Genomic DNA, 116,406 nt, shown 5'->3' with positions numbered 1-116,406 from the left:
GGTAACCCAATGTTAAGTCGATATGTATATTCCTATAGGGGACCATGAGCAACAAAGTTTTATATCGATAGATATGTTCCTATAGAAGACAATGGGTAACCCAATGTTATATCTATATGTATTTTCATATAGCTGCCCATGGTACCCAATGTTATTTATATATGTTTGTTCCTATAGGGGACTATGGGTAACCCAATGTTATATCTATATGTTTGTTCCTATAGAGGACCACGGGTAACCTAATGTTTTTTATATATATATGTTTGTTCCTATAGTGGACCATGGGTAACCTAATGTTATATCTATAAGTTTGTTCTAATAGGAAACCATGGGCAACCCGATGTTGTATATATATGTATGTTCCTATGGGGGGCAATGTGTAATCAAATGTTTTATCTATAGGTATCCTATAGGGGACCATTGGTAACCCAGTGTTATATCTATATGTGTGTTCATATAGGGGACCATTGATAACCCAATGTTATATATATTGTATCTTCCTATAGGGGACCATGGTAACCCAAAGTTATATATATGTTCCTATAGGGGACCACTGGTCACCCAATATATCTATATGTTCGTTTCTATAGGGGATCATGGGCAACCCCATATGTATTTTCGTATAGGACCACTGGTTACTGAATGTAAAATCTATATGCATATTTTTATATTCAACTGAGAAAGTTGAGAAAAATGGAAAAATGAATATGTATGTTATAAAAGTCAATTAAAATCACACTTTGGAGCTGCATTTAACAGGCTAATCAATCGAAATGATATCATAATCATTCAGTAATATATTTAACGTTGAGCTACAAATACAGCTTCTGTTTGTCTGTTATGATAACTATATTGTTTCTATTTTTTAATAACCCGCATATTTTGATATAATTGCTATTATTGTATACGCTGTTATGTATATCTATTATCCTACTTTCATTTTCACTTGCCCCGAAGTGGTTGAACTATATTTGACGTATTAAAAGAGGTTGTGACATGGCGGGGGATCTCTGGCCACTGTTGAACGACAGCAGTATCCTCGTGCCACAATTCTGTTCAAAACGTCATCCTGTTAATCGTTAGATGGATTATCTCCCTTTTAATGCTCCAACAGTAAATATATTCCTCCATGCACATTTATATATGATGTACAACCTCCCTTTAAAATTTCATTGAAATACCCTAATCAGTTTAGTAGGAGTTGCGTTTACGATGTTTTATCGTGTAAAACCCTCAAGTTGGATTATTTTCTTTTTGAGTGCTTCGACAGTAACTATATTCCTTCTACACATGGTGCCCTACCTTCCTACAAAATGTCATTGAAATCTCCAGAGCAGTTTAGGAGGAATTGCGCCTACTAGAAATGGGGACGGATCGACGGACAGGCAGATAGACAGGCTGACAGACAGGCAGACAGACTGACTGACCGATTCCTGTCTAGCCCATACTAAGTTTGCGGGAGAATAATAAATCCTATCCAAGTGTTAATTATTAAATGGCCATAAAAGTAGGCGCTTTATCCAGGCGACAAGCCTAAATAGTTATAAATCAATTTCATCCAAGATTCAATATCTCCTAATCATTCACCAAAATTTGAAGGAATTCTGTCAAAAAATGTGAGCGCCATCCAGGTGCCAATTTTTGACGGACGCACGAGAAAGATGGGTCAAAAACACTATATGTTGGATATAATCACAATATTACACAAAGAAAAAACCCTGGACTTCTCATACCGTACTAGGACAAGTAGATGACTGTTAGAGAACTAAAATGCACAATACTTATGAATTGTATAACTAAATATACATTTTTTCTAACTAGCTATTTTCCATCAATTTCGGAGATTTGTTTACGGATTCGGGAACGTTAGAGGGCCAATTTACATAACTAATTGCCGAGCTGAGCGAGGTGCATTTCTTTTGTTTGATAAAATTTGTGGAAAATCAAGATCAGGGGATTGAATGATATGTTTGATTTTATTGAATTCGTAAACTTTATTTATTCAAATAAGTTGCTCGACTATATTCCTAATGAATGATCAGTAGAATTATAAAACGGATCTTTTAATGGAGCAACCATTTGATGGGGTGGGTAAACATACAATTTTCTATTCTTCCTTAATAATGAGATATATATGTAAGTTGTGTTTTTTTTTTCTTTTGCAGCATAAAGCGTCGAAATTTCTTCTGAAATATAAGCAATAAAATATAATAGAAAAAAGATCCTGCCTTTTTATTTTTTATTATGCGCGTCCTGTCTTTTTACTTCATGAACATTTCGATCATGCTGTTTTAGGCAAACCTACTACAACTAAAACTGAAACTGACTTTCCTTCTTTTTTTAGTTTATTTGGAACAATGTCTTTGTTGTCTTGTTTAGTACTGACTTTCCCTTTTTTCATTCAGAGCTTGTTTTCAATGTCTTTCTTTCAGCAACGAAATGCTTTTCTTAAACTGTAAGTTAATAGTCTTTTTCATCTCAATAACAACACATGAGACTCTTGCCCTTCCTGCACATTAAGGGTCTAGATTTAGAACCCGCACGATTAAAAAATTAAAACAAAACAACCCCCCCCCAAAAAAAAAAAACAAAAAAAAAAACAGAAAAAAAACCAAACAAACAAACAAACAAACAAACAAAAACAAAAAATCAAAACAAAACAAAACAAAATATGAAACTATAATTCATCCAAGTAAAACTACCTAAATCATTAAGTCAATCCTTAAACTACCTAAATCATATAGTCCATCCAAAACTTCCTTAGTAATATAATCCATCAAAAACTACCTAAATCATATGGTCAATCCAAAAATAACATAAGTCATCAAGTCCATCCAAAACTTGCTTGAACATGTAGTCTATCCGAAACTACCTATACCATGTAGTCCGTCTATCAAAAACTACCTAAATCATATTGTCAATCATTAAACAATCTAAATCATATATCAAAAATTTCCTTTATCATTTAGTCCTTCCAGAAATACCTTTATCATATAGTCCATTCAAAACTACCTAAATCATATAGTTCATCCAAAACAATCATATAATCCATCTTTAACTACCTAAATCGTATAGTAAATTCTTAAACTATTTAAATCAGATAGTCTATCCAAAACTTCCTTAATCATACAGTCAATTCAAACAGTACCTTTATCATATAGTCCATCCAAAACTATATAACTCATTTAGTCAATAAAAAAAACCTTAATCATATATTCCATCTAAAACACCTTAATCATACAGTCAAACTGAAACTACCTAAATCATATTGTCTATCTCAAACTACCCGAATAATAAAATCCATCCTTAACTACCTAAATCGTATGCTAAATCAGTCCATCCAAAACTTCCTTAATCATATAGTCTATTTAAGACTACCTAAATAATATAGTCCATTCGAAAACTACCTTAATCATATGGTCGATCATATAGTCCATCCAAACCTATCTAAGTCATATTGTCTATCCATCAAAAACTACCTAAATCATGGTCAATCCATAAACTACCTAGGTCATAAAGCCCTTTCAAAACTTCCTTAATCACGTAGTCAGTCTAAAACAACCTACATCATATAATTTATCCAAAACTACCTTAATCATTAAGTCCATCGTATAGTCCATCCACACAAACTTTCTTTATTATATAGTCCACTCGAAAGTCCCTTAATCATATAGTCCACCCAAAAGTACCTGAATCATATCGTCAATCCAAAACTACCCGAATCCTATAGTCCATCACATTGTCAATCGTTACACTATCTAAAACATATAGTCCATCAGAAACTTCCTTAATGATATGGTCCATCCAAAACTTCTTTTGTCATATAGTCCACCCAAACCTACCTAAATCATATAGTTAATCCAAAAATACCTAAATCATATGGTCAAGTCAAAACAACCTTAATAACATAATCCATCCCAAACAACCTAAACCATATATTCCAACAAAAATACCAAAACCATACAGCAATCCAAAATCTACCTAAATCATATAGTTCATCCAAAACTGTCTAAATCTTATTTAACCAAAACACATTAATCATATAGTCTGACTAAGACTACGTAAATCATATTTTCTATCTCAAACTACCCAAAAAGTCTAAATCATCAAGTTCATTCAAAACTACCTTAATCATATAGTACATCAAAAACTATCAAATCATATAGTCACATCACATCTATCCATATCATACAGGCCATCATGTAATCCATCCAAAACTTCCTTAATCATATTGTCCATCCAATACTACCCAAATCATATAGTGCATCCAAAATTACCTTAATCATATTGTCCTTCCAAAACTGCCTTCATCATATTGTCCATCCAAAACTACATTAAATATAGTTCATCAAAAACTACCTATTTCATATTGTCCATCCAAAATGTCCATTGTTATATAGTCTATCAAAATCTACCCAAATCATATAGTCCATCGTATAATCCATCCAAAATACCTAAATCTTATTGTCCATCCAAAACTTCCTTAATCATATTGTCCATCCAATACTACCTTAATTATATAGTCCATCAAAAACTACCTAAATCATATAGTCCATACAAAACTACACTACCCAAATAATAAAGTCCATCATAAACTACCCAAATCATATAGTCCATCCAAAACTACCTTTTATTCATTCATTCATTGTTTATTTCCTCTAATACAGAGATTTTATGAACAAATATTAGAAACATACAATTGATTATACATGTCAAAATAGAATGAAGAGAAAAAAAAAATAAACACAGCAGTTCAAAAATGTCAACTATATATATACATCACTGATGCCTATCAAAAAGGTCAAAAAGTTGAAATTGTACATTAGTACTCCGAGAATTCATTGAAAATTGAACGATAGAAGACTTTTTGGCATTAAAAAGGAAGCGCCATCTACAAGCATATAATGTACAAATTTCCAACATACATTGAAGGCCAATTGGTGTTGTGCTGATACACGAAATATCATCGGCTAAGGTTGGACAACAGCTTGTTAACAAAAATATACCAGCATTACCACACTTGTTTTCAATCTCAATTCATAAGTCATTTATAAAAATCATATATAAAAGACCTGAAAGAACACCACCCTGTCTGACATCTTGCAGTACAGGAAAAAACTGGGATTGGCACTGATTAACAACTGTAGCACTCATTCTGTTACTATGCATATCGTTCAAAATGTTCCATAAAGCACCTTTTGCTCTTAACATAAACACTTTACACATTAGACCTTTTCACCAGACAGTATCGAAAGCTTGTTTACTATCAAGGAATGCTACAAATATTCTACTTGACATTTCTAAATTATGAAAAACTGTCCCATTTAAATTGAAGGAAGCTGTAAGACAACTAAGGTACCCTGTTGATGGGGGTTCTGAAAAAAGTTTGTCAGAAATGGTGTAGCACATGAAACGAGATTTAACATTTTCGAATAACTTCAGAGTACACGGTAACAAACTGACTGGTCTATAACTTTCGGGAGACGCCTTCGGTTTTGAACCACCATTGTATATTGGAACTATCAGTCCTAACTTCCAATTTTCAACATCCGTACTGAACTATTAGATTAAATTAGACTGTCATAAATCGTGCAACAGGAGTACCACCAAGCTTCAAATGTTCGTTTTGTACTTTATCAAACCCGACCGCCTTTTTCTTTTTTAAGGCTTTCAAAGTGTCCGTGATCTCTTGTTCAGTTATAATACCACCCGGTAATCGCTGGTCGTTATCCTGGCATTTTCCTAAGATATCATCATACTCGTTTTCTATATGACTTTTGAAATCAGGATCAAAGTTATTATTATCGGTCGGCTGGTACATATCAGAGAAAAAGTTTGCAAGCAGTTAGCAACGGACATGGGTGTACTATATATACACTGTTCTTGTATATCATTTCCGGATAAATTTTGGAATGCTTATTGCTAAAACGTTTGACTGACTTCATGAACAATCGAAGGTCGCACTCGGAATATTCGTTCAGATCATCGTAACAATTTTGCAAGTATTGCTCATTAGCAGTTTCTTGTACTCGATGGAAATCCGCTTTCGCCCTTTTATAGTTCTTTTAAGAATCGTATTCCTTGCAACTGGGTCGTCTATGAGCTAACCATGTGTTACGTAACAAACGTTTGTTCTTATGAGCGGATTTGACAAACTCATTCCCATACGGTGTTATGTGAGGATTAAAACTGGATTGTGGAATAGTTTTACTCGCTATAGTTCGTAAAATAAAAACAAATTCATCGTATGCTGAGTTAACATCAATTTCTAGATTCACAAACTTATGTAGCAAGAGATCAATCGGTTCGTTTAGTTGTGTTTAGTAATCTTTTAATTGAATGTCGGTTGTTTTATGCCAAGCTGGTATTTTCTCGCTGCGATTCAAGATGTGCTGAGGAATATGATCGATGTCTAAAAACGACTATAACTGGTAAGTGATCAGATGTGCTACTAAACACCCCCTCCTCCAGAATGTCATAGTACTTTAAGCAATATGTCATTTAACAATACATAATCCAACATAGTTAGTTTTGTAATAAAGGTATTGTTGGGACCTGTATATTTAATCTTGTCCCCCGCATACAAGAGATTATGTCTCATAACAAAATCATATAACTCCCTCGACTTATATACATTTGAAAAGGACCTATCTTTGTTCAAACAACTGGCATTAAGGTCGCCGCCAATAATAACATGACCATTATTACAATAGTATGTATACAATACATCTAAATTATTTAATTCATGTCTGTAATTGTCTATTGACACATCTGATGGTAAATAGGCACCAAAAATAAATAGTGACCCATGTGGTCGACTTTTTAACTCAACCTACAATTCTATTCGAGGACGTGGCCATGATTTAATCTACAGAAAATTGCAATGATTTTTTATATAATATGGCAATGCCACCTTTACCATGAAAGACTCTGTACTCATTAGATAGAACATCAGTTTTACACACACATTTATAATTTTTTTCTATTGTAGACAAATAACCTTTAAACAAATCTTTCAGTTTATGCTCACTGATTATACAGATATCACACTTAGTATTATTAAGTAACTTGCTTAAACACACCGTAGAGGACATAACACACTTAACATTCCATGACAATATCTTTAGACTAGTCATATGTACTACAAATAATAAAACAAACAAATGTACAAGTTTATTATATTTGTTTGATTGTTTAATTGGCTTTCCATGATTGTAACCATTTGGTTTATCTGAAAACTGTCCGTACCACTCTTTATAACTCAACCATTCACGGCATCGTACAGCCGAGGTCCAAAAGTTCTCCGAGTTTACTAGGTAAGCACATTCCTCTGCTATGTTAAGTTTGGCGGACACAAAAGGTGTATTACGTTGCTAAAAAAGTCTAAAATATGTTACATGGAGATTCTTCTTTTCTAAATAAGAAAGAATTCCTGATTGGGTAGACTTACCATTAATTGCGGACAAATAATATCTAGCAGTCTTTTTCCTGCTGACCCTCTTGAAAGAGTTTTCATAAGACGACAACATTTTGTGTAGTACCATCAACTCGCAAAGGTATTTCAAAGGAATCATTATGGACAGCTTCTAATTTATCAGGTTCTCCCGGCCTATTAATAGACCTTAGTGTATTTCATTCGTCTGTACGATTCGTTGAGTTCATTAATACACCGTTAGGGACCACAGATGACTCGGATTACTGATTGACTGCATTCACTAATGACTATGTGTGAGAGTCTACGGTTTTATCAACAGAGTTCACCATTCCCTTGTTCGGGTTACCACGAGGAGAACTCTTTTCGGCATACGAAGGTCGACCGGATAATTTTAACTCGGTAATCGACTTCTGGATAGTTCACCTTTTCTAAGTATGCGTTGTTATCAAATTCTCCGACCGATTTTCACTGTTGCTCCAAGTACTTGAACGATGAGTCATATTGTACAATTTTACGCCCCCAAAAGTCAATGTGAGTTTTTAGACTATCATTCATTAAAGCAATTTCCTATAAGTTTTTTGTTCTCATCTTGTAATTTATCTATACTTTTCTGTTTCTCAACATCATTTTTCTCTAATTCACTAACTCTATTCATAAGAGTTTGTACAGTTACTCTTAATTCTACAAAAATTCCAGTAGGAACACTATACGAATCGCTTACCGATTTATTATCATCTTTACGGAACACGTCATCTATGCTACTGGGGTCGCCAGATATAAACTGATGCAACAAGTAACAGTCGCGTGCGTATTTCTCTACCGAGAACTCATGTTTGTACTTTTTCTCGTGAAAAGTTTTCCTAACGGACACCCCTGAATAGATTTGGCATGACTAGCTAACATAGTTCTATACCAGGTTATGGTGTCCTCCGAATTACTAAGTCTATAAGTTTTTCAATATAGGTTTCTTTGGGGAGACCGTTCAGCTCTTTATCCAACATAGCAATAAAATCTTGGTTAGGAGCGGGCCCATAAGAATCTTGACTTGGTTGAGTGTTATAATTGATCTGACTGTCATTTTGGCTTTTGTTTACATTTTGCCCGGTTGGGGCACCTATCTCTGTTAAAATGGTTACAAAGTCACTGTTATGAGGAGAATACTCGTGAAAGGTATCATTCCGGGTGTTGGGATGCACTACGTTACCATCAAGCCCACTAAATACCATTGAACATTGCAATAACATCATGGATTCATCATGAACGACACTGCTCGAATCACACCGACCATTCACATGGGCGGCCATTTTTTAAACTATCTTAATCATATAGTTGATCCAAAAACAATCTAAATCATATAGTCCATTCAAAACCACCTAAACTAAACTCATAGTCCATCCAAAACGTCTAAATCATATATTCTATCCAAAACTTCCTTAATTATATAGTCCATCAAAATCTATCCAATTCGTATGGTCAATCCTAAAATCCATCAAAAAAAATCCGAGTCTATACAAAACTACATTACCAAAATAATTAATTCCATCCTAAACTACCAAAATCATATTGTGCATCCAAAACTGCTTTCATCATATTGTCAATCCAAAACTACGTTAAATATAGTTCATCAAAAACTGTCTTGTCCATCCAAAATTTGCTTAATTATATATTCCATCAAAATCTATTCAAATCATATAGTCCATCATATAATCCATCCCAAAACACCCAAACCAAATTTTCCATCCAAAAATACCTTAATCATATAGTCCATCCAATACTTTCTTAATCATATAGTCCATACAAAACTACACTACCCAAAATATAAAGTCGAACCAAAAATTCTAAATCATATATTCTTTCAAAAAGTTCCTTAATTATATAGTCCATCCAAATCTACCGAAATCATATAGGCCATCATGTAATTAATCAAAAACCACCTTAACTACTGTATAGTCCATCCACAAATGCCTTCATCATATTGTCTTTCCAAAACTTTTTAAATCATATTGTCCATACAAGACTACCTTAATCATATAGTCCATAGAAAACCACCCTACCAACATAATAATGTCAATCCTAAACTACCCAAATCATATAGTCCATCAAAAACTACACCAATCATATTGTTCATTTCAAAATACAAAAATACGAGTTTTATATAAACTACCAAAATCAATGTGTCAACTACATAAATCATATATTCAGCCCAAAAACTACTGAAATAATATAGTCCATTAAAAATTACCTAAATCAAATAGTCCATCAAAAAGGCCTGAATTATATATTCTATCCAAAACTTCTTTGATTATATAGTCCATCCAATTCTTCCCAAATCAAATACGTTAATCACTTAGTCCGTCAAAAACGTAAATCATATATTCCATTCAATACCACATAAATCATAGTTCAACAAAAAATACTTAATTCATGTAGTCAGTCACATAGTCCATCCAAAACTATCTAAATCATATTGTCCATCCAAAGACTACTTAAATCAAATAGTCCAACAAATGATACTTAAATCATGTAGTCCAACGAACGATACTTAAATCATATAGTCCATCCAAAATTATCAAAATCAAAATAGTCCATCCATCAAAAACTACTAAATCCAATAGGTAATCCTTTAACTAAATCATATATTATATCCATAAGTACTTAAATCATACTGTCCATCCAAAACTACCTAAATCATACAGTCAATCTGAAACTACCCAAATAATATTGACTACATATAGTCTATCCAACACTAACTAAATCATATAGTCCATCGGAAACAACCTAAATAAGATAGCCCATTCTAAACTATCTAAATCTACCTTAATCATATATTCCTATAAAAAAAAACCTAAATCATATAGTCCACCCTAAAGCGCCTAAATCATATACTTCATCCAAATCTACCTAAACATATACTCCATCAAAAACTACCTAAATCATTAAGTCCATCAAAAAATACATTAATCATATAGTCCATCCAAAACTACCTAAATCATATAGTCGATCAAAAGCACCTTAATCATATAGTCCATCCAAAACTACCTAAATCATATAGTCGATCAAAAACACCTTAATCATATAGTCGATCAAAAACACCTTAATCATATAGTCCATCCAAAACTACCTAAATCATATAGTCGATCAAAAACACCTTAATCATATAGTCTATCAAATACACCGTAATCATAAAGTCAATCCAAAGCATCTTAATCACATAGTCAAACTAAAACTACTTAAATCATATAGTTTATGCAAAACTTCCTAAATTTTATAGTTAATCCAAAACAACCTAAATCATATAGTCCATCATATAGTCAATCCAAAACTACCTTCCCAAATCATAGTAACAACACAGTAATTGTTTTCGGATCATAAAATCGTCAACCACATTAAATATCACATCAGCTGTGTTAAACTGCTTCAATATTTTTTTTTATTTATTTGTAAGTGATTTTTAATTCAAATGATATTACAATTGAATGTTTTAACAAAGATTTTGCAATCTTTAAAAAAAAACAATATTTGTGAAAAATTCTGTAAGAAATTCCTTACCTGAAAATAGGTTACTACTTTTTCTTATGATTAATTTTTCTGTTCCATATGTTCACTCAAAAGATCTTGTTTATCAACCATTTTTACAGTAAGCTGTCTTGTAAGAATCTGATTACAATAAAATTTATACATTTATTTTCCTCTTTTTTTGGAGAACATTGTTAAAAATAAACAATGCTTATGTTTTACCTTAGTCTGAATAAAAAGAGAAACAGGACCCCAAAATTAATGACAATATTTCTTGAATATAGTTCTTGGTAGAGATTCCTCATACTTTGTAAGAAATAATTCCAAATCATCTTCCAAATATACAGAGGAAGATGTTTACAAAATGCTGGAATTTTTAATTGACAACATATTTGTCCAGTGTGGTGGACGTGTTTTTCAACAAACGGTCGGCATTCCAATGGGAACAAATTGTGCTCCTTTACTTGCTGACCTGTTCCTTCACTCTTATGAGGCTGACTTTATAGCTGATCTGATCAGAAAGAAAGAATATCGTTTGGCTAGATCCTTCAATCTCAGTTTCCGCTACATAGATGACGTATTATCTTTAAACAATCCTAATTTCGGAGATTTGATACATCGCATCTACCTAAAATAACTTGAGATAAAGGATACTACAGACACGCTGAAGTCGGCCTTATATCTTGACCTACACTTAGAAATCGATGGTAAAGGAAAACTATTGACCAAACTTTACGACAAACGTGATGACTTTTCATTCAGAATTGTCAACTTTTCTTTCATCTGTGGCAACATCCCTTCAGCTCCTGCGTATGGAGTGTTCATATCATAACTCATACGTTATGCCAGAGCTTGCCGAAACTACGCAGACTTTTTGTATCGCGCTAGAGCTCTAACAAATAAGCTTCTGGAACAGTTATGTTGCTACAAGATTGTATTCATCACTACAGAATTTTTATGGTCGTTATCATGAACTCGTGGATCGTTATGGTGTATCCATCAGCACCATGAAAACTGATTTATTCAACGGGTCATAGTTTTCCTTCCCTCGTTTGTCTACCCCGGACTTGACTTTTTATGAGCAACTCGGCGGGTGTTTCTAGAAAAGCAGAGGACGCTTACCCTACCGGTGCACCTGGTCCATGCTCCCAGTTTTTGGTGGAGTCCGAGTTGCTCATTTACTTTTGTTACTTTGTATGTATGATTTTAGTTAATTTGTGTTCTTTGTTGTGTATGTCTGTTTTCCAAGTCTGGTCTTTGTCCTTGGATTACATTCTTTTGATTACCGCTATAACCTTGGTTCCCTTGATTACTCTTTCGCTTGTGGCATGGAACTTTGTGAATGAATTTAATAAAAATCCAGGTACTTTGACGCAAGTTATTGTCCAGATACTAAATATTTCTACACCAATATCCAAAATGATTATATACATAGCCCTATTAATCCAAGTCTTTCCGGACGGTATTTTTGTGATTCAATTTCTTAGAGATCTATACACTTTTACTATTTATTGTTCAGAAATTAGGAAAATGCTTATTTATAGACCCCTTTTTTTCTCTGAATGATCCTTACTGGTTCAAGTCACAACCCTTGAAATCAATCCCAGCCTTGCTTTTGTGGCATGGATCTAAGCGATCTATGTATTCACATGTACTTAATATACTGTTTGGATACCAAATGTCTACGGTATATTGGAGAATGTATTAGACTAGTTTATGACTAGTTAGACAAGCTGGGGGAACATACCTGAACTTTTCTTATTGGTAGACTTAGAAAAAGCGTTTAACACTGTTGAATTGCCATTTATCGAACTGACACTAATTTTTGTTTAGGTTTTGGTACAACATTATGTCAATGGATTAAACGTTTCTTTTCAAAGACATCTTGTTCTGTTTTATATAATGATCACACGTCTGAGTTTTTTTTAAATAAGAAAGGGGAGTTAGTCAAGGAGATCTTGTATTGGAGCTTATTGCAGCCCTAAAACATGATCAAGCAGTAACTGGTTTTGCAATTGATGGTTCTGAGTACTTGCCAAGTCAATATGCAGACGACTCGACATTTATTTTGGATGATAGCCCTAGATAATTAGAAATGCATATCACATATTTGATTGTTTTTTTATAACTGTGCTGGTCTGAGAGTTAACTTGGAAAAAAAACTGAAGCAATGTGGGTTGGCTCAAAAAGGGGTGTGTGTGTTAAAAACAACACTCCTAGGAAACCTTTAGTTCTGAACACATTTAAGATGTTTGGAATTTCTTTTTATATTGTAACAGATCAGAAGAATTGTCACAATTTTCAAGTTTAATTTAAAAAAAAGTACAAAATATTTTGAATTGTTGGTGTAGAAGGGATCTTACATATGTTGGAAGGACATCACTACTTTAGCCCTCCCAATTTTAATGTACTACCAAATCCATCATTGGAGATAACAAAAGCAATTCAACAGACTTTTTTTTCAATTCCTTTGGGGTGGAAAACCAGATAAAATCAAGAGAAATATTATTATTAATGATTACGAAAATGGTGGACTAATATTCCACGATGTAAACTGCTTTCTCAAATACTAAAGATGTCTAGGCTACAGAAACTTTTTGGCCAATTTAATCACTCCCCTTGGAAAGGATCATCATTAAGCGATATCGAAAAGTATGGGGTGACAAAATAGAAAGATAGAAAGACAAAAGCTACGAGTACGATCATTTATGCAATAGAGAAGACAGGTTTGGAATCGACGAACAAAAAAGACAGAGAAATCAAACCACAAAAGAGAACAGAAGAGTGAAAGAGATTGTCCAATTAAGAAAAGAACAACTCAACTTAACAAAGTGCTACAAAACAGCAGAAATGCACGAACAGAAGGCATTAAAGGAACTAAGAGATGTCAACAGAGAAAGGATAAGAACGCCGAGAAAAGTAGAGAACTTCACAAAGAACAGAAATAAAAAGCAAGAAATCCCAATTTACAGCTACTCCATTCAACTTTGTGAAAAAAACTGCTTGGTGATAAACGATCAGGCCGCTCAGATTGCCCACAACAGGAAGTCTAGCAGTATTTGAAAGAACTCCATAGTGACCAGAGATAAGGATCTTGGAGACAATACAGATTAATAAGCCAGAAGAGCCAACAAAGAATTTGATATGTCAGAACCAAAGCTGCATGAAGTAATTTCAACATTAAAGAAAGCAAGGGCAGCTTCAGCACCAGGCCCAACTGGCATTCCATATAGAGTATATAAGAACTGTCCAAACCTTGCAAAACAACTATGGAGACACATTAACGTGGTTTGGAGAAGAAACCAGTAACCAGAAGATTGGCTAAAATCTGAAGGATATTTTATTCCAAAGGAGGAAGAGTCCAAAGAGCTGAAGCAGTTCAGAACTTTATCACTGCTTAATGTTGAAAGAAAGGTTTGCCTAGCGGTCTTGGCAAAGCGTGTCACAACATATTTGCTAAGGAGTACCAGGAGTACCAAAGTGCCTAGAACACCAGCGTTTAACAAAGATCGTACAGGAAGAGAGCAAAGGCGATCTGACTGTGCTGTTGCTAGACCTGACAAACGCATATGGAAGTATTCCACACAAACTAGAAGGCCTGAGTTTGAGAAATATCATGTACCAAAAAGAGTCAGAGAAATGATACAACACTATTTTTACCACTTTGTAATTAGCTTCACGGCTGCAGACTACACAACAACATGACAAAGGCTAGGATGTACCATATTCATAGTACTTTTCTCAACAACAATGAACCTGCATGTAAAATCAGCAGAGAAGATTAGTAGAGCTAACAACGTCAAGCTGACATTGGAATGAAGACAACCTTCCCAAGAGAGGTGATCACAACAACAGTTCGTTCAGCTATCGTTCTTTGGTCTAAAACAAGCAGACATGTAATTCATGTGGAATTGTCAGTCCCGTGGGAATCAAGACGAAGCCCATGAGAGAAAGCTGTCCAAGTACCAGGCTCTGTTTAAGGAAATCCAAGACAAGCAGTGGAAGGCATGGAATTTCCCAGTAGAGGTAGGCTGTAGTGGCTTTGTTTCCTTAACTTTATGCAGAGCACTTGGGTCCCTTGGACTGACTGGGCAATTAAGAAGTTTGGTTGGACGAGTGGATAAGCAAACAAGGACAGGCAAAAATTAATGAAATAAAAAATAACATTGTAGAAAAATTGACAAGAAACTTAGTAAATATTTTCATGAATTACTTATTCCAAACATTTTAGAAAATCCCATCAAATTCAACAAAAATGTGATATTTTACTAGACAGGAGATAGTAGATTGGCACCATATTTCTTCTCAGAGTTTTTCCATTACAAAAAAATCTAAACTTCAAAACTTTCAATTCAATTACTAGTAGTACACAGGATTTTAGCAAAAACGTTTTGTTGTGTAAGTAATCCTTTAATAATCTGACTGAGTGTGAAAGGCCTATTACAAATATGTGATTATGAAATCCACCAAATAACACATAAAGACAAACTTTTTGCATTTGTGATAGTGTGTAAAATTACTGGTATTTAACATTTTATTTGTATCTTAAATTTGAATTTTCTTTGTATTTGATATTTATTTTCATAGATAATAAAAACCTATTTCAATTTATATGTGTGTTAATTTCAGATGGAAATTAACGTTTTGACCTAGACCTAAACCACATAACGGACAGACATTTCGAACCTGGTATTTCTTTTCTATCAGTTTGAGATTTCGTATTTTCTCGGTTGGATTCGGTCTTTTCCGTTCTATGCTTGGTTGAACCGCACACTTTATCATTGAGTGAACATTAGAGGTTGATGGACTTGTACTATATCACCCCGTCCCTCCGAAAAAAAGGGGGATAAAGAGGGGGACGTCCATAAGCTTGAGTCAACAGAATATTCCCAAAGTCAAACAAGTGAGAGCTCCACCAGGTCCCTTTGGAACACCCACTGAAGTGCAGATTAAACTAAACGGCTCTACTTGACACCGGTTCGACAGTATCCACAGTTAGCGAGACCTACTAAAAGGAACATATGTCTACACCATTGATCACCATTGAGAAGATGTTAGATATTGAATGTGCAGACGGGAACCAGTTGCCGTACATAGGATATTCTGAGGTAGATATACAGATACCAGGTCATGACCAGCACCATACATGTATCCTGTTAATAATAGCTGACAGCCGATACAACCATCATGTACCCCTACTGCTTGGAACCAACGCCCTGTCTCATATAATGGAAAGTTTAAAGGTAAGTATAGGCCAGCGATTTCTTCAGGACAGCGGACTTACCACACCATGGTGCCTGACTCTTAGATGCATACTACTCAGAGAAAAGGAACTCACCAAGAATGACAACCGCTTGGGTCTAGTAAAGAATGCAGAAAATACCATTCGTCTTACCTCCCAATTTCAGCACCACATTTTCCGGATTCATAGATAAAGATGTTCCATATCATATTACACCTGCTATGTTCCACTCATCACCACTGGCTAAGAATAATGCAGACTTCGACGTCGAACCAGCGCATATCACCTACCAATAAACAAACAGGCCCAGTAACCATCACATTAACCAACGTTACCAACAGAACACTCAGTATTCCACCTAGAGCTACCGTCTGTGAGTTGCAACCTGTTACCATCGAAGACTCGCCGACTTTACCAACTGAAGATGGGATAGCCAAGGTCCTTAGCCAAATCAAGATAACCCAGAGTGATCTAAGCACAGAACAACTCCAAGATGGACTAGCACTTATCAGGTCATACATGGATATCTTTTCCAAGTCAGATGAAGATATTGGCCATAATGACGCAGTGCAACACCGTATAGACCTCATCGAAGACAAACCATTTAAGCAACGCTACCGTAGAATTCCACCATCAGCTTACAAAGAAGTTAGGAATCATCTAAGACAACTACTGAATGCAGGTATCATTCGTCCGTCCAGCAGTCCATTTGCGTCGAACGTGGTATTAGCAAGAAAGAAAGATGGATCCCTTCGACTCTGCGTAGATTTCCGACAACTAAATAACAATACGAAGATAGCTACAGCCTTCCCAGAATAGAAGATCTTTTGGATTGCTTAAGTCGGAAGTACATAATTTTCAACGGTGGATATGAAATCAGGTTATCATCAAGTTGTGATTTATGAGCCTCATAAAGAGCGCACAAGCTTTACAGTCGGTCCACTTGGTTTTTACGAGTTTAATAGAATGCCTTTTGGTTTAACTAATAGTCCGGCCACTTATCAGCGCCTTATTGAGGATGTATTAGCCGATTACCACCTCAGAATATGCTGCGTGTTTATAGACCACGTGATTATATTTGGAAAGTCCTATGAAGAACATCTACAGAATTTGAAACTGGTGATGGACAGAATTCGACAAGCACACTTGAAATTGGCGCCCAACAAGTGTTCGTCTTTCCAGCGACGAGTTAAGTTCCTAGGCCACATAGTATATCTAAAGACGGAGTAGAAGAAGACCCCGACAAGACCGACCGTGTTACCAACTGGCCAACTCCGACTTCACCCGAGGATGTTCGTCGATTCCTAGGCCTAGCCGGATATTACCGACGCTTCATCCGGAATTTCAGTCAGGTAAGTAAGCTATTGACGGATGTGATGCCAATTCCACCAGGCAGGAAGGGGAGCGAAAGAAGAAACCTCAGCGTGAATGGAAATGGGGAGAACAGCAAGACCACGCCTTCAAGAAACTTAAGCAGCTACTTACATCAGCTCCTATTCTCAGTTACCCGGATACCCAGCTACCCTTTGAAGTCCATGTCGATGCAACGTTAATCGGACTTAGTGCTGTACTTTACTAGCAAGTAGGAGAGGAAAAACACGTCATCTATTATGCTAGTCGAGGATTAACGAAAGCGGAAAAGAATTATCCACCTCATGAATTAGAATTTTTAGCTTTAAAGTGGGCCGTTACTGATAGATTTAAAGATTACCTTTATGGAACTAAATTTACTGTATTAACAGATAATAATCCTTTAACTTGTGTTCTATATATCAACGGCAAAGTTAGAAGCAACGGGACATAGATGGTTGGCAGATCTTGCTTCCTTCAACTTCAACATACATCATCGACCAGGGAGAACCAACTGTGACGCAGATGCATTGAGTTGACAACCTGTCAGCACCATCGACATCAACGACGACACCATTAAAGCCATATGCAACTCAGCGTCTTCTTCACCTCTTGCAGAATGCCTACCTGTCGATCCATCGAAGTTGGAAATTGGATATTCCAGGGTCAGCCATTTCAGATATTATTGACTGGAGAAAAGCACAGATGAAAGACAAAACCATCAGTCGTTGGCTACATACCATCGCTAGTCAGGAACCACCAGATAAAGAAGATACCATGTTAAAGAGACAGTACCAACACATGAAGATAATTGACGGTGTTCTTTACCGAGGAGTTACCATCAACGATTAAGTAAAGGAACAACTTGTACTTCCAGCTGAACTAATACCATCAACTATGCAGGCATTACACAACGACATGGGACATCCAGGTAAAGACCGTACACTTTCACTCCTAAGAGAAAGATTTTACAGGCCAGGCATGCACAAAGATGTTACTGAGTGGGTATCTAGATGTCAACGTTGTATAAGAAGGAAATCAATGACAAACCAGCGTGCACCGCTTTGCAGTATCCGAACGTCACCAATGCAGATAGTATGCATGGACTAGGCGGATATCAACATATACTTATCATCACGGATCATTTCACCAGGTTTGCTCAAGCAGTCCCAAGTAGAAACCAGACCAATAGAACCACAGCAGGAATGGAAAAATCACGAAAGACAAGTTACCATCCGATGGGAAATGGCCAATGCGAGCGGTTTAACAGAACTCTACTAGACATGCTTGGTACCTTGGAACCAACAGAGGAAGAATTGAAAATCCTATGTCGGACCCCTTGTACACTCTTACAACTGTACTAGAGACGATTCGACGGGATTCTCTCATCATCTGATGTTTGGCCGGGAACCAAGACTGCCAGTGGATGTTACATATCTAGATGTACTTAATTATCCGTGCCACTTGTACGATATGTGAGTTAGATATTTTTGTATATGTCTTATTGTTATTTTTTATGATTTGTACGATTTTCAAAGTCACGAAAATTATAGATATTTGGTAATTTGCTGATCGCAAATGAGCCGTACAATACACAATACGCAATACACATATAGTTATCTTTATTTTTTAAAAATAATTTCCAGATATGTTTGTTAATTTACGGTTGCCAGAATATAACCTAATAGTGTTGCTCAGGCGGAAGGCACCAACAATCAATGTTAATTTACGGAACATACCCGTTATATGTTTTAATAATATTTCTTGGCACATCGGATTAATATGAACATATTGATTGATTGACTTATTTATGCATAATCAGGTGATTTTGAGATGAAACGAATATTCGAACGTCATGTGAAGTGATTTATGCATAGAGTATTTTTTTTCATTGTATTTGCTTTATATGTTTGTTACAATATTTAAAGCGTAAAATTGTAATTTGTGCTATAATATTTGTATTTTTATTACAGGGCATTTTTCCTGTTTCATATAGATTGTTTTGTTCAAAATAAAGTATTAAACCTGAAACGACTTAATATCGAAGCCCCAATATTTTAAGCGCTTCCACACATTAGAGATATTGATGATCCAAATAATGTTGTTGATCATACCTTTCTATCCATGAAATATTATATATATATATATGTAGATGTACTTGTAAAATGCCTTGTGTGAAAAGTGATTTTGAATATTTGAAATATTGTATTAAGATAGAAAAAATTTGTTAGATGCATGACATCCCTGCTAAAGAAAACTGTTATTGTAAAAGATGGTCACCATTGCTCTTGGTGTCAGTTAAAACACATAATTTAATATCTTGCAGGAAAATTTTGTTGTTTTTTTTTTTGTTTTCTTCTTTGTAATTTGTAATATACATTGTTACTTTCAGTGAATATGTGTCTGTACTTTCAATGCTTTAAAAATAAACAAATTACAATAAAAAAAAAACAACAAAAACATTGCCATACCAGTTCAAGACTACAACATTGCCATACCAGTACAAAACTACAAAAAACATTGCCATACCAGTACAAAACTACAAAAACATTGCCATACCAGTACAAAACTACAAAAACATTGCCATACCAGTACAAGACTACAACAGCATTGCCATACCAGTACAAGACTACAACAGTATTGCCATACCAGTACAAACTACAACAGCAGCGCCATACCAGTACAAGACTACAACAACATTGCCATATCAGTACAAAACTACAAAAAAACATTGCCATACCAGTACAAGACTACAACAACATTGCCATACCAGTACAAAACTACAACAGCATTGGCATACCAGTACAAGACTACAACAACATTGCCATATCAGTAGAAGACTACAAAGACATTGCCATACCAGTACAAGACTACAACAACATTGCCATATCAGTACAAGACTACAAAAACATTGCCATACCAGTACAAGACTACAACAACAATGCCATACCAGTACAAAACTACAAAAAACATTGCCATACCAGTACAAGACTACAACAACATTGCAATATCAGTACAAGACTACGAAAGTTCCACAGTTATATACAACATTCCACAATGCAACTTATTTCAAACAAAATGTTTCCACAAATTTGTAAAAAAATCAGCCTTTTTGTTCAGCAAATTAGAATATTTTTTATTGAGTGATAAATAAACCTGACTGTTTTTGTTTAATTTTTACTCCGGTTTTACAACCATAGTATTCTGTGTTTCAAAGTTGAGAATTTTCAATGAGAATGCCAAATCTTGTTTATTATCTATAAAAATGAATATAATTTTCCAAAAAAACAAACATTGTGTTGTTTTTTCTTCATGGATATCAATCACTATCAAAATTATCACAATCTTAAATTGTCAAAGGTCATCATGAGTCTGTAAAATCAGGTTTTCTTTTCTGTGAGAATGCTGTCATGCCCTCTTTTCTATCATTCTAAAAAAATACAAAAAATTAGAGTGATGGAAAATGAAATAGAGATGACTCAATATTTATCAAAATATTATAAATCATGTGGTTTCAAGTAGCTTTTCTGGTAAGTAAAAGTTAAAAATTACACACCAACTATATACAAAGTGTAAGATAACAGTGTGATTGCTACTTGGTCTTGGGTAATTATTATACACCAACTATACACAAAGTCTGAGATAATACTGTCATTTTGTTCTTGGGTAATTATTTTCATAGTTTCCTACACCTTACCTAATTTGTGGGTATTTAATTTTATGGTAAAAGATTTACGGTTTATTTGGTCATTGCAACTCCTTGAGAGACAAGCTAGACCAATGGATATTATAAACCAGACAATCAAAATTTCCTGATAAAATGCACAACTATGTATAGTGTTCTAGCAACATACCAAGTTTTATGAAATTTAGTTGCATAGTTAACGAGAAGTTGCAATGACAAACTGATATGTGATGATTTTCTGTACATTTCTAAGTTCAAAAGGACATAACCCGTAAAAGAGTAATCAAAGGTTTGTTTGTTGTTTGTTTGTTGGGGTTTAACGTCCGAGCAGCAATATTTCAGCTATATTCAGACAATGAACATGAAATGGATGATAAAATGAACATGAAATGAAAAAAAAAGGATGGGTCACAAGGATAATAGGGTCGACAAATTTTGATTGCCACTGGAAAAAGGGGGATGGGTAAGGTTGGGCAATTTAGCCTCCTGTGGCAAAGCGCAAAGGTTCCTACTCCTATCGAATACCACAGCAGGGTTCTTTAACGTGTGAGGAACGTGGCATCTTTCCCAACACGGTGCATCACTATAGTTTGCGGTCAGGTTTTCCATATTATAGCCTGACAACCCCAGCATGTAACACGTCAGGGGTACCCCATTCCACCACCTGGGGCACACATCCCAGTTTATCTGTGGGCAGAGCGCCTAGCCCCCGGCTAGGTTTCTGAGCACTATTTAGTCGCCTCTTACGACAAGCTTAGCATTGCTGCAGGCCTATTCTTTTAACACCCGGACCTGCACGGGGCGTATCAAGATTCTAGCAGAATCAAAAGAATGTAATCAAAGGACTGAGACCAGACATGGAAAACATACTAACACAACAAAGAACATAAAGTAACTAAAATCATTAATACAAAGTAACAAAAGTAAATGAGCAACTCGGACTCTACTAAAAACAGGGAGCATGGACCAGGTGCACCAGTAGGATAAGCGTCCTCTGCTTTTCTAGAAACACCTGCCAAGTTGCACAACTACATATGGTGTTCTTCCAAAATACCAAGTTTCAGGATATTCAGTCAAGTAGTTTAAGAGAAGTGGCCATGAAAAGCTGATACATGATGATTTTCAGTAATTTTTGAAGTTCAAAGGGGCATTGCTGCCATACAAATTAGACAATCAAAATTTTCTGATAATAAACACAACTGCATATGGTGTTCTTGCTACATACCAAGTTTAATGGAATTCAGTCGAGTAGTTTTAGAGGAGTAAAGATGACAATATAATACATGATGATTTTCAGTAAATTTCTAAGTTCAAAGGGGCATAACTTAGATAAATATTAGAGAATAAAAGATTTCCTAATAATAGCACAATAGATATGGTGTTCTTGCCACAAATCAAATTTCATGAAATTCAGAAGAGTACTGGTAGTATCAACAGAGATGAAATGACAAACTGAAGTGTTATAGATGAACGGACAAATGGACGGACCAAGCCAACTCCTAGACCTGGTCCTGGCTTTGGTAATGTAGGTAATACAAGATGAATAAATGATTGCTTTGGTGTCATTCAAATTGATATAAGTAAAAGATGACTGAACATATTTTCATGTACTTATGTTGGGGAAAATGTACTAACTATGAAATCACAAAAAAGAAAAATATTCCTAACAAGAGGCTCGCAGGAGCCTGAATGGCTCACATGGTTATTTTTGCCTTTTAAGGGCAATAAATTTAACAAGTTGTCCAACAATTTTGACTAAGAAGAGTTTGGTTGGACGTATCATAAGGATTATTTCAGCAATTGAAAATGTCCTTCTTTTTATCATAGTTTTCATGACATTGGCTGAAAGAGTAATCAAGGGAACCAAGATTCTAGTGGAAATCAAAAGAATGTCATCCAGGGACAAAGGCCAGATATGGAAAACAAAAACAACAAAGAACAAAGATCACTCAACTGGTTGAATTTTCCCTTTCAAAAGCAATTAATTTAACAAGAAGTTGTCAAAAAAATTGAATCAAGAAGACTTTGGTAGGACTAATCATAAGGATCATTTCAGCAATCGAACATTTCTTTCTATCTACCATAATTTTCAAAATATTGGCTAAAAACTGCAAAAAGAAAGCAAAAAAAAAACCCTCATTTTTCATCTTTCAAGGGCAATAACTCTTACCAGGAGTCCTCTGACAACTTTTATCCCTGAAGACTTTTGTAGGCCTTATAATAAGGATCAATACAGCTATTGAAAGAATTTGCTTAAACCTTATGGTCTGGAGATATATGTGGAAAAAAAACTACTGTCTGACCCCTATGTTCTATTTTTATTAAAGGCTGCCATGCTTTCCAAAGTATAAAAAATCCCAACATCAGTTCTATGCAAGATAACCCAAGGAACATTCATACCAAGTTTGGTTTCAATTAATCAAGTAGTGTCAAAGGAGATTTTAGAAAGAAATAACATTAAATAGCAAAAAACAGTCAAAAAAGGACCATAACTCCAACACGGCTTAATGGATTAAAACGAAAATATGACCACAGATAAATCTCATCATCCTGAACACTTTTATCCATCAGAATTAAGCTAAAACTTACGGTTTTGGAGATATATAACAAAAACTACTGTCTGACCCCCTATGTTTTTATTAAAGGTGGCCATGGTTTCCAATGGATCGAAAATCCCCACACCAGTTCTATGCAAGATACCCCAAGGAACATTCATACCAAGTTTTGTTCAATTAGTCAAATAGTGTCAGAGAAGAAGATTTCTTAAAAGAAATAACATCAAAAATAGCAAAAAAAAAATGTCAAAAAGGGCAGTAACTTGAACATGACTCAATGGATTAAAATGAAAATTTTACCACAGATAGATCTCATCATGCTGAACACTTTTACCCAGTAAGAATTAGGCTAAATGTAACCATTTTGAAGATATATGAGAAAAACTACTGTCTGATCCCTATGGCAGGAACCCCAAGGATTATTCATACAAAGTTTGGTTCCAATTGGTCAAGTAGTGTCAGAGGAGAAGAGTTTTGAAAAATTATTAATGATGACGATGGATGCAAAGTGAGCTAAAAATGAGTACAATTATGCTCTAACTTACATGGTTCATTTCAAGGTATGTTGGGAAAAAGTACAACAAAAGCATATTTAGATTGAAAAAAACAAAAAACAAAAAAAACAACAAAATTAAAATAATTAACAAATTATTACAAAGAGTTTATTATATTATCACACAACAAAGGGGACCAATCCTTGAACAGAAATACTTTCAAAGACTACATTTCCATTTGCTTTGAAGATTATTCATAGTTGCATTGCATTCGCACAATTTTTAAAAAATCATTGTGGCATATCATTGTATTCATGTTTTCTACCTGAGAGGGTCTATGATTTATCTTATCTAATATCATCTATAGCATATAGAGTTTTTTCTTACTACTGATTTAAGACTGGTTTCTGCTGAATCCTAAATAAACCAGACACCAGTCTAACCCAGACATACATTTTAAACATTTGAATAATCTAAAAAACTTGTTAAGACCACACAATATCCACCTGTCAGAAAAAAAGTATGGTTTGTCCAGTTTTACTGTAGAAAATTTGTATCAACTAACACAGACATATTAATTTTGAATCCAGAACTACTTCTAATGCCCAATCTAATTTTTGGTTCTTGATTTGTTCACTGAACAGCTATGTCTTATACTTACAGTTGCAAAACTTGCATGGAAGATTCTCTTCTCAAAATGAAGGCCTTCCTTCAGAGACATTTCATATGCTGCAAAGAAAATATTCTTGATATGTTTTTTTTCCAACAAAATTGATTTAAATCCTTCTGAAAAGCCTGACTTGGGAGATAATTGGTAACATGGCAGTTATGTTAGTTCACATGGAAAGTTGCCATGCAATAAACTTTAAAGTAATATTTTTATGTATTCTCTTTAATGAATTCCCATACAATATTAATTATGAATGCCCAAAATAAAAGTTTTACATTGTTGAATAAGAATTCTGTTTGGTAGTGAGACCAGTTTTCTAGGGGTAGGGGTAATACTTTTAACTTGTTTTGAAAATTCTTTATCTGAAACTAGTTCTTTGTGTTTATTCATGTAGATAAAATTATCTATCAAATGATACCAAATTTGAGACGTTTTATTTGAGCAATAACTTGTAGAGTTGAAATTATATGACTTCAAATGAAAAATCCAATTTTTTGCACTTTTTGGTAAATTCTGACAACGAAAATCGCCACAAGTCACCAAAAGAACCCAGAAAATACCAAATAAGCCATTTTTTACTGAAGCATAAATACGCTAGAGGTTTTGACATTGAAAAATATGTTAATTTAAGTGATATTTCGGTGGGGTAGGGGTACATTTTTTTTCACTTCACTCAAAATACCTAAGTGTTACCACAATTTTCTTGATACCATTGTAAAGCTGAGACATTGGGCTTCTTGTTGATACCTATATATGTCAATTTACTTCGTTTGTAAAAAGGAGAAGTTGGAAGAGTTGAAAACAAGAGGCTTCTAGGAGCCTGAATTGCGCACCTGGTTGAATTTTGCCTTTCAAAGGCAATAAATTTAACAAGAGGTTGTCCAACAATTTTGACTCAAGAAGTCTTTGGTAGGGCTTATCATAAGGATCATTTCAACAATTGAAAGTTTCTTTTAATCTATCATAGTTTTCAAGATATTGACTGAAAACTGTTAAAAAAAATCATTTTTCCCCTTTCAAGGGCAATAACTCTTGCAAGGAGTCATCTGACAACTTTTATCCCTGAAGACTTTTGTAGTCCTAATAATAACGATAATTTCAGCTTGAAAAGATTTTGGCTAAACCTAACAATTTTGGAGATATATGCGAAAAACTACTGCTTGACCGCTATGTTCTATTTTTAGTAATGGCTGCCCTGTTTTTTGATGAATCAAAAATCCCCACATCAGTTCTATGCAGGATACCCCTAGGAACATTCATACCAAGTTTGGTTTCAATTGGTTAAGTAGTATCAGAGGAGAAGATTTTTGAAAGAAATAACATTAAAAATGGCAAAAATTGTTGAAAAAGGGCAATAACTCCAACATGGTTTAACGGATTAAAACCAAAATTTGACAAGAAATAGATCTAATCATGCTAAATACTATTCCCTGCGTTAGAATATAGGTAAACCTAATAGTTTTGGAGATATACACAAAAATCTGCTGTCTGACCCCTATGCTCTATTTTTAGTAACGGTGGCTATGTTTTTCGACGAATCAAAAATCCCCACATCAATTCTATGCAGGATACCCCAAGGAACATTTATACCAAGTTTGGTTCTAATCAGTCAAGTAGTTTCGGAGAAGAAGAGTTTTGTATAATTGTTAACGATGATGACGGATGACGACGACAATGATGGACGCCAAGTGATGGCAATAGCTCACATGGCTTTGGGCCAGTTGAGCTAAAAAATCATTTTTGCCTCAGTGAGGTATTAAAGGTAGCCAAAAAATACAAAAATGCTTCAGTTTATTTTTTTGGCGACAAAAAGATTCGTAAATAGGAGGTATAAAGGTAACTGAAAATCAAATTTTGATGAGTTGGGGGATGCATGGGGGTTATCTCAGCCCATGTAATATTAGTTTTAGTACATTCATAACAAGACAGAGCAATGTATCTGTTGTTATTAGCATATACTGATTGGACTTAAAATAAAATTTTCTTGAATTCACAGTATTTGTTTGACATCATATTAGTCTGTGACCTTGACCTTGATACTGAACTTTGATAGAGTCCTTGATTGTTTTAAGAAATATGTACAAACTATGTAAAAATCCTTTGAAGTATGTTGATTCCAGAATGTTTCCTAAGATGTTTAAAAAGCTATAAGTCCAAAAGGAACTTGATCTATGATCTGGATTATTGTAAGGTAGGACAAAGTAACATTGCTTCCAAACTTTACTGTAGAGTCAAATCGTATTTGAATTTCCTGTATATGTCAATAAAAGTAAGCTTATATACTTACATGCATTAACAGCTTCTTTACACATGGCAACAGTTATTTTAGAATAACTAGAAATTTTCTCTGCTGTTTTTATTGCTTCATCCACTAATGTATCAGGTGGGAATATTTTACTGACTAGACCTAGAGAAATGGATAAAAAAACATTTCAAATACATAATTTTAACAAGAGGCTCCTAGTAGCCTGAATTGCTCATCAGGTCCAACTTATGCCCTTCAAGGACAATAACTCTAACAGAGTGGTCCTACAACTTTGATGACCTTATCATAAGAAACAGTTTTATCAATTAAAAGTTTTTTTTCTTATCTATCATAGTTTTCAAGATATTAGCCAAAAATTGCGACTAGAAATCAATATTTGCCTTTCAAGGGCAAGGAGTTGACTGACAACTTCAACCCATAAGACTTTTATAGGTCATTTCATCAACTGAAAGTTTTTTTCAATCTATCATACTTTTCTAAACTGTAAAAAGGTTGTTTCTTTGCCTTTCAAATGCAATAACTCTAACAAGGAGTTGTCAAACAATTTGACTTGACTGAGATTTTTGTAGGACTTATCATAAAGGTCATTTCATCAATTGAATATCTATTATAGTTATCGAGATATTGGCTGAAAACTGCAAAGAATGTCATATTTTGCATTTCAAGGGCAGTAACTATTACAAAAAGTTGTCAGACAATATTGACTAGGGGAGACTTTTGTAGGCCTTATCATAAATATCTTATCATCAATTGAAAGTTTTTTTTCTATTATAGTTTTCAAGATAATGGCTGAAAACTGAAAAAAAAACCTGTCATTTTTGGCCTTTGAATGGCAATAACTCCAACAAGGAATTGTCTAAAAATTTTAACTCAATGAAGAATTTTGTAGGACTTGTCATAAGAATCATTTCATCAACTGAAAGTTCTTTCTATCTATTATAGCTTTCAAGACAATAGCTGAAAACTGCAAAAACTGTTATTTTTGGCCTTTCATGGGCACTAACTCTAACAATGAGTTCATCTGTGGTAACATCCCTTCAGTACCTGCCTATGGAGTGTTCATATCACAGCTCTTGTTATGCCAGAGCTTGCCAACACTATGCAGACTTTATGTATCACACTAGAATTCTAACAAATAGGCTTCTGGAACAGGGTTATGTTGCTACAAGATTGAAGCCATCACTACTAGTTTTATGGTCGTCATCATGAACTTGTGGATCATTACAGTGTATCCATCTGTGCCATGAAAACTGATTTGTTCAAAGTGTCATAGTTTTCCTTTCCTCTTTCATCTAACCCGGACTTGACTTTTTATGAGCAACTCAGCGGGTGTTTCTAGAAAAGCAGAGGACGCTTACCCTAACGGTGCACATGGTCCATATATTAAAATTAACTAACTAAAGTTTTTAATTTATGTGAACTAATAAAAGTTTGTCTTCAAAAACATACATCTCCTACCATTCCAAAGTTTAAACGCTTTAACTCCCACAAATTTTAGTGGATTCCTGGTAATGTGCACAACAAAATATCATGTCCTAATTAGCTACCAAGTTTCATGAATCATGATATTTGGTGCAGTAGTTTCTGAAGATTTGCACTTAGAAATATGTGACAGAGAGACAGACAATTTGCACTAAGAAATTTGTGACGGACAGACTGACAGTGGTGGGAGGGAGTGGAGAGATGGATAGGGGCAAACAAATTTTCCATTTAAAGCAAGAAAGATACATACTCAAAGATGATCTGTGGCCTGAGAATGGGTAGTCCATATCATAATTAGTGTTAAAATAATGGTTAGTAATGATTTCATACAAAGAAAATTGCAGTACGACATCATATCAAATGACAAATTTAATGCTTAGATATTGTTTTTACATTGACCACTGACCACTGGCCACACTTCTAAGTACTTTTACTATTCTTTAGAAAACCTAGGCAGCATGCCCATTCACATGCTGCAGTACGTATTTTATGTACAATAAAAATCATGCACGTACAATTTCAAAAATCAAAACATTCATGCACATACAATAGCAATGCCATGCCGTTCTAATGCATCACTATCTGCAAATATTTTTTTGTTTACACCTAAAATGAAATTAAAATATGTCTGAATATATCAGGCAAATATGCAGAGATCCTTAAATGATTTTATTCAACTGTGAACATGTGCTAAAAAGGAATACAAAATGACAAAACATACATAATTATCATAGTCTTCTTCTACATTGTCCTTTTTGCATAACTTTGATTCCATGATCATTTGTACCCCCAAAAAAGCTTCTGTATCCTCGAATTCAAAGGTCAGGGGGTACATGTAGCCCCATTTGCAAAAACCAGTGGGCATGCTGCTAGGTATTGCATGAGGTATTGTAATAACAAGTTATAAAACACTTACCAGCTCTTTCAGCATCTACTGCTGAGATTCTGTCAGCTGTTAGCACCAGTTCCATGGCCTTAGATTTACCAAGAGCTTTGGTTAGTCTCTGTGTGCCACCAGCACCTGAAATCAGTAAGAAAATCTCAAAAAGAATCACATATTCTCTCTCTCTCTCTCTCTTATCAGACTGGACCACTCTGAGTACCTCTGGAACCTGAAATCAGTAAGCAAATCTCAATAGTCTCTCGAGTGAGACTGGACCACTTTGTGTATCTTTTGTACACAAATCTCATGTATCATGCTTTGTTCAAATAGAGTTAGATGATTCAATCATTAATCAGTTTCTGATCCCTAATTTCTTCAGGGCTCAAATTGTCATCCCAAAATCCATAGCCAGCTATCTTTTGGTGGTATGGCATCTTGTTTTTCAATTGTATAGAGAAACATACTCTAACACTGAAGTTGTTGTCTGGGACAATGCTTGTTTTGGATCTCTTGTTTACACTTACTCTTAACAGGGTTTTTTCCAGGATTTTGAAAGCTTTAGTCATTTTCGCATGAGAAATTGAGAACCATTTTAATGGGATTTGTTTTTAAACAAGTATTTGTATCAGACATAAGATATTTCAGTATCATCTGTTATTTACAGCGCTGTGGAAAGACATTAAATAAAACTTAAATGTACATTGCATATGAATAAAGCACATTTTTTACTGTTATGCAATTATGTTTTCCAGACAATCCAAACAGCAAATATAGTATTGGTCCCTGGGTAGTTCATTGATAGCATAAATGATATTTTCAAGATAGTTAATATTGTCGACATGCAACTATAAAATAGAGTGACAACTGTGTATTGACCAAATTACCCACATTGATAAATAACTTTTTATGTCATTTTGACACAAAGTTAACAAGTAAAGTAATTTCCCCAGCAGAAATTTTGTACCAGCATTTGAACTTTATTGACTTTCACCGTGTGCATTAAAATCATGCTTGAGTGGACAAAAGATCGACATTTACTCCATGTGTGATTAGTGTAATTCGCGAATTAGGTGATTGTTTACACAAAATTTTGAAACCTGTTGCGAGTTGTAATTTGGGGTACTAAAATTCTCATTTTCGCCTCTTGATGCAGTTCTTAATGTATTTTGTACTTCCAAAGATTTCACATGAAGAAATGAGACTACATCATTTTCGTCATTCTGAAAAGTCTTTTGTCAATGACTAAAACGACAAGTGCTAGAAAAATCGCTGTCTTAAACAGTTCAAGTAACAACCTCAACTTCAATCCCAAGCTGATTTTGGTATTAAAATTCTTGGACTATGGTACAATATCAGACATCCATATTCACTATACTCATTACTCGATTTTTTTTTTAAAGTTTTACGATTTACCTACAAAATAATCCTGCATTATAAATTTTCATTAATAATAATCATCAAATTATATATTTGTGTCTTTTATAAGTTAAGTAAATCATATCTACCAGGAATTGTGCCTAATGTGATCTCAGGCTGTCCAAACTGTGCTTTCTCTCCAGCATATATTATGTCACACATCATGGCAAGCTCACAACCTCCACCTAACTGAAATGTAAAATACAAATGACCATTTCTTAACAATTTTGTAAACTCTACCTTGATGTAATGTACAACATAATCTCTTCAGTGTTCAACACAATAAGGGAGTGCTAGGTAAAAAATAAGTGGAGTGACATGTCTACAGCAGGATCTGTTCAATTAGATCAAACTTTCTTGTCCTGCAATCAACCAACCAATCCACACGGTCCCAAAAAATTAACACTGTTTATATTGTAACAAAAACTGAAGAATCAAATAGGACTTCACAAGGTATCAGGAATAGGTATGGCGTATATATCAAAGAGACAACCCTACCAGGATGAAAGTGTTAAGGCCATCCATTGGTCTTCAATGAATGACGAGGAAATGCTCATACCACAGGGCAGAAAGGCTTAATTGGGAATTACAATGTCCTGATATTTGTTGATCATACTTCCCAGTAATGGACCTCATTTAATGGTACTCACAGCGTATCCATTTACAGCAGCTATTATAGGCTTTTTACAACTCTCAACAGCATTCCAGTGTCCTAGGAAATTACCATACCACACATTAGAGAAATTCTGTCCCTCCATCTCTTTTATATCAGCTCCAGCTAAAGATATGTAATGCAAGTTAAAATTTCATGTAGCAATAACTTTATGTTTTATATGTTAGCAAGACTAAATGTATGAGGAACATAGCAACACTGGCTCATAAAGCCTCTTTATATGTAAATAAAAATGCTTTTAAAATTTCATCCTGTGAGTATAAAAATTGATAAAAATATAAACTGGAAAAATTTACTCCAATATTTTAAGACTTTACACTACATGTACAAATGTATCTCCTAGCAAATATTAAGAAACCTTTAACATTGACACAAAGACAACATTTCAGATGCCGCCACTATTAATTCATTGATGGTAAGAATTATCTTGAGAAAATGAATAGCATGTCACATGAGAAATCAGTTGTGATAATCATACTATATTAATGTTCCATATTGTATTAAGTAGACCTGTTTAGGCACACTGATATCTCCTCTTCAGTTTTTCACAGATATAAGAGTGGAAAGTTAGACATATGTATAAGACAACTAAACCAGGATAATACGAAGTCAGACAATCTTCAATGCATGATGAGGACTGCTTTATACAAGTCAGATTGCAGCTGATTGGTAAAAAAACATTTTACACTAGTTCTGTGAAATAGTTGGACATAAATGGTTATGCACAAAATCATAAAATACATGTAGGTGTATGATACAATTACCAGAAATCAAATCTATCGATTGACATTCATGTAAAAGTTCAATGTCAAAGGTCATAAAAATGGAGAGCAACACATTAGTCATTATCCTATCATGATATATTCCAAAACCAGATATCAAAAGCCTATGTCATATGTTATAGCCCAGACAAGAAATTGGCTTTAAAATCAATTACTTAACCTTGAGGTCAAATGTCAAGGATAAAGACAACCAACTTTTGAATGCAACACACTATCTTTATATGATCTTTCCACATACCAAATATCAAAAGCCTTGGTAAAAAAAATTAACAAGGTCATGGACTTGGAAAGAAACTGGCTTAAAATCCATTAATAAGACCTACTTACAATTCACAGGGACGCTTTTACACGGTCAACAAACAAAGAGAAAATTGGCAAAATCAAAAGTAAATATAGAGTAAAAAAAGAATCGTAACAGTAAAATCTGGATTTAAAATAGAAGAATTCCCCTGAAAAGAGGAAAAAATCATATCTGATATCAAAACACAAAAGCCTATGTCGAAAGATAAAAAAAAGTAATGACCCAGACCAAAATATTGGCTTCTGAAGGTGAAGACAGTCAACCCAGACTGTACAGACATGTGACCCCCATGTTCTATTTTTATTCACAGCGATCATTTTTTTCAAGGGATCAAAAATCCCTACATCAGTTCTATACAGGATACATCAATAAACATCCATACCAAGTTTCCAGTTTATCAAATAATGTCAGAGGAGAAGATTTTTGAAAAAATAACATTAAAAATAGCAAAAATCATTGAAAAGGGGCAATAACTCCAACATGGCTTAACAGACTAAGGTCTCACTAACCACTTCCGGGTCAAATGGCCACCCCTCTATGCCAGCACTCCATAGTTTAGTTTAGTTTCCCACTTTTGGCTAGGGATGAAAAATGACATAAATGGAAACCGGTGGTTGCTATAGTGATTAAAAATGAAGAATCTATTGTTGATAAAACATTTTCTGAAAAAAGGGGACTTTTAAAAGTATTTTGCAATGTTTTATATATTTTCAATGTTGAAGGGGCTTTTTTTCAATGACAATTTGATTTCATTGTAAAAGTGAAAGTAAGTCAATTTTTCACCATGCTAAATTTAATAAGTGGATTACAAAGTGAAATAGCTCAAAATCTAACCGGTGATGCCCATATGAGGAAGGGGTTTTCGAAGGAAAAAGTTTGAACAGTTTCAGGGGATGAAATAAAAATTGCAGATATTTTGCAGGAAATTTGACATTTTTAAACCTGATTTTATGAACTTTTTGGCAAATTTTCGCATATTTTTGCATGGTTTCTATGGTAACCCTATATGCTGTGGGTAATTTTTTTAAAGAAAATTTTTACTGCATCCTGAAGGCCTTGGCTAGAGCTATTTCTAAATATATAGATTTACAGATGCTTGGCATTTTTTTTAAAGTGATAAATGTTACAAAGCATCAGATTACAAGACCAAAATTAGGCAGTTCTACAATACTGTCGAGTGCTGGCTATGTAGTACCAAAAACACACTGAACCTAGACATATGCATTGTAAGTGCATTATTTGTGTGTATTATGATTAAAAGTAGTCAAAGTAAAGCTGAGAATGTGTACTTTAAAATTATATGTGTAATTAACTACGAAAGTGTATGAATATTGTTTACATGTGTGAGTAATTTGCCTCCATGCTGTCAGCAGAACAGGTGAAAATATCTATTTTCAGTATTATTTTTTCAAGTAAATTTTGTGAAGAATTTCTACAATCATCGTACCATTAGCATAATGATTTTGGAATTCACAACAGTATGCAACTTTAAGATGTCATTTGTCCTGGGAATTCACAGTGAGACTTTGAAAATTACTTTTTTAACATGTAAAGTAATGGAAATGTTAGAAGTGGTTAGTGAGACCTAAACCCAAAATTTGATCAAAAACTGATCTCATCATGCTGAACACTTTTACCCAACGCCAGAATTTGTCTAAACCTAATGGTTTTGGAGTCATATGTCAAAAACCACTGTCTGACCCCTATGTTCTATTTTAAGTAACAGCAGCCATGTTTTTCCAGGGATCAAAAATCCCACCATCAGTTCTATGCAGGATACCCCTAGTAACATTTGTACCAAGTTTGGTTTCAATTGGTTGAGTAGTGTCAGAAGAGAAGACTTCTGAAAGAAATAACATGAAAAACAGCAAATAAAACGTCAAAAAGGGCCATGACTCCAATATGACTTAACGGATTAACGCAAATATTTGACCACAGATAGATCTATTCATGCTGAACACTTTTAACCCATGATAGAACGAACTAAACATAACGGTTTTTAAAATATATCCAAAAAACCCCTATGTTCTATTTTTAGCGACACAACCATGTTTTTCGACGAATCAAAAATCCCCACATCAGTCCTATGCAGGATACCCCAAGGAACATTCATATCAAGTTTGGTTCTAATTGGTCAAGTAGTATCAGAAGAGAAGAGTTTTGTATGATTGTTAACCACAACAACGATGGAGGACGATGGACAATGACGACAGATGCCAAGTGATGCAATAGCTCTGCCAGATGAGCTAATAAAGCAGGGATGTCAGTAGTATTTTAAGCAGCCGTAACTTCCATTAAAATCAACCAAAGTCGAACTTAATCTCTAACTCTTCATAAAAAGGCCACATACCAAGACAATAGTTTTTAATTCAAATGGTAAAACATTCCATAACCATTTCAAAATAGATACAGAGACACTTGAAACAGTTAAGTCTTATTGTTACCTTGGTATTTTATTTAATTATACTGGTAACCTCAACCTATCTAAAACACGTTTAATGGAAAAGGGAAAGAAAGCTTGGTTTAAAATAAAAAAGTCTTTGTCAAAGTTTGACAACCCCTGTAATTTAATGGAGAAATTATTTGATACCTTAATAGTTCCTGTTATTTTATATGGAAGTGAGGTCTGAGGAGCTGCTAAAAATTACAAAGACTCAGACCCATATGAACATTTACACCTAAAATTTGTAAAAGAAATTCTAGGAGTTCACACCAAGACAACAAATATCGCCTGTTTATCTGAACTAAATAGGATACCTTTACACCTCAGAGTTAAATTAAATATTCTGAAGTTTTTAGTACACATACTTAACTCTCCCAATTCCCTGGTTCATAATATTTTTAACAAAGTTAAAGAAAGTAGTGTATGGATGTCTCCCATCAAAATTATGTTGAATAATTTAAGATTCTGTTACCTAAATCTAAACATAAACATCATTGAATCTCACATTAACAGAATTGAGCAAAGAATGCTTGACTAAACTAAACAAAATATTATTAATGTCATATCACCAAGTGAAAAACTAACATTTTCCTGAAAAACCCATTTACCATTTAAGCGACCTGCATATGTAGACATTTGTAAAAATAAATCTGATAGATCCATTCTTTGTAAATTCCGTACTAGTGCCCATTCTTTAGCAATAGAAAAGGGGAGATATAGCAATATAGATAGAAATAATAAAACTTGTAATTCATGTAAAAATGGTGATATTGAAGATGAACACCACTTTTTCTCAATATGTTCCAACTATAACCTACAAAGAAACAAATTAATAGAAAAACTAAATAAAGTTGATAATCTTGTCTCTAATTCATTTTTTACAATGAAAGAATTAGTTTACCTACTAAACAGTTGCTCATTCAATGTAATCAAACTTATTACAAAATTTATGAAAGAATGTTTTGAAATCAGAATAAATACATAAATTTATTAAACTGTATACCACTGTTGCACCTTGATCAAATTATTGTTCATATAAATATGTCATATTACTTTTATTTGCACTTTGTTTTGTAATGTATTATGCCATAACCATTTATAATGTAAATGTGTTTGTGCTAATAAATATTGTTTATTGTCTATTGTCATACCACAGACGGACACCAGGCATTTCCATGTCTAGCTCATCCACAAAAACCATGAAAATTATTATGCCTAGGTAACACATTCACAAATTAAATTTCACGGATGACCCCGGAAAATCTGGCTAGTGTTGTTCGATACAGATCCAATACGATTTAAAGATGGTGGGACTACGGACTTGGACAGACCTAATGACATGGTACAATACAGTCATAACAAGGTGTAATACAGATGGATATGTGCCAGGACATATTCGCTATGGTGAAACAACCTGTTGCTATGGTATAGGTAAGGGTTACTACAGAAAACCAGTCTGATACAACTAAGTACGGAACACCTGAAGAGGTGATGCAGCTGGCATGCCAATTAATCTCCTTTCAAATGCTTTCTTCATATCAAATTGATTCCAGATTTTGAGCGTCAGAGCAACCACCTTGTGCACCAATATCAAAAATTTGAAAAAGCCATCAGAACTACTGAATAATATCCTTTGTAGTTGTAGTAAAGGGAGGCTCCCTTCAGAGGACACCTTATGGCTATATGATTGCCACCTAGAGCACCAAGTGTACGGGGAAACTGCCATCTTGCTTGAAACTGCTCAACTATACCCTGCCAAAGTTCAGGCTAAGTAGGAGTTTTGATAACGTCATCTGCATATATTGAAACTATGGCCTCGCAAATATCTCAAACAATACCACTTATTGTGTTGTGAGCAACCCGAAAACCATACATCAATGTTCGGTAACTGTCCCCTGTAGCCAAATATCTCAATGTAATCGCTAGTCTCAATCCAGGATTGATGGACTGCCTTTACCAGGTGTTCTTAGTAATCCTAGGACCAATGAAATAAAGGACTTCCTGAAACATTTGTGGGTCTACCCTCACAAAGTTCTTAAAGGCCGCTGGATTTTCTAATCTAAGTTAAGCCTTTAGGGCCTGATACTGCCCATGGATAGGTCTTTGGAGAAGCCAGTCCCTAGTCCACCATCTCCTTTGCCTCCGGTCTCCCCTACATGTGTCATCAAGAAACTCAATCATTGTTTTTCATTTTGAGTCATATCAATATCAAGAACAAACCAATTACTAGTAACTGCAAATATGAGTTGTTGATGGTTCATTTAGGACTGATGATCTAATGTGTCTATGCCAAAACAAATTCTTTATCTGTGGTACAACATGTGCAGGGTATTTATACAAAATTCTAGTGGCATTTTGATGTCAGTTTGGTGGCGGTTTGAAGCCTGCCAGTGTTGTCATATTCTTACGACAGTGCTATATTGAGCTTACACTGTACCATTATAATCCTTATTTCCTCGAGATGCAATGTACTACATGGACTTTATGTAATAAACTGTAAAAATCCTTGGGAAACCTTTCTGATCCTTACCAATCCGTAATTCAATGTAATGGGGTCGTACCTTTCCGTTATACAATCGTAAAACCAAGTATTCTATCCTTTACAATAACGTAATGTAACTGTGCTAGTACGCAGTTATTCGTAAGTAACCGTACAAGTCCTTGACAATTACTAATCTATGAATTAGTAGGGATCAATACGGTTTTAATCCCTCAGTATGAGCTTATACAGTTAAGTAGGGTTGTGATATGGTTGTTTCATCCGTGGCAAAATTTTGAACATGTTCAAAACTTGTCACGGATAACCAAGTATTACTATGTATCATTATGAATCATTACTGATATAATACAGTAAGCTATGGTCATATCCATAGGACTTCCAGCAAGGCGATCCTTGAATGTGTGACCTAGACATTACCCCACGACCAACAGTACTTTCACAGTATGGCACCTTGTAATACAATTTCAAAGCGATCCATTCATTCATAGTACATGTAAATGTTATTGTCTTGACATAAGGAAAATTCTTGTTTCTGGCCCCTAATTTCTAAAATGTTCAAGTCTTAATCCTCAAAACCAAAACCAGTCTGACCATTGTGGTATAGAATATAGTGGAACAATATCATAGACATTCCTATGCTTTTACTGGAGTTATGTGGTTAAATTCTATGAAATGCTTGTTTTTGGCCACTAATTCTGAAATGGTTAGGGCCATAACCCCCAAAGTCAGGGTCAGTGTTCAGAGGCATTTTCAACTTTTGGCAGGTTTCCTTTGTTCAGTTTTTGGTATTGTCTTCAAACTGTCAACATTGTGCAGCATATAGTACTTATTAGAAATTTGGCAGTCTAGTTTGGAAATCATTTCTGTATTTAAGGTTTGTGCATTTACTTTAACATCTTCTACCTCACTAATGTGCATTTCTTCTGTGTAATTGTTATGAATGAATAAATTAGTTTAAAAGACCGTTTGGCATATGGAAAGTATGTGTTACTTTAAAATTTGTGAGTATGGGATTTAACTAGTTTAAAACTTAAATCGGCAATGACATCAAATGAATTTTCAGTAAAAGCTCTACATTAAATTTGATCTCTTTATAAAGGTTCAGTGTGTAAATAGTTGAATATATAAATTGCCGCAAATACAGATGATTGTGAATGAATCTGTTTATTTTAACATTAAATTACTTTATAAATTTGAATAGTGCATTCATTTCATTTTACCCTATTATCTATGAATCCATCATTTGTTCTCTTTAAGTGGACATTACACATTCATAGGAAGATTTTAAACGTAAACAACATCTCCTAGAAAATGAAGATTTTTTTCCGGAGCCAACTGAAGACTGCTCCAACTACTCAAAATAATAGACATTTCAACAGAGGCGACAGGAAATTGATTTGAAAATGGCCAACAACAAATCCAATATGTAAGTTAATCCTGTTGTCTTCTGGCCTGTAATGGGGTTAAATAAATTCAGTGATGATATATTGCAAAATTATAGTGAAAAACCTGAAATAAAGTTTTATGGAACTAGATATTTTTCCTTTTTAATGTTCCATCACCATTAGTAACCGACAAGTAACATGGCAAACAGAAAAAAGGTATATGTGGACGGAGCTTGCAGAAACAATGGACATAATAATCCACAAGGTAGTTGTGATGTTTTCTTGGGCCGATCCCATCCATTAAATGTAAAAGCTTTACAGCGAGAAAAAGTTGAATAACAGAGCAGAATTGACGGCCGCAATTATCGTGGGAAAACAACTGCCACAGAATGGCGTTACGGAAATTGAAATTATTACCGACAGTCAATATATGAAGAACAGTATTACAAAATGGATCCATGATTGGAAAATGAATGATTGGAAAATAGTAAGGAAGAAAACTGAAATTTTGAACAGAGATTTATGGATGCAATTAGACGAGATAGTGCAAAAGATAAACATAGATTGGTCATGGATAGAAACGTACAAAAATGTGTTTGGAAGCTGTGAAGCAGAAAGATTATCAAAGGAGGGAATTTCCTGTGAATGTAATCGACAGAAATTGATGACAGTCAATATTGAAAACCCAATGAGTAAAGCTGAAACAACAAATGATCAAACCCACGTAAAAGAATTAGACAGAGAAGATACAGTAAGTCATGAGGATAGAAGTGATATGGAAAACTGCAAGATATGCCGTAAAGTTACAGATAAAGGCATAGAATGCATGGACTGTAAGAGAAGCGTACATTATCTGTGTACGAAATTACCACCATACCAGCTCTTTCTGTATGAGACAACTAACAGAAAGTTCATGTGTGAGTTATGTTCAGAAATGGATCAAGACTTTAACACAAGGTGGAAGTCCCTACACAATTCAATTCCTTCTCAGACAAACATCTCACGCGGAACTCAAATCGAAAAATCAAAGTATAAATCAGAAAAGTCCATCCATACACAAACAGCGATATTAAAGAGTTGTAAACAACAAACAACACCACAAGAAGATAGTAAAGCAAATACAGCAGCAGATTCAAACCAAGCAGTTTTGCAGACAATGGAGAATTCTTTTATAGAGACAACTGACAAGATCGTTAATGCTCAGCACAAAATGGATGAAAATGACAAAAAGATTAATAATCTAATAGCAGAGAATGATTCACTCAAAAAGAAGCTTGAAAGCTGTGAGGAACAAAAAAGGGAATGTGATAAATGTAAAGAAAAGGAAAGAGAAATCAACAGTTATGTCAAAGAGAAAAAGAAACTAGGTTGGCGATCAAAAGTGAGAACTTGGAAAACGAAAAAGAAAAATATGAATTGAAAACCAAAATCAACAGTCTCACACAGGAGTTAAAATCGTCCAATAAACAGATAGATATAATCAATGCAGAAATCAGCACATTAGATCAAAGACTGAAAATTAAAAATTCAGCGACAATTGATATGGAGAACCAAATAAGATCACAATATCAACAAATAATGAAACTCCAAGACGAAGTTATTTCATGGAAACTCCATAGCTCCTGGGAAAACGACAGTCTTCTCATTGCAGACACGGGAATAAATAAGCCTATGAAATTAAACAAGGAAGACAAAGACCCTGAAATGACAGAATATATTGTGAAAGATGTGTTGATAGGAGAAGAAAAGATGGAAAATGACCAGGAAAACATAAAAACCAGTTCAACAAAAATTAAGGAAAACAAGCTGACACAAAAGGAGGACAGTAACCAAGAGAACATTGAGAATCAAAGTGACATCAAAAACAAAGAAAACTTTACTCAAGCGAAATCTGAAGGCTACAGCACAACAGCTAGCAACACATCTGTCAAATCAGTCACAATGATTGGAACTTCAAACACCAAATTCATTGACCAAACATGCAGAAACAAAAGAACGTTACAATCAAGAAAATAATTAGACATACCATCAATTAAGCTCGTGATTATCTAGAAAACAACCAATTGACATCAGATGCTATCACCTTGCACACTCTTTGCAACAACTTGCAAACATTAACACCGGAAGAATGTGTGAGAAAACTTGTTGCATTGGTCGATAAAACATACCCAGGAATGACAATTCTCTTGGAATACCTAGAAGGAATAACAAGTTAAAAAAAGTGGAAAAAATGAACATTTTCATTAAAGAAAGCTTCAATGGGAAAAAAGATGTAAAACTGTGCGATAACGGAAATCTCTTCCATCGAGGGCAACCAGCATTTAATGTTCTTAATAAAGATGGAGTACGCCTTACAAAATTTGGCATGGGAAAGCTAGAAGCCAACATTAAGAATTCGATCAGTAGTGCGCTGAACTGTCCATTGCTGAACTTGCCAAAGGAGACATCAGAATAATCACAATTGTGGAGGAAGATGTAGGCAACTAATGAGAAGATTAGAAAGAAGTCTACTGAGTTAAAAGACAAAAAGTAAGAACTGATATATTTGTTTTTTTAATGTAGTTAGTATTATATACAAAGTCAAATAACTCAAACTATAAATTTGAAATTTTGATGAAGCATCTAGGTGAAAAGTTACTTAATAAGATGGCAACATAAATATTTTTGCTTTACTGCCTTGAGTTAATTCAGTTATTTTATAGCCCTTTTAGGCTCAACTCTCCATTTTATTATATTTCCATAATAGTGTTTTCCTTTAGCAAAATAGCCTGTTTCAGATCATGGCAATGTATAAATAAATCAAGGCACCGGTACATTTGTACATAGAAAAATATTGTTTTAAGTCCCAATAGACAAGAATATAATGACATTTAAAAAAGAATGTTGCTAAGTTACAGTTTTTATTTTTTCTTATTTATCTCTATTTTTTAAAAATATTTTTTGTTTGTTTATTTATTTACATATATTTAATTTTTATTGAATAATGTGTCCTATCAAATATATTTGCCATAAGCTTAGCAAAATTAACCAGAAAAAGTTATGATTTTTTACAAGCATCATCTTGGTAAGGATTGTGAGTCTTGTGAATGTGATTATATTTTACACTTTTCTTTTTTGTTTGGACTAAAACATTGGCAGTGTTATTTAATATTGCATTTATATTGTGAGTTATATTATGAATATGGATAGTAATGTAACAGTACTTTCCATGAATGTAAGGGGCCTATTTTCAAGTAAAAAGAAATGATTGGATGTTTTTGATTGGGCAAAAGGTAAAATCGCCTCCATTGTCTGTTTTCAAGAAACCCATAGATTGTAGTCTTGATACTTTTAATATCTTACACAATCGAAATTCACAATGCCGAAAAAAGATTTTATTAAAAAGAAATTATTGAAAAGTTAAAATTAGTTGATCCTTGGGGAGTCTGCCATTCTAATGAGAAAAAGTTTACTTGGCGTCAGCCTACACCTATTAAACAAAGTTGATTGGACTATTTTTCAGTAACTGAAGATATTTTTTCACTTATGAAAAACACTAAGATTATTCCTGGTTATAAAACTGATCACTGCCATTATTATGTCATTTGCAGCTAGCCTTGTAAAACGGGGAAGGGGATTTTGGAAATTTAACTCCCCAACTATTGAGGGATTCAGAATATGTTGCATTAGTTAAAAAGTGTATAAGAGATACAGCTTCTGAGTATTATCTCTCTGGTGACATTATTAATTTGTTTGAAAGAGTAATCAAGGGAACCAAGGTTATAGCAGTAATCAAAAGAATGTAATCCAGGGACAAAGACCAGACATGAAAACAGACATACACAACAAAGAACATAAAGTAACTAAAATCATACATACAAAGTAACAAAAGCAAATGAGCAACTCAGACTCCACTAAAGACTGGGAGCATGGACCAGGTGCACTGGTAAGCGTCTTCTGCTTTTCTAGAAACACCTGCTGAGTTGCTTATGAAAAGTCGTCTGGGGTAGACAAACGAGGAAAGGAAAACTATGACCCGTTGAATAAATCAGTTTTCATGGTGCAGATGGATACACCATAACGATCAATGAGTTCATGAAGACGACCATAAAACTTCTTTAGTGATGACTTCAATCTTGTAGCAACATAACCCTGTTCCAGAAGCCTATTAGAGTTCTCGTGTGATACAAAAAGTCTGCGTAGTTTCGGAAAAAAACATCCTGTTCAATATTTTAGATGCAGTTCAAAAACTGTATGTGGAGATAGCCGGACAAGCCATATCTATATATTTCGGTAAAAAAACATGACTAAATGTAACTATCACCAACTTCTGTAATATTTCAAGAAAATCAAAATCCTTTAGCCCTGCACACCCTCATAATGTGTAAAAACATCCTGTAAAATATTTTAGATGTAGTTCAAAAACTGTACAAGGAGATAGCCGGACAAGCCATGATCAATATATTTCTGAGTAAAATGACTAAGTGTAACTATCACCAATTTCCATAATATTTTGCGAAAATCGAAATCCTTTGGCCCTGCACACCTTCATCATGTGTGGAAACATCATGTAAAAATATTTTAGATGTAGTTCAAAAACTGTACAAGGAGATAGCCAGACAAGCCATGATCATGTGTAATCCAGATGATGGACGGACAGAGGGATGGACGGACAGGGGTAAATTAATATGCCCCCCTCCCTCCGGCAATTGTCGCGGGGGCATAAAAATATTTCAAATCCATGGGTTACAAAAGTTAAAAGGTTTTTACGAAACCTTGTGTTTCCTAATTTTAGTCAAAATGCTCTATATATAGCAACTAACAGTAAGGATTTTTGACCAATGCGTTCAAAATCAAAATGCAAAAATAATAGAGTCATCAATTAAAATTGGATTTTTTCAGAAGCATTTACATTGCCGTTTACAGACCAACTTACCTTGATGCCATTAATAATTTAAAAATAGAGCAGCAATCAGTAAAATTCGCTTAAGTGCACATAATTTGATGACTGGAAAGGGCAGACATCTGACTACTGATAAGTAAGAAAGAAAAAGCCTTTTTTACCATTTTGTCAGTTTTGTACTAGTAGTTCTAGTTAAAGTCACTAGCATATCGTTAAGTTCTGTTTTAATTACAATATGCATTATTTCTTTATTTCACCTATATTTAACAGTAAATCCGTATTTTTGCTTAATTTGATAAGGAGATGCATTAACAAAAGATCATCCTCCCAAGTCAGGGTTTTGAGTCCACCTTCACTCCTTCAAACCCCTGACATCTCTCGTTCATATTTAGCGGGTATCGTCCAGCCAATTCTGATTGGTTGCTTCTCTGGGTGCGAAGCACCAATGAAAATCGATTTAACATAATAAGTCTGTGGAAAAGTAAACAATAATACAAGGTAATGGACGATCTGATATAGTAACTGACAGTTGTAAGATGTCACAAATGCTTCAATATGAACAAAAATGATAACTGTAGATTAATTCTGTTCAGAATCTTTACCAAAAAAAAATGAAGTTATGTGTAGCCATTTTGTAAGTTATATTGAAGTTTTTATTACGAGTGATTTGATTGGATTTTGGATCTAGGTTAAATTTAGGAAACTCATAAGACGGCGCTGGATGATATTTGCTAAATATGAATGAATGATGTCAGGTTTGAGAGAGCAAGGGTGAACTCAAAACCCTGACTGGGGAGGATGACAAAAGATATGTATTTTATTTTTGGTATGTTTTCATGTTTAGTTCAGAATATCTATTAACTAATTTGAATCGTATGTAAAAATCGTTGAAATAGCGTATTATACATGTATGTCTTGATTGATTAATTGATTGTTGGGGTTAACGCCCGAGCAGCAATATTTCAGCTATATTCAGGCGATGAACATGAAATTGATGATAGAATGAACATGAAATGATGAAATGAAAAATGGGATGGGACACAAGGATAATGGGGTCGACAAATTTTGATTGCTACTGGAAATAGGGAGGTGGGTAGGGTCGGGCAATTTAGCCTCCTGTGGCGGAGCCCTATGGTTCCTACTCCGGGAGAATACCACAGTAAGGTTCTTTAACGTGCAAGGAACGTGGCATCTTTCCCAACACAGTGCACCACTATGGTTTGCGGTCAGGTTTTCCGTATTATAGCCTGACAATCCCAGCATGTAGCACGCTAGGGGTACAGCATTCCACCACCTGGGGCACACAACCCAGTTGCTCTGTGGGCAGAGTGCCTAGCCCCCAGCTAAGGTTCTGAGTGCAATTTAGTCGCCTTTTAGGACAAGCTTAGCGCTGCTGCAGGCCTATTCTTTTGACACCCAGACCTTCACGGGGCTGTATGTCTTGAACTGGTATCGTAAACTATGATAGAGAATTCTATACTTTCTCTATGATTTGATAATTTAACATGTTTTGCATCTTTATTGTTCATTGCACTAAGTATTTTTTATTATTGTTTCAGTGCTTTTTTTTTTTATTGTGAATTGCAACTTATAAATGGAAAAGAAGAATCCAATTCATGAACTGGGTTACTAGAAGCTATTGAGGTTTGGAACCTTGTTATATAATTTTATAAAGACCAACCAACTTATATTCAAGTTATCACATGAAAACAAAGTGTCAAAGTGTCTTTTTTTTTTGCAGTCTTATATAAAAGGTACACGTGAAATCTTTACAAGTTTTCTTAGTTTATACTGTTCCATCCTAGCCATATATCTGTGTATACCTGCAAAAGCCTTCTCTGATCCAGTTAATACTATACATCCAATATTCTTATCTTGTTCAAACTGTTTAAGGGCCTGTCCAACTTCTGTCATAAGTCCATCACACAGTGCATTCAAGGCTTTCTTTCTGTTCAACTGTATAAATCCAACATTTTTCTTCTCACCTCTTACATCAGTAACAATGTAATCAAGCTGACCTAAATTTTAAAATAACACCTCATTAAACATACAAACCTATAGGGTGTAGAACAAGTACCTGTGACAACTACCTGTTACCAGAACTGAACCTAACACCTAACAAGAGGCTCAACAAGTTTAATGACTCATCTATTAGGAATCATGGTACAGTTTACATTAAAACAATAGCTTTTTTAGACATTGGTAACAGTTTCATTCCACCTATAATTATTTACAGAGGACAGAACCCGATGTAGTATTAGGAAAGCATGCAAAAATTTGTTTCCCCAAAATGTTTTCAATAGCAACTCTGAGGTACTAGCAGAGCCACATAAAAATGGATAGCTGTGGAGAGTACTGATGTCAACAAAGCTACTGAGATTCAAAACATTACCAGAGGAGTTGAAAAATGAAATTGGGCAATCAGAAGCCTACACAGACAAAATCATTTCACATGATTTTCACATGATTTTCACCTGAGTAGAGCAAACAAAGTTTGTGACAGAGTTCAGGCTAGAAACCACTAATTCCACTTCCCATAGGCTTCTATGCAAATTTCACAATATTCAATGGCTTCTCTGGACTTTACCTTAACTTTAACATGCAGAGGACTATATATCAGCACGATTCTACATATGTCAGCTCACAATCCTCAGAATGGCATGTGGGGTTAGCAGACTTGCAGTGCAGTACTGGTCACCGGAAGTGAAGTGTCTATAAATAACATGGGAAATCCCAGTGTTTTCACAAGATAGGGGTATATTTAGAAATCATTATGGAGATTAGGCTTCACATCACAAGAAGCAAAATGCACCTATAAAATGTACAGAAATGTTTTTCCTTTCAGAAACTGTTTAAATTTTTTAAATAAGATGAGAACTCTTTTCACAGCACTATGAGGAACAGGGGTAATTTCTGCGTAGGACTATTTTTGCGTATGTTCCAAATGCTCATTGGTTGAATTGGTGGTCTGTAACCTAAACAGTCACTTTCTGTCTTAGAAAAAATAAATAACTATACAAGTATCTTCCTATACACATACTGAATGCATTTGCAAAGTTTCAGTGAAATGTGACAAGCACTTTTTTTAATATTTGACTTTTTACTATAGGGTAACCAAGCCGCGCGAGCAAAAAAGTGACAATATTCTACCATACTTAAATGCATTAAATATTTGCAAAGAACTTTTTCTGACTTTTCAAATAAAAAAAATCAATCACAACTTGTTTTTTAACAATATTAATAAAGAGATAGCCTTTAAAAGTAGTCATTTTCTGAAAAATTGGTCTATTTTTAAAAATGTATGTCTGACATGCCTCCCCTTTTTTCTTGATCACATGTCAAAAACCCTAAATCTTTAAATTTTCACAAAAGGTGATATCTTTGGCTTTAAATTTGTAAATACAGTGTTTTCACAATAAAACATGACAAGTAAAGGGCACCTAAAGCAAAAAAAGTACTCAAAAATGGATTTTCCATGTTGCCATAGGGAAATGCTTATATGTCCTTAACCGCAGTAATGAAAGTGAGTTTTTCCTCATTTCTAATCAAATTTTTGCTCAAATTTACACAAAACTTGATTTGAAGTGCTGATTACCACCATATTTAGGTAAATATAGCCCTCAAAGTTAAATATTTTATATTTTTACTAAATTTTCTACACTTTTCACAAGATAGGACATAAAATTCAGCCAAAAAGACCAATTTTCCATAACTTGGACCTACAACTTAAAAAAATGCTTATTTTGAAGGATTTTTGTAGTGTATTCCTCTCATAGCAAAGTTTACAAGATCTTCAAGTAGTTTAAAGCTATTCCAAGAAACTTTTCATTTTGCCATGGCTTCAGCTTAAGGCTAGAAACCACTAATTCCACTTCCCAGAGGCTTCTATGCAAATTTCACAATATTCAATGGCTTCTCTGGACTTTACCTTAACTTTAACATGCAGAGGACTATATATCAGCATGATTCTACATATGTCAGCTCACAATCCTCAGAATGGCATGTGGGGTTAGCAGACTTGCAGTGCAGTACTGGTCACCGGAAGTGAAATGTCTATAAATAACATGGGAAATCCCAGTGTTTTCACAAGATAGAGGTATATTTAGAAATCATTATGGAGATTAGGCTTCACATCACAAGAAGCAAAATGCACCTATAAAATGTACAGAAATGTTTTTCCTTTCAGAAACTGTTTAAATTTTTTAAATAAGATGAGAACTCTTTTCACAGCACTATGAGGAACAGGGGTAATTTCTGCGTAGGACTATTTTTGCGTATGTTCCAAATGCTCATTGGTTGAATTGGTGGTCTGTAACCTAAACAGTCACTTTCTGTCTTAGAAAAAATAAATAACTATACAAGTATCTTCCTATACACATACTGAATGTATTTGCAAAGTTTCAGTGAAATGTGACAAGCACTTTTTTTAATATTTGACTTTTTAATATAGGGTAACCAAGTTGCGCGAGCAAAAAAGTGACAATATTCTACCATACTTAAATGCATTAAATATTTGCAAAGAACTTTTTCTGACTTTTCAAATAAAAAAAATCAATCACAACTTGTTTTTTAACAATATTAATAAAGAGATAGCCTTTAAAAGTAGTCATTTTCTGAAAAATTGGTCTATTTTTAAAAATGTATGTCTGACATGCCTCCCCTTTTTTCTTGATCACATGTCAAAAACCCTAAATCTTTAAATTTTCACAAAAGGTGATATCTTTGGCTTTAAATTTGTAAATACAGTGTTTTCACAATAAAACATAACAAGTAAAGGGCACCTAAAGCAAAAAAAGTACTCAAAAATGGATTTTCCATGTTGCCATAGGGAAATGCTTATATGTCCTTAACCGCAGTAATGAAAGTGAGTTTTTCCTCATTTCTAATCAAATTTTTGCTCAAATTTACACAAAACTTGATTTGAAGTGCTGATTACCACCATATTTAGGTAAATATAGCCCTCAAAGTTAAATATTTTATATTTTTACTAAATTTTCTACACTTTTCACAAGATAGGACATAAAATTCAGCCAAAAAGACCAATTTTCCATAATTTGGACCTACAACTTAAAAAAATGCTTATGTTGAAGGATTTTTGTAGTGTATTCCTCTCATAGCAAAGTTTACAAGATCTTCAAGTAGTTTAAAGCTATTCCAAGAAACTTTTCATTTTGCCATGGCTTCAGCTTAAGGCTAGAAACCACTAATTCCACTTCCCATAGGCTTCTATGCAAATTTCACAATATTCAATGGCTTCTCTGGACTTTACCTTAACTTTAACATGCAGAGGACTATATATCAGCACGATTCTACATATGTCAGCTCACAATCCTCAGAATGGCATGTGGGGTTAGCAGACTTGCAGTGCAGTACTGGTCACCGGAAGTGAAGTGTCTATAAATAACATGGGAAATCCCAGTGTTTTCACAAGATAGGGGTATATTTAGAAATCATTATGGAGATTAGGCTTCACATCACAAGAAGCAAAATGCACCTATAAAATGTACAGAAATGTTTTTCCTTTCAGAAACTGTTTAAATTTTTTAAATAAGATGAGAACTCTTTTCACAGCACTATGAGGAACAGGGGTAATTTCTGCGTAGGACTATTTTTGTGTACGTTCCAAATGCTCATTGGTTGAATTGGTGGTCTGTAACCTTCACATGAAATTCTGCTGAATCGAGCCTTCACATGAAATTCACATGAATTGTTCACATGATAGTTGTGTTAAGTTAATTTCATGTGAAGCTCAATTAACATGCATTTCATGTGAAAAATACTTACCTTAGTACAATGCCTATAGCAAGCTGCCCTGTGGTGTGAGGGTTTCCTCGTCATTCATTGAAGACCTGTGGGTGGTCTTGAGCTGATATTTTTCATCCCGGTTGGTATGTTGTCTCTAAATTGACATATATATATTCACCATATCCATTCTTGTTACATTGTATATCTCAATCCTCATTCACTGGCATGTTGAGTCATCACAATTCTAGAGAAAACAATCTAAAGTACAAACTATATATGCTGAATTCACAACATTAATTTGTTACTAAAATCCTACAAATTCAAAGTTAGACCAAATTTTATATTGGACAAATGAAAAGTTCTGACTCAGAATGAATGTGGTCATTGAATTAGTCCTAATTGTAGCAGATGTTAAAAAAAAATCATCAACATGATTAGCCATGCCTCATTAAATTTATCTGTAGATAATACCAAAAAAAGTTCAGCTACAGTATTTAAGATCTAAATAAAGGGTTTAATAAAGCTTATTAGAGAAAATCTCATTCAGATTTTTATGTTTAAATCAAACAATTTTGACCACACTCTGGCCTAAAGTGCCAAGACAATAAAAAATCTGAATACATGGTTAGATCAGCACTTTACTTAGAACACCAAGTATCCAACTTATAAGAAAACAATACATTGTTTAAATTTGGACCCTGATTTGGACAAACTTGAAATAAAACCCAAAAATCCAAAATCCTTTCATCTTCAAAAGAAGTATAAAGACTAGAAACCACTTCCCATAGGCTTCAATGCTAATTTCACAATATTCAATGGCTTCTCTGGACTTTATCTTAACTTTACCCTGCAGAGGACTATATATCAGCATGATTCTACATATGTCAGCTCACAATCCTCAGAATGGCATGAGGGGTTACCAGACTTGCAGTGCAGTACTGGTCAAAGGAAGTAAAATATCTATAAATAGTATGGATAATCCCAGTGTTTTCACAAGATAGGGGTATATTTAGAAATCATTATGGAGATATGGCTTCCCATCACAAGAAGCAAAATCACCTATAAAATATACAGAAATGTTTTTCCTTCCAGAAACAGTTTTAATTTTTAAAATAAAATGAGAATTTTTTTCACAGCACTATGAGGAACAGGGGTAATTTCTGCTTAGGACTATTTTTGTGTACGTTCCAAATGCTCATTGGTTGAGTTGGTGGTCTGTAACCTAAAAGCTTCCCATTGAACTTTCAATTCAGACTTATTATTGCCATGTGGGGTTGCAGAAAGTTAAGGCTAAACCTTTACAGTACATAGGAAGTTGATGTGCTACGGAGTTGAAAAATGTTTACACAAGATAAAACCAATCAAAGTTAAGCTGTGTACCAAGTTATATCACTATCAAAAGAAATCAGACAGACAGACAAACAGCAGTGAAACTAAAAGCTCTTATCGCAAGGACATAAAATCACAATTCATAGCAAATTTTATAATGTAATTTTAATGGCCTTGATTCACCTTTGGGGCCAAAATACCAAAATCACTTAACAAGTGTTCAGTCTGTGGTATAGGGTACAACTTAGGACAGATCCATTCATGTGTACTCAAGTTATTGTTTAGAAACTATAACTATTCAGTTTATGACATTTTGTTAATGGAACAAAATTATTCAGCTGCATAAATTTCTATTTCAGTCATTCCAAAATGCTAAAAAATTGTCAAAATTCTGACAGAAATGGGGAGTCATTGTACACACTCTGTTCTATCGCGACAATTGCATATTTCTCTAGAGGTGAAGGACAAAATGTGATATCCATTACTTTAGACAAGGAAGATAATATTACAATTCAATTTAATTTACAAACTTGCATCATGTTGTATGTGTAATAATACATTTGTAGGTCAAAAAATAATTTATTAGAAGACTTGCTATTTACTGAGTTTTAAAATTTTCAGGCAGCAGTATATTATTGATTTTTATAGGAAGTCATGGAAAGGATACTTTATTATCAAAGCAATTTTAACCTGCATAATTATTGAACAGTCTGACTATTGAATTGTTGGACTAAAGTTAGTTGTATTATTACTACAGTTTTATAGCTAACATGATTACAAAAGTTCCGTTTAGTACTTTATTCTACACCTAAATAATAGGACAATGAATCAAAACATTGATGACTACTTACCATTTGATTGATTAATTGATTATTGGGGTTTAACGCCTGAGCAGCAATCTCACCATTTGAGAAATAAGCCATGGCAAAGTGTATTGTTAGTACATGTAGATTTTGAACCATTCCTAAGTTTAAAGGACACAATTCCTAATAAAATAATCTGATTGGTTTGCAGACTATGTGATAATTAATGAAAAGCCAAAAGACAATTTGGCATTAATACAAACAGTTTTAATAACCTTTATAAATGTTCCTTTTTACTACCACTGCTTTCAGGGATTTTCAAACACTTATTTTGGGTCCAATCTGGCCCCATTTTTCAAAAAGAAAATATGCTCCAAATCCAAAAATCAGCAGTGAATTTTCAAATTGTGACCTGAAACATCATCTTAAATTGAGATTGGTGAGATGTACAAAACGTCTTTCTGTATCAAATTTGTGATCCAGGTCACCTCATGAACTTCAAATACAATGGAAACTGTAATGGCCAATTGATCCTAACCACGGAAATAATTAGAAATTATTTTCAAAATACTATGGAAAATTCCATGCCCTCATGTTGTAAATAAATTAGGGTGCACTATACAATTACATTAAGGTGCACTGTTTCGCACACCAAATTATCCCTGTCAAATTTTGTGAGACTTAAAATTAGAAGTTGAAATTTGTAACACATGTTATAGTAAACAGGTGTAATTTAAATGAAGAACACTGGAAATTTCTGTGTGGACTGCCTCAAAACAGCTTTATTTCAACAAATTGAGATAAAATTTTCAGAAATGACGTAACAACATTGTACTACCTTAATACCAGTAGCTCATTCCCCAAAACAAATCAAGTGGATTCAATGGAAACAGTAAAAAAGAACTTTCAATAAAAGAAAACTTTCATAGAAGTTAGAACTGAAAATTTCAAACTATTGCCATTGATATTCTTATGCATATGAAAAAGACAGAATATCTACACTCTTATCACTTTTCTACATCAGTGATTTTTTAAACCCTAATTAGGGTCACAATATCAAACCCTTTCCCAAAAATATACTCTAAAATTCCACCAAGAGTAATCAAGGAAACCAAGATTCTAATGGAAATCAAAAGAATGTAATCCAGGGACAAAGACCAGACATGGAAAACAGACAATCACAACCAAGACCATAAAGTAACTCAAATAATACAAAGTAACAAGATCAAATAAGCAATTCGGCCTCCACTCAAAATGGGAGCATGAACCAGGTGCACTGGTAAGCGTCCTCTGCTTTTTAGTAAACACAAGCCGCTCATAAAAAGTCAAGTCCAGGGTAGACGAAAGAGGAAAGGAAACTATGACATGTTGAACAAATCAGTTTTCATAGTGAAGATGGATACACTGTAGTGATCCACGAGTTCATGATGACAACCATAAAACTTTAGTAGTGATGACTTCAATCTTGTAGCAACACAACCCTGTTCCAGAAGCCTAATTGTAAGAAGTCTAGCATGATACAAAAAGTCTGGGTAGTTGCGGCAAGCTCTGGCATAACTTATGAGTTGTGATATGGAAACTCCATACACATGTGCTGAAGGGATGTTCCCAAAGCTGAAAGGAAAGTTGACAGGTCTGAACAAACAGGCTTCTGGAACAGGGTTATGTTGCTACAAGATTGAAGTCATCACTACAGAAGTTTTATGGTCGTCATCATGAACTCGTGGATCTTTATGGTGTATCCATCTGCACCATGAAAACTGATTCATTCATCAGTTCATAGTTTTCCATTCCTTGTTAATCTACCCCGGATTTGACTTTTATGAGCAACTTGGCAGGTGTTTCTAGAAAAGCAGAGGATGCTTACCCTACCGGTGTACCTGGTCCATGCTCAAAGATTTTAGTGGAGTCCAAGTTGCTCATTTGCTTTTGTTGCTTTGTATGTGTGATTTTAGTTACTTTATGTTCTTTGTTGTGTATGTCTATTTTCCTTGTCTGGTCTTTGACCCTGGATTACATTCTTTTGATTACTGCTATAACCTTCATTCCCTTGATTATTTGTCACGTTTGTCATGAAGTTTGGTCAATAATTTTCGTTTACCATCGATCTCTAAGTGTAGGTCAAAATATGATGGCCGACTTCACAGTGTCTGTAGTATTCTTTATCTCAAGTTCTTTGAGGTAGATGCAATGTATCAAATCCCCATCATTTAAATAGCGGAAACTGAGATTTAAGGATCTAGCTACACAATGTTCTATCTTATGGATCAGATCAGCTACAAAGTCAGCCTCATAAGAGTGAAAGAATAAGTAAGCAAGTAGAGGAGCACAATATGGTCCCATTAGATTGCTGACCGTTTGTTGATTTCTACAAAAATGAAAATAATTAAAAGTTAAATTCATTATTTTGACCTAACCCTGTTGTAACTTTTTTGTTTTTAAAGATATGTAACAGGAGAGCATGATTTGACTCCCATAATTATACTCTGCCACCAAGGATCGAACCCTAGACAGCTCAGTGACAAGCCGATTTGGCTAAAGAATTAATCAATTAACTGGCTATTTAAATCTCACTACCTACTGCAACGCAAGTAGGCCGTCCTGCCACATTTTCCCCACCTTAAGAGTCTTCTTACCATGAACGACTCTAACACTAGCTCATTAGCTATCCAAATCCCATGGGTTTTTCAGTTGGGCACCAAATGTAACAGAAGAGCATGATTTTACTCCCAAAATTATACTCCGCCACCAAAGATCGAACTCTAGACCGCTCGGTGACAAGCCAGCGACAAACCGATTTGACTAAAGAATTAATCCCTTAGCCAAGTCAATTAACTGGCTATTTAAATCTCAATACCTACTACAACGCAGGTAGGCCGTCCTGCCACTGATAATTGAATAAAATCTTCAGTTTCCCATTCTATAACTTCTTCATGTCTGTTACAATTGATTTCAGATCGTTTCATCAATAGGAGAAAAAGTAGTTTAATAAAGAAGTGGAAAGGTCAGGGAATCTCGTTCAAGATAATTTTATTGACTAATTAACAAGTTTCCTATCTCTTTAATTAATATTGGTCTCTGCCTCATGTCAACATGTATTGTTCCCCAAAATCACAATTTTCAAACTGCATGGGCCCAGGCCTCTTCCCAAATCAGTAGGAAAATCACTGTATATGCCAGCAAATGAAAAATACGCCTAACAACATGACTGTTTTAAGTTCTGTTTTGTGCTCCCTCCCCCTTTTCAGACAAAAGATGATTTTGAAGTTTCGACGAATACATGGCGGATTTAAAAAATACAAACCATCGCGTTTACCTGTGGACATAAATCGACTAAATGCTAAAGCATGACAGTTCTTCAGCGCCCTATAATTTCTAGAATTCAAAAGCACTCTCCTGCACACACTGCTGATAACCTCCATCGCTGATAACCTTTACCTTATTGTAAACAGGAAGTGCTCTTCTGTAATGGGGGTGTGTGTGTAAATTCTAGTTCTGAGTTCGTCATTATGACTGTTTTTCAGCGCTTTTAGACTATAAACGAACCATGAATTTAGAACACGACAGCTCGCACGGGAATGGACTGCTGTATGTTGGGTGGAATCAAGATCAAGGTTGTAATAGTATGCTTAATGGGAAATTAAAACAAAAACAAAAAAACAAAACAAAACAAATTTTAAAATTACAATTAGTTAATTGGATAAAGTATAGTCAAGTACAATTTACAGATAATGCAGTATTTGGATAATCAAATTCTTACAGTCAGGCAACGTAAGTAAATCATACCATATTAAGTTCCAGATAGATACTGTTCTTACAATATGGGGTAGGCATTGCCTGTATCAGTGAGTACCGTGAGCTTTACCATACATGTACCGTCTGTGTGAGACTCGTAAAAATAATAAAGGACATTACAAAGAGAAGGGGGGGTCGTCCAGGATGAAAATGTTTGCTTCGCAAGTGCAGTATTTTCAATAAATGAATAACATGAAATTTTTTTTCTCCAAAATTCCTTTCCCATACCCCCTTTCCCCTCGCTCTCAAATTGGTCAATAACTTTATAACACTTCGAAATACTTTACAGTTTTTATCCCTTAAGGGCATCTCTAGCAACATCCATTTCAGTTTTGGCCTGTCAGATTAATCTGTACAGATTCCGGAAATATTACAGTTCTCCACGGATGGTGGGAATATTTTACACATACCATGTGACGTAAACAAAATTCAGACGACGGCTGCAAATTCCAAACAAGAAAATGATTGCCTTTCCTATCTTAGAAAAGCCATGCTTTGATTTTGATAATATAATCGGAGTTATATTTTTTCCAAGGCGGGTTAGGTTCTTGACAACAACGATAGTGGAACAGCAAAGATACACATAGGTACATTCACGTGTTTCCCGAACTTTTTAAGAACATCATATTCACTTCTTTTATAAGTAAAAAAAGTATAGAGAAAGACTCGAAAACTATCAGAAAAGATTAATTTATTTTTGCTGAAATGTAATCTTAACCTATGTATTTTATTTGTTTGGTTTAAGGTAGCGATGAATTTTCTTCATAAGGACAGTCATTCTTTGTTACTTCCTGGACATGACTTTTGTTTTGTTAGTATATTGGGGAACCTTAAGGGAAATTTAGATAGTACATGTAATAACCATAAAGCTCACACCGCTTTGCGGTGCTTGTTATTATATGGAACTTGGAAGTGAGGTTTGGGGAGCTGTAAAAATTTACAGAAACTACTATGGGGGTTTTTAACGTCCTTCACTACTCTATATGTTCTTGCATGTAGGGATTTACAGAAACTCCGACCAAGGATTTATATATGGCAAGGATTGGAATCTCACGCAATTTTACATAGTACAATAATAAATATCTTGCATGGGATGATATACAGCAAGATTACCCATGATGCATTTAGCTTGCCTTGATAATGGCAGACAATTTCGATTGCTTCAAAATTTCATCACAATAAATGTAGGAATTCTGACCCATATGGTTTGAAAAACAAATTAAAATATCCCACCTCATGTTGCCACCAGACTTTTTCAATGTTTTGTTTTGATCAGTACCTCAATATTTGTAACCTTAATCTTGTATCAAATTTTCAACCTGGTCCCACTTTGGAAGGCATATTTCTCTCCTCATTAAAAATTCAAACTCCTTTTTCCAAACCTGATCAATCGTCATAAAGTTTGTTAAAATTTGATCAGAAATAGTATGAGGGTGTATACAAGGAGTTTTATAGTTGTCCTTGCATTTGTGATATCAAGGTTTATACATGCCTTTGTTCTGAATCACACCTTTGAGAAAGGCATTCTCTCTTAAACTGAAGTTTTAACTCCTTCTTCAAAAGCCAAAAGATCATCATAAAATTTGTTTGAAATCTATAAAAATGGTCTGACTGTGTACATGTATGTAAAGATGTTTATAGCTTTAGCTTCCCCTGCTTTTTGTGATATCAGTGTTTCATATGCCGTAATTTTGACTGTATAGGCGGCAAGTAACTGTGGCTAGTACATTGGAATCATGCCACGCGAGATATTGCGATAATTTACGAGATACAAATCTTTCTATATATATAAATCCTTGCTCCGACCCATATGAACACCTACATCAAAAATTTGTAAAAGAAATTCTTGGAGTTCATTGTAATACATGATACCAATGAATTTATAATAAAGTTAAAGATAGTTGCACGTCAAAAATATGTTGAATAATCTAGGTTTCAGTTACCTAAATCTGAACCTAAAAAACATTGAATTTTACTTAAATAGAATTGAGCAGTAAACAAAATATAAATATAAATAATGTGACATCAGCAATGAAAAATTAACTTTTTTTTTTTTTGAAAAATCTACACACCTTCAAAATGACCTGCTTATCTAGACATTTGTAAAACTAAATCTGACAGATCTATCCTTTGTAAATTCCGTATTAGTGTCCATGCTTTAGCAATAGAAAAATGGAGATAAAATATTATAGACAGATAGGAAATAATTTGTAATTCATGCAATAATAGTGATATTGAGGATGAACACCATTTTTCCTCAGTAAGTTCTCATTAACCACAACAGAGAAAACAATTCATTGAAAAACTAAAAAAAATCAGTAGTTTTTCGTACTTAAAGTCATTTTTCCCAATGAAAGAATTAACTTACTAAAAAGCAGCTTATACATGTACATATACATACAGCATACTTAAATTAATAATAAACCTTACGAAAGAATGTTTGGAAATAATAATAAATGTATAAATATTTCTGTAAAAGTTAAACCACTGTCACATCATGCTCATGATAATATTCATATATGTAATTATCCAATGTGTGTTAATACATTGCTTTGTAATTCTTAATATTACATGCCATAACCATTGAATGTAAATGTGTTTGAGCTAATAAATATTGTCTATTGTCTATAAGATCACATATTTATAGTTATTAGATAGTATATCTTAACATGTTAAGTAAATATATTACAGCACATCCATTATATGGAAAAATTAATGTGAATGTTATTATATAAGTTCAAACAGTATATCAAAATGATTATGGTAATTTACCTGATTACTTAATTAGTTACTTAATCATACAAAAGGATATCATCATTTGTGATTGACTTATAAAAGTTAAATATCTTAATGTTTCTCTAAGTGTGAGATTTTTTAGATACAAACTAATGTCAAAAAACAAAAACAAAATAAAAATTGAACATTGCTATTCATCAAATATCCTCGGTCAACAATCTTAAGACTTAAAGGCACCAATGGTTTCGTCAGTATTTGTTTTTCTCATTGTGTAATTTTCTACAGGTACATGTATATATACTCCAAGTGCTTGCTCATGTTCTGAATGATTAAGAAGTGAGGGTCTAGAAGGTTGATATATATTGCTACAATCTCCAGCTTGTTTTTAGTTCTTCTATTGTTTCGCCATTTATTGTTGTTAGTAGGGTGGTCATGTTCATTTTTCTAATTCCTAGATCGTTTGAGACTTTTTTTTAGGATTTTTGGTCCTTCTTTCTCATGTACATGTAGATGGCATTCTAGTAAAAAGTAGGTTTCTGATTGGATTTGTCCACAGTGGCAAAGTGGTGAAGAGTTGGTTTGTCCCACTTAAAAGGAAAGACCACTTTTGCATTAAGTTAGGCTCTTATGAAAAATCATACCCATGAAAACAAAAATGAATAACCTTTAATGCAAAATATGCTTTTGTAAAATGCACAAGGCTATGCAAAATTGAAATCTTTGAGGTATATGTGGATAGCCATCTTGCAAAACTCTTCTATCTGACGGAGATCATATGAAGGCTTATTGTTTTTTTTTTTTTTTTTTTTTTTTTTTTTTTTTTTTTTCCAAAATTTTCAACATACATATTACATACAATACATTACACAATTATACATCATAATCATCTTTTAACACAATATGTATATATAAATGTTCAAAAATTGGTGTTTTTCAATTTATAGAAAAAGAATGAGCTACAGAAAGATAAAAAAGGATCTAGGGATAGCATATAGAAAAGATTTAGAAAAGAAGAGTTAAAAAAAAAATTAAATGAATAAGTTGTTGTCCTGTTTACAATATTGACACAATTATGTTAAAACATTTTGGAATTGTTGCCATTTCTTGTTAAATAGTTCAACTCTTTTTTTTTTTTACAGATAACATTTTTTCTATTTTATACATGTATTTAAGTTTTTCTTTCAGAGCAGTTAAAGATAACATTTGTTTAAAACAGCGTGTGTTATAAATATATTGTTTGATATTTAAAATTATAATATTATATGGTTCTCCCTTGGAAGTATATGATGTGTTTCCAAAAATGAAATTTAACTTAGTTAATGGTATGCTTATGCCATGTATCAAAAACCAATTATCAATTTCACTAATAACATTTTGTACAAACTCACAATTCCAAAATAAATGCTCAATAGTTTCTGGTTCTACATTGCAGAATGTACAAGCAGAATCATTGATAACATTTATTTTAAATAAAAATTTGTTTGTGGCTATTATACGATGGTTTATTCTGTATTGTAACCATTGCAATTTCGTATTATTTGTGACTGTAAATGGTAGCACAAAAATCTTTTTCCAATTCAAAGAATCGTTATCAAGTACTTCAGTCCACTTAAGTTGTCCTTTTGGAGTAGAATCATTTTGGTTTAGTACTTTATACATATCTCTTGAGCCCTTTTTGCTTCTTAAAATAGTTTGCAAAAAAGATGGAATAAATGGACGCTGTAATTTACAGTTTCCTACATAGAAAGCTTTAGCAGCATGTTTTACTGCCGACATTATACTATTATACTTCATAAAATTAATATTGATTCCATATTTGTGTTGTAACTGTTCCAAAGAAAGATATGATCCATCATCATTTATTAAATCATTTATATAATGAACACCATTGACAAACCAATCTTTGTAAAAAACAGTTTCACCACCAATCTTAATTAATTTATTATACCAAACTGGATTGGCAAGAAAGAACTCCCAATCTACATGTTTTTCTTTCTCCAAGACCATTGCCCAGGAATTTAGAACATCTTTCCAAAATTTATTTTTTAAGTTTTTTTGAACATTTTGTACATATCCATCCCCACAATTAAACAGTTTTTCAGAATCTAAAGATGACATAAAGATACTTAGCCACTTTGAATTATTTTGAAAAGCTCGTCTTATCCAAGTAGTTTTTAAAGCTGTAATGAATGAAAACAGATTAATCATTTTAAGACCCCCATCTTGATACTCTTTTTGCAACACATCTTTCTTTACTGATAGGAGAATTCCATATGAATGTAAAAATCGTGTCATTAATTTTTTTGATAATATCGCTGCTTGGGTTAGGTAATGAAATAATAAGATGATTTAACACAGGCAATATAAGTGTTTTTACAACTGTTATTTTACCAATGACTGTAAGGTTTCTTTTTGACCATTGATTTATTAAGTTTTTAATTTGTACAAGTCTTTCGTCATAGTTCAGTTTAGTCATTCTATCTACATCAACATCAAAATTCAGACCAAGGAGCTTAAATGATGTTTCACCCCAAGTAAGATTCTTGTTTTTGCACAAGATATCTTGACAATATCTTTTACTTCCAATCCAAATTACTTGGGTTTTGGAGAAATTAATATTCAAACCTGAGATTCCAGCAAACCAATCTAATTCTAACAATGATTCTTGTAAAGATTTTTCAGTTCCGTCTAAAATTAATGAAGTGTCATCTGCGAATTGTGACAGTTTATGTTCAATTTGTGTAATGTGAAGTCCATTAATGTTTTTATTACCTCTAATTTTTATTGCCAGAATTTCAGCGCATAAAATGAAAAGATAGGGAGACAGTGGATCACCTTGTCGACAACCCCGCTCTATATTAAAAAAATCTGATAAGTGTCCCCCCTGTATTACTGCTGACTTAATATTACAATAAAATACTTTGACCCAATTTATGATACTGTCCCCAAAATTGAAAAATTTCATAACAGTCTGTAAAAAATCCCAGGAAATAGAATCAAAGGCCTTCTCAAAATCTATTAATAACAAAAGCCCTGGAATTTCATGTTCTTCTGTATATTTCATAATATCATATATAAGTCTCAAGTTTTCTCCAATGTATCTCCCACTTATAAAACCAGTTTGATCTAAGTCAATAATTTTATCCAAAACTTTTTTTAATCTATTTGCAATTGCAGCAGAACCTATTTTATAAATTGTGTTTAATAAAGAAATTGGACGCCAGTTTTTTAAAAAGTGGCGTGGTTTATTTCCTTTTGGCAAACATGTTATTATGCCTTGTTTTTGAGTTATAGAAAGTTAGCCTATAGTAAAAGCATGATTTAAAGATTTAACTACAAAAACTTGCAAGTCTTTCCAAAAAAATTTAAAAAATTCAGAAGAGAAACCATCTGACCCTGGTGTTTTATTATTTTTCATATTTTTTAGCGCTACTCCAGCTTCTAGTAAAGTAATTTCACCTTCTAATATATTCTGTTCCTCATCAGTTAAAACATTATAGTGATTATTTCTTAAATCATTTTTTAAATTTTGAACGTTGACCTCAGCATTTATATCTCTTTGTCTATACAGATTTTCGTAAAATAATTTAACTTCATTTAGTATTTCAAATTGATTTGTTACTACACTACCATCATCTCTTTCTACTTTGGGTATAATTTTACTTGTAAAATTTCTGGATTCTAGACCACAGAAATAATTTGTAGGCTTTTCGCCCTCCTCAATCCATTTAGCTCTTGATCTAATGATTTTACCTTTTATTTTATTTTTTCTTAAAGATTCTAGTTCCTGCTTCTTATTCTCCAAATTAATGAAAGAATTTTCGTCCAAATTAGTTTCTAATTGTACAATATCATTTTTCAACTGCTGTTCCTTTTTTTCATTTTCCTTCTTTTTATAACTTGAATAAGAAATAGTTTTTCCTCTTAATTCAACCAATAAGATTTCTAAAAACCACTGACTATCTATTGTAAATTGAATTTCAGAATTACTTATACTGTCAAAATTATCAAAATTATATACAAGTACTGCATATTGTTTTTTAATTTCATCAATTTTTTCTTTTATAGTGTTCACATACTCCTGATCGTACAACAAAGAATTGTTAAATTTCCATAGTCCTTTTCCCCTAACAAAAGGGTTGAATTCTAAATGTAAAACAATCATGGAATGATCTGATCTATAACTAGGTTCAACATTACAATTTTTCAAATTATTTAACATATTATCTGTAAATAGAAAGAAATCCAATCGTGCCTGTTTAAAAGGGGTCCTTTTCCTCCATGTGTACCTCTGTAAACTTGGATAAAGCTCCCTGAATGGATCAATTAAATTTCTTTCTTCTATAATTTCTAAAATAGTATTTCTAGCATTAGGATTATTTATATTGACATAATTACAATAATCAATGACTGGATCTAACACAAGATTAAAATCTCCACAAATCACATAATATTCATTTTCGAAATCTTCAACTAAAGATATAACATGTTGAAAAAAGTTAGGGTCATCTAAATTTGGCCCATATAAAGACACAAGAGTCATTTTTATTTTGTCAATCAAAATTTCTAAAATTATATAATTTCCATTTCTATCTTTCTTTTCTTTTATAATCTTACATTCAAAATTATTATTAACGAGTATAGCAACACCTCTAGAATTTGAGGTATAAGAAGCAAAGAGACATTCATAACCCCACATAGATCTAATACTGTTTTCAATTTCATCTGTGAAATGTGTATCTTGAAGACAATATATATTGTATTGCTTTGATTTCAAAAAATTAAATACATCTTTTCTTTTTGCATAATCACGTAAACCTTGACAGTTAACAGATAATATCTTCAATGAACTCATTAGGTATTATTATAATATAATAGCAAATTGTAAATATATGTACATAAAATAGACACAAGTATTAACACAATTTCCATCCTACACAGGACAACTAAATATAAAGCATATATAGAATAAAAGTAAGTCAAAAGAAGAAAGCATAAAAGGATAGAAAAAGAAAGGAAAGAGTATAAATCTTTGATTGAAATGAATGAACACACCAAGTATACCAAGGTATTACATAGTAGAAAAATAAAATAAAAATACAAAATCAAGATACCATGCATCATGATGCATTTTTCTCAGCTTTGCAGCATAAATTAAGTTTGTAAATCTGAAACCCTGAAAATTTTTAATCTTCAATTTTAAATGAAAATTTTTTTTTCTTAAAATTATATCAAATGAATATTTGTTAAATACTTTTCAATTGTTTACTTTTGTGACGTAAATCCGAATATAACAAATCAATGCACAACCAAAACAGTAAATGTAAATTAAAAATTTTCCAGTTATCTCCCTTATCTAACTAGCTACATCTAACATTGCATTTAATGTTCTATTTTAAGTCATGCTATAAAGTATTTAAATGAATCATCAAATCATTCCTTAGCAAAAGCACTGAAAAAATAAGGCATGTAATTCAATTGCAGAAAAAAAATCTAAATTCAAAAAATACAGTTAACTCACAGTTTACCAAGTCTTACATTCTGATCACTTCTGGCTTATTGATTTTTACTGTTAGCTTCTGATTAGCTAATGATGTCACTAAGTCGGTTTGGTATTGATACAAGTACTGCATATCAATATGTAAACAAAGAAAATTCTGTAAATACTACTATGATTCTGTTTTTCTGATCACCAAAACATGCTGTCTTGTCAAGTCTCAAGATTACTACTGCGAAAATGATAAAAGAGAGATATCTAAAAAGGCTTTTTTACCAGCAACACAAACACTCTTCAGAAGTAGCCATTAGATTTGTCCTCAGACATACTAGTCTTCTAGCTGCAAATCCTGCTGTTTGTCAATATTGTCTGACATTTGGTTACATGTTGTGCCTCAATCTCTTCTTCTGTATATTCTGGGTTGAAATTATAGGGGAAAAGTCCCAAATTTGTGCTTTCTTCTTACATGAAAATCAATTACCTGTTTACTTTCACTTTACAAACCGACTTAATGGTGTCATAGCTCGAACGATCATGGTGGTGCCTATAGGCGTGGTAAATTAAATTTCTCTTTCTATAAATGGCGATTACTTAGTTAAACAAAGGAATTATTTTTCTAGAATTTAATTTTCTTGAACATTTAACATATTGGTTTCGATATTTACAATGTATGACTTGCACAATATCATAGTCTTCTCCTTTAATATCTTTAATTGTTTTAAAAGTGTTGAGTATCCTGTTCTTAGTTGGATTGATATTGAGAACATTTTCTTTGCTTGGATGATGGAATAGTGGTTTAAAGTTATGGTTGGAAGTTTCTCAAACAATTCTCTGCCCCTTATCTCCATGTTTCATGTTCTTAGCCATTTCATTTCTGTACTTTTCTCTGCTCCTATTTTTAAATTTTGTACAGTCATGATATTGTCTTCAGGTGGCAGGTTTAATGGCTTCTTCTGCTGCTTCTTTAGAAAAGTAGTCAGCTTCATTGTTTCCTGCTGTTACAGCATTGCCTGGTGTCCATAATTTTGTTGGGGTAGTTCCCTTCATCCCGGGGTTTTCTGCATATTCTTTTATATTTTTGTTGAAATCTATGTTTGGCTGTGTAGTTGAGGGTTTACAGCCCCACTGTACACTGGCTGTCTGAGAAAAATTTCTGGGAATTTATGATGCGATACAGGTTTAGGACTAGAATGACAGCTACCAATTCCACCAGTAAGATGGAACCTCTCTGAGGTACTGATCTGCTTAGTCGTATTGCAGGTTTGTTTTGTTCATAGTAAATAATAGCGACACATTAGGTCCAAGATTTCCTTGGCATGACCCATCAGTGTATGCTATGACCTGGTCATCACTGGTGACCTGGAGCATGTTCTCCATAATTTCTTGGCATAGAGCTGTTTATTCTTCTGTCCTGGATTAGGAGCTTCCAAGTCTATTCCAATATGTTGGTCTAGTTTTTGTCATTTTTATTTCACCAGCCATGTTTTTCCAAATAGTGTCTGAATTCTGTCAAATTGTTCCCTTTCTTGATATTTCGCTAGTTGTTTCTTTATGGGTTATTGTATTGACTTTGATTGTGTTTGTGATATTTCTTTTATGTTTATTAATTCTATGTGCAGACCTAAAAAGTTTTTATATAGGCTTCAATCTCTAGAGCTTCTGTTACTGCTGTGGTTGATAATTCTAAGCATAGTGTCAGGGATTTTCTATGTATCTTGTCTTGTTTCTGTAATTCTTTGGTGTCAGCTATTTGCCCAACTGTGGAGCAATTACTTATCTCACCAAGCTTTGTACAGTTATAGCATTTATTCTGTGTTGATTTTGCTGACATGTCTCCCTAAGTATAGGTAAGTTTCTATTTGCCTTCTGCTGACATGTCTTACCTCCCTAAGCATGGGTAAGTTTCTATTTGCCTTTTTCTCTATAGTGTTGAGCTGCTAAATTTACATTATCATCTGGGTCTTATCTTCTGCTTTTTTTTTCTTTGAGATGACACATGTCTCTGTTGTGTGTAAGTTAATGCTTATTCTCCATTTCTGGGTCCACTGTATGACTTCGTTTTTCCATTGTTGCGTATAGTTGGGGAACTTTGCTTTCAGGTGCTGAGTCCCATATAGTGCCATCATCTGCTATTTTTGTGTAATCTATAAAGTCATTTAAAAGTTCATTGATGTATATGTTGAATAGCCTTGGTTCTCTGACAGAACCTTGTGGTAGTCCAATGTCTGAATGAAATTCATTTCCTATGTAACTCGAATTTGCATCTGTCAGTTCTGCTCTGGAGAAAGTTGTTCATCCAATGTCATATTCTCCCTTCAATCCCTTGTTTTACCTATAAACCATCTCTCCATATGGAATCATATGCTTTTTCACGATCAATAAACACTGATGATGTGATTTCTCCCTTCTTGAATTTTTTTTTGTAGTTTTCTTTTTTATGAGAGCCTTATTGTTTTTCACCTATGATTCTCATCCCTTCTATAAATGCTGCCAGTCTGTTTAATATTACTCTTTCAGATGTTTTGCCTATGACATTGTTTAGACTAATTGGTTGATATGTTACTTCTAGCATGTATAGTATTGCCTTGATGAAATTTTCACCAGAAAATTTAAATTGTTTGGGGAATTGGTTATCTGCTCCAGGTGATTTTTTATCTCATATTGCAGTTATGATTTCATCTGTTGATATTTCATTGTCAAGTTTGTGACAGATGTTTCCTTCTTTTTTATTCTCTTCTATATTACAGATGTTATAATATTCTTTCATTGATTTATCATAGAATGTTTTGTCAATTTTTTCTCATTTAAGGTGCTTACCTTTGAAGAAGGTTTTTTGCTGGATGTTACATTTTTCACTGTCACTAAATGCTGTATTTAACCATCTTCAATAAGGGGTAATATTTTGTTGATTCCACTTTTCTTGTCATCTTCTTATATGCTGTTCAGATTTCTTTTGAGTTCCTTGATTTGTTCAGTTTTTCTATCTGTCCTTCATTCCAAATATCCGTTGCATTTTCTTCAGCCTTTTCCAATTTTTCCTCTCAAGATCTTTCTTTTATACATAGAATATTTCTTTTCCTGTATTGCCTTTGTTTATGCCAACTTCTTGGTTCTACCATGGTGGATTGGTGCTTTTTTTGTCTTTGATTTCCTTTTGATCTCAGTCATAATTGTATCAATGGTCTCCTGTAGGGTCTGATATACTATGTCTACATCATCTTCAATCGGTATGTTTGTTAACCAATTAGCCATGTTCTTTTCTGCATGTTCTCTCCATTCATTCCAGTTTACTTGCTTCAGCTGCCATATCCTCTTTGAAATTTAAGGTGTAACTTGTGCTTTGCATGTATCCAATTCTATTAATATGCATAAGTGGTCTGATCTGATGTTTACATGTACCAGTGTAGTGCATTTTTTACTTTTTGTTTTATTTCTGGTGTTGTTAATACAAGGTCAGTTCATGCTACAATTTTCACAAGAATCAGAAACCGCCAGTGCTATTAGCACTTTGATTTGTTATGTCACAAGTACCACCCCACATATATAAAACTATGATGACATGTCTTCGTAGAGCTTTTTAAATTTTTTCCTCGATTAAGTTTACCAGATCTTCTGTTCTAGCTCTTGGGATGCACCACAATTCTATTGGGAAATTTATCTGTTTACATTAGTCTCGCAGCGCATATCCTTTGCTGTCTGACAAGAATTGTTTTTTTGTACCTGAAGTCTGTAGGTTCCTGTGGTTGTCTTTCAGTATATCTTCTTTCATGAAAAACTTATTTCAAGTTTTGTGTTAATTTTGAGGTCTGTGGTTATCAAGCTACCCACAGAAGCCTAGGAATTGCTTTTATTACGGAAAAATGTATATCTTAAAAAACTATGAGAGATAAAGCAAAGTAAAGATGACATTCTTTCTTTAGCTTGAAAACCTCTATGTCAAACTCCTTAAGATTGAAGTTGCTTGAAGACCTCTACATTAAACACCTTAAAATTGAAGGTGCTTGAAGACTTCTACATTAAACTCCTTAAGGTTGAAGGTGCTTGAGGACCTCTACATTAAACTCCTTAAGGTTGAAGGTGCTTGAAGACCTCTTCATTAAACTCCTTAAGGTTCAAGTTGCTTGAAGACTTCTACATTGAACTCCTGAAGATTGAAGTTGCTTAAAGACCTCTACATTAAACTCCTGAAGATTGAAGTTGCTTAAAGACCGCTACATTAAACTCCTTAAGGTTGAAGGTGCTTGAGGACCTCTACATTAAACTCCTGAAGGTTCAAGTTGCTTGAAGACCTCTACATTAAACTCCTTAAGGTTGAAGGTGCTTGAGGACCTCTTCATTAAACTCCTTAAGGTTGAAGGTGCTTGAGGACCTCTTCATTAAACTCCTTAAGATTGAAGGTGCTTGAAGATCTCTTCATCAAACTCCTGAAGGTTGAAGTTGCTTGAACTATTTTGAATTATTGCCTTTTTGAGCAAACAAATAACAGCTTTTGCAGACTTATACCCAATACATTAATTTGAAAACCATAATCTATAAAGAATATTTTCAATTGATTAAATAACCCTTATATTAAGGTACAGAAGTCTACATGAATCAGTGTTGTATATTGAAATGAGCCCCAGGTAAGTGATTCAAGCCCTCCTATGGCCTTTAAATTAGCTGTCACAAGCCTTTGCTTCAACTGTAATTCTATCATGACTATATCATGTTTGAGTCTCTAGATAGTTGTTATTGTAATGCAAAACTTTTTTTCATTTTTTGTTAGAGCTATTAATTTGAAATTGGGATTTCTAATTCCCAACAAAATAACAGTTTTCTGTTTTCTGTCCACCAAATTTTTGTTGCATGTATGATGCTATGGCACTGTCATTGCCATTGTTCATATTGTTACAGTCTGTATAAACTTAGCTTTTGTGCCATAACTTGAATATTAGTCTGTAGACTTTGACAAAATTTTTGAACAAGGTTATATACCACAATAGGAATGTTTTAATTGATTTAAGGAGTTATTGCCCTGGCCATTTAAAGGCCAATAATAAGTTAAAAATAAGCATTTCCTTAAACTTTATATTAATTGCTTATTCTGTGACCACATTTATTCTTCTCAGACACTTCTGCTGTTTTAAACATTAATATCAGTCCAAAACAAGAGCTGTGTCATGCATGAATGTTATGTCTATAATTGCCAAGCTTATGCCATCACTTGGTGTCCATCATTGTCATTGTGGACAAATTTTTCGAAAATCTTACTTGAAATTACTAGACCAACAAGATGTAAACTTAGCATGATGTTTCTTAGAGTATTGTGCACAAAATGACTGTTGGGATTTGTGAAAACACATGGCCGCCGTTACTAAAATTAGAACATAGGGGTCTGAAGGCATTTTTTTACAAATAACTCAAAAACTGTTGCCGCAAGCAAATTCTTGCAGCGTGTAGTATTGTTCAGCATCAAGAGACGGACCTTTTATGTATGAATGTTCCTTGGGGTATCGTGCATAAAACTGATGTGGGGATTTTTGTTCCGTCAAAAAAACATGGCCGCCATTTCTAAAAATAAAACAAAAGGGTCAGACAGTAGCTTTTCGTATATATCTCCAAAATCGTTAGGTTTAGCGAAATTCCGATGAAGTTAAACTGTTCAGCATGATGAGATCTATCAGTGGTTACATTTTCATTTTAATCTGTTGAGGTCTCACTAATCACTTCTATCGTTTCCATTACTTTACATGTTAAAAAAGTAATTTTTAAAGTCTCACTGTGAATTCCCAGGACAAATGACATCTTAAAGTTGCATACCGTTGCGAAGCTTGGAAAATAAGGCTTCCAAAATCATTATGCTAATGGTACGATGATAGTAGAAATTCTTCACAAAATTTACTTGAATAAATAATACTGAAAATCCACATTTTTACCCGTTCTGCTAACTGACAGCATGGAGGCAAATTACTCACACATGTAAACAATATTCATACACTTTTGTAGTTAATTACATATATGATTTTAAAGTACACATTCTCAGCTTCATTTTGACTACTTTTAATCGTAATACACACAAATAATGCACTTACAATGCATATGTCTAGGTTCAGTGTGTTTTTGGTACTACATAGGGTGGTGGCCATTTGACCCGGAAGTGGTTAGTGAGACCTTAAAAACATTTTATGAGTTTTTATGTTTTTCTTTTTTTAACATTTTATGAAAGCTTGTGGTATTGTGAGTCTAATAAGACCAAAACTATCAAAATCAGACATAGGACTACAAAGAAATGGTCATTTTTATATCATGCCCCTCAATGATATTTTACCTAAATTACTAAAAAATTACAATTTTAACATGTCATACCAAATTGATACCTATAGTAATTCAAGAAGTTGTAATAGTAAATATCATTTATTATTATGAAAAAAAAAACAGATTTCAGCAATTTATATCATTCCTATTTTATTACTGTGTGATTATGTCTATGCTGTGTGACTATTTGAGTACTTGAATATCCCAAGAAGTGACGCTATGTATTTCATGGATGACGTCACGTTATGAGTAACAGTTAATGAATAAAACCTTGTTGCTATGTTGTTTTTTAAAATACCTTGCACAATGCACCTCTTAAAATATAGCCAGATTACCAATATCACTATACTGATTTTATGGGAAAATGGAAATAATGACCAGGAAAGGCAATTTTCCTCAAATTATGCATTTCTCTGAAATATGCCATAATTTAATTTATGGTCTCACTAACCACTTCTAATGTTTCCATTACTTTACATGTTAAAAAAGTAATTTTCAAAGTCTCACTGTGAATTCCCAGGACGAATGACATCTTAAAGTTGCATACCGTTGCGAAGCTTGGAAAATAAGGCTTCCAAAATCGTTATGCTAATGGTAAGATGATTGTAGAAATTCTTCACAAAATTTACTTGAATAAATAATACTGAAAATCCACATTTTTACCCGTTCTGCTAACTGACAGCATGGAGGCAAATTACTCACACATGTAAACAATATTCATACACTTTTGTAGTTAATTACATATATGATTTTAAAGTACACATTCTCAGCTTTATTTTGACTACTTTTAATCATAATACACACAAATAATGCATTTACAATGCATATGTCTAGGTTCAGTGTGTTTTTGGTACTACATAGGGTGGTGGCCATTTGACCCGGAAGTGGTTAGTGAGACCTGAGTATGTTGAAGTTATGGCCCTTTTTCGACGTTTTTTTGCTATTTTTAATGTTATTTCTTTCAAAAATCTTCTCCTCTGACACTTCTCAACCAATTGAAACCAAACTTGGTATGAATGTTCCTTGGAGTATTGTGCATAGAACTGATGTGCGGATTTTTGATCTGTTGAAAAACATGGCCGCCATTACTAAAAATAGAACAAAGGGGTCAGACAGTAGTTTTTCGCATATATCTCCAAAACCATTAGGTTTAGCAAAATTATTTCTATAGCTGAAATGACCCTTATTATAAGGCATTCAAAAGTCTTCAGGGATCAAAGTTGTCAGGTGACTCCTTGTAAGAGTTATTGCCCTTGAAAGATGAATTTTTACAGTTTTCAGCCAATATTTTGAAAACTATAATAGATAGAAAGAAACTTTCTATCACTGAAATGATCCTTTTTGATAATCTTACCAATGTCTTCTTGAGTCAAAATTGTTGGACAACTTGTTTAATTTATTGCCCTTGAAAGACAAACTTTAACAAGGTGAGCGATTCAGGCTCTTGGGAGCCTCTTGTTTTATGTTTGTTTTATCATTAACAAAATACCATATGTGGATTAAATTTCCTAAATTTAAGATAAATTTAATACAGTATTATATCGGATTTGTTCCGATGGAAATTCTAAAATTTACATGTACCAATCATCTGTTGTTTCACATAACAAAACTGCTCACTGGTCTTGGGTATCGATATGTCAGTGATCATTAAGTAAGACATCATCAATCCATCAAATAGTTGCACAGATCAGTTCAGGGACTGTAAAGATATCAATCTCATTATCTTGCAATAATATATGATTATAAAAATGTCCATTACAGGCTGTTTTGCTTGTGGAATGGAAAATGGTTTCAGAGTCTATAATTCTGATCCCCTCAAAGAAAAGGAGAGACAAGGTAAATCTCAGACATCTCTAAGTTAGACTAACTGTCAACCTGCATCAAGGTGCATTGTACCTATTATATGGGGCAAATTCATATGGAAATATGTACTTTCAATGTTCAAATAGTGTTCTATTTAATATAAAAAACTTTATTTGTAAATCATTTTATTAGTACTGTGAAAGTACTTTAATTCATGGATACAAATTTTCGTGTACCTGGGAAGATACACAAATTTGTGGATTCTTGAATTTGTGGTTTTGAAGTTTTCAGTATACACATTGTTGGTAATCTCGGTTTTCTTGGGAACCAAATTTTTTGTTCTGGCTCACCCAAATAAACCATGAAAATTGGTACCCCATGAACAATAGTACTTTCACAGTAATGGAATTTTTTACATAAATATTTTGTAAAATTTGATTATAAAAGCTTGTTTTAAGGTTGGAAAATGTTCTATAGAAATGTGCAATGGAATTTTTTCCTTTTTAAATAACGATTAATTGATGTTTATGTTTTCCAGACTTTTCTGATGGAGGAATAAGACATGTAGAGATGTTGTTCAGATGTAATTATTTAGCCCTTGTAGGAGGAGGCAAAAATCCTAAGTACCCATGTACTAAAGGTTTGTCAATTAATTGTTTTTAATAGCGAGCGCCGCGAGGAGGTGTGAGCTCTACCGTTATTACGTTTACTTTCTAAATTTCCCTTAAGGTTTCCCAATATACTAACGAAAAAAAAGTCATGTCCCGGAAGTAACAAAAAGTGGCTGTCCTTACAGAGAAAATTCATCATTTCCTTCAATCTAACAAATAAAAAAATAAAGTTTAAAATTATGTTTCAGTAAAAATAAATTCATCTTTTCTGATAGTTTTCAAGTCTTTTCTAATTTGTTTTACTTATTTAAAGAAGTGAATGTTATGTTTATAAAAACTTCGGGAAATATGTGGATGTACGACGTACTTGTATCTCCACTGTTCCACTGTTGCTGTTGTCAAGAACCTAACCCACCTCGGAAAAAATAACTCCAATTATTTTATCAAAATCGAAGCATAGCTTTTCTGAGATTGGAAGGGCAATAATTTTCTTGTTTGGAATTTGCAGCTGTCGTCTGAATTTTGTTTACGTCAGATGATATGTGTAAAATATTCCCATCATCCGTAGAGAACTGTACTATTTTAGGTGTCTGTACAGATTGATCTGACAGGCCAATGCTGCAATGGATGTTGCTAGAAATGCCCTTAAGGAATAAAAAATATAAAGCATAGCGAAGTGCTATGAAGTTATTGACCATATTGAGAGTGAGGGGAAAAGGGGGAAGGGGGTATGGGTTTGGAATTTTGGGGAAAAAATTGTTCGAGTTATCCATTTATTGAAAAAAAAAAAAATCATTAATTTACAAGACATATTATCAAATAGAAATATTAATTTTGCTTGCTGGTTAAATAGAAATAAAAATATTGTACTTGCAAAGCAAACATTTTATCCAGGTTGACCCCCCCTTTGTAATGTCCATTATTATTTTTATGAGTCTTGCACAGATGGTATACACATGTATAGTAAAGCCCACGGTGCTCGCTGATTTAGGCAATGCCTACCCCGTATTAATGCTGAAATAAATTTGCTTATAGTCAATTAAAAATTGTTTTGTTAAGTGCTGGAATCTGTAAGAATCATGCTCAGAAAAAAACACATACATTTGTTAATGTTGGCACATAGTTTATTGTCTATTGAAGATGAATTGAATTGTCTTAGAAGTGTCAGAGGATGCAGAAAAGCCAGATCAAAGTTTCAATAGAATGATAGGGTCTTACTAACCACTTCTAATGTTCCTATTACTTTACATGTTAAAAAAGTAAGTTTCACTGTGAATTCTCAGGACAAATGACATCTTAATGTTGCATACCATTGTGAAGCTTGGCAAATAAGGCTTTCAAAATCATTATGTTAATGGAACAATGATTGTTGAAATTTTTCACAAAATTGATTTGAATAAATAATACTGAAAATCCTTATTTTTGCCTTTTCTAATGACTGACAGCATGGAGACAAATTACTCACACATGTAAACAATATTCATACACCTTTGTATTAAATTACAAATATGATTTTTAAGTTCATATTCATAGCTTTATTTTGACTACTTTTGATCAGCATACATGTACACATGGATGGCCATTTGACCCAGAAGTGGTAATTGAGACCTAGGGAAAGTTTATCTCCCTTTGATGATGGATTTATATGATTTATACCTCGAGTTAATGACACTTTAAAATATATGAATGCCATTTCTGCACTTCAAGTAATATTTTGAATAAGATTTCATAGAAAGACTTGTGTATTATTGATTCCCCCACAACCTGTAGCACTTAATTACTGAACTGAAAAAGGTGACTACTGACACTTGATGTTTGTCACTGCGTGTTATTGCAGTAATTATTGGAATCTTTAATGTACTCTCATGGTGATTGTTATTTATTGTACTCACATGGTGTCTGTTATTTATTGTACTCCTATGGTGTCTTTCATTAATTGTACTCATATGGTGTCTTTCATTTATTGTACTCACATGGTTACTTATTGTACTTGCATGGTGTCTGTTTTTTGCATGTACTCACATGGGTCTGTAAATTATTGTACACACATGCTTTCTGTTTTTTTAATTGTACTCACATGGGTCTGTAAATTATTGTACTTGCTGGTGTCTGTTTTGTATATACTCACATGGGTCGGTAAATTATTGTACGCTTTCTGTGTTTTTAATTGTACTCATATGGTGTCTTATTCATTGTACTTTCATGATGTCTGTTTTTTATTGTACTTATATAACCTGTGTTCTTAGGAGATAAAAATTATATAGATTGCACTGTAGATTTCAAAATTAAGCTGAGCATATATATACTCAGTGAGAAGTTTCTATTAAGGGTTTATACTCAGTGAGAAGTTTCTATTAAGGGTTTATACTCAGTGAGAAGTTTCTATGAAGGGTTTATACTCAGTGAGAAGTTTCTATGAAGGGTTTATACTCAGTGAGAAGTTTCTATGAAGGGTTTATACCCAGTGAGAAGTTTCTATGAAGGGTTTATACTCAGTGAGAAGTTTCTATTAAGGGTTTATACTCAGTGAGAAGTTTCTATTAAGGGTTTATACTCAGTGAGAAGTTTCTATTAAGGGTTTAGGTAAAACCTATTGAGTTGATTTTGATTTAGTTAGATTATTTTGAGTATAGAGCATAGTTATATCATTGTGTTTATATAAATAAGTTTTACTGTTCTTATGTCAAGGACAGTTTAACTTAAGAGTGAATGAAGGTCCATGAAAGAACCCGCTGAAAAATATAGAAATGAGAAACATTATCTTTTAATGTAAACGCTTGGTACATGTGACAATGCCACAATGTACAGTCTATTTCACATTGAAGATGTGGGTAAATTTCCTTTAAATGTTGTTTTGTGGGAATATTAACTTTACAATAATTATTTACAACACATTGTAATGTAATGTGGGAGGATTTATTTTAAGAAATGGAAGCTTTATTTTACAATATATTATATTGTAATGTGGAAAGATTTTTTTTACAACAATGGGATATTTTATTTTACAACACCATGTCATGCACTTCCAAAATATTCCCAAAAGTAACCGTGTTTGCACTTCATGCAATACTTCATTAAATGAAGATGAAGTGCATTTTTTCATACAGTATACTATCCAGCCTATAAAGTACACAGACAAGTTCTCTTCAACAAGATAAAAAAACAGAGACAAAAGTTTCTTTTTAATAATCGAAAATAATATATCTTCAATATTAAACAGTAACTGTTTGATTATTCTAAAAGCCTTAATTGAATATATAAATGAATGTTTAGCCTTGACAGTTAAATAAAGTAGTTTAAGGCACCTCCGCTCCAGATTTTCAATATGGTTATTATTAGAACTGTCATTTTTTGTATGTTTGGATTTGTGTATTGTGTCATAACCATTTACTGTAAATATGTTTGAATGAATAAATATTTGTATTTGTAATGTGAGAGGATTTATTTTACAATACATTGTAATAATATACGAGAGGACAGTTATGGAATGGCAGGATTTATTTTACAGTTATGGCATGGGAGGAATTATTTTTCAGTAATGGTGTTGGAATTTATTTTACAGTAATGGCATGGGAGGAATTATTTTTCAGTAATGGTGTTGGAATTTATTTTACAGTAATGGTGTTGGAATTTATTTTACAGTAATGGTGTGGGATGATTTATTTTACAGTAATGTTATGGGATGATTTATTTTACAGTAATGGTTTGGGATGATTTTATTTTACAGTAATGGTGTGGGATGATTTAAAGAAGAAACATGTGATAGAGTTGGAGTTTTCTACTGATGTAAGAAGTGTTCGACTGAGAAGAGATAGGTAACCATTGTATAAATAAATCATAGACTAGTCAGGTAGATAAAAGTTGCCCTGGTTTCCCAAAAATAATGACATGATTATATTAGGATTGTTATAGCCAAGATAGGGGTACCAGTATATAGGAATCATCTCATCTGTCTGTCCCTATGTCTAACTTATCAAAGGTTTGTGCCATATTTAGTTGTGCATGAAGCATGATAATAATACTTGGATGCTTGAAAAGGTAGGGTTTATCGGTAACATTTTTTTTATATGACCGAAAAATTGTTTATATAATGGTTGGTGCTTATCTTTGTTGTCAGCCAAAAAGGGGTCTGAAATAGTATTTTCTTTAACTTTTTATGAATTACCTACTGATGTCTAATTGTTTATTCTTTGACCAGTTTCATACTGATCAGAATCTTATCAAACATTAATTCACAATCTAAATTAGGAGCTGTATCTAGTTTGAATGTTGTGTCCATTTTTGGGTTAGACCTCTGTGGTCATATCAAGCTACACTGTGAAAAATTTTATTGGAACTTGTGAGTGAAATTCTTCCTTAAACTATCAATAAATTCTGATGAAACCCTGTAAATGAAGGTTAGGCATTATAGTTAGATTATTGTCAAATGGTTGAAATATGAGATTTTATATGTTCAGAGTACAGGTGAAGTGATTTTGATGTTGATACATATAAAATATTTGTCTACTGTTAATCCACAGCAGTTTCACTTTGAGAATTTCTGTCCCTGACTTCAAAACTGCCATTATTCTGTATTTATGTTAACATTCTACCTGTTGCTTCAGAAAATAAAATGGTAAGTCATGTTTGATGCTGATTTTTTCATCTAATATTTATCACCATTTCATGTTAATGATGTTGAGATACTTGCATGATTGAAGTTCTTATTTATTTTACAGAATAGTGGTTGTATTAGATACTATGATTAAAGTGTATACATTTACTCAAAACCCACAGCAATTACATGTATTTGAGACCTGCACAAACTCAAGAGGTAATTGCATACTGCAAATGATCACTAGTTGATGGCATGATTCACTTAGAGGTATTTTTTGGACTCCTACTAGACTGAATAAATGATATTGGAGTTTTTTTTATCATGTTGTTTAAACAGTTCAGAAATAATTAAAAAAGAAACTCAAGAATTTGCTAAAATAGTCAGATCTTGGTAAAAAAAAACCGGATCATTTTGATGACAACAGGACTAACAATCCAGGGCATATTTATTTATTAGTTTTGTTTTGTTTATCCATTTGTCAATACATCTGTTTGCCAGATAGGAGGTATATGGTTTGTATTGACTTCTCCAACAGTTTTATTCAGCTCTAGTTTTGAAATTTGACAGGATGCTTTTACACCTCACAAAAATACAAGGTTCTATACTTTTAATTTTGGTACAAGTTTCTCACGCAGTCCTTCTACAACTTTTTATTTGTTAAACATGTATTTCAATGTTATGTGCAAGGACATCACTTTTTTTTATTATTTTTACAGACTGCATAAAACTTGCATTACATTCAATTAAAGGAAGTCCATATTTGCTTTTTAGTAATAAAATTACCTATTGATAGCACTATAAGACAATGAAGTTGATTTTGTTATGACCTTTCAGGACTTTGTGTTATGTGTCCCAACAGCAATAACTCAATACTCACATTCCCTGGCCGTAAGACAGGACATGTACAGGTTGTAGATCTAGCCAACACAGAGAAATCACCCATCGATATTGCTGCTCATGAGGCTTCCCTTAGCTGTATAGCCCTGAACTTGCAGGGGACTAGACTAGCCACATCTTCAGAAAAGGTGTGTATGGTTTAAACATTTGGGGAACTGGACTTACTACTTTATAGTATAGCCCAAAACACATAGGCAGGGTATGATGTTAAAGGTTGTCCTATTGCCAGGGAGAGGGTATGACGTTAAAGGTTGTCCTATTGCCCGGCACAATGTATGACATTAAAGGTTGTCCTATTGCCTGGGACAGGATATGACATTAAAGGTTGCCCTATTGCCCGGGACTAGTGAAAGTTAAATTATATTTGCCAGGAGGGCAACCAAATTTTATCCTTTTTTTTAGAATTCATTTACTAAAGGACAACCTAGATTACAATTTGGGCTAGTAGAATTTTCATCAGCTTGACAGATAAGACAAGGTTCATAAAATGTTAATATGAAATGTTATCATACCCTGATAGGGTTCTTTACTGGCTTCTCTTTTTCAAAGGTGAGATAATCAATTATTTTAATATCCCTTTCACATCCAAGAATTTCTTACAGATCCTTACGAGTCATCAATTCTTAGTCATTCACTAGCAATCATCTTTGCTATTTTATACAATTCATTTACAATTGATTTGGAGTAGTTTACACTATTTTTTTTATGGATTTATGGATATTAAGAATTCAAGCAAGTACTTTTCCATTAATTTATACAGATGATTTGTCCTGGGCAAAAAGGGTCAGGTTGTCGAGCGAGTGTGTGAAGAAGTCAAAATAATTATTTGTTCAATATTGACTTATTTTACTTGGAAATCATGTAAACATGTTCAATTGAATAATGTATGAGGGTATATGGCTTGAATTTATATGACAAAGTGCAATTCAATTGAAAAATCAAACCCCAAGTACAAAAATGTACTAGTAAAAACTCATTAAGTTATCATAAACCATTCATTAATTATCTGTAAAACCTTGGACCAAAACGTAATAATTTGCATTGCCCTCTCAATTATTTTTAACAATATCTTTTGCATTCCTAAATTGATCGTATAAAATGGCAATTAATCGTGAACTGTTATCGTAACACATCACATTCATTCTTAGTAAATCGTACTGGTAACTGATCGTAAAGCCCTAACTAATTACCCATAAAGTGGCTTCATTTGCAAGGATTCTTAATAGTTTTACAAATCTTAACTCCATGCTGCGAATAACAAATTATCGCAACAGGAGGGTTAAATATCATAGCAGTGGGTTAAAATGTGATAGCAGGTGAGTTAAAATAGCAGTAGTAGGGTTAATTTATCGTACCAGGGTGGTTAAAATATCATAACAGAGGGTTAATTTATCGCAGTAGGGGGTTAAAATATCACAGCAGGGGGGTTAATTTATCGCAGCAGGGTTTAAAATATCACATCAGGGGGTAAAAATATCTCAGCAGTGGGGTTTAAATGAGGTAACGGGGGTTAATTTATCGCATCAGGGCGTATAAAATATCGCAGCAGGGGGTTGATTTATCGCAGCAGTAGGGTTAATTTATTGCACCAGGGGGGTTAAAATATCATAAAAGGGGTTAATTTATCGCATCAGGGGGTTAAAATATTGCAGCAGGGGGTTAAAGAGTAATCAAGGGAACCAAGGTTATAGTGGTAATCAAAAGAATGTAATCCAGGGACAAAGACCAGACATGGAAAACAGACATACACAACAAAGAACATAGAGCATCTAAAATCATACACACAAAGTATCAAAAGCAATGAGCAACTTGGACTCCACTAAAAACATAAAATTATCATAAACAGGGAGGATAAAATATCTAAACAAGGGGGTTTATTTATCGTACTGTTTAGTATCAGAGCCATGTTTTTTGCAAGATCAAAAACCCACACAAACGCAGGCTGTTAAAGATGTTCTGCGGAAAATTCATGCTAAAGTTTCTTTCAATCCATCCAGTAGTTTCATAAGATAGATCTTTCAGAAAATATTGGCATAGGTCTATCCCATTATACTGAACAATTTTATCCACTGCTAGATTTTAGGTAAACCCAACGGTTTTTGAGCTATTTGCAAAAATCCTTTGAGGTGAGCTGAAAAGTTTTTTTTGGGGGGCATGGTCCCTTTGACCCTTAAAAATTCATAAAAAGTTAAGATATATCTGATATCTGAATTTTCAAGAGGAATATAATATTAAATTTTCTTTGAAATCTGACCACATTTTTTTAAATTGCTGTTGTTTGGGAAGCATGGTCCCCTTTGGCCCTTATTTGAACGATGTAAGAGATATCTGAAATCTGATTGAAAAATACAAGCAGGGATTATAATGAAGAATCAATAAAAATATCAAAATCTGAACAAAATTAAAAAGTTTTTTCTTTGGTGTAGTCCTTATAGTTCGAAAAACATGTGATATATTCTGAATTAAAAAGTGCAGGCAGGTATTTTCATCAGGAATCCAATAAAAAAAAATTTCGAAAATCATACCAATAATTTAAAAACTTGATTTTTTGGGGGTGTGGCCCAATTTCGTACTCCTTTGACTCCAAAACGGTTAATGATGAGCCTACCCTGTAAAATTTTTTTCCAGCAGAATTTCAAAAGGAACTGATTGACATCTGAATCATAAAAAATCAATCAGCAATAAACTTTTTCTATCAATTCTAATGATAACACCCATATTTTCCCTTTTAGCCCTTTATTTCCAAAATTGGTTGGGCAAAAACCTTCCAAAACTATCTGGGCCTGTATCATGTCCTTAGGAACAATGTGAAAAAACTTCAAAAACATCATCTTAATCTTTTTCAAATAAGTTCCTATATTAAAGTGTGTCAAAAACCAATTTTGTGCTCACACTTGTCCCAAGTTCAACATGTTGCAGTTCTATCATGCTGCACTTAGCAAAGCTATGTATTTGCATTTGAGATAATCTGTAACATGTAAGAAATATAGATAATACATTGTAATACTGGTGTATCATGATACCACTGTTAATTCAGTTATATCAACAGAAATTATGGGTCTTTTTAGGAAACCAGTCATTTATTTTAACCCCTTGCTGCAATAAATTAACCCCCTGTTATGATATTTTAACCCCCTACTGTTCAAAGTTACAGCACTCAAATTCCTGTAAGACAACATTTTCATATGCTTTGGCAAGACTGTTTATCATCAAGTTATTGGAATTCCCATAGGGATCAATTGTGCACTGCTTGTTGCAGGCCTTTTTCTGTTCTGTTATCAGAATTTATAGCTAGAATAAAGACCCTTCCAAACAACATTTGTTAGAAAAAATTAATAACACTTTTAGATATTTGGACTTTAATATTTATACTAAAAATATATATCCTGTAGAATTGTCTTTTAATAAAGCAAATATTGATAATAAAGAATGTCTGTCTCTTGATCTCATATAGATAATGGTAGACTTAAGACTAAAATTATGATTAGAGGAATAATTCTTCATTCCCTGTTGTCAACTATCCATTTTCAGATGGTGACGTTTCCTTGTCACCATCAGATGGTGTTTACATATCACAGTTGGTTCAATTTGGTTGTATTTGTAACAGTATTTCGGATTTTAACGAAAGGAATATTTATATAACCGAGAAATGATTACATCAAGGTTTTTGAGATCACAAGCTCGTAAAAACATTCACAAAATTTTTCAAACAATACAAGGAACACTTGTAAAAGATTAATATATGCAGGTATATATCACCCTTTGTTTTACGGTAATATTCTACACAAAGCATTGAAAGTTCAGTACTCACCCAATAAGTTAACTGAACTGTTGAATATATTTATTTGTAATGGATGTAGTTATGATATTTTGTCAAGTTATTAAGGGTAGCATTTTCTGGTATTAACATTGATTCGCCCATAGGGTCTTTACATAGAAATTAAAACACTATATTTAAAAGTAGTTTTTGGCATGATATGGATTGTGTCTTTATAATGTATGACTTACGATGTATCATGATCCTCAACCTTGTACATGAAGACTTGGGATTGATTTTACATACGATGTGCACATAACTTTTTGTAGGTTTAAACTGGTCTTGAAATGACATGTCAGTTAACTGCTGGTTCTTAGTTTGTACATTTGTGTAATTTATATTCAGTTTCTTTATTTCCATTGTAACAAGGGACTCAGACCTTTTTGAACTGATTTTTAGGTGTGTTTAATCAAGTTATATTTTTCTACGGTGGCCAGATTTTAAAGGGGGAGGGTTATGATCAGGCCAAAGTACTTTCACCCCGCCACATTTTTTGTGCCTGTCCCATGTCAGGAATTTCTGGCCTCTGTATGTCTTGTTTTGCTTTCACCTTTAGATTATTTTTATGTTACTTGAAGATACATGTATACATGCAACTCTTTCGCTGTACCTGTGTATAATGATGTTTTTGGGGCCAGCTGTAGCCTGCCTTTTGGTATGAGGGTTTCCTAGTCGTTCATTGAGGACCAATTGATGGCCTTGCGCTGACATTTTCATCCCGGTGGGGTTGTTTTCTCTATGACATATTCACCTATCTCATTATATATAGTATATTTCCTTAGTGGTAGTTTTCAGGCTCTTTTCCCAATGGCATTGGCCTTGGACCCCTTCCTCAAAACAGAAGGAATATAGCTGCTAGAATAAGCTACTGGTAAGAAAAAAAGTCCATAGTGAAACAGAATCACACCCCACATTTTGTATCAAAGTATATATCTACACTCTCAATTGTTTGAATATTTTCCATTTTAAATATCCCAGTGAGCTTAGCACTTTAATTTTGAAAGTTAAATTGTCTTGACTGTATAAATCTTGTTGAATATCAGATACAGCATAAGATTTTTTATTTACCTGTATCAATATTTTGTCTTTTAATCCTTCTGTAAGATCAAAAGAAAAAATATTGATACAGGTAGATAATAATATAAAGAGAATGGATATTGTGAATATGTCAGAAGAAACAACAACCACACAATGATGAAAAATGTCAGCTAAAGGCCAACCGTGGGTCTTCAATGAATGATGAGGAAACCCTCACACTTTAGGGCAGCTAAAGGATACCCAGCGGTCTTCAATGAATGATGAGAAAACCCTCACACTATAGGGCAGCTAAAGGACATCCATGGGTCTTCAATGAATGATGAGGAAACTCACACTATAGGGCAGCTAAAGGCCACCCAAGGGTCTTCAAAGAATGATGAGGAAACCCTCACACTATAGGGCAGCCAAAGGCCACCCATGGGTCTTCAGCTGGCCCCCCAAAAAAAATACACAGCGAAATAGTTGCCTCCATATAATCCAGCAACATAAAAGTAAAGTTGACATAAATCTTGTTACTTTACCAGTTATATTTATGTAATGCTTTAAGTTGTTAAGTGAAGTCCATAAGTATGGGGTTAGTACTTCTCTAAAAAATATTTAGTGTTTTCATGTTATTTTTTTATATCAATGTACATTTTTAGGGTACATTAATTAGAGTGTTTGATCCGATGTCAGGATTACAGTTACATGAGCTACGACGTGGTGCAAATAGTGCTAATATTTACTGGTATGTCACAATCACAAATTTTGTCTATTCCCATAGTATTTTAATCTCTTGAGTCAAAAAGGTTCAGGTTAGCCATTATCAACTGTCCAGAAAGTTCAGGTCAGCCATTATAAACAGTCAAAAAAGTTCAGGTGATCTATTATTAACAGTTGAAAAGGTTCAGGTGAGCTATTATTAACAGTAAAAAAAAGTTAAGGTGAGCCGTTATTATCAGTCATAAAAAGGTTCAGGTTAGCCATTATTAACAGTTGAAAAGGTTCAGGTGAGCCATTATTAACAGCTTTCGTTCCTCTATGTTTAATGTCTGCATTGTTGTATTCTTTAAAGAACATTTGTGTGATAACTTGGAATTTAGTTGATAGATCTTGAAAAAATTTTATCACAAAGTCCCGTTTAAAAATAAAGAAAGTTTGAGAATGCTTTTTGGAATGGGGTTAAAATCAAAAATGACCTCTGATCATAAAACCTTGTATAAATTGTATAAATAATGTGAGTAGGCTTTGATTTTAAAAAAATGATTTCCTAATGGATGCTGATTTGTCTGATAGACCAATTTTTAAAAATTGTAAAGGTTTATTTTGATTGCATTAATAAATATCCTTTTTATGATAAACAAGGACATGGAATTTTGTTCTTTTCTAAATTTTGAACCCCATTTTCAAGTTGGTCAATATAATAGTATAACGGGTCTAAAGTTAAACTTAATTTGATTTCAACAAAACTGAGTTCTTTGGTTTCTTTGATATGCTACCTCTTATCCTGTATTTTTAGATTTTCAATTTTGACCTTTAATATGTAAATGGTAAAACATCTACATTTAATGGCCACATTTATTCAGTGACAGAAACCTATGCTGTGTAAAATATATGACTGCAATCTAAATTTAAAGTTATGTTAAGCTTAAACAAAGTATTCACACATTTCACAACTGTTTAGGATTCTACCTATGTTGTTGTATCAAGCTGCACAAAGCAGAGCATTTTACTTTGACCTTTATTGATGGAAAAAAGTGTAAAATGACTTTGATGCAGTTATTTTTTGGAAGCCAGATTAAAGTTTTTAAAATTATTTTAAGAATTTAGACCCATCTCTGAATAAATTAATGGCTGTTCTATTAATTTGTTTTAACATAAATCTTTGTACTATAGGCATGGGCGGATCCAGGATTTTAGATTGGGGGAGGGGGTGCACAGTTAAAATTTCGCGAAAATTTCCTAATTTTTTTTAGGTTAGTTTTTTGAAATATTCTTCTAGAGAGGGTGCAATGTAGATATCTTTTGTGATAAAATTAGTGAGAAATTATAGTTCCAACCTAAAACCGCCTAATTCTACCCCTGATAACCCATGCTTTGCAAATTTTAGAGGGGGGCATTTAAAGTTGTAGGCTACTCTTTTTTTAAAGTCTTGTAAAGATGTTTATACATTTTCTTCTTAAGAACTTTTATTGTTTTGTCTTATGGTTACAGCATAAACTTTAATCAAGATTCCAGTTTACTGTGTGTGGCCAGTGATCACGGCACAGTCCATATATTTTCTACAGAGGATCCTAAACGAAACAAACAGCTAGGGTAAGTTTTGTTTTACATGATTATCCAATTTATGAATGATTTTTTTAGCAACCAAGTCAAATTTCATAATCAGTGAAAGTTGAATATAGCAAAATGTCAACTGAAGTTATTTGTTTTCATCATCAAAACAAACTTGCATAGGCTTGTTTGATGTGATGTTAAAATAAATTTACAAGTAATTAAATCTTTTTCTCAAAGATTCCTATGGAATATTTTGGCTGCTTGGCCTCTGTATGTCTAGTTTCCTTCTCACCTTTAGTTTAATTTTATTTTGCTGGAGTATATAGGGGCAACTTTTTGGCTGTTCCTGTGTACAACATTGTTTTTTGGGCCAGCTGCGGCCTACCCTGTGTTATGAGGGTTTCCTCATTGTACATTGAAGGGTGGCCTTGAGCTGGGGTTGTTGTCTGTTTGACATATTCACCATATCCTTTCTTGTTATATTCATAATGTTTTAATTTTTTGCAGGGGTGAAATAATGCTCTTTTGTCTGTCACACTCTTGTCTAATAGGTGGAGTAAAACCTTAGTTTATAAAGCTATTTTATATATATAGATTAGGTAGACCTATTAAGATTAAATTCTACACGTAAAACTAGCTCTTCCCAACCATTTAATGGATTTTGTTGGAACTTCTTATGACAGTTAGGATTCACTTATATATGTACACTAAAAGAAGAAACTACATTTAGATATTTCCAAGGGGGTAAATATTACTGAAGGGCTTAAACTACTTTCTGATGTTTCCAAGGGGGAAAATCTAACAGAAGGGTTAATATGAGTTTGAATGAGGACTATTTTGTGAGCCTATTCTCAGTGTTAACAGCAGTATTTTGTGAGCTTATTCTCAGTGTTAACAGCAGTATTTTGTGAGCTTATTCTCAGTGTTAACAGCAGTGTGTAGAATATGTTAATTGGCTTGTTAAATTCAGACTATGTATTACTTATGTGTTGATTTTGTTTTGTAGCATAGGCTCAGCCAGTTTCCTACCAAAGTATTTCAGCTCAACATGGAGTTTCTCCAAATTTCAGGTCCCTGGTGGTGCTAGATGTCTTTGTGCCTTTGGTGCAGACTCAAACTCTGTGATAGGTTAGCTTGTTGTTCTGTAATATAAATATTCTGATCTTGGCTAGTAAATTGAAAATAAATATTCTAGCCTGCTCAAAACCTTTAAAAAAATTTGTCTTGCTTAGCTCACCATAGTTTCACAAATTAGAGAAGTATACTTGTTTGAATACTCCACAAGTTTTATACAACACCCTAATAGTCTCCAGTGGCAATATTAAATGTAGTGGATTCCTCTTAATCACATACCCAATTTGTCAGAAAACATTATGCAATTAACATAAGGAATGTTGAATTTGGGTGGTGTAATGGTCTTATTCTACTATACAACTTCCTGTTCGTAAATAAACAACTTTAGGGCATTGATTAAACCAACATAATGTATTACAAACAAAGAAATAAAGTTATATGGCTTTTTGACTAATTTTACTATAAAAACATAATATCAAACAGTTGAATAAGCTACACCTTTTAATAATACATCGTTACTTACAGGTAGAAAGTGTTAATTTTTATAACATTTTGGAAAAAATTATGCAATAAACAGGAATGTCTGTTTAGACCTATGCAATTAAGAGGAATTTTAAGCATGGAAGAGAAGGGAAATGATTTGGTTCCCTTAAATACTATGCAATTAAGAGAAATATGTAATAATCAGGTATATGCAATTAAGTGGAATCATCCGTACGTAAATGACTATACTGGGGTAATGTGTAGTATAATTTTGCAATTGTTGATTTCATTCATATACATAGATATGCGAATCTGTCCCCTTAAAAGTCCCTCACAACATTTCCCTTTAAATTTGGGACATATATCCGCCAGAGGAATGCCATCTGGCGGATGAAGTAGAGACTATGCCTTGTTTTATAGAGAATGAACTTCATTTAATAATGTCTTTAATAATAAACATAAAAAGTAACACATGCTTTGATATAGAACACAAACCATATATATTGGTAACACGGATATGCACATTTAAAATGTCATAGAAAAAAAACTAGACTCTTTTATGAGTAGTGAAAATAAATAATATAGCAAAGGTTATGATGAAGATAAATAATCTGACTTGCACCAGGCTGGAAATAAAATTTCTGACCTGAAAAATTTCCTAGCCCCTCCCCTCTAAGAATCTAATGGTCGTCCCCTTATAACAACAAAATAGATACACTACTGATAGCTCTTATGTTTATATAAAAATCATAATAAGTATATGTACAATAATGATAATTGGTGATGTTCTTTTTCAGTTGTATGTGCTGATGGTAGTTACTACAAATTTGTGTTCAATCAGAAAGGAGAATGTACGAGAGATGTGTATGCTCAGTTTCTGGAGATGACTGATGATAAATCATAGGTTATGTTGCCATTATCTGCTCCAAGTTGTCAAATTGTAAACTGTATTTGTTTATTGTGATGATTTTGACTATAAAACATAATTATGTTATGGTCATAAACAATGGATGTGAAAACAGGTTGATTATTAGATACAGATTCTATTGGCTGATTAGGTGGCTTCCATGGACTGGAGAATTGATGCATTTGTTATGTTTATTGTACTATATTCAATATTATTGTTACTCATTCATTGTCTATTTAAAGGAAATGTGGTATAATTCCAATAGTATTTTGGTATGTAGCAAAAGATATGTTGTCATTTATTGGTACATGTATCTGATGGAGTTTTTTGCTGAAATAAATTAAGTATAAAATAATAATAACCATATAGACACCTGGTTAGTGATTTTTTTTCTCATTTTGAGAATGGATTTCCATATTTTTATCATGTTAGATTTCTCACAACTAATGACTACAATAAAAGATTTTATAAAGAACAAAAAAACATTGGCTTGTCTGGTAGTCTGACTTAGCACAGGATCTAAAACTGTCAGAAAATGCATATTGACTATTTTGGAAAACCCCAATGCTTTCTGGTAGTTTGGTAAGAACTTGGTGTTTTTTTTTTATTATGGAGAGCTGTGTTATACACTTAAATGTCTTACAATGTCAGCAGTGTTAGAACATGTGGACTGAGGTTTCAAAGCCTGCTTCTAGTCCATTTAAACTTTTTTTAACCTTGACTTTTACTGCCAAAAGATTATAAAAAGTCTATTTACACGAACTTGTTGCTTTATGATGATAATGTATAATAATAAAATGATATGATACTTGAAAATGTTTCTTTGTTTTCATATTCACATATTTTTGTTAAGAATTGTTCCTGTTGTTTCTATAGTTACACATAGCTTGTATTTGTACCTTCTATTTTTCCCTGACATTCATTGTTAAATTGATTTCCTTTCAAATCTTTTCTTATATGTTTTATATATTTTAGTAATTACTTATTGTTTTTGCTCCGTTTCATATTAGGGTATTTTGGTGTGTATTGTGCACACTTATTCACCAGGAAACTAATTTCTGAACATTGGGTATGTATAATACACCCATACATCGTTTCAACACATTTTTACAGACCATAGATAGGTCGAAAATTAACGATCTCGAATCAGAGACCATTTATGAGCTGCCAAAGCATATTTGGGCTTTTTTCAACAAAAACGAGAATTCTTGTCCTACAAAGATTTTTTTGAATTTCAGTCCAAATATGTGAAAAAAATTTAATCGGTTGAGTATATTGTGAATCAATATACAAAATATAGGAGAAAGAAAAAACTCGATGTTTTCAATGAATATATTAAGTTCGAATGGTTGGAATTGGCATATTTTATATGTCCCTAAAACGAGAACAGATAAAATACACTTCGAATTTGACCAATTTTCGGATTCAAGTGTAAATGGTACATTATTTCTTATCATAACAAGATACTCAAGATCAATATTCGCAAAAGATTCGATCTATTTGTCTTCCGTAATCGATGTAAAATTACATTTTGTAGTTGTCCCCGAAATTTTGTCCACTACGAAACGATTTTACTATTGTTGCTAATATAAATACTTAATTGCATCCCTTGTTTCCAAGGAAGTGTCTTACTACTAATACTACATTCTAGTAACAAAATGGCAGCATTGGTGCACTTGGTCCATGCTCCCAGTTTTTAGTGGAGTCCGAGTTGCTCATTTACTTTTGTTACTTTGTATGTATGATTTTAGTTAATTTATGTTCTTTGTTGTGAATGTCTGTTTTCCATGTCTGGTCTTTGTTCCTGGATTACATACTTTTGCCTTGGCTATAGCCTTGGTTCCTTGATTACCCATTGACACAAGTTACAATGAACAAGTGAGGAAAAAATTTGCATTTTGGTAAGTAGCGTACCCCGTATTTTTTTACTTGTCCACTTGGTAACGTAGATTTTAACACACGCTAAAATTTCTCCAAATTTTGTGATTTGGAGGATGTTTTGTTGCTTTCATCAAAACATACCAGAAAATTGTTTAAGTAGTGTTAGAGGCTAATTTTCCCGCCTTTTGCTGCAAATATGTCCACTACGAAACGGTCAACTAGGAAATGACAATTTTCATTTCGTAGTTGACAAAATCGTTTCGTAGTGGACATTTATTGAATAAAAACATTTTGTGGTACGTATTATATATTTTTCAAGACCAAAATTGATTTTCGAAGACAAAATGTAAGGAAATACCTCTTTTCCACCATAACACATGGATTGCATGTTGAAAAAAAAAGAAACTTACGTACATAGGAAGTTTAACGCCTTGGAGATACTTTGCAAGCTAGTCATTTCGTACTTCTTTTCAAATTGTCACACCTACCAACACATTAGCATTATAAGACACAAATGGTAAAAGGACTGACGATAACTCAAGGTAACCCCAGGAAGGGGACAGTCATCAAATTCCCCATTTTCTACAGTCATTTTGAAATGAAGTACAGGGTTGACCTATGTTTCATGATAAATCCAACTTTTCCTTTTTTCAGTGATTGAATAGGAAACAAAACAACGAACGTAAACGCCATAATTTGCTTTATAAACTAGTTACAACCATGACTTTCACTTTATTTTGTTGAGGAGTTCCTATGAATTTCCCTTAAAGGTACTATCTTGATTGACAAGTTAATGCAAACTATTTTGTAAAACTACACTAAAGATACGATAACTTGTATTTTTATGTCTTTGCAGGTACAGAACATAAGCCATGCCACTATCAAACAGAGAGATTACGAAGATACAGAGAAAAGTTAAAAGCCAATCCGGAAAGGTACAATGAACACAAAAAGAAAGAGAGGAAGCGATACCATGATAACTAAGTGTATGGGACTGTCAGACTTATTAATGAGAAATCAGAAAGATCACAAAGACATCTAAGACGAAAATGGAGAAGATACAAAAGAGTACAAAGGCAAAAGTTAAAAGATATCGAGAAACAATTAACACCACCTGCCTCACCTGTAAGGGATGGTTCACCTGATCAACCAATTGCGGTTCCTTCATGTCCTCGCCAAAAAATCCAATCTAACAAGAAAAGAAACCGACAGAAAGCTAAAGTCTACAGAGATAATCGCAACAACATCTACCGAATTTCTTCGGAGAGACCTGAAAGAGAAAGGAGATAGGGCAGTCAAAGTTCGTGCTGATGATGACTGCTTGCCAGCATCTGGTAGTGTTTTCATTTACGGCAATGACAAGCATTCCTCTGAAATAAGAACACAAATTATCATAGAACAGGTTTCAAACGAGTATTTCTACCAAGATGAACAGAAACTGTTACAAGGATACAAGCACAATATTAAGTCCAACACTCTCATGAAAAGCTATGAAATGTACTCCGATGAGTATATATATGATAGGAGACTTTCGAATGATGTAGTTAAAGAAATATACAGGAGAGAAATTATAAAAATTTCAAAAGAAACGACATATATGGGAATTTGGCAGATTCATAGCTTAGCCAGCGTTTTGAAAATGCCTATTTGCTCCATTTGCCCTGAGCTTGGAAATCCTGTTGTAAGAGGACATCTGAACAGAACCATTTATCCTAGAGACCCGGAATCAGCTATAGTAGCAAACATCCTCTGGACAACAACCCGTACAGATATGAACAACAATAATTGGGTGCCTAATTACTTTGTACCGGTTCTACCATTTGATATGTCCATAAACAAACTAGACGAAAACATAAGGGTAAAGTTAGCGTACAAAGACTCATTGACCATTCCAAGAATCCTACAATCTACAAATTCAATCTATGTTGATACTCATGAAAATGCAGAGAACTATGTTAATTCATATGTTATATTAGAATGTCAAGGACACGCGTATCCCTTGTATATTGAAAAAGTTGATTCAGAATCGCAGATGTTATATGTTGAGTGTATGCATAAAGTTGGAACCAAGGATGTAAATACCTTTTCTTGGCAAGAAAATCCTTGACAAAGTCTGGTACAATTTAGAAGATATCTTGGGAAAGATAAGTCAGCCAAAGGCGATTGAGGGGACAACACATTACAAGGTTGATGATAAAACATGGAACAAAGTTATATTAAAACTCCAGAAAAGGACACAGTGTTGACGGAAAATTTTGAACACTGATATATAAATTCCTTGATCGACTGTTTTGAATATGTCTAGATGTTCTGCGTATGTTATATGTGTAGCTACCGTACTCTCATATTTTTATGAACTTAAACAATGATCATTTTGTCCGTCTGTTAGTCAGTATACCCAAGTATATCATCTGGCACAGGAAATGGGTTTCACTGACTTGTCATCTGATTCATATCTTAGAAAGAATATGACTTTTAATATTAATGCATAGGATTCTAATACATTCCTTATTAGCAACTGCAAAAATACAATTGAAATATCGATATGAATTAGATGCTCAATCCAATGAAATCACTTTACTGTGTCACATGATAGCATTGTAGGCAGGATATGTCAAATCTTTCATATATTTTTTTTTCTTTTTGTTTTTCTAGTCAGTGTACAGATAATTTACACCTCATAATGTTTTGCATATTTGTTTTATAAAGTTGTGCCAAGCAAATGTGATGATTTACTGAGAGTTCCAGTACATGTTTTACCCTTGTATATCTGTCCGGTTTGTTTCGTATTGCAAAGATCCGAATACATGTACTTTTGATCTAAATGACTCCAATATAAAATTATTAGTTTCCATTTGCTGTACCATGATCGATTGAAAAACTCCTTTTTTAACCAAGTTGTAACTTCAAGCATTGCCTTACATTTCCAAAAACGTAATAATAAGACAATGCCATTCCCTTTGGATCACTAAGACAACTTGAAATTATTATCTGACTAAGGGTAGATATCAGAAATTGATTTAATTATGCTACTTTTATTATAATTTCCACTCAAACTGCAAGCTATGCTGAATTGTACACTACGTAACGATTTAGGCCACTACGAAACAGTCTTGTCCACTACGTAACGCAATATTAAAATACAAGTTGTGCTCATATACACATTTATTTTAGTGAACCAAAGTAGATATCTATCAACCACCTCCAGTCAACACTCTCTGATGTATTGAAACCACATTTTGAAAGTCCATCAAAGAATATTTGTATTTGAAAGGGTATAATTCTATTAATTTATTAAATTTTTTCTATTAAAAGTCCAAATGAATGATCAAAAAGTGAGATACCAAAAGTTGAGTGAACTTATCATATCGTTTTTGTCACAGTCAATGCCAAATCTACAGAAAAAGTCGAATTCTACTCTTTTTAATATTATTTATCGAAGCCAAACTATTCGTTTCGCAGTGGACATTTTTGTATGATGTGCCATTATTTTATTTTTTTTATTTAGTTATTATTTGCATTAAGATTGCATATTTTAGAATTTGTTAGCATTGATGTTGAAAAGTTTGGTTACATTAAAAAAGTTAACATACTTAAATATTTATTTAATATGATTTGCCACCTGAAAATCACACTTTTATTGAAAAACGCCCATTTATGGATTTTTCATGAGTTTTTTGTTGACTTTTTATCTTTGTAAGCATAGATTGTCTTCTTGAACAGAATCTGGTTTTAATTTATTTCCTCCCAAAAGAACACGGCAGATTATGTTTACAACCGCCATAATTTCGTTTTTGTGTATCGATTAACTAATGTTGTCACGTGGTTATTGAGGCGTTGCAAAGGGTATTTAGATGTCACTGATTATGGTTTCAGCTGATAATAATATATCTAACAAGCAACTGACATATTTATTGAGGGGACTAATTAATCATGACACGGACACAAGACAATTAGTTACCGGTATTATCAAAGGAGGTTGTAAATTGTTTTGCGATGTGTATATAATTATGTCTTTATGATGTATACGACTTGTTAACGATTTGAAAGAAGTAATTAAAATACACGCAAGTTTAAACAATTTAATGGGTCTGTCTAAACACCGCTTAGCCCGCGCTAAGTGCACTTAGCCCCTAACAGTGCACTTAGCCCGGTATGGGAACACTTATGTGTGCATATTAGTATCAATAGACAAAATTTGAATTATGAAGATGTTGTATTTCGATTTTTGTAAATATCGCTGCAGCAATTATTGATTTTAACGTGTTTTAAGATATCATAATGACACGTGCCTGTATATCCAAGTTCAGTAGACCGTGAAGGATTATCACACCTACACATTTTATTACTAATTATTAATTGGTGTAAATAACAAAGTAAATGTAAATTATTTTGAATGATTTATTGCAGCTCTATATTGTATAATAACATGTAAAACATCAACAAAATAAAGACATTTGCAGAACTATTGTCATGTTAAAATCTTGGCTTTGTACGGCAGTTTCTAGGTCTTATTCTTTGGTATGGTTTGGCAGCAAGTCTTTTTGGTTGTGGAACTTCAAAGTTTTTATATGAAGACTTAATGCTGGTATTCTTGGTGGTAACATCATTTAGAAGTCTATGCAACAGGTTGTTCTGTTGTTCTTGTGTTTTGGTTTGCCAACTCTGGTAACTATGTAAGTGTTTTCTGTAACGGCCATACAATTCATAATTCCCACTACCGTAAAGTGAACGTTTTAAGTCTATGAAATGCACGGTAACAATATCATGTAAGTCTTGTATCAAATTCGGAATTGACTTTGGTTGCCAGTTTACTGCCTTCTTGAAGACGTGATTTATAGATTCGCAGTTGTTGTTTGTCCATAAACGATTGTAGTCCAGTTGCCAGTTTGGAATGTTAACATAATGAAACAGTCTGTCTTTTAAACGGGTTTGAAAATACGAATCAAATTCAGGGTAGTTTCTGCTAATATCTCGAGCCTTGATATGAAAATCTGAGGGATCTATCGCCGATGTCAGTCCGTTGGGCCCAAATAGGTTATTTAGAATATTTGTTCGCAATTGGTCGTTGCATCCAATTTTATTTCTAAGGTGATCGGAAACATTGTCTTTAATGTGTTTAGTGCACAAAAGTCGTTCTATGTTAGGAAAGACACTGTCAATTGCTTTTGTCAAACCACTCTCATCGTCGCTTCCAATTCGTAAATCGATGCATTTCACACTTTCCTGAATGCGTGCTTTTACATGAGATAAAAATGTGTGGTACGAAAGGAACGAACCTTCCCAGTGTAAGAACATAGGGCCTATGAAAATCGGATGATCACCAGTTTCTTTTGACACCACCTTCTTGTTTTTGTATACTAGAATTGTGACATAAACGGCGCCAAGGTTAAAAGTTCTATCTATACCTAGAATGCAATCTTGATCGGTCATCAAAAATTGTTTCAAATCATCTAGTTGCTGTTTAGTGTAACAAATAATGGACGGGGGTTTGTTGTTGCCGTGTGTATATACCACTTCTTGAACAAAGCTGTCATTGTTTACCATCGCCAAAACTTCAATAATTTCATCAGCAACGTTTCCAATGGCAGAGGAAGACGATTTCTTTTTTTCGTTGTACTTCTTGTTTCTTATTTGGTGTCTGTTCCTTGGTGTGTTGTCTGAATCGGTTAGAACGAGATTTTTGTATATCTCAGAAGAAGACTGTCTCTGTTCAATGCCTGTTTTTATCTTATCAAAAACCTCTGGTTTGGTTCTGATGTATTCTTGGGTCGTGTTTTTGGCATTGCCATGTGGCTGACCATGTCGTGGTGATGTGCCGATGTATTCTATTACGGCTACATGTATATTAAGTAATTGATGCTGTGGTAAGGTTTCGAACCAACTCACTCGTCGTTTATATGAATTATCACGTTTTAGCGTTGAATAATACCGATGAATTGTCACAATGTTTTCAGGTTGAGGATTGTAAGGTGTATATGTTTTTTTACCGTTGGTTTTAGTTTGGAAGCAATAAACGCCGTCTCTCAGAAAAGTCCACTTTAAACTGTTGTCAGGTGAAACAATAAAATGTGTTTTTGTAGTTCTACCACTGTGAGAGTCCCATGCCCCACAATCATCAGAAAAGTTACTGTTTTTAGAATTTTGACAACGGCTTATATTGACACTGTTCTACAACTGTCTTGTTGTCACTAATGACTGCCTGAAACACTTGAGAAGCGGTAAGTGTCTGCCCATTCGGAAGTGGAGTTGAAGCAAAAACAGGTTGTGCGGATTCATCATTTTCATCATTTAAAATATCACAATCGGTATCAGATTCTTCCATATGGCAACCCTCAGCAGAATTGGTGCGTTTATCAGGAGTGTCATCTACAATGTGAACTTGTTGTGGGTTTGAAGTGTTGATAATATTGATTGGTGTTGCTGATGGAGAAGATAGTGGTGGAAAATCTAAATCATAACTCTTAGATTGCAAATCTGTTGAATCGATTGATGTACATGTATCTACGTGCAGTATAATAGGTGAGAAATGGTTTGCAACCCACATTGAACCTTTATGACTAGTTGATCGGGTCCATAAAATCGTAACCATATCATTTGGATGCATGTTGTTTCTTGGGGTTGCTTCTAAATTAAGCGTTTTGTAATATATGTCTTGGCCACCATTTAAAGGAGGGTATACAGATTTGATAGTTGTACCTATTACTTCAGCTAATGCATAAAATGTCCATATGGACGACCAACCACGTGCATGTGCACAATCAAATGTAGATGTGATGTAATTAGGCGAAACCCATAGTAATTTGTTTGCATTAGGCATAGATATATATATGTCTTTCTTTGTAACCATTTCTATACAAGTACGGACACGCAGTTCTGTAGATAATGTCTCAGTTCCGGATAAATCTACCGAAACGGCATTGAAAAGACAACTACCATTATCTTGAACATAGTAAGGAACAACAATATTTTGCATATTACACTGTTGTAGATAAGTCTGTGATAAGACGTCAATACGTGATGGTGCAGTCACTGTAGTTGGAAGCTGAAAAGGTGGTAAGCGGTCACGCTCTACTATGGCAACATCATGTAAATGTAGGAATCCATACTGGCAGGCCTGAAATAAATAACAAAAAATAAATATTTCTATTTATTTAAAAGTAACCAGAGCATGGTTTATTATTTCACGTAACTTGACGCCATTTTATATGATTGAAAACGATGTTGCAAGAATAAGGATTCAGATATATCTTGTTCGATCTGGATATTCTTTTGTAAAAGATCTATGATACAAATACGGTAGATCCCGACTTTCTGCTAAGAGGGCCCACATGGTGATTTTGTTGTGTGTGTATTTCCAAAACGACATAAAGAACAGAACAATGCCTTTTAGTTTTTACGATATTTTTTTCAGTGTACAAAGTGGACTTATTGGCGGAGGGGAAACGACGGTAAGATAGAATGTGGGCAATAATACTCAGCGGTCAGACTTTGTTCAGATATTTATTTCGTTCCGTATCTGTTTTATTTATCAAATGTCCAGGATACTTTGATGGCTGTTTTGTTTGTGTTTTAGGAACGAAATGAATAAAAGAACAAAGTCTTACTGGTCAAGCATCGGACAAAAATCAAACTTAGTTTTCAGAAGTTATTCAGATCATTGCGTTCTTTTAAGGGGTATATTTCTGGACAAAAAGGAAACAATGATCAAATAAATCTTACTAACTGAGTTAATTTCCAATGTGCAACAAGACGACGGGCGATACATTGGAGGCGATATATATATACTCAGCGGTCAGAATTTGTTCAGATATTTATTTCGTTCCATATCTTATAATTTTATAATTTATATTGTAAATACGGAAAGTGATAAATGCATTACCTAAAAAAGAAACAACAATCTTTCATCTAAATTAATAATAATTAATATATATATATATTTATATATACCTCTTGCAATCTATGTAAGACCATGTCATAATCAACGGACGTAGTTGGTGATCCCCAAGGACGCCACATCTCGTATATTTTGTGAAATTTATATTGTATATTGTAAATGCGCTCGCTATGAATGTCCAGAATACCTATGTTCCATATTTAAATGATATTTAATTTTACTCAAGTCTTACCAAAACAAGAAATCTTTTTAATATTGCGACAAAAAAAGACTGTTTTTATATTTTATTCTTTATCGTTCTTTGTCTAAACTTAAAATGTTTTTATGAGATGAACATCAAAGACCATTTGTCCAAGCTAGTGCACATTTATTTTTCGCCAATTCTATTGAATAGGTCATTATTGCATATAATTGAAGACAAACAATTAATCATAAATTAATTGACAAGCCGTATATTGCTTGATTAACTTGTTAATTTGTATACGCATGATAGCACACGAAATTGCTGACACACAGACAGCGCATGCCGTTTTAAAAACCGTTTTTTCCTAAAATATAATAACAATATCTCTAAACAAAGTTCAAATATATAACCATATCTGACATATCTTTTCATCCCAACCTTCAAAAATATAGATATTAATCAATATTTGGGGCTAAGTGCACTTTTAAGGGCTAAGTGCACTTAGCCGGGGCTAAGCGGTATTTAGACGTACCGCAATTTAATTACTGAATAACAAAATCTTGGGCACATTGCTCATAGAGCCCTAAAATATTTCCATTGGACAAAGTAGTCGGTTTAAAAAAAAAAATCGTTATTTACGCATCGTATTGAACTCTACTTTATAGTTATTGGATATTCTACTTTTGGAAAATATTGGCTTCCTTTTTTCATTGAACTAATATCAAAATTCTTATCCAACGTAAAAACTATAATTTTTAAACATAAACCCTCTATGTATCCCCGATATACACTGGAGAAAATTCTGCATCTCATTATCATGCTTGGCCGAGCTATCAACACGCATGCCCTATTTGATGACCGTCTGCATTGTTCGCTCAGACCCCTTAATTGACTGTAGTAAATTATCCTTTCAGAATTGGCAATCTTCAGAAATTTATTACTCTCAATAGAAACCTTTCAAAGGTAATCAAAACATATGTCCAAGCTGACAATTTCAGCTATTGTTTACGTTACGCATTTCTTACCCGAATAGTAAATGAATACATGTACACATAAACACTGACAAAACAGATAAATACAAAAAGTAACAAAACAATATTCTTTATTGAAATAAATACACAAAACAGACGAAATGGTCCCTTCTATTTAAAAATAAGTTAAAGTCAGTAACTGGTTCAAATAAGTTACGCTATTTTCACCGCGTTCAATACATACATACATCGGTAATTTTTTACATCAACTCTTAAGGGAAAAACCAACCAGCATATTATACACAAATGCGCGCTATACACCCAAAATATGGTATTATTATTATTATTATTATTATTATTATTATTATTATTATTAAGTTGCCTAAACGAAGTTTTGCGACTTACTGTTTTTGCTCCGTTTCTTCTTATTATTATTATGATTATTATTATTATTATTATGTCGCCCCAGACGAATGTCTGGGCGACATGTTGTTATTGTACTGTTTATTATTATTATTATTATTATTTTTCTTCCAATGTCTAGTGTTTTTAGAGAGCATTATTGAAGGGAATGAAGTGAAACTTGGAATGGAGAAAGATGGTATTGAGAAGGGGTGCACCAGAACTTTTGGCGAAAAAAATGGTTACCGTTTCCATGGAATCGTAAAAAGTTCATAATCTAGGACATTGCAATATCTCGGAAACCCAAACTTGTAATTTGGCATGGTGGTAGAACTCAATGTGCCTAATAAAATTAAGCAAAAAAAGTGAATCGATATTGGTCAGTTACCATGGCAACGAGAAATGTGAAAATTTTATGGATGCCAAAAATCCATTTTTTTCTCACATCTATAATTTTTTTATTCATCAGGCAATTTTAATGACTTTCTTGAGTGCTGCGTCTCATTAATATCTCGGAATTCGCATAAAAATTTTTCGCTGATATGACGCCATTTTGAAAATGGCTACCAAAGTTCATAATCTAGGACATGGCATTATCTCGGAGACCTAGGTGGCTAGAAACTTGAAATTTTGTATTGTGATAGAGTATAAAGAGCCTAATAAAATAAAGCAAAAAAGGTAAATTGATATGTCAGTTGCCGTGGCAACAAAAAAAAAATGAAAATTTCATGAAGGTCAAAATCCATTTTTTTTCACATGGTCATAAGTTTTTTATTCATCGAACAAATTTAATGAAACTCAGTAACATAATGCGTATCAGTCAGACCTCGGAATTTAAGCAACAATTCTGACGAAAAGTCGCCATTTTCAAAATGGCTGCCTTAGGTCACAATCTGCGACATTGCATTATCTCAACAACATAAAAAGGTACAAATTTGAAAACAGGTCTGTAAAAGAAGTTGAATAGGCATAACAATACCATATTGAAATTGGGAACTTAAACGGTTGCCGGGGGAGACATTCGCTATAGCTCGCAAAGTCAATTCTAGTTATGTCGCCCCAGACGAATGTCGGGGTGACATATTGTTATTGTACTGTATCTTCTTCTTCTTCTTCTTCTTCTTCTTCTTCTTCTTCTTCTTATTATTATTACTATTATCATTATTATTACTTTTCTTCCAATGATTTTTGTCCGGATTTTTTAGAGAGCATCACTGAAGGGAATAAATTGGAACTTGGTATGAAGGTAGATGGTAATGAGAAGGGGTGCACCATAACTTTTGGCGAAAAAGAATGGCTGGCGTTTCCATGGAAACGTGAAAAGTTCATAATCTAGGACTTTGCAATATCTCGGAAACCTAGGTGGCTAGAATCTTGAAATTTGGTATGGTGGTACAATTCAATGTGCCCAATAAAATTAAGCAAAATTAAAAAAAGTCAATCAATATGTTGTCAGTTACTATGGCAACGAAAAAATGAAAATTTCATGGATACCAAAATCTACTTTTTTCCTCACACCTATAACTTTTTTATTCTTTACGCAATTTTAATAAAACTTTGTTGTATGCTGCGTCCCATTAACATCTCGGAATTCGCATAAGAATTTTTCGCCGATATGCCGCCATTTTCAAAATGGCTACCAAAGTTCATAATCTAAGACATTGCAATATCTCGGAAACCTAGAAGGCTAGAAACTTGAAATTTGGTATGGTGGTACAGTTTTAAGAGCCTAATAAAATAAAGCAAAAAAAAAAGTGAATCGATATGTTGTCTGTTGCCATGGAAAAACTGAAAATTTCATGAATCTCAAAATCCACTTTTTTCACACGGCCATGAGTTTTTTATTCATTGAAGAATTTTAATGAAACTTTGTAGTATAATGCATATGAGTCAGACCCTGAATTTAAGCAAACATTCTGACGAAAATGTCTGCCTTAGGTCACAACATGGGACATTGTATTACCTCATCAACATGAATAGCTACAAATTTGAATATAGGTCTCAAAGGAGTTGAATAGGCATAACAATACAAAACTAAAATTGTGAGCTTAAACTATTGTCGGGGGCGACATTCGCTCTTGCTCGCAATGGCCATTCTAGTTATTATTATTAAGTTTAAAATTGAAAGGAGGGGCGCTTTGGCGGAAAAAGGGGATATGTCATAATTAAGGACATTGCGATATCTCGGAAACCTAGGTGGCCAGGAAGTTTAAAATTAGTGTTGTGGTAGAGTTTGATGAGCTCTACAATATTATGCAAAAATAGTCAATCGATATGTTTTGTGTTGCCAAGGTGTTTGAGTCGTCCCGATTGATAATCTGCGGCTCAATTGGCAATTTTAGCTACTTGTCGGACGCCATTTTCAAAATGGCCGCCACTGCGCGCGAAAAATTCAAAGTTGTCCGATTTTGATGTAAATTTAAATCTAGGTTCTTTTAGACGTCCCGATTAATAATCTGCGGCTCAATTGGTAATTTGAGCTACGTGTCGGACGCCATTTTCAAAATGGCCACCACTGGGCACGAAATTTCGGTTTCATTAAAATTTGATATCCACGTTCTATATGCAGCCTCGATTAATAATAAGCAGTTCCATTGACAATACGTTTGTCAAAAGACAGATCGGGAAACGGGAGGCGACTTCTACAAGTTTCGTGAAAACGTAAATTTTATTATTATTATGATTAATATTTTAATTCTCCTGTCATAAAAAATTGTTAAAAGTCTCCGCCCTTTTTCTCCAAAGTGGCTGGTTCGATTGAGATGAAATTTTTCAAGGTGTTAGAACTATAAAGGATGCAGAATCCCCCCCCCCAAAAAAAAAAATCCAACTGCCACCAATTGGCAATTTGAAGTAAGTATTTTCAAAATGACTGAAGATTTCAAAATGGCTGCCAAAGCAAAACTGGAAAAGTAAAAAAAAAAATCTATAAAATTAGTGGAACTCATTAGATGTATGAAAATAACTCAAAATGCTGTTTCTGACTAGTCGACACCATAGGCGGAAAAAAAATTTCAGAAAGCTGCCATTTTTTTTCAAAATGGCCGCAAAAATCGGCAAAATTTCAACATTGTTGGATTTCAATAAAATTTGATTTCTAGAGTAAAATTTACATCCTGAATACAATGGCGGCTTCAGAATTTGACTAAATTCGAATATTTGCCGGTTTTAGCGACTTCTGTATTTTGCTTGCAAACACAGTAACACTTGTTATTATTATTTTTACCGGTGAACTTGTCCGGGCGTTTTCTTGGAAACTAATGGAGGGATTGGAACAAAACTTACTCAGAAGTTGGGCCTCACCCTTCAGATGTGCACGCTGCAAACAAAATTGAAAGGAGGGGCGCTTTGGTGGAAAAGGGGGATATGTCATAATTTAGGACATTGCGATATCTCGGAAACCTAGGTGGCCAGGAACTTGAAAATTGTTGTGGTGTTTGATGAGTTTGATGAGCTCTACAATATAATGCAAAAAAAGTGAATCGAGCTGCAATGTGTCGCCTTCGTAAGAAAAAAAATCGCCATTTTTATTTGATTTTTTAGAGGTTTTCTTTTTTATGTAGGAAAAATGACTTGAGATATCTTTATCAAACTTGGGATTTATCTAAAACTATCTAAATGTGATTTAATGCACATTTCAGATTTTTTTAGGTGGCCACCATTTTAAAATGGCCGCCATCCAAAATAAGGTACCCTTTTGGAAAAGTTTATAAATGTCATTAGAATTTTATGAAACTTAATATTTCAGCTTAAAATTGTAAGCTAAATTCATCTATTTTGGAATGTTAACCCATCGATGTTCATTTCACAAAAATATTAAAAGGAGAGTTTCTTCGGTCGAAAAGGGGTATAGGTCATAATATAGGACATTGTGCCATATCATAAATCTTAGTAGCTATCAACTTGAAAATTGGTGCGGTGGTAGAGTTTGATGATCTCTATAATATTATCTCAAAAAATTGACTTTATATTTCGTGTGTTGCCATGGTAACGAAAAAAAACCCGAAAAATTTGGTTGATTTTTGTGATTTTCCACATGTTTTTCTTCTAAGTATGATTGAATTTATACTGTAATATACGATTTAATTTATACTGTAATATACCGTTGTACTGACAACAGAGGAAATAGCAACAACTAATTTTATAAATATTTATTATAGAAAAACCTGTAAAAAAGAAATTGAATATTAGGTTCAAAATTGTCTGTTGATTTGTTAGGGATGAGTACTCACAAGTACAGTATTTGACATTTTTAAATTAAAATAACAATTCATAGTTCTATAAAATGAAATATCATTTCAATAACTTGATAAATAAACTAGATCATGTAAATTATGTGTCATACAGTCTTACTGTTGCGAAATGTGTACTTTTCAATCGCAACTTTCCTACTTTTACTTTGTGGCCAGCCATGTTGTTTGTGTGAATTCTAGTCACTTCGGCACCTGGTAAAATCGGGACTTGGTTAAATTAAAGTCGGCACCTGGTTTTTACTGGTCTTATATAATTGATTAAAAGTACCAAATCTTTGTTGTAACAATTTTGTTAATAAATTGGGAAATCATATTTTTATCTTCTTTTCAGGAAACCACTTGCCCCATAAAACCAAATTTAGCAGTAATATTGAAAGGCCTCTGAGCTTCTGGTATTTTTATCTTAAGAGGGGATAGCAACTATTGTATTACCTGTGGAGTGACCAATTTGTCAAATTATGGAATATGCAGAGAGAAATATTTGTTGAAGGAATACAGTGAACCCTGGTCTTTGGTTATTTATTGTATATTTTTATTGGCTATCAGGAATTTTTGAATCCTACTCTTGTTTACTATTGGAACAAAACTTGCTCAGAAGTTTGGCCTCACCCTACAGATGTGCACGCCACGAAAAAAAATGAAAAGAGGGGTGCTTTGCCGGAAAAGGGGGATAGGTCATAATATAAGATAACGAAAAAACGGAAGGTTCGGCTGATTTTTGTGATATTTCAGATGTTTTTTTATTTTTCGTTATTTAAGAAAAAAAAACTTCTTTAGCTTTCTTTATTAAACTGTTCCTTTATATATATATATTATGAAAGCTTGGCTGAATGCATATTTTGAAACATCCAAGATGGCTGCCATTTCAAACGGCCGCCATTCAAAGTAAGATGCCCCAATTAAATAAAGAATTGAATTCATAATTGTTTTTGTTATTTTAGCTTAATATTATATGCAGATTTCAAAATATTGGGTTCTGTGGCTATTTGGGGAAAGTGAGGGAACTTTTGTGACTTGCTTGCAAGCACAACTTAAGTAGCAGTCCACCCAAGAATCATGCAGTGGGTGATTTTTCGATATCAGACATTTGAACCATATTGACTTGCAATATGTAGGATTTAATGGAAAAACAAGAATTAATATAAAAAAATGAAAAATATTTTCACTGTAACCATAGCAACGACCATTCCTTAGCAACCACCAATTTTGGGCCTAAAAACACAAAAAACATCACAATTTGAATGTATTTTTTATATCTAATGGTGGAAATTTGTCAAACTAAATAATTATATTAATGAACTATGTCTTAGGAAAAACATTTTACAATAAAGTACAAAGCAATCTGATTGGTATCGATCTGGTTACCATAGCAACCAAAATTCTTTATTTTTGACAATTTTAAATGTACGAAAATAGGCTATGTTCAGACCCGTTTTGCTAACAAGAGCAAGAAGATATCAATTAAATGTATGCATAGATGTGTAGTAGGTGCTCTCCACTGAAACATATCAAAAATAAAAATATGTAGCATATCTTTGTTTTTTGCTCATCTGGACCCAAAATCCCCTCCTGTAAGGACTTTTCTTCTTCTTAACGTTTTTCATACAAACTTTGTCCAGACCATAACTTTTTTTGTCTTTTGACCTAGACCTCTAATATTTGGTATGTTGGTATTTCCTCTCATGGTAAATTGTTGCATAACAGAGTGGGAGACTTTTGACCTTGACCTTTAACCTCAAGGTCAAATAACATACAAATTTTGGCAAAATATGATACATAATTTTGTCGGTGCCATTATGTTTTGGTTTTTTTACTTAGATATATGATCTTTGGCATTTAAGTATATCACATCAAGGCAGGGAGTAGTGTTTTAGGTAGGGGACATTTGACCTTGACCTTTGGCCTCGAGGACAAATAACATTAAAGTTTTTGCACAATACCATAAAAAACTTTGTCTTGGCCATATTGTTTATTGTCTTTTACCTAGATATCTAATTTTTGGTATGTAAGTAAATCACATTAAGGTAGAGTGTAATGTTCAAGATATGATAACTTTTGACCTTGATCTTTAACTCCAAGATCAAATGACAAACAAAATTTTGGCCAAATACCATTCAAAATTTTGTCTGGGCTAAAATTGTTTTGTCTTTTCACTTAGACATCTGATATTTGGTATGGGATTGTAAAACCTGAAGGCCAGGCATCATATACTAGGGTGGTTGGCATTTGAACGACTTTTGACCTCATGTTCAAATAACATACCATAGTTTGACGCCATTCATACAACATTTGTCCATACCATAACGTTTTTAGTCTTTTGACCTAGACTTCTAATATTTAGTATGTTGGTATATCCTCTGAAGGTGCAGTGTTGCGTACCAGAATAGATGAAATTTTACCTGAATTTAACCTGTCAATCTCATGGTCAAATAAGATACACATTTTGGCAAAATACCACCCCTGTGCCATAACTTTTGTTCATTTTTACTAATATATCTGACATTTGGTATGTGGGTATTTCACGCCAATGTTGAGTGTCATGTACCAAGGTGTGTGACTTTTGAACATAACCTTTGACCTTATGGTCAAATGACATACACAATTTTGGCTTAAGTTAATGACTGATGTCATGACATATTTCACCTCACAGTATGTCGTAAATGTAAAGAAACACTTGCCTTTTATCACCTGATTGTGCGTAACTCCAGTAGCAGTACTAATCTTTTACATCTGTTATGGAATATGTGTTCTCTTAATTTCAAAGGAGAACTCTGAGCTTAAATAATTATACCCCATGCAATGCAGTTGCGCATGGTATAGTGTGTTTGACCCGCCCGTCTGACCATCAGTCCATCTTAAGTTTTCCCGACTTTTTGTTAAACACTTGCAGATATTGAAATATTTTTTTAGTTAATAAGTTCACCATGCTAAGTTAAAGGTCAAGTTTACTTTACGATAATTTTTACCGAAATTACGGGCTTTATACTTATCAAAATTCACAGAAATAACCATTTTCCTGACATTTTTTTTCTGAACATTTGCAGATATTGACATGATTTTTATTATAATTAACCGTGATAAGTTACATTACAAGTTTGTGTTTGGTTTCACTTCAATGATTTTACCGAAATTACGAGCCTTGAACTTAGCAAAATTTTATAGAAATAATCGTTTTAGGACTTTTTTCCTAAACGCTTGCAGATAATGACATGATAAGTTCACAATGATAAGTTACAGGTCAAGTCTACATTTTGTTCCAATAGATGATATTTAATTTAGATTAATTAAAACTTAAATAAATCAAAATCTGGCATTTTAAACTAACATTTTGAGTAACAGAATTTAGTTAGAAGAGGTTGGTTTTCTCATCGTATATTTAAGCTCATCTGGGACGAAGATCAGTGTGAGCTATTACCATCACTATGTGTTCGTTGTAGTTGTCTGTTGTCATTGTTGACTTTTTCAAAAATCTTTTTTTAAATTTTATTTTGTTGCAATCTTTTCTATACCTGATTTAACACTCTTATTCCTTTTTTAGCTCACCTGGCCAAATGCCAAGTGAGCTTATGCCATCACTTGGCGTCCGTCGTCGTCGTCGTCGTCGTGGACAAATTTTTAAAAATCTTCTCCTCTGAAACTACTGGACTGACAGGTTTTAAACTTGGCATGATTGTTCCTTAGGGTGTTCTGCACAACAAGACTTTGGGATGTTTGATCTATAAAAAAACATTGCCGCCGTTACTAAAAATAGAACATAGGAGTCAGATGGCAGTTTTTTTGCAAATAACTCAAAAACCGTTGCCTTTAGAAAATTTTTGGCTAAGTAATATTGTTCAGCATCATGAGACGGACCTATGCTATGCCAAAATTTCAAAACAATTGGTCAACTGATGTAGGAGTTACGGCCCCTGAAACAGTTTTTTTTTGCATTTTCCTATGTGCAACTTTAAAAATCTTCTCAAAATCCACTAAACAGAATTCAATGAAAGTTGGCATATATGTGCCTTAGGGTATTCCACACAAATTGACCGTTTGTATTTGTTGATTGATGAAAAAACATAGCCTCCATTACTAAAAATAGAACATAGGGGTCAGGTGGCAGTTTTTTGCAAATAACTTAAAAACCGTTACCTTTACCAAATTTCTGTCAGAGTGAAATTGTTAAGCATCATGAGAAAGACCTATGCCGAAATTTTCAAAACCATTCATTGACTAATGTAGGAGTTACGACCCCTGAAACAGTTTTTTGTTTTTTTTCACATGTGCAACTTTAAAAATCTTCTTCTCTAAAACCATTTAAGATCATTGAATGAAAATAAGCATAATAGTTCTTTAGTGTATTGGGCTTAAAATAACTGTTGTGATTTTTAATCCGTCGATAGATATGGCTGGCTAAAGGCAACAATTTTTTTTTTCAAAAACCTGTCTTATGACCCCTAATTTCCAGTTTTAGGGTTAGGGTTAGGGTTAGGGTTAGGGTTAGGGTTAGGGTTAGGGTTAGGGTTAGGGTTAGGGTTAGGGTTAGGGTTAGGGTTAGGGTTAGGGTTAGGGTTAGGGTTAGGGTTAGCACAAAGTTGTCATTTCACCGCAAAAATGTCACCAAAATTTTGTGCTATTTTTTCATAGATGTAGAGGCTACATTTTTGCGGTAAAATGGCTACCATGGCTACCGTTTTTTCACCGCTGGCTACATTTTGGCTACAGGTGGCTACATTTTGGCTACTTTTCTGCGGTGTGTTGGCTACTGCTAATTACCGCTGGCTACTTCGAAGGTGGTAATGGCTACTTGGGTCCTACCGCTGGCTACTTCGAAATTGGTAATTGGCTACGTAAGCGGTGGTTTGGTAACACTCAGCGGTGATGTTTTTACAAATTTTAAGGGTCCTAAATTTGCATGTTTTCTAGACGTTTCTGAATAAAATGGACACAATAAACACCCTCCTAAATACTGAAAATTATTTGGCGGTAAATGGCTACTCTTCATTTTTCTAACACTTTTGGATTCAGGTACTTTTGGTTTTCTACCTTCCAATTGTTTTGGGTTAAATGCTGCTGACGAGAGGTTACTGTATGTATGTACGTATGTATGTATGTACGTATGTATGTATGTATGTATGTATATTAGTATGTATGTTATATGTATGTATGTATGTATGTATGAATGCATGTATGTGCGTTTATATGAATGTAAGTTTTTTGCATGTATCTCTGTATGTATGCATGCATGTATGTATGTATGTATGTATGTATGTATGGATGGATGTAAGTATGTATGTATGTATGTATGTATATATATATATATGTATGTATGTATTTGTGTATGCATGTATGTATGTATGAATGTATATATGTGTTTGTCTGTTTTTGTATGTATATATATGTATGTAGATAAGTATGTATGTATGTATGTATGTATGTATGAATGTTTTTATGTAAGTATGTATGAATATAGATATGGATGTATATATGTGTGTATGCATGTATGTATGGATGTATGTATGTATGTATGTACGTATGTATGTATGTATGTATGTATATATGTATGTATTTGTGTATGCATGTATGTATGTATGAATGTATGTATGTGTGTATGTATGTCTGTTTTAGGATGTATATATGTGCATGCATGTGTGTAAGTATGTATGTATGTATGAATATATATGTATGTGTATATGTGTGTATGCATGTATGTATGAATGTATATATGTGTGTTTATGTCTGTATGTTTTTGTGGGTATGTATGTGTGTATGTATGTATGTATGTATGTATATTTAAAAATCTCGGACTTCTTTTCTCGTATTGTACTTGGTTGATGTCCTCTGTGCTGGATTTAGCTGCATTGTTCGAACAGTTTTGGATTAGGGTACTTCTGTAATAATACTTTTGTTTTTCTACCTTCTAATTGTTTAGGTTTAAATGCTGCTGATGAGAGGTTACTCCTCGAAATATGCATATACAGTATATCGAAATTTATATTTTTTTAAAAATTTACAACAATTGCTAAACTAATATAGTGTGTTAGTGTGTTTTTGTGGATATATATGTCTTCTACAACCTTTTGCCTTAAAGTACATAAAGTCGGCGTTAAACATCAATAATCAATCAATCTACAACCTTTTTATTTCATAAGAAGAAACATAAAACATTCAATTAGATTTATTTTTATTGCTATCTGCAAACTATTTTTCAAAACAGACTACCTGTCAATAAGTATTTAAAATACAAAAACAAACAACGAATATGGCAAAACGCAATGATCAACTAATTGTTGAAAAGAGTAAGCAGTCGCAAATAACGTTCAGATCATCAATTTCCAATTTTGTCAATCAGTAAGTATTCAAAAATACAACAACAACAAAAAAACACAACGAATATGGCAAAACGCTATGATCAACTAATTGTTGAAAAGACTAAGCAGTCACAATAACGTTCAGATCAATTTCCAATTTTGTCAATCAACACTGTCGTGGAGTTTATGTCTTTTTTTTCTTTTCCTGAGCTCACACCTCACGCGATCAACGATTTTTTTTCGATGAATCTTGCCGTAGCGTTTCTCTAGTTTTGCGAGCAGTGTTTTACTTCTTGGGTCGTTGTTAAGAGCTTCCATGACCTCTGATTGTGTGATACTATTGTCTGCTGCACTGAGAACTCCCCTACAAATATCCAGAATTAGAGCAGCCTCCTCGTCTGTAAAGCCTCTTCTACCGTGAGACATAAGTTTTTCTTCCTCATCTTCTGATACTATTTCTCGGGAATATAACGGTGATAGGGGCCAATATTCCTCAGTATCATCATTCGAATCGCCATCTGGTACATCTGGTACATAGTAGTCGTCTCTTGCGCGGGTATCATCACCTGAACCAGCTTCAGTTTCATCCATTGGAGAGTCACTGAATTCACTTGGGTTTTTCTTTGATACATTGTTCTCATCCGGTTTGCAATGCCCATCTAGTTCGATTGGTCTTTTGTCAAAGTGTGTAGTTTCATCCGTCGTTTCTGGCCAATATACTGATTTACTTACATCACTCCTATAATCCATGACGCTGCAAATTAACTGTGCCATCGGTACAGCACTTTCTCGTCTATTGAATAGATTGTAATACTTGTCCTGGGTTGTTGGTGCATGTGTCATAAATTCTGATAGACGTTCTCTTGACTCTGGTTTTGCATTTCTCACAAAAGTAGCTGTCGATTTTCTTATTTTTGTGCATGTTATCTTCTTTTCTACTGGGCCCATTTTCCAAATGCGCTGTATTGATTGGTTCACTTGAGAACTTGACATGGGAACCATTTCCCCATCGTCCTTTGGAAACGAGGTGAATAGAGATCTCTCCATATGCCGTGGGAATTGTCCAACAGTCTTTGAAATCATGATGAAGTTCTTAAGTATATTATAAACATCCGGGTTTAAAACTATGATTGCTGGACCAGTTGAAGCCGCAGTCTTATGGTCAGCTACCTGAAATAATTTTAAGGCTAGGTAAGTATAATTACTTATGTGATCAGCTACCTTTGTAAAACATACAATGTAAGTTTAATAATAATCAATTGTCTAATCCTTAAACTTGCTATTGCTATTCATTCTGACAAGAAAGAATATTTGATAATTCACATCAAAATACGAGTCGTTTTTGCAAAAGCAAGTTTAAGGATTATACAATCGATTATTATTGATAAGGGATTGACATATCTTACTTAATCGATGACCTCTGTACTGGATTTGGCTTCATTTTTCGAACATTTTTTTGGATTCGGATACTTCTCTTATAATACTTTTGGTTTTCTACCTGCCAATGGTTTTGGTTTAAATGCTGCTGACGAGAGGTTACTCCTGGAAATATGCATATATAGCATATCAAAATTTATGATATGTTTACAACAATGGTAAAACTAGTATTTTAATGATTTAACCCTCAAATTATATGTCATACTAGCATATTCCTGTGTAGTCTATTTTTGTCTAAACATTCTTAATTGAAAATCTTAATCTTACACAATGACTTACTGCAATTGAAAACCATCCGTCATCAGATCTGTGTGCCTCTTCAAAAGCTCTCTCTGTAATAGATCTGATTGCTGCTGGGCGTTGTGCATTCATCAGAATAAGTCTAAGTAGACCGTAATCTCTCACGTCGTAGAAATCCTCAGGAACTATATTGTTTGTGGGTGGCTTCATCGCCTTTTCTAACAATCTTCTAGCTGCATTACAGTTGAAAAAAGTTGCTATGTCCCTGGGCATGATCAAAGTTCCTATAAAAAAACAAATGTAAAACAGAAAAATGTGGGAAAAAATGCGGTAATTTAATACACATCACCGGTAAATGGATACTAAAGCGCGGTAAATTGTAACTTAGTATCCATTTACCGTCATATGTATGAACTTACCACAAAAGGTGATATCTTACACATGAGCGGTGATAAGTTACTTAAAAGCGGTGAATGACAACTAAATAGCCGTTTACCGTTTTAATGTGTCAAATCACCGCTTGCGGTAATTTGTTACATTTAAGCGGTAATCAAGTACTAAAAGACGGTACATGATAACTTAGTATCCATTCACCGTTTCATCTGTCACATAATCTTTTCGGTAATTGACTACAAATAAACGGTAATTCAATACTAAAAGGCGGTGAATGGCGACTAAGTATCTACTTACCGCCGTTATATATTGGTCTCTATGTGGTGTTCTGCTTTTCTTGTAGTATTTTGTTAGGATAACGATGAAGTGGGTTATCAAGTTTGAAACTATCAAGTAACATTATGAATGTGACGTTTCAGGTAAGTTGTACCCTAGCGTAAGCGTATAGTATTGTGTATGCATTTCTGTTCATTTCTGTTAATTGTTTAAATGAGCCTTTTCTTTTATAAATTATCATCTATCAACACCTTTTTTTAAAAAATTCTGCACAAGTTGATATAAATAATTAATTTTGAACTTACGTAACTCCTGTGCAGCAACTTCTGATCTTCTTTTATTAGACTGTTTTCCCATTGAACGTCTAAGAGTCTTTATGTATTCAAGTAATCTTCTTGCTCTTTCAAATTCTTCAAATTTCAGTCTGTTTGTATCCATTAAGAACTCTACCAGTCTTATGAAAGACCCCAAGTAAGAAACTACCGTGTTTGGCGCATCCTTTCTGTCAAACGAATCCGATACCCATTCATTTAGCGCCCTTCTGTCTAGTAGTCCCTCAACCTTGAGGTTATCAGTCATGTACTTCCAAATCTTAAATGATTGATAAGAATGTTGCTTTGCAGTCTTTTCCGTTGAGAGGTAAGGCACTCCTTTCAACCAGTATTGGAATGTTAGTTGCAATGAATCTTCTTTTGTTGACACTTGTACATTATCATGAATATCATCGTCCGCTAAAGCTTCTGCCTCCCGGGTAGACGATTGTACAGTTTCATCAGTGTCATTGTTTGTACTTATATGTTCAGCTTCATATATTATGTAATCATTCTTATCGTCATGTACATCTTCTGTGTCTGTAACATCTAAGTCAGAATTTTCTTCTTCTAGCGCAGTGTGCTTCCCACCGGCATCAAAATCAATCACATCCTTTAAGATGCATATAATGTCTTTTGCTCTGAAAATATCTAAGTCAATGATCTGTTCATCCTTAATTAGAAATTGAAGGAATTGACTGTACGACTCAAGGAAATACTTTCTCCATCTTGATGGTTTATTATCATCAAACGTCTTCTCAACCCATGCGAATAGATTCTCTTGTTTCAAAAGTCCCTCTATTGTCTTATCAATATCCATTGCTTTCCAAATATGAAAAGCTTCTGCCCCTTTTTGCGTTGCCTCTCGTTGTGACATATTTTGTTTGAGGTGTTTGACAAATTTTCGAATTGTTGCGTTGTTGTAAAAAATCTGACCTGGCATCGGATGATGTCTGACTTCTTGTTTCTCTTCAATTCTTTGTGTTGGGGCGCACTGGGCAATGTCAGATTCTTCTTCGTCTGATATTACAAAAACATCCACCTTCTCTTTAATTTTGTTCAGTTTTGTCTGATATGAACGTTCTTCATCCTCTGAACTGTAACTTTCATCTTTCATCTCTTGTTTAGTTACTTTTAGTTTACCGGTAGTAGTCTTGATATCTGCATACATGACAGGTACGGCTTTTGTCATTAAGGTTTTAACTGCTTTTCTACTAGTAATGGAGTGTGTTCGTTCCAAATGTTCTCTTAGTTTGCTTACTGTTTCTCCGCACAGGTCACATATATGTCCTTCTTTCATCTGTTGTGTTGGAGCGAACTGGTCAATGTCAGATTCTTCGTCGTCTGATGTTACAACATTATCCACCTTCTCTTTCTTAATGGTGTTCAGTTTTGTCTGATGCGAATGTTCTTCTTCGTCTGAAGTCTCACTTTCATCTTTCCCGCAAGTTTTATTAGCCAGATGCTTGTCTTTTGCTGGACATATATGTCCTACTTTCATCTGTTGTGTTGGAGCGAACTGGTCAATGTCAGATTCTTCGTCGTCTGATGTTACAACATTATCCACCTTCTTTTTCTTAATGGTGTTCAGTTTTGTCTGATGCGAATGTTCTTCTTCGTCTGAAGTCTCACTTTCATCTTTCCCGCAAGTTTTATTAGCCAGATGCTTGTCTTTTGCTGGAGATATATGTCCTACTTTCATCTGTTGTGTTGGAGCGAACTGGTCAATGTCAGATTCTTCGTCGTCTGATATTACAACAACATTGTCCACCTTCTCTTTCTTAATGGTGTTCAGTTTTGTCTGATGCGATTGTTCTTTTTCGTCTGAACTCTCACTTTCATCTTTCTTCTGTTTTTTGGTTACTGTTTGTTTATGTGTAGTAAATTTTCCGTCTTCATACACGACAGGTGCTGCTCTTTTCATCAAGGCTTTAACTGTTTTTTTATTGCTTATAGCGTGAGTCCGCTCCAAATGGTCTCTCAGTCTGGAAACTGTTTTCCCGCAAGTTTTATTAGCCAGATGCTTGTCTTTTGCTGGACATTTATATGTTATATATCCTTTTTTGCCAACTACCCTATTCTTTGGTTTGTTGCAAGTCATTGAGTGGCTGTTCTTCATATGTCTCCATATGTTTTTCTGTGGTTTTCCACATTGTGAGCATTTTACTGGTTTCCTATGTCTCAATGCCTCTTTTTTATCATTGTTCTTTTGAGGTTTTTTGGTATTGTTTGTCATCTTACTCTTCTTCGGTTTGAATGATTCGCTTTTTTTAGCAAACATAGCTACGACCAGCTTAGCTCTCTTTTTTGGAGGAGTCGGTGGAAACAAATCAGCCGATTCATCTGAAGATATCTGGAATGGATAAAGAAGAATATTGTATTTATCAGGTAAGTATTGTATTTATCAAGTGAGTATTGTAATTTTTAAGGTAAGTATTGTAATTATCAGGTAAGTATTAGTTCAACGACAACATGTATACAAGGTTAAGAGTGTCTACAGGCAACCACATTAAACCAAATCTACATTAACCCAACGCGCACATACATTTATATCTATAATTCTTGAAGTAACCATATACCGCTTTATAGTTATCATTTACCGTTTTATAGTTGCTATTTACCGTGGGTTTGTTACTAAACACCGCAGCGGTAAATGGCAACATATTTACGGTGATTCGATACAATAAAACGGTAAACGGATACCTTGTAATCAATCACCGTTGTAATGTAGCTAGTTACCCTGCGGTAAATACGTACAAAAGTGCGGTAATTGGATACAAAAGACGGTATTTGAATACAAAGTATCCGTGCAACGTTGCGGTAATTAATAACATTTTGACGGTAAGAGAATACAAAATGGCGGTAATATGATACATTTTTGCGGTGACTGGATACAAAACGTATGGGTTTACTGCTTTTTAGTTGGTAAAAATCAAATATTTGTATGTATATCTTAGTTATTTCTACAGAGCTCGAGTTGACCTCCAGATTGTCACTCATTTTTATCGGGCCATTTTTTTGCGTACTTTACCTATAACTTGACGTTTTACTATTTTACATCATTGAAGATCTTTCTGTCACCTAAGTATGTTCTGTATGCTTTTTATTTTATATTTGATGTGGTTGTGCTTTTTGCATTTTCCCATATATTGATAGTTTTTGTTCAGTCGGAATATGGAGAATTGATTAATTAGACATAATTGTGAAACAAACAAATAACTGTACTTACATCTACCTCATCTTTTCTAGACCTTAATTTTCTCTTTATTCCTTTCTTCTTATTTTCTTCCATCTTCACTCTGGGTTATATCGTAAAATATTTCTGAAGCTAGACATATAGCGGGAGGTTGATGGTTTTAATCTGAAACATATGTAATACCTTCTTTTCAGAATAGGCATTTATGTACATAAAAACACAATAAGAGTAGTTCACGTTGTCTTACTTTATGTAAATAGAACGTCTAAATTGTAGTACAATGCTAATATTTGTCGGGTAATTGTGATATTCGGTTTTAATGTTTTAAAACAAACTACAAAAAACTTACATTTATTTCTATAGATGAACTTAATTCTTAGCTGATCGAAAACTAAAATAAATTAAAGTATAACTTAACGAAAATAAATCCCTGATCCCGGCAATAAAAAACTAAATTATGAAAATCATTATTAGAAAATAGAATAACGTAATGTAAACCTCCATGTCTAAACTCCTGATTAACTAACTTGTGATTATAACAAAACATAAGTACATGTACAAACTCATCATAAATTCCAAAAACAAGAGTACCGTAAGCAAAACTCATTATAGCATAACTAAAGGGAAAAATTATAAAGTAATCTTTCGGTCTTTTTATCTGAAAAATAATAAAACAAACTGGACGTTTTCTTAGTTCCTATCATAGTAAAATAATTCTAAAAACAACTTACATTTGGCTGTTTTCAGAATTTGACACTCCCTCAGCCTTTTCCTTATGGAAAATTTTGGAGAAAAAATATGGAACATGGAAGATGGTTCATATAAATTATGTCTAAAACACTTAAGTATGCGTCCAAGGAATACAACAGTAAGTAGTATTTGTTTAGTAAGTGATAAGTTTTATTTGGAAAATTATACAAAAGACAATAATCTGTAAGAAGGTTTAAAGCAGCTTGACTACTAACAGATATTAAAACTAAAGGGAAATTCTGAGGCATTTTGATTCTGAAGGAAAGAAAACATTTATAACAAT

The 116,406-nt window shown here is 33.5% G+C and overlaps 4 protein-coding genes across 6 annotated transcripts; 1 reads left to right on the top strand and 3 right to left on the bottom strand.

Moving 5' to 3' along the window:
- Positions 1-20,767: 20,767 nt before the first annotated feature.
- Positions 20,768-55,302, bottom strand: LOC148618340 (enoyl-CoA hydratase, mitochondrial-like). Of its 2 annotated transcripts, none has more exons than XM_088577116.1 (8): positions 55,154-55,302; positions 45,784-45,978; positions 31,645-31,772; positions 31,084-31,183; positions 29,612-29,716; positions 27,235-27,354; positions 24,939-25,006; positions 20,768-20,973 (listed from the first exon to the last, which is right to left on the bottom strand). In XM_088577116.1, the coding sequence occupies exons 1-8, from the start codon at positions 55,257-55,259 to the stop codon at positions 20,908-20,910; spliced, it is 888 nt and encodes a 295-aa protein (XP_088433242.1). In that variant the 5' UTR covers positions 55,260-55,302; the 3' UTR covers positions 20,768-20,907. The 2 variants fall into 2 exon arrangements, with proteins under 2 accessions (XP_088433242.1, XP_088433240.1); XM_088577114.1 differs by having other exon boundaries at positions 55,142-55,299.
- A 7-nt stretch (positions 55,303-55,309) lies between these two features.
- LOC148618339 (WD repeat domain phosphoinositide-interacting protein 3-like) lies at positions 55,310-88,458 on the top strand. Of its 2 annotated transcripts, XM_088577112.1 has the most exons (10): positions 55,310-55,451; positions 71,921-71,995; positions 72,501-72,602; positions 76,301-76,388; positions 77,292-77,386; positions 78,005-78,195; positions 83,564-83,649; positions 85,116-85,217; positions 86,185-86,306; positions 87,533-88,458. In XM_088577112.1, the coding sequence occupies exons 1-10, from the start codon at positions 55,385-55,387 to the stop codon at positions 87,637-87,639; spliced, it is 1,035 nt and encodes a 344-aa protein (XP_088433238.1). In that variant the 5' UTR covers positions 55,310-55,384; the 3' UTR covers positions 87,640-88,458. The 2 variants fall into 2 exon arrangements, with proteins under 2 accessions (XP_088433238.1, XP_088433239.1); XM_088577113.1 differs by lacking the exons at positions 71,921-71,995; positions 72,501-72,602 and having other exon boundaries at positions 55,319-55,451.
- A 5,370-nt stretch (positions 88,459-93,828) lies between these two features.
- Positions 93,829-97,542, bottom strand: LOC148618338 (uncharacterized). The gene is made up of 3 exons (XM_088576843.1): positions 97,474-97,542; positions 95,786-96,640; positions 93,829-95,694 (listed from the first exon to the last, which is right to left on the bottom strand). Exons 1-3 carry the CDS (start codon positions 97,540-97,542, stop codon positions 94,000-94,002), a joined length of 2,619 nt encoding a protein of 872 aa, XP_088432969.1. The 3' UTR covers positions 93,829-93,999.
- A 12,112-nt stretch (positions 97,543-109,654) lies between these two features.
- Positions 109,655-111,623, bottom strand: LOC148618337 (uncharacterized). The gene is made up of 2 exons (XM_088576877.1): positions 111,237-111,623; positions 109,655-110,690 (listed from the first exon to the last, which is right to left on the bottom strand). The coding sequence occupies exons 1-2, from the start codon at positions 111,468-111,470 to the stop codon at positions 109,683-109,685; spliced, it is 1,242 nt and encodes a 413-aa protein (XP_088433003.1). The 5' UTR covers positions 111,471-111,623; the 3' UTR covers positions 109,655-109,682.
- Between the last annotated feature and the right edge of the window lie 4,783 nt (positions 111,624-116,406).

Source organism: Perna viridis, chromosome 4 (assembly GCF_037379345.1).
Source record: "Perna viridis isolate PV_CMFRI_1.1 ecotype Kerala chromosome 4, ASM3737934v1, whole genome shotgun sequence".
In the NCBI taxonomy this organism is placed as follows: domain Eukaryota; kingdom Metazoa; phylum Mollusca; class Bivalvia; order Mytilida; family Mytilidae; genus Perna; species Perna viridis.
Note: the sequence above shows the minus strand (reverse complement) of the source record. Positions and strands in the feature narration are given on the sequence as shown.

Bases quoted from the DNA above. Each gene is read 5' to 3' on its own strand.
- LOC148618339 (XM_088577112.1), top strand. From the start codon at position 55,385: ATGAATTTAGAACACGACAGCTCGCACGGGAATGGACTGCTGTATGTT. The intron at 76,389-77,291 runs GTAACCATTGTA...TTTATTTTACAG, and splicing joins GTTCGACTGAGAAGAGATAG to AATAGTGGTTGTATTAGATA. The intron at 78,196-83,563 runs GTGTGTATGGTT...GTACATTTTTAG, and splicing joins TAGCCACATCTTCAGAAAAG to GGTACATTAATTAGAGTGTT.
- LOC148618338 (XM_088576843.1), bottom strand. From the start codon at position 97,542: ATGTGGCGTCCTTGGGGATCACCAACTACGTCCGTTGATTATGACATG. The intron at 96,641-97,473 runs GTATATATAAAT...TATTTATTTCAG, and splicing joins TCTTACATAGATTGCAAGAG to GCCTGCCAGTATGGATTCCT. The intron at 95,695-95,785 runs GTTTTTGCTTCA...AGACAGTTGTAG, and splicing joins ATGATGAATCCGCACAACCT to AACAGTGTCAATATAAGCCG.
- LOC148618337 (XM_088576877.1), bottom strand. From the start codon at position 111,470: ATGCCCAGGGACATAGCAACTTTTTTCAACTGTAATGCAGCTAGAAGA. The intron at 110,691-111,236 runs GTAAGTCATTGT...AAATTATTTCAG, and splicing joins ACGGATGGTTTTCAATTGCA to GTAGCTGACCATAAGACTGC.
- LOC148618340 (XM_088577114.1), bottom strand. From the start codon at position 55,259: ATGGAGGTTATCAGCAGTGTGTGCAGGAGAGTGCTTTTGAATTCTAGA. The intron at 31,184-31,644 runs GTGAGTACCATT...TTTACATTTCAG, and splicing joins CTGCTGTAAATGGATACGCT to TTAGGTGGAGGTTGTGAGCT. The intron at 27,355-29,611 runs GTAAGTGTTTTA...CCATTTCTCTAG, and splicing joins AGTAGATGCTGAAAGAGCTG to GTCTAGTCAGTAAAATATTC.